Source organism: Mytilus edulis, chromosome 8 (assembly GCF_963676685.1).
Source record: "Mytilus edulis chromosome 8, xbMytEdul2.2, whole genome shotgun sequence".
NCBI classification, from domain to species: Eukaryota; Metazoa; Mollusca; class Bivalvia; order Mytilida; family Mytilidae; genus Mytilus; species Mytilus edulis.
In genome coordinates, this window is record NC_092351.1 from 51,044,198 (window position 1) to 51,166,649 (window position 122,452).

The 122,452-nt window shown below is 31.8% G+C and overlaps 4 protein-coding genes and 1 long non-coding RNA gene across 9 annotated transcripts; 3 read left to right on the plus strand and 2 right to left on the minus strand.

Moving 5' to 3' along the window:
- The first annotated feature begins 5,676 nt into the window (after positions 1 to 5,676).
- On the plus strand, positions 5,677 to 14,832 carry LOC139485819 (uncharacterized). The gene is made up of 5 exons (XM_071270463.1): positions 5,677 to 5,770; positions 8,653 to 8,714; positions 10,597 to 10,705; positions 11,429 to 11,550; positions 13,747 to 14,832. Exons 1-5 carry the CDS (start codon positions 5,682 to 5,684, stop codon positions 14,235 to 14,237), a joined length of 873 nt encoding a protein of 290 aa, XP_071126564.1. The 5' UTR covers positions 5,677 to 5,681; the 3' UTR covers positions 14,238 to 14,832.
- A 1,631-nt stretch (positions 14,833 to 16,463) lies between these two features.
- On the minus strand, positions 16,464 to 39,636 carry LOC139485820 (uncharacterized). 2 transcript variants are annotated; one of them, XM_071270464.1, is made up of 12 exons: positions 39,319 to 39,468; positions 33,071 to 33,214; positions 25,943 to 26,028; positions 25,038 to 25,149; positions 23,643 to 23,765; positions 22,563 to 23,012; positions 22,087 to 22,225; positions 20,926 to 21,062; positions 20,180 to 20,323; positions 19,350 to 19,367; positions 18,180 to 18,308; positions 16,464 to 17,231 (listed from the first exon to the last, which is right to left on the minus strand). In XM_071270464.1, exons 1-12 carry the CDS (start codon positions 39,332 to 39,334, stop codon positions 16,519 to 16,521), a joined length of 2,211 nt encoding a protein of 736 aa, XP_071126565.1. In that variant the 5' UTR covers positions 39,335 to 39,468; the 3' UTR covers positions 16,464 to 16,518. The 2 variants fall into 2 exon arrangements, with proteins under 2 accessions (XP_071126565.1, XP_071126566.1); XM_071270465.1 differs by lacking the exon at positions 19,350 to 19,367 and having other exon boundaries at positions 39,319 to 39,636.
- Positions 39,637 to 41,502: 1,866 nt separating this feature from the next.
- LOC139485821 (motile sperm domain-containing protein 2-like) lies at positions 41,503 to 70,166 on the plus strand. 2 transcript variants are annotated; one of them, XM_071270467.1, is made up of 17 exons: positions 41,503 to 41,556; positions 42,598 to 42,652; positions 46,801 to 46,965; positions 48,948 to 49,034; positions 49,732 to 49,886; positions 50,716 to 50,776; positions 53,699 to 53,737; positions 55,425 to 55,549; positions 55,984 to 56,055; positions 57,272 to 57,349; positions 58,011 to 58,028; positions 58,813 to 58,901; positions 59,716 to 59,815; positions 60,290 to 60,386; positions 61,681 to 61,801; positions 66,113 to 66,206; positions 68,240 to 69,598. In XM_071270467.1, the coding sequence occupies exons 1-17, from the start codon at positions 41,539 to 41,541 to the stop codon at positions 68,426 to 68,428; spliced, it is 1,563 nt and encodes a 520-aa protein (XP_071126568.1). In that variant the 5' UTR covers positions 41,503 to 41,538; the 3' UTR covers positions 68,429 to 69,598. The 2 variants fall into 2 exon arrangements, with proteins under 2 accessions (XP_071126568.1, XP_071126569.1); XM_071270468.1 differs by lacking the exon at positions 58,011 to 58,028 and having other exon boundaries at positions 68,240 to 70,166.
- Positions 70,167 to 75,624: 5,458 nt separating this feature from the next.
- Positions 75,625 to 113,245, plus strand: LOC139485822 (uncharacterized). 3 transcript variants are annotated; one of them, XM_071270470.1, is made up of 7 exons: positions 75,625 to 75,807; positions 97,152 to 97,248; positions 97,542 to 98,583; positions 99,773 to 99,911; positions 103,256 to 103,276; positions 103,753 to 109,802; positions 111,512 to 113,245. In XM_071270470.1, exons 3-6 carry the CDS (start codon positions 97,588 to 97,590, stop codon positions 109,770 to 109,772), a joined length of 7,176 nt encoding a protein of 2,391 aa, XP_071126571.1. In that variant the 5' UTR covers positions 75,625 to 75,807; positions 97,152 to 97,248; positions 97,542 to 97,587; the 3' UTR covers positions 109,773 to 109,802; positions 111,512 to 113,245. The 3 variants fall into 3 exon arrangements, with proteins under 3 accessions (XP_071126571.1, XP_071126570.1, XP_071126572.1); XM_071270469.1 differs by lacking the exon at positions 111,512 to 113,245 and having other exon boundaries at positions 103,753 to 111,363; XM_071270471.1 differs by lacking the exons at positions 97,152 to 97,248; positions 111,512 to 113,245 and having other exon boundaries at positions 103,753 to 111,363.
- On the minus strand, positions 83,029 to 87,227 carry LOC139485823 (uncharacterized). Its single transcript, XR_011655406.1, has 3 exons — positions 86,985 to 87,227; positions 84,818 to 84,948; positions 83,029 to 83,968 (listed from the first exon to the last, which is right to left on the minus strand). It is a non-coding gene; the product is annotated as an uncharacterized lncRNA (long non-coding RNA).
- Positions 113,246 to 122,452: the final 9,207 nt, after the last annotated feature.

Here is a 122,452-nt window from a genome sequence, read left to right on the forward strand (position 1 = left end):
GTATGTTCTTGATAACTAGTAATTGAAGTTTTATGAGAAATAAAGTATTCGTATTCCTTTAAACCATAAACTACAGTACACTTAGACAGCCTACGGGTAAAGTACAAGTGAATATATCACAAAGATTATATATAATCGGATCCTCATCCGTACGCGCCCTTGTAATTGCAAAACTCTGGATTTTCTTTGATAATTACCTGAGAGGTTATAAAAGACTTCCAAAGGTGTTTGCCAAAAATGAATTGAAATAAAAGATAATTTGTGTAGACGAGTTACAACATTGCATAAGCATGATTAGGAAATTTGAACAAACAATGTAAGTGCACATCTTTCTAGTGGCGAAAAACGCATATCGAGTTACGTAGACGAAAAAGAATAAGTACATTCATAATAATTATGATGTAAATTCACGAAATTATAAGGTTATAATTAGAAAACAATCTAAAACACGATTCGTCATTCCCCATGTATATAGATTAAAACAGAATTATAATTTTAATTCTTAAATTAAATTCTGAAATTCAAAAGACATGTTTCTGATACTTGACAGTTCAGCGAACAATATTACATGAAATGCACGATGATATTGACCGAAAACAAAGGTGAAAGATTCAAATTGCAAATTCAGCCGCTGATTCGTGTAGAATTTCTATCAATCATTCAACGATATAAAAAGACTTTTGAGTGTAAAAGTATGATAGAAATACTTTTAATGTATTGAAATGTCTGTTAACCTGTTCCAGTTATTGCTTACTAGTAATTGTCAGTCCATTTCGATATATCATAGCACTTTTACAAATTCTGAAAAAAAATAAAAGAAAAAACTAATATTCCCATGGGAAAAATATATCTTCCCATGAGAAGAAATTTGTCCCGCACAGTGTTCAACTCCCACAAAAAGGAGTCTAACCAACAAAGAAATGCTTACTCATCTGTAGATTGATCTTATATGAAACGATGTGTATTGATTTTACTTGGTTCAATGTTCAGTGGCAAGTATTTTATATATACGTAGGTTCTGAGACAGAAAATCAAATTATTCATTCACTTATGGTCTTCTAAATAACGATTGCGGGATGACGGACAGAAAGACTTCAAACGTAACAGTGTGAACTAGCTGTCAGAAACTTAAGTACTCTCAGATCCTTTCTTGCAAGTGTCGTTTTGTTAATTGTTCTGGTAAACAAGTGATTCTTTCATTGTTGAATACCCTCTAGCGACAATAAAGATGAACAGGAATAAAAACGCTGACCATTGATAATTTGTATTTTTGTTAAGCTCTGACTTTCATATCTTCTAAACTATATTTTTTCGCACAATGTCTGGATATTGGTGGACATGCATCATTGCGAAACCAGACATTTACAAATGAAAATTAATATAATTAACACTTAGACTATAGCCATTTAGTAGGAAAATAAATGAACAAAAGACAAGTAATTCAGAAACATGCATGGATCACGCAAAATTATGCAGGGGCGACACCGGAGTAATGGGAGTTTGCTTCTTGCAAGACATTCGCCGTGAAAACAATTTGATATTAAGACAAGCCTTTGTTTCAACTTTGTTTTAAAATTTCAAACCTGAGACTGTTACGGCCCTGGGGCCTGTTTATTGAAGCTCTCTTAGGATTAGGACATGTCCTAAGACCAACTTAGGATACATCTTAGTCCTAAGTGGGTTTATCAGACATGTCACAATTTAGGAAAATCCTAGAATTGTCCTTACTTTTGGATACCCAATTAGGTGTCTTAAGATGGTCCTAACTTTAGGATATTTTCGAATTTCGTATTTTATTCATTTTCACACTTTTTTAAGCAGTAGTAAAATAGTTGAAATCCTCCGTATTTATATGAAAAATAAACGAGATTTGCATTAGAATGAATCCGTGACACTTCGAATTCAACTCACTCAAAAACATGGAATGATTTTTACCGACTATATACATCTAGATTACAATTAGTTTGTTAAATTTGTATATAATGCGTAGTTATTATTTGAGTCTTATGTTTTGTTGTATACAGTTTAAATGTACAATTATTATTCAAAAAAATTAATATAAAACTAATAATAAGTTTCTAATTAACCATATTTAAACAAACAAAAAATATTGATTAAATATGATATGATGTCTTATTTTTTCATTTTTCATTTGTATTTTCTTTTCTGCCAATATTTAGGAAATCGGTTAGGACTTCCTAGCTAAGATATTCCTAAGATAGCTTTGATGTGCCTGCTGAGACGTGTCCTAAGTCGGTCCTAACTTTATTCTAAATCCTGTCTTAAGAAATTCTTAGGACGGAACAGGATATTTTCGATAAACAGGCCCCTGATCAATGTTCTTAAGCAACACATATTTTCCTTTCATTTTGTTGTTAGCTTTCTGAAATAAATTTTTACATATTATAGAGTATTATGATTCTTTTTTTTCAATATAGTTAAACACTATTTCTGATTTGATTTTTCATAAATTTTAACATGTTTACATGTCTTTTTCTTTTTCTTCATCTTTTTGAAACCCTGGTTTTGTATTACCACTGACCAGTTCAGTAAAGAGACAGCTGCTTCATGTTTGCATAAATGTGTTTGTAACCAATCTTACATACTATTATTTCCTTATTTTTTATTCCGTGTCTATAGATAGTCTTGATCGGGGACGCAAGATTTATTTTGTCTGTTGGTTGCTTGGCTATCGTAAGCTAATCGATTTACCTCACATTTTGAAGTTGGATATATATATATAGAGATTGTTTTTATATAAATGCCGTATCCTTGTACTTTGGTTTCCTGTCGGGTTTTCTCAATTTTAAATTTGGAACTTTTATCATTTGTTTTGCATAATTATTATTTTTGACTTGCAAATGACCGATTAATAAATCTAGTCCCATGTGTGCTAGCGAAATGTCTTTAGTGTAATCTCGGAGTGTTATTTTCATTTCAACTGTTACGTTTGCATCAGGAAGACCTAAACACGAAAACTTTCGTTTTTTTAAGAATGACATCCGTTACTTCAAACAACAATCGCTTTTATCGTTTTTTTTTTTTTTTTTGCAGTAAAAAATCGGTTTATTAAAAATAAACTTTCTTACAATCGACTGAACGAAGTATAAGCTTCGGGAAGGTCAAGGATTATAACATATTTTTCGTAATTCTGAAAAAAAATCGAAAATTTACGGTAGTTAATGGTCAAATTGAAGCTTAATACCAACAAATCTCAATGAGCGAAAAGACTTTCATTTTAGTAATCTCTAGTGTTTTTATGATGGCTTGGTTTAAAGCGAGAACAGACGAACTATGCTTACTAGTGCTGCATAAAAAAACTTGAGGATATGGTTTTTCCTTTTATGAATCTATATTACAAAGTTGACTCAAATAAGGATAATTTTTGTCTCATAGAAAAATCCGTAGTTTTAACCGATAATTTATTTTTCGATTGTTATCGGATATAATAGTTATTTTGAAAAATACAAACCGGATAATTATTTATTAGAGTTTCGTATGCATCATAAATCATATATAATAGTTAGTTTGAAAAATACAAACCGGATAATTATTTATTAGAGTTTCGTATGAATCATAAATCAAGCTCCGGCAACTTTTGACTTGTTCTAATATAAATAGTAATGATTTTCATCGAAGAAAAAGATAGACATTTTTGTCGTTAATGTGTTATTTTTCTAAAAGAATCTGTTTGTTTAATCGGACATCGTAGAGTCTTAATTTTATTTCTGTTAGCCCAACTGGACTTAATATTGTGTATTGAATCGAAACATGAACGCGGACCTCGATGAGAACACCTGGATTGAAAGTTTGCAAACGTTCAGACCAATGAAACTCATTTTAATATGTAACGAGAACTTCAACGAGAGCACCTAGATGAAATATATTATCTTTACTACATTCAGTTTTAACTTAGAAATTTCCGCTCAAATAGGAAATAAAATTATATTAAAGCAACAATGCAGAATGTTTCTTTTCCATTTTTTTAAACAATGTTTATGTTCATTTCGATTTGGTAAGTAGACTTATATGAAATGCCCAAAACGTAAATATATGTTTTCTTTTAAAACATTAAAAAACCTGAGAGTATGCCGACAAATAGCCAGTAAAGGTCGTTAAACTTTAATCAACTCACCCATCGTTATCGCAGACTAAAATTTATTTCATATATACAGAATACATGTTCATTTATTACAAGTCCGTCAGGGTGCATGACAGCACAATAATCTGTTTACAGAATCACAATGTTTGTTTGATATTTTCTTCTCTTCCACAATTAACGCTCGATTTGGCCAGTAACCGGTATTACAATTTAACACGGTTTTAAAAGTTCAGTGGGCTGCTACTTCATTTAGAATTTTGAGCATGACTTTCTGTTTATCATATTCAACATACGTCAACATTATCTTCGTCAATTTTATTATTCAACAAAACCTTGTTTTTCATTACAAGCTTTCCATATATCAATATACAGCAAGATAATGAATATTTGTTGCTTACCGGAAATATAAGATACATCGATTTAAATTATGTACACAATAAATAATTTCTGTGTAGTTTTCCGTGTCTACATTTGATTTACGAGTACAATATAGTAAAACAGAAAAAAAGAAAAACGGTAAATATACAGGAATACATAAAGTTTCGTAAATAGTTGCAAAGGACCACACGTTACTTATGTGCCATGAGGTTTCAAAGCATTCGGCAATTTTTGAAACGCACAATATATATATGTGTGTGCGATAAAGATCTAGTGCATTTGAGCAAATAAAGATTATGTTATCCATCTAACTATTTTATTTTCAAAAGATTCACTAGTTTGAGATTTTTGAACGTGCATATATATTTTAATGTTTTTATTTAAATGCCTTATATATGTACATGTCTCGTGTATTATACGTTCGTTTGTTTAAATTATGGAGCATATTACTTTACTAAGACTATACTCATTTAAAGTTTGAAACACAAAAATGATACATACATCGAGGTCGTTTTGCTTGGGTGATTTACCTGTAAAAAGCCGGGGTCCTATCCATGTTTAAAACGAATTAATGCATGTTTGAAATAGTTTAACGGGGGCGTGGCCTATTAGTTTAACGCAACTAACCAGCAACTTGATTTCAATTGATTCACCGCAGAGAAATCTATTTGACTGGCGTTAAAATGAATTGATATGAATTGATATGAATTAAATATAATTTTTAATTTTTGTCAATCTTTATCAAATAACGATCAATCTCATTTAAATAGCGTTAACACGTTTTTGTCCGATCAAGTTAAATTCGGGTTACTAGTGATTATATTATTAGAGTTCTTTTAAAATTTAAATCGAATGGTAGTATTCAAAGCATTATAAATCTGATGGTATCAACAAAAATCGGAAACCTATTGTTCACCAATATAAGAACCATCGCTTACGGATATTTGTGAAAGTAGGATTTTTCAAATCCATATTTCTCATAATCATACAATTTGCATGAATATTTCTACCGCAATGTTATTGATGTAAATTCCGCAAAAGCAATCAATTTCGTTAATTGTTCAAAAGGATGTCCGCATGAATAAAATTCTCAACAATTGTATTCAATAATGATTATTTCCTGTTAACAAATTGATGAAGCGTTGTTCATGAAAACAAAATAATTTCCTCATTAACAAGTGCGAGATTTTAAGCCCAAAATATGAAGTTTTCATTGCTGATATGCTTATTGTCTTTCTGGTGGTGTCAGGTAACTGCCACTCAAGATGGAAGATGCTATAAACATTTAAGGTAAAACTATTTGTTTGTTTTAATATTGAAAGGAACAATTTCTTATTTGTATTTAGTGGCCATATAAAGTAATGTAGATTTTAACGAACATTACCAACAATTATTGATCTATTATTTAAATAAAATCACTATGTCATCTTTTCCCATCAAATAAAATCAAAAGGACAACCGTGTTCAATAACCCGATATTTTATACAAGTTTTCAATCTTCTAATATTGTGTAAAACAATTACGTTTTCAATGTTTCAATTTTGATATTTTTGCATAATTTTCATATTGCGAATTTTAATGTATGAATTAATAATTTAATTAGTTTTGCTGTCGTAGACACATTCTATTGATAGGAATCACAACAATTCATGTTGAGTTTTATCCTACAATCAACCCTTCTACTGTATAAATACAAGTGTATATATAGAATGTAGGGATAAAAGGATACGTTGATAGTCTCCTGATGTCATGTCTCTTTTTTGAGTGAAGGTATTCGAATTACATTTTACCTCAGAGTTGATATGTAGACTTTCATCGTAATCCACTTATATGAAATGTTGATTAATTTCGAAGACAAATTCGAAAAAAGGGAAGTTGAAGCGTATAATTTAAATTGCAGGTTATAAACAGTACATTGCAGGAAAATATCTAATCAATATCGATTGTGCTTTTTACCAAACAGGAGAAACATATTGCGAGCTTACCTTAATTTTTCGTTTCTAAAATTAAAATTCGTTAGACAATATTATCTTTAGGAATAGCAAACGAATATTATGTTTTTCGGCGTAAACATGGCATGGGATATGTTGATTGTGATTGGTATCGTTGTTTATAGTTTGATAATCCAAATATCGCAGCTACCACTGAAACTTCTTTTGTGTGCTGTATTAGCAAGGAAATCCGCTAAATTTTATTTCTTAATTAAAATGTTTGGTTGTCAATTTCAAGATCGTCGCTGTACCTAACAATTTGAGAACTAACTTCAATGTTGCAAACACGATACTAAAACTATGAGTTATACATTTTTGTAAGTGGTTTTGTAATATGTTTTATGTCGAGGATCTAGTTTTTACTAGTAATAACAATTGGTCAGAACGGATGTAGACAATTATTTATATACAATTATATTTTTTTTTAACATTCGAAATTGAATGAACATAGTTTTAAAATGTAAAATTTTCAATCATCTAAGGCCGTGTTCACATTGACCTAAACTCGGTGTTGTGTTAGTGTAACTCACACATAAACTAAACATAATTACGATCCTATTGATAAAACACTATGTTTCCATGTAGTTTAAATCATGTTTTGTCTACATGCAGTCGATAGTCGATGTAGGCCTTGTGTATGTTAAGTGTACACAAAACTAGACATTCATAACTTTGATTTTCCCATGTATATTTAAAAACGAAACGATTTTTATATAAAATTTATACTTACAACACTAATTAATAAAGTTCTTTACAGATATATTTGTCTAAACTTGATATATTTATTTGTTATAAAAACACTTTACGTAGCCTTATTAACCCCTAATCAAGACTCATCCATCATCATTGCCGAACACATACTTCATTTGAAAATAAAGAAATATTTGCCACTGGTCTTTGTACTCAAACAACGATTCACTCATAAATGCATTACTGAAAAAGGGTGAGGTTAATTGTTTGTTTGCGTAGTATCTCAGATCCGTTAAAATACAATTAGAAAGAGAAAAAACATTACCCCTTCCCTTTGCCAAATACTCCTTGGAGAAAAAATGCCATTTGAAACAAACAGAAAAGATATAAATGTAGTGATCCTTAACATCACAATTATTTTTCTTCATCTGTAAGCACGCTGATGTCGAGCCTACGTTTTTAATGCGTAATCGAGACATCTTTAAACTACTGCAAATCATCCAAAATGACTTTTTTAAAGGAGTAACCACTTTACTTAAAAAAAAGGGGGGTTTTGAGTCGAATTTTTTTCTCGCGCGAAAGTTAATAATTAGTGTTTTTGTTCGATGGTACCAATTCAATAGTTAACAATATAATGTATGGGGAAACTTTGGATTCAGAATATTTGTTCATTCTAATCATCTGAATGACCCGATTTGTTTTTAAATCAAATTGGGGAAAAATCCATCCCCCTTTATTTAAAAGTCAAATGGTCGTTCTCCAACTTCTAAAAAAGTTGTCCGAACATTTGAATTCGGTTCTACGTAATGAACATTTAAATGAAATATAGTTTACGAGTGTGAACAAGTCTTATGTACAGGTAACTAAACAAGGTGTTTAGATGTGAATATATTTAATGTGAAACTAATGTACATTACACTAAACTAATTGTAAACATGTTTACTGTACACGGCGTTTGGTGTGAACATGGCCTAATATTTAGTTAATCAATTACGTTTTTAATTTTTTTTAATTTAAATGTTTTTGTGACTCTTTTTATATTGTATGATATGATAATCAGGGTTGAATGTATATATATCGTTACTTGTGTGGACTGATAATTTAATTAGTTGTGCTTTCGTACACTTATATTCTTTTGGTGGGAATCCCAACTGTACATGTTACGTTTTATTATAAGCGAATATTTTAAGTGTTAATTAGTCAATACAATTTCAGAAATGGTTATAGCAAAACATATTAAAAATATGATATTGAAAAAAGTGCTTAATAAAATTAGAATGAGAAAGGTTCTTGAAACTTAGACACTTACTACTTAGGTTTTGAAAAACAAATTGACATATATTTAGCCAATTTAAATATTAATTATACACATACATATTCATTCTATGGAACGTGTTATGAAGTTGTTTCATTTGATGTTGAGTTTCCCTCTGATTTAACAATTGTTAAAAGATATATATACATATCTACAAATTTTGATATTTAACTTAGAAATGGAACGACAAATTGGCATTGCTGTGATAATCGAGAAGAGAAAGATGGACAATGCACAGGTGATATTTATAAATCAAAAGATTGGTTGTTTGATATTATACAAAACGACTTATAGAAGTTTTATAATTTGGTCAGAAGTCTCTTTGGCAATCGGTTGTATGAATTTCACATATTCAGAGATTAACGAAAACATTGGCATGTTATTTGATATCAATTCCGTGTGGCACGTGTATTTTCATATTAATTTACCCAACCAGTTTCATCTTTTGAGCACTATATATGATATAACAATAAAAACGGTTGACATTTGATTTCTTGAAGTTTTGATCCATTTGAATTTGAATTTGGATTAATATTATATTTTGTTTGCCAAAGTGCTCTTTAAAGTTTGCAAACAAAAGTTTTCACGATTGTCTACGCTAACCTTTTCTCGTTTGAAGTAATTGAGACCGTTGGTTATTTGGAATATTTATGTAATTTGTAAAAGACATTTATATGGCCCCACAGAAGTGGTGGTGGAAATAAAGTATATCCGTGTCTGTCTCGTCCATCTCAAAAATTGTGTTACGTTCTCTTACTTAAGTTTTCCTCAACCAAATAATGTAAAACTTATACACAGTGGTCATTACAGCAACAAATGCACAACTCAAGTATCAAGTTCGAAATTTGGTGGCGTCACTTTTATCGTTCACGAGTTATGCCTCTTGAAAACATAAAAAAATAATGATATCTTTGTTTCTGGTTTTTTTACTATAGTTTACCGACACAAAATGTTGTAAAACTTGTACAAAATGCTTATGACCTTAACAAACAGATCAATTTCGAACTTTGGTAGTATCTCTTCCATCAATCATGAGTTTTGACTATTTTATAAATGTTAAACATTGCTGCATTTAACGTTTTCTCACTTGAGTTTGCCTTGAGGCAAACCAAACGTAATAAAACTTATACACAATGCTAAATGACAAAAAACAAAGATCAAGTACGAAATTGAATGGTTTTACGTATACTGTTCATGAGTTATGCTCCTTCATAAACCCACAAAAAAGTAAAATCACAAAAATACTGACCTGCGAGGAAAATTCAAAACGGAAAGTCCCTAATCAAATGGCAAAATCAAAGGATAAAACACATCAAACGAATGGACAACAACTGCCATATTCCTGAATTGGAACAGGCATTTTCAAAAGTAGAAAATGGTGGATTGAACCTGGTTTTAAAGCGCTAAACCTTTCAATTGTACGACAGTCGCATCAAATTTGATAATATTGATAATAATGCGTGAACAAACAAATAGACAAATTAGCAAAAATGTCACAAATAGGGATAAAAAGTCTAATTCGGTAGGTCACATTCTTGAAAAGGGAACGGGGCGCGGAATTGTAGTTACGACATAAGGAACATATCCGATATCATCTATATAACTGATATTCCATAACGGTCAAGCAACTCGTGATGATTTAAACTTCACCATTTGGAACTCTTGCTCTAAAATTGAAAAGGTCATATTTGGGAAGCAAAAGTAATCTCTTTTGTTTTCAACCGACCCTTATAACCAAGTGGCAAAATCAAGAGCTCAAACACATCAAACGAAGGGACCAAGTCGCATCAAATTCCGTTATTTTCACAACGATGCTTGAGCAAAACTGATATAATCAGTAAAATAGTCAAAATATGGTTACAGCAGTCATCGCGTATTGCTAAATTTTTCATTTCCATTCTGTAACGTCATTTTTGCCACATTAGAACGTGCATCAAGCGAAGAACACATATCGCGGCAAGGAATTAAAAAAAGTTAAAAATATACTCGTAAATTAATATAACTGACAACAGATGACAAATAGATATCATGGTAATTAATAAGTTATTTTTTTAATCCTTTTGTCTGTCCTTTTCCGTGTATACACATATTTGTTCATATGGTTATTTTGTAATCGCCAGAATGCTTGTCGGGATTTAAGTCAGATGAAGGTGAACCATGCCATCCATGTTTAGATGGTAACTATGGTCGCAAATGCGGAGGAGTTTGTAGGTGTACTGGGCACCAGATGTGAGTGTTATAAGTCATAACAGTATACATAGGTTTAGAAAGAGTTACTTTATTAATACATTTTTTATCAAATATGTTTCGCGATATTTGTTTTAAATGATTGATATTCATAGACGTATTTTCATCGAACTACCTTTATATTTATTTTAATTAATTTTGCATCGTAACTTATTATCTATTGTTTTGAAAAGGCATTTTTAAGCTGTTTTAATGTTATGGCTGTATTTAAGAGAGACTAAAGATACCAAAGGGACAGTCAAACTCATAAATCAAAATGGACTGATAACGCCAAGGCTACAAATGAAAAAGACAAACAGACAAACAATAGTACACATGACACAACATAGAAAACTAAAGAATAAACAACACGAGCCTCACCAAAAACTAGGGGTGATCTCAGGTGTTCCGGAAGGGTAAGCAGATTCTGCTCCACATGTGGCAACCGTCGTGTTGCTTGTGTGATAACAAACCGGGAAATAGTCTAATTCGGTAGGTCACATTCATGAAAGGGAAAGGTCTTGTAGTTTTGTAGGGTTGTATAACTATACGGCATACGTAAAAATAATATATATATTTAATATTTTCACGAGTTAGATGGGTGTCGAATTAACTTAACCAATTGAAATAAAGCTTGTCCTTTATAGGATTTTTCTAGAAAGCAAAATACAAAACCATATCTCCCAATCTTATTTCTGTTTTAATTTTGGAATTTCATTTTTTCAGTTGTAATCATATAAAAGGTTGTTTGAATTACTCTGAAATTGTGACAGTATTATCAAACAATTCAACATACACTGAAACAGGAACTGTGTCTAGAACTGAAAACGAGACTGAAAGTATGGAAAGTATGTATGAATTACACAAAGAAAAAGAATCTTCAAAATGATATTTTTCGGGTATTATCACATGGTTTATTTGCTGCATAAAGATATGTTTCATAGACCGGTATTTTAGTACCAAACTGACCACGTGTTCTTAATGATTGTTACCACAACTACAGAAATTCCGTTAGCCTTTTCTGAAATAAGGTGCTGATTTGGTACTTTCCTATTTAGCAGTTGTTAGGTAATACAGCAGTCCCACCAGGCCACGATTGCACTATGATCTGTGAAAAAATGAAAATTTTGACGATCGTAGTGTGATCGTGCAGATCGCGGTAAAGTCTTATCACGGTCGTGGTGAGGTCTTCAAGATCGTGATGAGCGTGGACAACTTTGAACATGTTCAAAACAAGCGTGGTGTGATCGTGGCGAAATCAGGTCGAAGTAGAAGCGTAGTAAGGTCGTGGTAAGATCGAAAAAGTCGCAATACCATCGTAGCGAGAGCGTAACAAAAGCGTAATTATATTTGGCGAGACTGCGCTACGATCTCACAGCGACGTTATTACGACTACTACGACCATCACGTTCTCACCGTCCTTTTCATGCTCTTCTTACAACCTGACTACGTTCATACTACGACCATCATGCTCATTGCCATTTTCACATGAAATATATAAAAGCTCTCAAGATTTAGTTTGTTTATTTGTAATTAGGACCTCTTGTCCTTTTCTCTAATGCCGCCACTACCATACTTGACACATTTGTGTCATCGCTGCTATAGTTCACTAAAACATCGTCATTTGAGCTTGATGGACCAAATATATGGTGTGATTCAGGTTTGATTAGTCGGTCATACATCTCTGCTGAATCAGGATTCGTTACTGTTAGAGTTCCCTAAGACTCAAAATCTACCCATACCACCACGCCCAAGTGTTCTGGTAGATTTTGGTGGCATAACTTTGTTGTTTCCAAGAAATCTACGTATTAATCAGAAATAGAAGGAATGAAACAGTATTGATACGAAACACGATGTTGACGTTATTGCTAAGAACGTAGTGAGATCGCAGTATGAACGTAGTATAATCGTGGTAAAAACGCGTCTTAATCGTAGTAGAAGCGTGTATAGATCTTGTTGCAATCGGATAACTCGTGGTATGGACGTAGTTCGAAGGTGATGAGCGAAGTAGGATCATGAGATTCATAAAAAGAGCATGGTGAGAACGGGGAAAATCGTAGCGGGATCGTTGTAGAAGCGTAATGAGGACGTAGTATCATCGTGAAAACAACAAAAATTAACATTTTCATGCCGCTCATACCGCTACTTCACCACGATCTGAATAAATTTAAGAACGGGGTGAGCGTGGTGCGATCGTGATCTAGTGGGACTGTTCCTTAAGGGATAACTGGGAAATGCAAAGACACACTACTGTCTCTAAATCAAAGACAGAGAGGAAATAACTGAAACAAAGTTCAATGGGAAAACTATAACACAACTAATTACATAATTGTATCTTATATCACACAACAACAAAAAAGAGTTAAACTGATTAGAGTTAAAAGACAATAATTCGATATGTCAGTCCTGCTTTCCTTCTTAATATTGGTATTTAACGTGGTTGCTCAGTTACATTAACTTTCTAAGGTAATCGTCAACACATCTTTAATTCTAATTAAAAACCATTTTTCAAATATGTCAATTTTCATTCTTATGATTTTGACAACAGTATCACTGAAGAAACTTTAATTGGCATCTGGTGTAAACACATATATTACCTTTGCTGGTGCACAATAGGTTTTACTTGTCATGTAGCAAGTTTAGCTGTATTGCCATCGTTGGAATACGTAATAAATTTCATTCAAAGTAGTAGGGGCTTTAATTTAACTAGAATTTACGAAATTATTTTTAAAATCACGGAATATATTAACCTCGTCCATCTTGCTGATTAACTGTCTGGATTTGTCTTTACTTTTAGTCTTTTCCGGTTCTATACGCTTACGTTTTTAGATTGTACTAGCTTTGACCACCACTGAAAAAAATTTAACTTATTGAATTGTGTAACAGATCTAGTAAAATGAATATGTCTATTTTTAATGTAATGTTGTTGTGTTAAAACAACGGCACACAATGATTAAGATCCCTATACTTATTGAATATGTAAGAAAACATGATGAGTTATGTGAAAATTCGTATTCTTTATATACAAATAATCTTTTTTGTAGGAATTTTCAATACAGAGATGATGATGGTAATAATAATTTGCACGGGCATTATTACGCTTGCTATTTTGATATGTATGATATGGTTCCGATATCACGTGAAGAAAACACGTGAATCAAATGCTTCTCATCTCGTTGTGAAAGAAAAAGAAGACGTTTTCATTTCCAATGGTATTTATGATTATATAGAGGAATCTGAAATTCGCCAAATGATGATCAAAACCACCACTCCAAATGCTGGAAACGAAAAACGAAAATCAACTGAATCATTTAACAGTACTGACACCAACGTGCTTCTAGAAGACGGATATTTGAATCCATATCAACCAATTCTGTCTGTTCACGATATTCACGGGTATTGTGGAAAGGAGATTGCACTGGGCATTGTATCTGACGGCAACCCTGATGATAATTTCAAGGTCAAAGAAACAGATTCAGCAGACAAATATCCTAGCCAAGACTACATACCAATGGACCAGAAACCCCGTGATTAAATTTCCAAACTGTTTTTGTATTATGAAAGTAGTCCATGCGAAATATAATCATAAATACTTACCCAAATACTATCGAAATTGTGCTTGGAAATGATATATCTAACACTTGAGAGAACATCGAATTGAAAAAGAATATCATACGAACATTATATGTTTTAGTTCCCAAATTGTTTTTTTAAAAATCATATTTTCAAATTTGGGAGAACATGGTTCATTTACATGTGATTGGTTTTGGACGATCTTTGAATTGCATTGCAAGTACTCTTAGATAGGTAATTTCTGTTTGTCTTTGTGTTAATTTAATTCATTTAATTTTATTATTACAGTGTGTTACTAGGTTGTGAAGCTATACTTGTGTCTTAGATTAGGGATATGAATGAGCGATTTCTATCTTAATGTTTAACAGCACATTGTGTTTGTTCCTGTCATAAGTTAGTTGCCTGTAATGAAGTTATTGCAGTATTTCACGTCGTTTAATACTATATATCAGACATTTTGCTTTATGTGTACTCGTTTCAACTTTTTTGTCATTTCGTGGCCTTCTATATCTGATTATACGGTATGATTGGTGTTCAATAGTAAAAGTCGTACTGTGTCACATGATTTCTTTAATGCATTCAACTCATTTGTACTCTGGTGGATATTTGTCGTATTGGTAATCATTTCATTTCATTTCTTTCACACACATGCTATAATGAACACTTTCATTCCGTCATACTTAAAATCAAGGTATAGACAGCTTCATACCTTGACATTCAATCAACAATTGACAACGAGGGTCAATGAAGATCAAAAGGTGATCATACTAAAACTGTAAAAAAAAAACAGAGGTATCAAGTCTCTCAGTCAAGTATACGTTGAATAACGGAGTAGGTCCGGTAAGGGCCGATTTTGGCCTCAAATTTCAGGTTCATCTAACGATAGATTTTGGAAACTTTTTAAACACTTGAGTGTCTATTTCAATTGATTCAATTCGTGTATGTGAAAGATTTTGACTAGTTTAGTCATTAAAAACGCTCTGATTCAAGCTTATATATGTTAAAATCTATCAAATATGCCAAAAAACGTCACTTTTCAGATTGTTTTTTTGTCAAAAATGAAAGTGGCCGCATCCGTGTTCATCCTCAACTTTTATATATGTTATGTATTATCATCAAATGCAACTTAGATTTCAATATTATGAATGAACACGAATGCGGCCACTTTCATTTAAGACGGAAACCGTCTAAAATTTAGTTAAAATGCTAAAATTGTGAAGATTTCTGTAATTTAGCATGACTTTATGATGCTAATACCCGATATTTGTGCATTGTATTGTCAAAAACAGCCCATCTTTATGAAGCAGAAGCATTCTTCTTTCCAGTAAATAGCTAAAAGATTTCATTTTCACAATTTTGTAAAACTGCTATATTTTTGGGCCAAAAAGGCGTCTTACTGAACCTACACCTTTTTCTAATATAAGGTGTTTTTCGTTCATATTGCTCTACAACTGTTTACGAGGTTATTATCGTTCTAATATTTGGCTTTTGCAAGTTCATGATGAAGTTTCATTCCGAAAAGCGATTCATACGCATGAAATTTATAATGTTCCGTTTTAATTTTTTACAGCTATCAGTCCCCGAGGGTATTATCAGCTCAGTAGTCAGTAATTCAATATTGACACGATTTATAGTTTTAAACAAGAAAACCAACGGTCTAATCTATATAAAAACGAGAAACGAGAAACATTTATGAACCACAACAACAAAGGACAACCACTAAACAACAGGCTCTTGACTAAGTATAGGTGGTAAAAAATGCAGTGGATTAAACGTTCGAACTGTCACCAACCTTTACCCTAACTTGAGACCAGTAGTGTAATTTTACAACATCAAGAGACCAAATTTAAATATAAATTAAAATTGCTTAAAACGACCAATAAAACATTTAATTCAAAACAAGTATAATATCCTGAACGAAAAAGTTTGATATATGACTCAATATAAATACAATATCAAAACGTAGTTGCATATATGACATAAGATGTTTTTAACTGGCTCGGTTGAGCGTTCCTAATGAAAGTAAAGCCAGAAAAACTATTGAAATGCATGAAAATTATAAAGTGTTATTTTCATTTATAATGTCAGCTCATGAGTTTTGTCAATGCTTTTTTTATTTTCACATCAATGTTTTGAATTTCTATGTTGTATCTTCAATGTTATATTTTGAAATAAGTCCAAGTCAACAAGCATTTGATACAATTTAATAGCACCAGTTATACAATGCAAAACAAGCTGCGTTATCATAAAGCCATGATGAGCGTTTTCATATAAGCTGCAGCGGCCATGGAACTATATGGTTGCCACTCTTTACGACTTCCATCTGCATAATCTGCAATACCACGTATGATTATGAAACTTTCATTTCTATTACCCTCAAGCGATTCTAATATTGCATCAGTGTCTAAATCATAGGCTTTGATGCCGTAAAGTCGTGCAAACGTTTTACGTAGTTTTCCATCTTTTGCTATATTCATTCCATTAGAAATAGCACCAAACCGGACATTCGTTCGCCCTTCAATATAGGTTTTATCACCAGATGGGTGCTGCACTTCTACCACTGTGCCATCTGGATTGGTGTAATATAATCGATCGGTGTTTATAAATGGTCTATGGAAACTTGATTCTTCAGCTTTAAGTCTTTCACTGGCCTCTTCTAAATATATATCCCACGGTCTTTCAGTGTCTGATGAAGAATCCGTTACCTTTCTGATTTTTTCTGCTATCTTTTGTAGTGTATCATCTGCACATGCCCAATGTTTCACGTTAAATTTATATTCGTCAGTTCGCAGTGTGTGTTCTACTTTTTGACAGTGTACATACAAGCAAGACCGTTCCTTTGGCGGCAATGAAACAACAATGTCTCCCAATCTAACATGTTTGCTGGCATCTTCATAATCTGGTACAGACCCACCTACACCGACGAGAAAAACGTGCTGCACTTTGCTAAATGTGCCTATAATGAAATAATAATGTGTAATTAAAAATGAACTTATCAAACATTTGGAATCGGTCTACTTACAAAGATTAAAAGAAAGAGAACAATTGTTTTACCTTGATTGTTTATGAAAATGTTCGTAGTCGTGGCATAACGCAATAATGTCATAGTATACTGATGGCCTTAAAATGAATCTATGTAGTCGACAGAAAGATGAACAATTTGTGTATTAATATTAACTTAGTAAAGCTGATGGTTTTTACATCAACGTTGGTGGGCCTTTCTTCTCACCAACCCAGTGATGAGCTTTTTGTGATGATTTATAATATCTCTAATACGTTTATTTTCTGTACATTTCCTGTTGTTCTGAAATGTTGAAATATTAATAAACCCTTCAAATATGTGTTTTATCTAATGGTAAAGACTGCCTTAGTTGTATTTACTTTTTTTGGAGTAGCTGCTCAAGTTGTAGTTCATGGTTTTGTCAAACGTTATGGTCAAATTAACATTTCATCTACATTTCAATACCCATAATAGGAAATATGGTGTACCAAACTTTACATCTGGTTCAACCCATAAACTATCGTGAGTAACTTACTTAAAATACTAGAACTGTATCACAAACTGATTACAAATATATTGTTAATTCTAAAATTATGCATATGTAAACTATATGTAAACTATGTAATTCAATGGTTGTCGTTTGTTTATGTGTTACATATTTGTTTTGCGTTCATTTTTTTTTTATATATATAAATAAGGCCGTTAGTTTTCTCGTCTAAATTGTTTAACATTGTCATTTCGGGGCTTTTTATAGTTGACTATGCGGTATGGGCTTCATCTGGCAATCATACCACATCTTCTTTCTTATATGTACTTATCACAAACATCCTAATACTTGGTATGAATTGTCACGTCCAATATCAACATTTCGACATTGACTTATGCAGTAATGTGTAACCATACCAAGAAGTCTTGTCACACTGTTTTCTGTGGATATTTTAGAGTTTTCTGGTGAAGATGCGTCCTTTGACAGCTTTGTAGATACAATTTTGTGTCTTCCTATTCTCCCAACTGAATATACTTGTGATTCACCTAAATACCAAAAGTAATCACAGATGATCATTTATATTACTTTAAGGATTCTCTGTTTCAGAAATTATATTTTTTCTTGTTAACCGATTAATATTTGACATGATTGAAAAAATGTTTGACACAAAATAATTGTAAAATGGGTAATTGATAATCGGAAATCGAACTTAAGGTCTGTAAAATCTGTGTAATGGCTGCAACCACGACAAGAATTCTATTATATCAAGTATTATAATGTAAGTCTTAGTTTACTTTTTAAAGGAGAATATCTCTAGTTATCGTTTTGTTAAAGACGAAATGTATTAAAAAAAAAATTCATTCATGTTCTTGTCATTTAAATAAAAAATGCCTAGTCAATTACAAAACATTCAAACACAAATAATGAAAAATACGTGCACAACATGTAAAAGTCAAATTACTGCCGGTTAAAAAATTAAAAACAAAATAAAACGAACTCCAAGGAAAATTCAAAACGGAAAATCAAAAGCTCAAACACACCAAACGAATGGAAAACAACTGTAATATTCCTGACTTGGTACGGGCATTTCCCTGTGTAGAAATGCTAGAATAAATTCTTGACTTGGTACGGGCATTTTCTTGTGTAGAAATATTAGATTAATAATAGTTTTATAGCTATTAAAAATTCTTACTTGTATGACTATTGCATACATCTCCATTGGATTGATAACAAAGTGTGAATAATACAAACAGCTTTTACACTGTAGGAAAAAATATAAATAGGGGTACAGCAGTCAACATTGTGTTATAATCTTACTCTTTATAAAAACAAACAAATATGAAAACAAAGAAACACAGAACCATACTAATTGAAATTACCAAAAAACTGCTAAGTACATGTATAAAGGTGTTGTCAACATTTTATGATTAAAACTTATTTGTTTTGGGTTAAAAAAAATAATAGAAGACGCTGAAAAAACTAAGGCTGTTTTTCTGGACTATCGAAGGCAATGAAATCACAGAGACATAGTGTTATTGAAATATCATAAGCATATATACTTAACAAACACAACATTGGTAACTTACTTCGAATATATCTCCTGGCTAGCATTTCGAAATCATGTAAAACTAATTGTTATTGAAGATATGATTTATGATAAATGAATCATTTATAAATCTTATTATAAATACTTGTATCAAAGTAAGTACGATTTATGAAATAATGAATTTTATTAACTGTTGGATAAATGTTGTATTTGATTTATTGATAGGTAAATTTTGTATATGGTATATGGTTAACAATTTAAAATTAAGATATTAACCCTTTACATCTAAAACAGATTAACATTTGCATTTTCAACAAAAATAAGTAGAATTAGTTACTAACAAATTGCATCAATAACTATGATATCAGACAAAAGTCCAGATTGATTTTATTTTAATCAAATTAGATCACAATCATTATATTAAATTACAAATAGTTACTTTGACTAATCAATTCCCTTAAATCTCTTCCTCCCAATCCTAGCAACTAGTGATGTTAGCATCATTCAAAGGGAATGTTTTGATTGTAAATTCCCCATTCCTACAATTCAATGTCTTTATTGTTATTGCCACTCTGGACGACAAAAAGAATAACTTTTTAAGTTTTCGTTTCTGATTAGACCCTTGTGATTAGACTTATGTTGTGAGGTTTTACCATGTTCATTTATTCTGATTCTTACATTTTAGTCGCGAGTGTACACGCCTAGTAAAGTGTAATAAGTTGATCGAGCCGTACGTAGTGAAACAGGTATCAATCACACGGTACAGAAAATTTAAATGTAAAGTAAATATTTTTGAATGAGTGTCGTTCCTCTCTTCTTTGGTTGAAACTAAGGCAAATCCAAATTTAAGGTGAACATTTTAGTAGTTACCTTCTGTTTTATATTTGACAAATGTAGTTTTGTTGTCAATTAAAGCATCCACTGCTAGCTTTTCGCAATAGAGTGATGTGATTACAGCTACAGTTGGCTGCTCTTGACTAGTCAGTCGAGGAATGTTTTTAACAATCTGTACTTCTGTAAAATTAATATGAGATGTTCATCAAACGATGAATTGTATACGTTCAAAAAAATTAGGATAAAATACGTTTTCAAAACTGCCACAATTGCTTGAAGTATTAATATTAATAAACGTTCAAAAAAATTAGGATAAAATAAGTTTTAAAATCTGCAACAATTACTTGAAGTATTAATATCAATAAACGTAAAGATATTTAAGAAGAGGATTATAACAAATCATCAAAGATATCAAGCTTATCATTTTGAACTTAATACAAACTTCGTCTACAATAAACGCATTAGTGGCACCCGAATTAAAAAAGTTTGGAGGCCTAATTTAATAAGAAATTGAAGAGCATTATAAACAACAAATTAAGAAAAAAAGTAGTGCCAAATACGGATAATGATTTTGCGCTTAGGGTGGAAATTGTTAACAGGCAACAAAAGTATCACCGGCGGTATGCCATTTCATTTTAACACAAACTATATATTAGTCTGGTGATCCTTTTGGGGAAAAACAGGTTATAGTTTCCATTAGACTTATGTAAAACCGACTTCAAAAACTCGCATACATTAAAATGAATTGTGTTAATCGGTTTAAAATAAAAGATATTACTCACCGTCTTTTGCATCCGCTCCCCCACTTTGTATCCTCATCCAAAACCCCCTTTCTACTTCTTTGATAAACCCTTTATTTTGAAGATCATTCAACATTACAGCTGCTGTTGTCGTGTCAGCCAGCTTAACTTTGCATAACCTACAAAATCGAAAAGATTCCGTTTTTTAAAAGGGATTTATATAACTCACTATTATGGTCACTTTTCAACAGTTTAAGATCGTTTATAGATTTTAAATATTGTATTGCTTGGTGGCGCCTCATTTTCATTCTAGACTGTTGGATATACTAAACTATTATACTGGGTAATAGATTGGGCTACATGCCTAGCAGTTCATGTTTGCTAAAGTGCTCTGGTGCCTGTAAAAATCATATCTATTACTTGATTTATTTTACTTGACGGGGCAGGGTTTAAGAAGTTTGCCTATTTTAGACCAGTCCATATATAGACAGGAGTTTTGGGATTAACTCATCAAAGAAGTGTCCAGTTATTCGTCCCATATCATACACTCTGTTGTTATTTATGTATTATTGTCATTTTGTTTATTTTCTGTGATAACATCTTCTGACATCAGACTCCGACTTCTCTTGAACTGAATTTTAATGTGCGTATTGTTATGCGTTTACTTTTCTACATTGGCTAGAGGTATAAGGAGAGAGTTGAGATCTCATAAACATGTTTAACCCCGCCGCATTGTTGCGCCTGTCGCAAGTCAGAAGCCGCTGGCCTTTGTTAGACTTATATTATTTTTAATTATAGTTTCTTGTGTACAATTTGGAGTTTAGTATGGCGTTCACTATCACTAGAACTAGTATGTATATTTGTTTAGGGGGCGGATGAAGGACGCCTCCGGGTGCGGGAATTTCTCGCTGCATTGAAGACCTGTTAAGGTGACCCTCTGCTGTTGTATGTTCTATGGTCGGGTTGTCTCTTTGACATATTCCCCATTTCCATTCTCAATTTTAGAAATTAGACAGTATGAAAAATCGAATTCTTAAATATAATGTGAGAACGTTATCTCGCAAAATCTTTATCTAAATAATATATTATTTTTTTTGTTCTATATGATTAAATCATTCGTAAAATGATAAAATATGGGCCAAAGTGATGCATGTTTAGGAAAAGACAATATTTTGATCACAACATTTACGAACAATAACCTACTTGAGTAAATTTGAAACAGGTATTGTATTAGGGTATGAATCTTCCAAACATTGTAATATTCGCTGTTTCTTTGCCAACCATATCAATGATTTCTTCAGTTTCTTTTTTCGCGCTTGTTTGCCAAATTCCTCCTCGGGATCTGTGAAAATAGAAAACAATCCAGTTAACATAGATACAAGTTACTATAATGCTACCACTTGCCTATCCTACCGAAAACATGATTAGATTCAGAAAATTTGACTAACATGCAAACAGACACAGAATAAAACCATAATTTCGCAGACCTTTATAATCATTGTTAAAACACATTTTTTATAATAAGTATTATAGTTCATATGAAAATATAATATAAAACAAATAACTTCTGTCAATTGTATTGACTTTTTTTATGTTTTTGAATGCAACATCCATAAAAAAAAACGATGTTGTATATATGTTAGATTGGCAAAATTATACTTATGACATATATAATGTACCTAATATTTCAGCGAATTCCCACTGTCCTCGTGATGCCTTGTCTGTAGAAACACCAAGACAGTTTACATTGAACTGTTTATTTGGCGGAACATACCAGTGTAAAAATCTACCATATCCATATTGCGCACCACGCCCAACTTCTATATGGTTTTCGGCCCAACTTATCCAGAAATATCGGAAATCATCATTTGTTAGAATGTTTAGAGTCAATGCTTCTATTTTCACTTGTCCCATAGCACCTTCTTTGATTGTTGATTTTGTATTGTTTTCAGCGCCAATAGTTATCTCCCATGTTTTACGCTCAAGTTCACTATAAACTGCTGACAATGCAATGTGCGCATCACCAGCGGCTTTTAACATGAAGGTTATAAATGTTTTATTTTGAATAGGTATTTCTGGGAGTAATTGATAGGTGTAAACTGCTGGGGTGAACACTGTGGTAAAACTTTCTAAAATGAAAAAAAGATATACAAATATAGATATAGATATACATGAACTGATCATTGATACCAAGTATAAATATTGTACGCCAGACGCGCGTTTCTTCCTTGTGTCTACAAAAAACTTATTAGTGATGCTCGAATAAAACATTACATTATATCTACACATAGCTAACACATCTGCTAATTTAAAGACATCAACCAGGGGGATCATTTACTGCTCTGACACATTTCTGTTCAGGGGTCACCTGCGACAGGCCTATTTTCTCGCTGTGTTAAAGACCACCGGTGGCATTCGGTTGTGTTTTACTCTTTGGTCGGGACGTTGTATCTTTCGCACATTTTCATTCTCTATTTTATAAATATGCCTCATATATTAATGTAAGTCAAAACTCAGTAACATCATCAGTAGTGAGTTGTACGTTGTTTTAATTCATATTTTAATGTGTTGTTCCTATCATGAAGCGAATTAGAACTTGGCATATGAACACTTTGTTTGTGATACATATATATTTTCTTAGGTAGCGGTTTTTCAGGGGGATGTTTAGTTGTTAAATTGGCTTCTAAATCTACTCGTTTTATTACTGGAAATGACCTTATATGGATGTTATGTTTTCTCGTTAAGACATTTCTACTTACTGATTGGAGGTAGAGATTCTTCAGGGGGAGGTTCTGTTGTTTGATTGACTTCTAAATCTACTCGTTTTATTACTGGATAAGACCTCAATACAACCAATGCTTTCTTGATAAAACCAATATAATCTGTAATTTTCATTAGACATAGCAACTGTTATTGTGCTAACTACTTTCAAAATTCAAAATCAGCTCCGATTATGTTATTTAGGTGATATGCATTAGTTTGAGATGCAATTGTCTTTTTTTTAAATCTTGCATGACCGTTTTCTGTGGCAATTATTAAATTGTTGTATGACGTCGTTGATTTGATTCTTTAGGAAACATTGTGCAAATTTCAAATAGAGTGCTAAATAGGAAACTCTCCTTCCAAATCACAATTTGTAAAAGTAAATCATTATAGGTCAAAATACGGTTTCCAACACGGAGCCTTGGCTCACACCGAACAGCAAGCTATAAGGGAACCCAAAGATGACAAATGTTAAACCATTTAAACAAAAAAACCAAAGGTCTAATCTATAGAAAATAAAACAAGAATCGAGAAACAATAATGAACCACATCGAAAACTACTTAACACCAGATTCCGGACTTAAAGACAGATGAAAATGAATGCAGCAAGTTTAAACGTTATAATAGGTACCAACCTTCACCCTTAGCTGAAACAATATTGGAACATCACAAAATAGAGAGACACAATATGAAATATCAATTGAAAAGGTTTAACTCAATCAAATAAATACAATTTTACACCATTGAACATACACTGAACGAATAAATATTATCTATAACATAATGTAAATACAAAATCAATAAAATAAAGGGTTAGATTTGAGTTAGTTTAAAAAAAAATAACATAACCCTGAAAGAAAAATAAATGTACATTGTTTTTACATTGCGCCAGTCGTCCTAAACATTATGAAATATTTCCCACTGGACAATAAGTAAACACTCATTAACTATATTGCATCAAAGTCTCTTGTCCCATTTCTGATAAAACGGGCATTATATGAAAAAACTCTATTTTCTTTTACTATTTTTTCTTTGGTTATGATTATTGCTGCCACATCACATGTCATATAAATTATGCTATGTTGCATTACAATAAATTGAAATGTATCTTATATGACAGTGTTAGTTAAAAATTTTCAAGCTTTTTTTGTTTTATTCTTTTGGTGTTATCATTTTTTTAGTTTTGTGCATTTTATTTTGGAGTTGTCATTTTTACACGACACAATAATGTATTGTCATATGTGTATACGTGTATGCAAAATAAAGACCTATGTGTTATGTAAACCAGCTTTTTTTCTTTTTTTTCTTCTTGAGGTTTTGTATATTTTTTCAGATCATCATGCCTTTTGTTTCAAATACTCAATTCATAACATATTTTCAACTTATTTTACTTTTTGGAAAATTTGTTGGATTCATGAGCTCCTGAAAATAGTCTGTAAAAGTCTTTTTCTTTGTCATTCCATCGGCATTTCCTTGAAACCAGAAACGTAGTGTCCAGTAATCCTGTAAAAGTAAAAAAAAACAAAAATCACAAAATAATTCAAACTACATACGTGTACTTTGCATTTATACTTTCTTTTTCTGAAACGGATATATGATGTAAATATTGTATAATATATTCAATAAGCTAAAGTTATACAGTTTCTTAAATAATGATGGCCGGAAATCATAGCTTGCCACTGTAAAACAGAATAGAGGCAAATGTTTTAACTTGCGACAATCAATCTTTAAATCCTAAAAAAAATTTAAATTGTGCGTGTCTCTTTTGGTGTTTTTAGTTATCATTAATATAAAACATTATTGCATCAACTAGAATAAAATAAAAGTATTATTTTACCAACATAGTACCTCATAGTTCATATAAGTCGGTTTATTTGATCGAGATTACATGTATATAATTGTGTAATGTGGTTTTCATTTAAGAATTGAATGCTCTTTTTTGTAAATTTATTGGGGTGTAAAAGCGTTGACCGAAGTACATTTTGTATATGAAGCGCGGAAGCGCTTCATACTAAAAATGTGCGCACGGTCAACGCTTTTACAACCCTATAAAGTTACAAAAAAAGCATTCAATACTTATAATTACATTTTTACCTATAGGATCATGAAAACCCGCCTTTTATCAAGTTTTTATTTCATTTACCTGTGCACTTTATTGTGGGACCTCGTGTCATCATGAATGAAAAGTTGCATTGTGTAATGCAATCGATTAAGGAATATCACGAGATTGCTAGTTAGCCAATCAGAATAACGTATTATAATGAAACATACATCTAATGTAATTATATTAAATTACCTGTATAGCTTCATTGTTGTGGTCTTCGTCTACCATGTAAGCTAAAAACTCTAATCTTCCTTCTGATGCCTCAACAGTATTCAGATCTGTAAACATCAAGAAACAAGAAATTCAAAATATGTCTATAGAAAATCATTCTAAATAACTCACATTCATTACATGTCAATACTGTGGATTCATTTATCTTCGTTGGTACCAATTTTCGTTGATTATGGAAAACGTACGTGTTCGTGGATATATAATTTCGTATGCATACAATTCTATAGCAAATTTAAAATTTGTTGAATATTAAATTTCGTTGTTCACCTGTACTCACGAAATCCACGAAAATTGGTATCCAACAGTATAGGGCACAATGTCCGGCTCGTACTATCATATTTCCATGTTCCTGACATCTGGGTACAAAATTTAATTTGTATGTTCTAAAATGTTCACATTATCATAAAAATATGTACCTAGCTAGAGCTGATGTTATCACAATTTTATGGTTATCTGCCCTAGCGCAAAATGTCAGCGTGATGGGTGGATGCATGAACGAACGAGACGATGCCCTATTGGAAAGCATACTACATTGCTACTGTCGTAAGCGAGTCATAAAAAAATCTATGAAAATTTGCGTGATTATGTACATGTATACTAGTACTATGCGAATCTTCTGAAATCAAGTTTTAACATAAACAAGTTGATAATGTTTCTACCATTTGTTACCTATGATGAATATTGTTATGAAATACTATGGATTTGGTTTTAATAATATTAAAAGGAAGAATTTGAGGCACATATCTTCAAAACTGGAAAACAAGAGTTCCCACTGTTAAAGCAGTTAGGCCACACTTACAAATATTTTGGCTTGACCAAACCCACCCGAAGATTGAGACAGTTAGTAGGTAGGTAAGCATTGTCTTTTTTAATTCGGAAAAAAAATGAAGTGTCAGATGTTGTTTTGTCTCCATCCCATTAAATTCCATTAAAAAATTACTTGTTCATATTAGAACACCTAAAGATCTTGAGAAGCCAGGTATTTTTTGGGTAGGTAGGGTTAGGACAATCAAACGTATTCTTTTTTATGACCTTATGTATACTATATGGCAAGTAAATGGGAGTAAAGCAAACTGTTTTTTCTATACAAAATTTCGAATCTTTTTCTGGACTGTTTTTCCTTAAACGCCCAAATATCCTGTTAAAATGCTACTTTTTTACTCTATCTTCTTACAGTTGCAGTCTTTAGAATCCCTGCCGTACCATGTGTTTTTAAACGTCCCGCACAGCCAAATTTAATAGATACTCTTCTTCGGATGAGTTTTACAGTGTCAGTGGGGGTTAAAACTTCAGGTAATAATATTTCTAAACATTAATTCACTATTCAGTTAAAAGGAAATACGAAAGTCAGCGATAAAAGACTTTTACGGAAACTGGTTGTAGAGCATAAATCAGTGAACGTATATTGTACAAAATGAACCAACAGTTAAATATTAATGAATTCCAGCTTAATTGTAAGATGCTGGAAAACCATTAGCGCTCTTGAATAATAAACGAAAACAAGGCTATTATTACGAGAGTAACAAATTAGACATTCATTCACTAAACAATATGTTACTGTCTAGATATATCGATCAGTAAAATACGATTATTATGGATAAGATGTTTGATTTTTGAAATAAGATCCCCAAAGGAAGGGGAATATGCATTAAACAAAATTATGACCCTTCCCATTTAGCAAATTTCGTGCAAATTTCTACTTGTTATTATTATTTTATTTTTGTCTGTGATTTATCTATTTGTATATTAACTTTTTTGTGTAAATTATTGGTTGCTTAGCTGCAACATGTACCAAGGGCAATGCTATAGGATTGTGGACTTAAAAGCTTTCGAAAATCTCCACGTAATTGATGCAAAAAAACAAATTACATAATATATAAAGCGTAATGCATTTCACTGCAAATAACGTGTTACTAGAATGTTGTATAGCACGAGGAAATAAAGTTTTAATCATTGTTGAAGATATATCGGTGACTCTAAATAATTCACCTTCATGTCGTTTGATATTTGTGTAGGAAGCTGTCTTATTGGCAATCATACAAAATCTTCTTAATATCAGTGTTATAAACTATCCATAATAAATCCAATTTTTCTTCTTCCAGTAGATTTGCATATTTCTCTAACATTCGAGTCTTAAAGACGATGACATGCAGAAGAAAACCGACCGCCGAAAATCTTAATAATGTTCAGTGGGAATGTTTGTTTGGATGACTTCTTGTATCCTGTTATATACATATGGATGTTAATTTTGTGTACAATTTAAGATTTAGATTTATTTCTCACCAGACGTTAAGATGTATCACTCAATCAAAATTGTTCACCAATGGTGTACTAAACCAAATATTTAAGTCTGATAATGTCAGATTGAATACTGTAAATTCAGAAATTATTGCGTGCATTTATTATTGCGATTTTGTCATTTTAGACCTAAATGCGATTTTTATTTTTACGATTTTGAGAAACATTCTGTTTAATTTATATCAAACATTTGAAAATGCGAGTTTAAATTATTGCGTTTACAACTCTGTCGCATTTTTCGCAATAATAAAAACCTCGCATTAATTTCTGAATTTACAGTAGTACTGTAATAAAAACGAACAAACCTAAGAATTTTGTAGATTTTACATCTTTCAGTCAAAAGAAAATATTTCCGAACCTATGTAAACTCATAAAAGACATAACTAATGACTAGTATGCTTGCTCGAGAGACCCCAACTGAAAACCCGTCTTATGGTAACGTAAATAAGTACATGCATAAGGGTCTAGGTGGGGTATACAGAAAGGAGAAGGAGCCAAAAGTACAGAATAAAGTATAGAATTTCAACATAGCGTGGTTCTAAAATATAAAGCATGAAGACTATTGGGCTAATATATATATATAATATAGAAGTGAGGCCCTTTATCCACTTTCACTATTTCCACTTCCTTGTGCGCGAGAAGGACAATAACAAATCTTTATTTTAATGCTTAACCCTCATTTGTTTTTATTAAATGCTATGATGTTAAAAATACAGTATACATATATTATACATTAATGGATTCAAACAAATGCGGTTAAATGGCGAAATTTTTTTTTTACGAAATCACTGATAAGTTTGACATGTTTGATAAATGTAGAGTTTTTAGATAAATATTAGATTGCAATAAATAACTTTATCTAAATTGCTTTTTAATTCTGATTTATTAAAATAACCTGGTCTCCAAAATAGTTAAAACTTGAGCAGCCTTTATTGATTTGTCATGCAAAATGAGAAAAGTTGATATTTTATAAATTCACGTACTAGACTAAGTGTATTTGACTTAAGTCTGTCTTTGGTGTAAGAAAAGAGTAACTCTTTTGTGCATCCACACTAAGTATTGTGTGTGAGGGAGCAGTTGTGCAGTAAATTGTTTGATTCTAAATTTTTGATAACAAAAATGTGCTATAGAAAACTGGTTTCTTATGTCTTTTCACTATAGTACAAAAGTTAAAAGATTCATTGAAAACACAACTGGATAGAACCTGTATGCATGTTATTTGAAAAAAATAGCATCATTGGATATAGGTTAAAAAAAATACATTTTTCTCCAAAAAAAAAAACTGCGTTTGTCGCCACAAAAGATGAATGGTCGGTACTTGAACATTATTTACATAAATGAGAACATCTCACTATGTACATATTTGCTATTTAATCTTTCGTGCAAAATGAAATAATATAAGCATGATAAATTATTTTATTTTATCAAAATACGCCTACAAGAATCAGATACATTTTTTGCAATGGAATGTGTAACCCATGATGTTATCAGAAGGGAACAAAATGTGTATTGTAAAATTTAATGTTCTATCTTTCTTTGTTGTGATGTTACACTATTTTTCAGGTTATGGTGAAGGTTGGCGCCTATTAAAACGTTTAAACCCGCTGCATTTGTTTGCACTGTCTTGTAGGTCCGGAACCTGATGTTCAAAGGTTGTCGCTTGTTGTTGTGGTTCATAGGTGTTTCTCGTTTCTTGTTGGGTTTTTTTTTTTAGATTAGATCATTTGTTAATTTTTTCTGTTTAAATGGTTTTACAATAGTCATTTTTGGGGCCCTTTATTGCTTGCTGTTCTGTGTGATCTAAGGCTTCGTACCGTACTTTAGCTTGTAATGGTTTACGTTTACGAAAAGTGATTTGGATGGATACGTGTCTCATTGGAACTCATAACGCATCTTCTAAGATCTCATACCACTGAGCAGATTAGACCAAGTTAAATGGTTTACGCACACCAAACTTATGTGTTATATATATATATATATAGCCATAGCATATATCGTATATTTGTAACAGGAGCATGTTAAGTGATAGTATATCGTATATTTTGTTAAGGGAGCATGTTATTTAAAAGATTGTTGACTCTCTAATTTTTTTAGGGAAAAAAAGGTGTTTCAGAAAGGAAGTGGGTATAATATAAGGGAGCTACCATTTGATTTTTATGGGGGGGGGGGGGGGGGGGGGGGGGGGGGGCTAGGATGAAAATTTTTGTCATGCATTTTTTTTAGCTGTAATCTCTGTCCTGCCTTTTTATTTTTCACTCTATTCGGTCCTGCCTTTTTTTGTTTTTTAGTTTATCCTGACTTTTTTTTACCTAAATTGTCGTCCTGACTTTTTTTTTTGCAAGTGTCACATCCTGCCTTTTTTTTACTCAAAACTCCTGTCCTGCCTTTTTTTTTCAAATTTCATCCTAGCAATTTAACTAAAAGATCTATCCTACTTTACTAAACTTCTTTCGGAGACATGTCTGACTGTCTGGGACTAGAGCAGTCAACAGAACAAGGTCTGACTGAATGTTTTTACGATAAAATTAAATGTGTACAAATAAAACATTGCATCATGCAGCCATACATAATCCTTGGATTGTAATTTAGAGTATGTTCGACCCACAGTAAGCATGCCATTCTTCCCACTCAAAAGATAAAGTTCTACTTCAAACCGGTCGATATATGCATTCTACAGGAGGGTCTGGATTGGGGAGGGGAGTACGTCTTCCTTTTTGTATTCTTCTTTTAATTGTTTTTCAAATGATGTTCTTCTCTTTGTATGTTTTTACATCTCTTTATTTGGTCCATGCATTTTTTCTTTATTCTTTTCATTCCGCTAATAAGTATTCTATAAATCCCTCGTCAAAAGACGTTTAAAAGTCCAATTTCATCCCGTACACGGCAACGAACATTTATAGTAAAAAGTATCATACTTGAAAAAACATAATATATTCGATGCATTTGATCGACTTACTATGTAAATACTATTTACTATAGTTTAAAGCTTGCAGTATTTAGGTGTCGAATACGTTGTGTGGGTGTTGTCTCAAATTTATCTTAATCTTTTAACATTTCGCTTAGTTTTTGACATTGATTTTGCATAAAATCTTTTAAATAACGTGAACCTTCGTGTACAAATATTTGTGCAATGTCACATAAAGATTTAATTGGTTTCTTTTTGGTAGTACTTCAAACGATTTTTTTTTTTTTTGCTAGCAGGAAGCAGGAAGTCTTAGAATGGTTTTTTGATATTCTTTCTATCTTCCTACGACTTTACTATAACTCAACCAGTCCAAGATGTAAAATTTATAAATATTGAGTATTTAAATAACTATCCAAATTATAGTGTTCCATCTATTTGTTTATTGGATCTTTATATAAAGGTCTGTTAAAGTCCGATATGATTGCTGTATCTATCTACATATTTTAACATGGTGCATACAACAAGAACTAGTCACTCTAGATCTGTCACACTTAATATACGTGTATTTTAAACTGTTTATTACAAAAATACATGCAGGTGTATAATATCCAGATTGATGTGACCACTGACCATAAACTACATGAAACCAACCCGTCTTACAGCCGATTGCATTGAGTGTGTAGGTAAAGGTAATATCTTTTGTTAGCGTGTTTGCTAGCTGAACTGTGACATCATTATTAGGTAAGGTATACTACGCTCCCTTCGAAGTATGCTAATCGCTAGGTTTCTTAGACTAGTATACTCTAGTAGGAGGGTTGTTTATCTAACATAATAATGACTTCACCGTTCAGCTAACAAGCAAGCTAACCACAGATATTACCTTTACATTCACACTCAATGCAATCGGGTGTAAACCAATACGTTAATCAAATGTTCTTGTTCAGTGAACTGTGATTCAGTTCATTGTATATTGCACACGGGAACAAAGTTTTCAAATCAATATGACCTCAAACAAAAACTCTTTGAGGGGTCCGTAGATCAGTGCCGTAGATGGAATAATGAAAAAAAGGTGTCGGTCCGTTCCAACATACCCTCAACTTCCAGTGGCAGCCCAAATTTCCTACTCTTCGAGCCTCCTCGTGGGGTAATTGGTTATCTGATTACTTGATCGTTTTTATAGCAATTATTTGAATACCAGACCAGCTATTTCATGATATTTGATTATTTGATTATCTTTTATTAAAAAGTAATCAATAATTATGTGATTAAATCCTATCATCACGTTATACAAAACAAGAATGTGTCTATAGTACACGGATTTCCAAACTCTAATTTGGCATTAAATTTGAAAGATCATATCATAGGGAACATGTGTACTAAGTTTTTAGTTAATTGGACTTCATCTTCATCAAAAACTACCTAAACAAAACACGTTTAACCTGAAGCGGGACAGACAGACGGACGAACGAACGAACGGACACACAGACCAGAAAACATAATGCCCCTACTTCTATCGTAGATGGGGCCTTACGACATAACGTTAAGATAACAGATACCCATTGACAAGGCTCGAAACAAGGTACAACCCAAACCACAAGTGACTTTACTGTTTAATACATGCACATGCCATCGTGATCTGAGGTCATGTGTTGTTGCTTTATACAAAAGTGATCATAAGTAGTATGTTAAGGCCAAACTAGTTCTTGTGTTTAACGGTTCATAACCAGAAAAAGTTCATAGCATGTGTCAGAGGTAGACATTCAAATTTAGAGTAGGTAGAGTAACAGAAAACACACTATCTGAAAAAAAATATCTAACTACCTACACACATATCCCTCTTTTGGGCAGGAAACAGGAAACAAATAAGTATACAATATAATATTTACCAGTGGCTGCCTTATTAATGAGAATTCCTTTATACGGGCCACCAGCAACGTGATGCACTTTCTTGAAATCAATTTCACTATGATTCACTCTCTCCAACCTCATGATTGCGCTACCATTCCTCTTGGCCGCAGTCATCACTATCTCTACAACAAACATTTGGGGTTTCAGTTTCAAAAGTTAAAGAGGCTTTGCCAACCAACCATCTCGAATCAAGTACATATAGCTGCTAGCCAAATTGGTATTTTGTCTTTATCGTACCCAGTTTTATAAGTCTTTTTGCAGACATGTCAACTGAACTACAGAGTGTTTCCAATCAATTTAAAGACAACAATGCATATAAGTTTACTGATTCGAACGACACTGCTGAGTATTATCCTGCAGTTATGAAATCGTTCAGTTCTACACTCCAATGCCGATTTTTCTTCCCTTCTGAATAGTTTCATTTGCAAGTTTATGAACAGTTCAAAAAGAGGCGATCTTGAACAATGCTAATAAACAAATAGTGGCGTATGATACCAAAAGGACATTAAAGCTGATTACTCATAAGTCGAAAATAAACTGACAACGCCATAGCAAAAAAGTTTAGAAATAAGGTTAAAGCCGGAAAAAAATGATTTCATGATCATCCCTAAAAATAGCAGACGCAATTGCAACCCTTTATCCTCATGTATATTCTGCTAAAAAAGGAACAGAAGTAAATCGCCACCCTTATGTTACAGAAAGGATAAATCTTATTAATTTCACACAGTTCTTAGCAATAATAATGATTGGCACACGTTTGCGTACTATTATTCGATAAAACAAAAACATATGGTTACATGGGTTGAGGCAATTCATAGCTAACGAAGATATTTCGAAACTTCATCTGACGCAAAAAAAAATCTTGACATTCCATGCGTTTTTAATAAATTTAAATCAAACTATATCTATATATAAATGGGATAAAATGCACTACATCTTAAGTTCGCATTTCTTGATATTATAGTATTTTATCATATGTTTAGTAGTAAATACGGTAGTTTTGCATATGTGATAAATAGCCTGCTGTTTAATCCATATCGCGCAACTTTGATGCGCACCCTTTATCGCATACCCTTTATCACACCCCTACCCTTTATCACACCCCTACCCTTTATCACACCCCTGTTTTTTTTTTTGTTTTTTGTTTTTTTTTACATAAAGTCAGTTTTGGTTTTTTTTTTTTTGCAACTACTAGTCCATAGATTTTTTTAAAACTTAGAAATCAATTAGATATTGAAAATATACATCAGAAAATGTAAAAAAAAAGTATATGTCACCGACTTCGTTTTCAAGAAAAATCCATTTTTAAAATGGTCCGAGAGGGTACTAAATTACATTAAGAAAAATCTATATTTTTCTTCTACAATTTTCGGTTTCTGGTATAAATCACGAGAACCGCTCCATAGAATTATTTTTTAAATTAATATTTTTTCCTCTTTGTCTTACGAATAAGATGATATTAAAAAAAAATATGGTCACCGACTTCGTTTTCCCTGTAGAAGCGACGCAAACCCAACATTTTGACAAAAAAAAACATCAAAATTCGTGACGTCGTAATTTTTATTATATAACGTCAAGTTATCATGCTAATAAATTCCAACGTTCTTCGTGTTGATTATGCACGATGATCATGTGTTTCGTATTGATAGATTCTTTTTATCATAAGAGTCTGGATAATTATCATAAATTTTTATTTAGTATTACCAATAGTCTTTATTCTTTATATAGCACCTCATTATACACTTTTTCTTTTTTTGCATTTTATTCTGCAATTTTTACCCATTATTCTGTATTCCGTAAACCCCAATCAGATCCTCTTTTATGGAATATTTTAAAAAGAAATTATATGTTGTAAAAAATGAGATACATGTATGTTCATTATCAATATACATATCTAAAATAATTACTAATTCAGACAAAAATGCGTTGTAAGTACATGAACGCAGAAATGGTAAAATCTTAAAAATAGAAATCATCAGGGTTACTGTCTACAAGTTGACGCAATAAAAGATGTAATTGAAGCTTTTATTTTTTTATGCCCCCTCAACTACCCCTGTACGTCTGCCCGTCCGTCATTCCGTCTGGCCGCCCGTCCTTCCGTCCGTCCGTCCCCCTTTATAGTTTATAGTTATTCCGCAAAACATCTACAGTTTGAATCCTAGAACGTACTTTGCTGTCTGTTTGCATGTGGTCAGGGTTTTGATCTTTATTAATATTTGCTCTAATGAGAGATAGTTGAACTTTGTCATTTTTGGGTAACCAATTCATAAATCTCTTAGACTATCTTGTAAGTCATCTGTTTACACTTTTTCTCCGTTCCGATATATGATTTGGCCACTTTTGAAAAAAAACGGTTTTTAAGCAGCGGAACATGTAAAAGCTTGTGTTATGGTACTATATCACGACAGAACGTGTTCTGTCCATATACTGCTGCTTAACATCGCATATATAAACAAACATTATATCAATGATTCTACAAATTCTTGAAAGAGTGCCGTGTGGTTATTTATACATCTTCAAGTTAACAAGTAAAACACGCAGACAAACTGACATCTTTGTTAATATCCTTTTTGTTCTGTATAAAATTTATTGTATACAAGTCTACAAAAACTTTTAAAAGTTTACTAAATGGTTATTGTTCCATAAGTGTACATATGTATGCTCGAAGTATATATAGAATCAGTACATGATACACAACATGCGACAAATAAAGGAGGGGTAGTAATGACAAGAAACTAAATTAAACTAAGGCTTTGATGAATGTAAACTTTAATAAAACTGGAAGTTACATTAAGGGGAACAGGAAAATAAGAATATATTGCATCACTTACAACAACCTTTAAATTGACCAGTGATTTTTTATTCATTACTGACCAGCAACACCGAGATAATCCAACGATTTATAAGGGTCCATATGAAGTGTGGACTTAAATGTTCTTTATCTTTAGATATAACGCTTATTCCGTAAAATCTTCAATTAACGATTTTGTAAAATTCTGTACATGGTCTACACTATTATATTGAATTTTTTTCCGTTGTTATTCTTTATAATTTTTCAAACTTTTTTGTTCAATTTTGACATTCGCCAGTATTCCTTATTCTGCAACTCCCTTTGAGATCTAATTATATGTGACAATAAATTATTGTGCTTCTCTCTCTGAATTTCGCTTTCTCTCAAGACATTTGTAGTCTTTGTAGTACAGTGTATTTTCCAGAAAATACATCGTGTAAAAACATTTCCGAGGAAACCAAATTAACGGAGGTTGAGACATATGACATAAAACCAGATGTACATATTTATGTTTGATATGTCTACAACCCCCCCCCCCCCCCCTTTTCCCCCCGAACCGAAAAAAAAACAAGAAAAAAACAATCGCACACAGGCTGAGACATGACAGGTACTATTGTGTTTTTTTATTTAGTCCATCTACACAAATGAGGAGAGACCTTAAACGGGACTCCGGGATCGGGTGTTTTTCAGCACGGGATTTCGGGATTGATCCTTTATGGATCCGGCTATTTTTTTCGAATTTCGGTATGGCGGGATTGAAATTTCTATAAATTCGGGACGTCGGGATTTCATGTTTTTAAGTCCGGGATTTCGGGATCAGGACCCCTGCACCCCCCCCCCCCCCCCCCCCCAAAAAAAAACCCGTCAAATGTATATCATAAGATGTATTTTCCTTTTTAATTTTCTTTTGGCCTTGTGTTGTTTTCTGGTTGCTGTCTTATTGAAGTACTGACTACTTACGGGATTTACATTTAACTTTAGGTACTAAAAGTCTGTGACACTGTGCATATTTTTCAGTCGGTATATAGTAGTATTATTATATAGAGGTGATCGATATAACCTCGTTCTCAACCTTCAAGTTTATGAGTGAAATAAACAAAAACAAAACAACAACGTTAGATTACTAAATGTAGCGATGGATTAATGATCGTGAAACATCATTTTTGCTTATTTTTAATTTGTTATAGTCTAAAAACTGTGTATGAATATTAAACTATTGTTCCAACCGTGAACAAGGTTAATTAATTTAAGTGTATTATAGTTTAGTGCCATCTATGACTGACTGGCAGCAGCGGTGAATTTATGACCAGTATTAGTTTATGTGGTTCATTTCCTTTTCTCTAATTTGAAAATATTTTTACTTGTTCCGACTGGTGTGATAATTTTCAAAATATTGGAGATATTATAGTCTTACCGTACAATACTAAGTTTTAACTTTAGTATTAATGTCCCAAACTTGCACCCCTTCTACTTATTTTCTGCTAGACGATGTCTTTTCTTAGGGTTTTTGAAAGGATAGTTTTGATATACTACATATAGAATACTTCCGAGACCACACTGTTTTTTTTTCTAATCACAATTATGTAGAAATAGTAGTGAGCAACAGTTTTCACACTTGTTTTAACTGGTCGGCAGATATACAAACTCTACCACCCTACATTGTACTTCCCGATTTTCATTTTGAAGATCGTCTTCAGGACTGTTTTCAAATTTATTTTCAATTTTTAATTTTAGAAAAACAAGTTCATTCTCCTAGAAGTAACATACTTTCCGTCAAATTTACCGTTGACGTTGTCCCATCGAAAAGTCGCCGGGTGCAATTTCAACATTACAAAATCTGGTCAAAGGGACGTAATTCGTACAAAACGTCGCAATATTTCGCGGAATCCGCTAGACGGCGTTCATTTACTGTTACTTGACCTTAAGAAAATTTTTCCTCAAAATAGGTAAATTTTTTGAATGACGTCATTGTTTGGTATGTGACGTCACGAACGTCGAGTTTTCATATTGTATGGGACGTCACGAACGTCAAGTTTTCATATTTTTTGGCACACTAAATGCAACTATAAAAAATACAAAAACACACAAATTAATACAATAATAAACAAAATATTTTTAAAACAACAGCACGCAAATTGTAAGGTAACACAGGTGCTTCGGATAAGTAATTGAGCAGTTCTTTTAAGGCCTTTGAAACAAGACAAAAGTAGAACTGAAGGTAACCCAGTGCTATGGATCAGAAAACAGTTCATATAATATAATACTCTTCTGTTGAAATATATGATAAAGTGTATAATACATGGCAAAATCCGTATCACACCCCGTATCACCCTCGACCAATATCATCCCTCGGGCCTAAAGGCCCTTGGGCTGATATTGATGTCTCGGGATGATACGACATATGATACGGATTTTGCCATGTATTATTCTCTATGTATCAACCACATGCTCGTGTTTTTAATTCTAATCATTGTTGACTTTTTAGTTTAAATTTTACGATTTATTTACAAATTTATAGAACATGAAGATGAACCTTCAATAAAACGTACTTGAGACCATAAAATTCAGATAAGTGTTTACATTGAAATGTACAACCTAGTTTAATCGTCTTAGTATAATAAAATTTAAAAAAAACCGGCACATACACTTATTTGTAAACATGAAGAGGACGAGACGTGGAGGGGAGACTTCCATTAAGTCTTTTGATAATTTAAATATGTTTTTATTTAAAAAGTATCAAAATAACAGTGGCTTGATATAGAAAATATGAAAATTTTCATTACAACTATTGTAACCGCTAAAATTAATATGAGTTTTTAAATCTTTTCCAACTTTAGTTCTTAAACACATGGCAACATATGCTTTTAAAAAAATGAAATGGGGATTCCCTTACATCGCCAGACACAGACTGAAATTCTTAAGATATCGATTTATCATAAGTCTCCAAAAAGAATAATACTTTGGAGAACAGAGTGCTGGCTTGTGCGACATTAAACTATAGAATTAAAAGAAAGAGTGCATTCTGATTTTGGTATAAAAGTATGCTAGCATGTTAAGTAATTTAATTCCACATATAGCCAAATTATTTACTATACGTATCTGTAAAATGTATTGGTTGTTGCGACAAATAATACCATACTGACGAGATTTGTGTTGATTTACTTGCATATTCAGGTTTTTTGCGCACATTTTTATTTCAAAGATCAACTAACGGAGTTTTAGTTCTTTGCAATACCTGCAATATTATCAAATATGATATAATTAATATTTCTATTATTAATGAAATCTAGATGCATTTTGACAATCGATTGTTATTGTACACAATTACATTAGCTAATTCAATTTCTGAAACTTCTAGATGCTGAAATCGATTTAGCAAATCTCAGACATAATATAGCATCAGAAAAATTATAACAACTTAAATCTTTCCCCTACCTTCTTCTGCTTCCATGGCTGCCACTCTCAAGCAGACGACAGTTTCTCTAGTGTCACGAGGAATGCCCTCCTACGTATCTTTTGCAATGTACATTTCCCGTATCACACCCTGTTTATTTAGTCCATATAGTAGATTTATAGTCCTACCAAAAATGGAATTGACATGTAGGTAGACGCTTTCAAATCTTTATTGATTATGTCTAGTCTAAATATAGAATGTCCACAATATATCTATTCTAACCTTTCCCGTCCGATTTGATGGATAACGCTGATGTATAAATGAATTCTAAAGCATACGAAGCATAGGAATTTGTGATTTTAAAGGTTAAAACATGCTGTGTCCAATTTGAATTTTGTATGCAACTATAATAGCATTTAAGTTTGTCCGCAGTGTGTAAAATATATTCAAATTGTTCATAATTTTTTCAAGTAGATTAAACCTGTATAATGTAACATTTGATCCCTTTGATCATTGATGTTAGTATGATAAATGTATCAATGTAAATGGTCATCCATTTTTGTTATACAAATTACAAGTATTGAATAATTTTTCCTCATCTCAACTATCTAGATACATGTACTCAGTTCACTCGTTGTAGATGTGTAGATCTTGAGTCTTTTTTTTTTTGGTCCATTGAAAGTGTAAATTAGGTTTATATACTCTTTGTCTGATTCAAATCCAGTTGGTTTGATAAAATTCATCAAAATAAAATGTTACCAAACTATGAGAATTCGATATAAACATCAAACCGCAAATAAGGCGCCGTATAACATTTTGGTTTTATGGACATCAAAATATATTATATATGGAACTTAAGCATTAGACTTGCAACATGATCAAGCTACGGACCCCTCAAATAGATTTTTCAATTGTTCTGAAAGGTGCTAGGAGGTATTCATCCCGATTTCCCGCAAAATTATGGCCGTATTCTGATTTTCGCGCATATATATAAATAGAGAACCTGAATTTCTGAAAATGAAATCATCAATTTCCGAGTCCCAAAAAAAGTGTAAATGAAGACGTTTAAAAAATGGTCCTTTTGTCGCTCAACTTAACATAACTTGTGAGTGAGATGGTGTTTGGTACTACCATTACACGAGGCATTGGTTTTAACATATCCGTTGTGACTGCATATGAAAGGACGAAGACCAAATTTTCTTCATTTACGGTACGAGCTTGTCTTTTTCGTAGGCACTCATTCAGTAACGGAACGACCATCAAGTTAATTTCAAAAAGGGGATATGTTTGTTTTCCCTGAAAATGTATTCTGATCCCCTAGTTTGATGAAAATATAGTGTGGTCAAGCAGATGACCAAAAAAAACATTCAGAATCGAGATTTTCACCATACCTTATAGAGTGGTGGGCGCATATTCGCCATGGACACAAATTCGCCGTTTTGCATTTTTTTCTGTAAAATGTGTGTGCCTTTATCCAGTACTTGCCTAAATAGATGATAAAGTTCTTTTGTAATGTTTGAACAGTTGCTAATCCTCTTTACCCCATTTTCAAGGTTTTTCGCACTTATAAAGAAATACGCAGGGGTTTTAAAACAATTTCTTGCTATTATGCAAGATTTATATGGTAATTATGCGCAGTCTTACAGTAAATTAGTGAGAAAAATCGTATAGGAATGATCTTTTAAGCTTATTTATGTAATTACAAACATTTGTTTTTATAATATACCAGGATAAAGAGGATGGTCATATCATACATTGCGGCGAAAATGTGTCCACCATGGTACACGAAAAACTTGATTTCCTCTTGAGGTTGTGTCCATTTTTAGAACAATTAACCAATGTTTGAAGATAATTCCTTTACCAACCATTTTTTTCATAAAGTAAAATTTCTGAAACCTACATAAAAATTCCAAATATTTGAATGCAGGTCGAATGGAAGTGGGAATGAACAAATTATGTGGCGAATATGGGTCACTCACTCTAGTCCTCTTAAATAATGTTAAATTTTGAAGAAAAACATATTTTGATTGAGAGAATGAGGGGGTCGAAAATAAAAAAAAAAGAAGATGAATCCATTAATGTTATCTGGGTTTGTATCATAAAAGGTTCGAGTTCACTCTAAGGACGTTCCCATTTGACTCATTCTCATTAGTTCAGTTTTGGTTGTCTGTTTTGCAAACGGTCCGAGTTATCTCTGGGCCGAGTTATCATCCGTGTAAACAAGAGTTATCGTCCCTGGAGGTCAGCAGACGACAACAACAATGGCGGATGGCGATAAGGTTTAAAAATATTTATTTTAAAATCCTCGCATTATGATAGTTTTATGTTTTTAAAAAACTATTTATGTAGGAAAATGAAAAGAACATTTGGAATTGTAGGGTTGTGAGAAAAAAAGCCGATCATGCTGTGATAATTCACCACGAAATGCATAATAAACAATGTTTCTTATCAACTGATCAGTCCACGGTCCATCAGTGTCATTTCATAACACAAATGACGCGAATCTCACAAAGTCAGATATAATTTAAGCTAAATAAAAACATATGAAACCTATAATATATAATGATCAAAAACCTAAAGCCTATTATTTCTGTGTCACATAAAAAACTGTTCAGTGTCAGTGTATTGACTAAAATTTGTCAAAATTTACAATAAAATTTACACCTTAGTGGTCTGGGGTTAGATTTACGCAATAAACGGTACCAATTATTGAACATAATTCTTAAAAGAGAATCCTCAATCTTAAGGCAGCAACCATTTGATTTTCTGGGGGGGGGCTATGGTTTTTTTTTCTGTACAAACTTTTTTTGCCTGCGGCGAAAAACAATCTGGTTTTTTTCGCGACAAGTCGAAAACAATTTTTTTCTTTCAATTTTAGCATTACATATAGTGGCAGCTGAGAGTGAAACAAACAAATTTTTTTTCTCAGAATCAAAAACAAATTATTTTTTTCTCCAAAAACTGGAAACAAACTTTTTTTTCCAAAAAAAACCATAGCCCCCCCCCCCAGAAAATCGAATGGTTGCTGCCTAAGGCCTGTTGGCACGTATTGTCCCAATGTGCAGTTTTCCTCTCTGCGCTTTAAGTTGGTATGCGCTGGTTAAGAATTGGGAATTCATTTTCATGTTCATTTATTTTGGGCCGCTGGCCGATTTAAGGTCCGCTATGCGGCCCTAAACTATATAGTGGAATCATCCCTGAGAGTTGTTACAGACCTATTACATTTGTATTAAGAAAGAGATGAGTTAAACCCTCCCCTTACCAGCATATATTGTTTATATATATTTCCATTCTAAATTTGATATTCAATTTATTTGTAGGCCATAGAGAATGAAGCTGACAAATTGAGAGTAGCTTTTCATGCCAAATACAGTGGTGAGTAAATTTACTAAGTTACATTGTCATGATTTTATTTCTTCAATTGTCAGCTGTTTCAAATAAAAAAAAAAAACAAAGGGAAGCAACTTATTAGTAAAAAAGTTCTATTTCCCAGTAAATTCAAAGCCAATCGGAGTTGAACCAGCTTTTTTATGCAGAATCTTACAACAAATTTGACTTTACAAGTGCTTTAATTTGAAGTTACCATGGTTACACACTTGATAAAAATTTGCCAAAAATAACCATATAACATGAAAAAGAAATGATATATACACAAAGAAAACCATAACAATTAACGAAATTCAAACATTTTCTTTCCATATAAGATACATTGTACAGATAAATTAAAGAGATTTGGTATGATGCCAATGGAACAACTATCCATAAGAAATTATTTGAAGTGGATGTAAGAAATTATACTATGGAAAGACCTTCAACAATGAGAAAAACTCTAACTTAATATACATGATAGTCATCTGTAAAAAAAAACCTAACATGAAAATTGTGAAACATTCAATTTCGAAGTGTTCAAAGAAGAAAGCTAATGACCTGATTTATAACAAAACAATATGGAAAAACAAATATGACAGACATGAATAAATGACAACCACTAAACTAAAGAGTCCTGCTTGATTTGGGAAAGGCAAATACAGTTGACTCTCATTATGTCGAAGTCAGCCGGACCAGAGAAATATTTCGAGATACACGTATTTCGACTCAAACGAACACCGGAAGTTCAACAATCTAAGGGACACAACTCTTGCTTAGCTTGGTAAAGCTAAAATAAATCCGGGGGAATATGGCAAGGGGATCGATATTCTAGTATCAGATCGATTTATTTGTATGTCACAGTCTTTTATTATTATAATGACATTATTTTTACTTATTCAATTGTTTCAATTTAAAAAAGTCCTATGGCTTTTCCAAGAGAGTAATTTCCAATCGATAGTTTCCTTATTCAGGTCGGTTATAGGTGACAAAATCAGGGATAGGGTAATTGAAAATGTAATGGTAATTAAGTGTAATGCATTACAATTTTCCATGTAATTGAATGTAATGTGTAATTGAGCATTTTTTTAATTACATGTAATGGTAATTTAATTAATTACATTGAAAAAAGCATGTAATGCTCAATTACTTTTGAATTACATTTCAATTACATGTACTTTTATTGTGTTAAAGATAAGGATTTGTGTTTAATAATATAAATTGTTAAATTATATTTATTTTTAAAATATTGATATCACATACTTCTTTAATATATGAAGTCTGTAATTTATTCTGAAGTTTTTATATTATTTATTTGACCAACAGAATTTTTTTTCTGAATAGTCTTATAATTAAAAAAAAAATGTGAGAATATTTATATATGTGTTGTTCAGTTTTTTAGAAAGATCTTTGTTAACTAAATAGATTGATAAGTTATTAATCACCTTGTTAAACAAAACCAAAAAAAATGTGTCACATTGAATTTTTTTTCTTATACAGGTAATTAGAATTTAAAATCACTGCACACAATCCTTTTGTCAAATTAGTATACACAAAAGGATTATAGAAATAAAAATTAATAGCTGTAAAAACAAACAGCAATTAATCAAATTAAAATGTCAAAGGACAATGCCACTTTTACATGTATTTTTATCTAATTAGTGAAATACATGTATTGCTAATATTTAGACATTATGTACACTGTTTGTACTAACAAATTTTGTGACAAGCACACTATTTAATATTTTTAAAGTAAAAAAAACAACTTTTAATTTATTTATAATTTCTTTATTTATATTATGTTTTATTTAAATGATTTCATTTCTGAGATGTCAAAATACCCCTTAATGTATTGACAAGTAATTATGAACAAATTCCCTCTCCTATCAACACATCTTATAAATCATGGATTTCCATGTTCTGATCAAGCAATATCTGCCACATAAGCTCCTGTCGAAAATTTTTAGAATTGCTGTCAAAGTGTTCAGACCAGAGATATGCAGACTAAATGACAAAACATTAAAATTACTAATGAATATCAAATGCAACGCTTAAACTATGCTTAGGCCGAGAAAAAAAAGATGGATGTTTCCGGTAACCCGACCGACCCTGTTTTTTAGCCCCGACCCTAACTTTTTTATTGGATCTTCAAAAAAAAAAAAAAAAATTGTATCAACCGACCCCGTTTTTGACACAGGCTTCTGATAGATGACATAATATTTTTTCTCTCTTGCTTCTACTTGCATAGAAAGCCAGTAAAACATTTTATTAATGTCAAAAGGTATTCCAAATAGGTTAAAATCCAAGAAATTTGCTCAGCAGGTGCTTCAAAAACATTGCAAATGACACACTTCCGGTTTTTGAAACTAATTAGGGATCCGGACTTGGAAAAACCATGATAAATTTCCGGATTTCATTTACGATGTCAAAAAAAAAAAAAAAAAAAAAAAGAATTCCGACCTACCGACCCTATTTTTCAAAATGATGTTACCGGAAACACATATCTTTTTTTTTTAGGCCTTATCTCTTAAACTATGCTTATCGGTACGTCATGCATTTTACACATGGATTTTATATACATGTATAATATTGTTAAAAAAATATTATGATAAAATGTAATGTGTAATTTAATTAATTACTTTAGTAAAGTAATTGTAATTTAATTAATTACATTTCAAAAACTGTGTAATGTGTAATTAGTGTAATTGATCATTTTTGCAATGTAATGTGTAATTTAATTAATTACATTCCAATGTAATTGACCCCAAGTCTGGACAAAATGGTTTATTCTTGGATACAAGAGATTTAAGAAAATTTTGATTTCTATTCATTTTGTTTTATCTCACTCTTTCTTTTCAAAAGAAAATATAACAAGATTAAAGACGCCGTTTGAGTAGTTTTTAGGTGATCATTAAGGATGTCTGCTGCTCTACTTTAAAATAACAAGGATTTCATGTGATTGCTTAAAATGAAAACAACTTTGATATTTAAACAAAATAAAGTAATAAAATCGATAATCTCGTGTGTAGTTTTCAAAATACGAGACATTTAGAAGATGGCGGGAAAAGGGTTTTCTTCAGACTTTACTATTTGTTAACATTGGAATTGTTTTTTACCCTTTAAACCAAGAAAAAATAACAAGGATTTCATGCCAAAAATTCAAATGGTCATAAATGATCTATTGAACAGATTTATGAAGACAAAAGTGGGGTCTCGTGTAAAATTTTTTTAATACATTTGTATGGATAAAACCTGAGAAAATCGAAAATATGACAAGAATTCAAAAACATGACCAGCAGACATCCTTAATGGAAGCCATAATCCTCACTTTATACACACCCATGCCCATTAGTGTAAATCATAAATTAATTGTTTTGTAAACATTTTAAATACTTTTTCTCGAACATTAACAATGTATCACTAATTATTTATATAAATGAAAATTCCATAAAAGACAATCTTAGGTAAACACTCATGGAAATAGCATGTCATAAATCAATACAGTGGTCAGTGACCGGAAATTTAATTATACGTGTATTGTCAGATTAACTCTTCAATCCATTTAAATCCCGGAGGTCATGTTTTGACATATGTGTATTAGTTCGAGATAAAAAAATGAATGCTTTTGTAAACCTTGGGACCGGAAATTTAGTTCGACTCAACCGAAATTTTGACTCATCCAATTTCGACTCATCAGGAGTCGAATTGCATACTTTTGTATGGAATAAGGTTCGGGACCACCTGAAAACTTCGACTCATCTAAATTTCGAGTCAATCGAGTTTGAGACAACGAGAGTTAACTGTACATTATTTGTACATGTAACAGAAAGGTGAAAGATACCAAGGGATATTCAAACTCATAAAAGTCAAAGATAAACTAACAATCCCTTGGCTTTAAAAGAAAAAGACAGAAAGATAAACAAACAAACAAACCAACAGTATTCCACACAAAACAATATAGAAAATGACTACCAAAAACTGGGGGTGATATCAGGTACTCCAGAAGCATGAGAAGGGTAAGCAGATACTGCTCCACATGTGGCACCCATTGTGTTGCTCATGAAACAGCTCACATAAAGAATGTGGCTCAACCCTCCCTCTAATCTGGGACAATGGTGTAACAGCATATTCAATTGGTCAGTCATTCTTTTTTGTAGTGTCAGATTTTGTGGAGAAAAAGTTGTATGACCAAAGAGATATTGACAATATAAAAAGTAATGATTTGTATGTGCAACAGTTCATTAGGAAAACAGAGCCTATATCTGAGGCTGCAGACAGATTACATGAAGCATTGAAATGGAGGAAAGAATGTGGGATCAGAGGTAATGAATATTGTTGATGATTACCAAATTATATCATCATATATCTGGCTTATCAACATAATAAATTTACTTACCTTATCTTACCAATATGATTTCACTGCTAAAATTGTTTAACCACACATTAACATAATTGAATCATTGTTGATAAAATGTGATAATTGACAGCTTTCTTACCCAAATTTCAAAACACTATAACCACAAAGTAAGAAAAATTATCCTTGCCCAAATCAGTGACAAAACAGTTCCAGAAATATTGATGTTAATTTTTTCCCCTTACTTTGGAATTTATATTTACCAAACTTTTTTGGTTCCACTGACTGATTTTAGAGTTGAATTATTCCTGTATAAGCTTGACATTAATACATGGATATACCATGTGAACTTATGGCCGACTGAACATTTGTCAGATAGTAAAGGATAGCAGACAGGGGTGTGGAAATATTTGTTGTGAGCACTTGTCCCTGGGCAAGTAAAACTAAAAATTTAACTTGTCCGGAAATTTTTTTACTTGCCCTGATGATCCCATTAAATATTGAAGTATTTCTTGTTAGCTAATATATGATTCTTACTTAGCACTATTGTGCATCACAAACAAATGAAATCCATTTGTTGATATGTGTCAAAAATTTAGAAAAGTAGGAAATGGGTTAACATCAATTGCACAGAAACCTAACAAACCAACCAATGAAATGACATGTAAAGGACAATTTTGCAGCAGTTTTGGAATAACAATTGTAGCCAGTAGGTACATAATAATTATAATTAATTTGAGGACAGTGATTGAAGGAATGTAAACTAAATAATAGATTAACTATTGATTTTGTGGTGTTTCTCTCAACTGACACACTTGTTTTTTCTTGATTATTCATGTATTGTCTTGATGTGCAATTAAAGCGTCCCTTCTATTTGTCAGTTTGACAACAAATAATGTTGACCTTTCATCTATAAATAAGACAAAAACTTAATTTATCAATCTGAATCTCGATACAAAATTTAAAGAAATGACACTTCCAGTAAATGATGGTTGAAACTTGATCGACGATCCCGGGTCAATGGACAAAGCCAATGCAATGTTACGCAACTCTGGTTCGCATACTTATTTTTATTTATTTTGGTAATTGATCTATTTCCAGTATCATGTAATATTTATCGTCATGAACATTGATGTTTTCACTTGCTGAACATTGGTTTATTTTACATGAATTAAACATTTTTATACATTTTGAAATTAATTTTATGTTTTTGTTGGATTTGAACTTTGTCTTGTATATTTTTTTACTTGTCCACGGGCAACCAAGACAAAAAATATTACTTGTCCGGTTGTTCAAATGTACGAGTCGGGCATAGCATTTCCACACCCCTGGCAGAAACTTGTCATATATATCATAATGGGAAAAAATGTTTAAATATGCTGATCTGAATTGAACTTATATATATTTCTGTAGATTCAGTAATTATTGCGTGCATTTATTATTGTGATTTTGTCATTTGGACTAAAATGTGATTTCAATTTTTGCCATATTGAGAAAATTCCTGTTTAATTCATATAACAAATTTCAAAATGCGAGTTTTGCAATTTTATAACTCTTGCATTTTTTCGCAATGATGAAAACATCCCAATAATTTCTGATAATACAGATTTGTATTTTTATTTGCGTAATATGTTGTTTGAATGCCTATTATTGGATCATTCCAATATTGATCATATTCTTTTTCTTTCAAATAACACAATGACATCCTCTTGTATTTACAAACCAATTTAAAAAATAAAAAATATTTGACATTTAAAGATGAATGCTTATTTTTACAGCTTACCTTAACTCCTACTGCATAATGTTTATTTTTCGTTAATTCTCCTTATTCACAACAATATAATATAAGTTTTACATGTATATTACATATAAACATTGTGCTGTGTATTTTTCAAAGTCATGATATAAGTTTCTTGCATCGTATTATTATATAAAATGTTTATTTTTTAGATGCCACAGAAGAATCATTTCCTCGATGGGCTTTAGAGAGAGGTGCAATATATTTTCATAATGTAGATAAAGATGGTAAAAAGTTGTGTAAGTGTAGCATGTCTTCAAAATCATGCTTTTATGCCTTTTATCATTAATTTTCATTTTATTCTGCATACACATCAATTCATTTATACTCTGACAGGAAAATCAACACTTCAAAAAATGTTTGAACGATTTTTTCTTTAATTTTTTATTGAAATTAGATTTTTATATGTGTTTGACATTTAATTCAAAATTATATAGGTGTTTAACATTAAATTTAAAATTAAATAGGTCCCTTTAAATGTACTAATGTTTGGAGAAAATTTTTAATTATCTTGTATATAAGGGAAATTATTTCTAAGGTAAAAAAAAATAGAGTTATGAATGAAAGAAAAGATAGAATATATTGATATGCTCTTGTTACCTTAAACTTAAAAAACAATGTAAAAACCATTTCATATGCAGTAATATGCAGTGATAGTGTTTTTTGCTAAAATGTTGAGTTGTTGTTTCTTTGACATATTCTCTTTTCCATTCTTAACTTCAATTATCTCCCCTTGAATTTTCATTCCAGATCAAATAACAAATTAAATGTGTAAGAAATTCTGAATTATATAGATGTGGATAAGACAAAATGTTTAAATAGGTAATTATAATATTAAAGTTAATGTTAGAATATCTAATGCCAAAATTGTTAATTTGGATTGGCAGTCTTTCAATGAAGGCAAAAGTCTTGTTTTACTGATTCTTGTATCTTTAGTATTTGTGAGAGTGAAAGAACATAAGAAAGATGCCAGCGTTTTACCAGAGGTAAAGAGGTTCTTTGCCTACCACTTAGAAACACAGTATAATGAAGATCCACATTCAGAGATCACACTTGTATTTGATATGGCTGATGCAGGCTTATCTAATTTAGTAAGTTTTATTTTTAAAGGATGAACATGAAATATGTAAATTATCCACTGAATTAATGTGATTCCATATTTTTCAATTTCAAGCTCTTAAACTTTCAGAAATAAATTATGATTGAGGACCTATCATCAATAATTATCAAATATATTTCAATTTATATTCTATTTTCAGAATTAAATAATGAATTTATGGACTTTGATATAAAACAATGCTGCTCTGGTTTAAAATATACCTTTTTCATGAGTTTTACATGCATGACATGACAGTAAAATAATGAAATAATGCAAGATATTGACTATTAGGCAATGTTTTATTACTTTGTGGACTTGCAGGGCCAAATAAAGCCAAAAAGTACCTTGTCCTTTAAAATCTAATTGTCGGGAAGACTAAAAAATGGAAAAATCTGTTATTGCCTGAGATCAAGTAATTGATTTTGGTAATGCTACCTACTTTTTGGATTAGCATGCCATGTATATAATATATAAACAAATGTTTTCCTTATATAGAGTTGAATTATCTTTTTAGAAATCCTCATCATTTTCTCAGAAATATTTCACTGATAATCATTATGACCATCATTTTACGCAGTAACTGCATACATGGCATAGGACCATATGTATTTCATTGTTTGACAGTCTGCGCCAAAAACTTTTTCATCTACTAGTCCAGAAACTAAATATCAAAACTTGTCCCAATATGACTATATAAAATTTTGAAAATTTTCACTAGTCCGAATCAATATTTACTACATGTAGTCTGGGGCATCGGACTAGTGGCTAACGATGAAGACTAGTTTGACAATGATATATTATACTAATTTGTTGTTTTTCAGGATATGGACCTGATTAAGTTTGTTATTACATGTTTCAAGGTGTATTATCCATCTCTTTTAAGTAAGTAAATAATTACTTCAAGTTTAGTTAGATATCACATGAGTTAATGAAAATGTCTTACATGATATACAGCAATACAACAACTAATGATATTAGTTAATTTTATTAATTCGTATGTTTTAACAAATTTGATTCGTTTAGAGATAGTCACATGTTGAACTATATTTTCGAAGGTAGAGAGAAAACGACGGATAGCAAAAAGCATATTGAGCGGCAAAAAGCATATTGCACGGTTATTTTTAGAAAATCTAAAAACCGATATACTTTGTGACGTCAGGTAATGAATTTCTGGATATTGTTTAGCGTTTTGAAACAAATGATATCTGTAATAGATTATTTGACGAAAAAAAATCTTCAAATACATAAGATGTCAAAAAAAAGTAAATGAATTAACAACTAATATGTTGTTATTGTCAAGGAGACAATGTAATATCTATAAAGTTCCAACAAACCTAAATGACGATTTTGATACAAACATGGTCGGAAATTAATAATATAACAAATATAGCCTTTGTATGAGGTCAATACAGGATATATCGACCCAAAGAAGTATATCGACCTCAGACTTCGTCCTCTGTCAATATACTTCTTTCAGGTCAATATATCCTTGTATCGACCTCATGCAAAGGCTATATTTGTATAGTATAATGTATTTTTTGTTGGTAAAAACTGTACTTAAAGTTACAAAAACTTATACTCCCTGATTCATTCAGACATTAGCAGTGACAGCTGTAGAAGGGCAATACAACTATTAACCTTCTACAGATGAGCATGCAGTCTTCAGCATCATATTTGGTCTGCAGTTTGACAGTGATGAGTTACTTTGGATTTCTGAAGAAAGGACACAAAAGGGACATTCAAACATAAGTCAAAAATAAACAACAATGCATGGCAACAAAAGAAAAAACGCAAACAAACAAACAACAGTACACAATACAACATAGAAAACCCAAGACTGAGCAACACCAACCCCATCAAACAAGAGGGTGACCTTATGTTCTTCGGAAGAGTAACCAGATGTTGAATGAAAACATATGTTTGCAACAACGTCCTTTTCATGAACTACTTAATAGAATTGCAATACATGAATTTGGTTCCACAACTTTTAAGACAGTCAAGAGATGTTTGTTGTTTGCCCTATTATGAATTTGCAGAAACCTTCAAAGTTGATCTGCTACTTTAATTTTTTGTCGAGCCTGCAACTTTTGTTGCAGAAAGCTGGACATAGAGATAGTGATCCGGCGGCGGCTACGGTGGCGGCGGCGGTGTTAGCTCACTTCTTAAAAGCTATATATTTTAGAAGGTGGAAGACCTGGATGATTCATATTTTGTATATAGATGCCTCATGTTACGAAGTTTCCGTCAGTCACATGTCCAATGTCCTTGACCTCATTTTCATGGTTCAGTGACCACTTGAAAAAAAAGTTCAGAATTTTTGTAACGTTGAATTCTCTCTTATTATAAGTAATAGGATAACTATATTTGGTATGTGCGTACCTTGCAAGGTCCTCATGCCCGTCAGACAGTTTTCACTTGACCTCAACCTCATTTCATGGATCAGTGAACAAGGTTAAGTTTTGGTGGTCAAGTCCATATCTCAGATACTATAAGCAATAGGGCTAGTATATTTGGTGTATGGAAGGACTGGAAGGTGTACATGTCCAACTGGCAGGTGTCATCTGACCTTGACCTCATTTTCATGGTTCAGTGGTTATAGTTAAGTTTTTGTGTTTTGGTCTATTTTCTCATACTTTATGCAATATGTCTACTATATTTGTTGTATGGAATGATTGTAAGGTGTACATGTCTAGCGGGCAGATGTCATCTGACCTTGACCTCATTTTCATGGTTCAGTGGTCAAAGTTAAGTTTTTAAGTTTTGATCTTTTTGTCTAATATTATATGCCAAAGGTCAACTATATTTGGTGTATGGAAATATATTATAATCTATATATGTCAGTCCCGCAGGTTTTATTTGACCATGACCTCAATTGCACGGTTCATTGGACAGTGTTAAGTTTTTGTGTTTTGGTCTTTTTTTCTTAAACTATAAGTAAAAGGTCAACTATATTTGTTGTATGGAAGCATTGTTAGCTGTACATGTCTGCCTGGCATGGTTCATCTGACCTTGACCTCATTTTCATGGTTCTTTGGTCTTTGTTTAACTATCTTGTTTAATGTAAAGTTTATGTGACAGTTGTAATAACGCTTTATACTTAGGACTATCAACATAATATCAATGATTAGTAAAGAAGGCGAGACATTTCAGTGTGTGCATTCTTGTTTAAATGTTGAATGGAAACAATTTTTGTCTCACTTCCTCTCTGGAACTGATTAACAGAATATTTGGTCAACAGCTTGAAAACATAAAAGCTTGAAAAACACTAATTTTCTGTTTTGAGATACATTGAATGATGAGCATAGTGACACCACATGCAACTTCTTGTTTTGTTTAGCATAATATTTACATACATTTGATCTGCGTCGGATAGAAATTGACCTAATGCAAGTGTACGTAAATATGTACATCTATAAGACTCTGATCGATTTTTTAACATTCGTACACGAAATACAAGAAATATAAGATGAAGTTTGGTCCCTTTTGTAGCATTCGATTTACAATTCTGATCAACTTGCAAACAGTTTCGGACCTTCCTTTGAATTTTTTTTCAAAACCGAAATAGGTTAACAGATGTATTGATGTTGCATTTGTTGATAACTTTTACATTTGACTTGCTTTAAATCGCTTAAGATACACTTGATCATGGAAATATTTTTATCTTAGTTACTAATGAAACTGAAAAAAAATACTCATATTGCTATGGAAACTCAATCCAAGCATTAAATTCATCTCTTTGGCCTACTACATGTACTACAAGAATTCTTAATATATATTTTAAAATGCTTTTGGTTTTATTTTCAGATGTAATGTTAATTTATGAAATGCCATGGTTGTTTAACGGTAAGTAGATTGAAAAATGAACGATGTTGTGTAAGATGATATATTAAAATGATCCACTTTAAGATTCAATTCATGGAGGAATAAAAGGTTATGCTTAGCAATAATCTAATATGGGTCAACAAAACATATATGTGGTTTTAGTAATATTTTGTCCTTTATTTTTTTTATACTGAAGTATCAGGGTTCTCGTTAAGAAGCGATACGCGTCCTGGACGCATGGAAATCAAGCTGGACGTGTCATTTTTTTAAACCCGTGAGTCCCTGGGACGCATCTTGATTGTATCCCCCGAGTCCCAGAAACATCGATTTGCCTAAAAGATTTATGATATGACATTGTTTTGAGCCGTTGTTTTGACAAGAAACTAAACCGGAAGTCGATGGGAAAACATCAATGTGATGCGTAGATCAATATTTTTGACAGCTGATAGATTTTAAAATTACATAATTTACATTGTCTGCATGGTTGAACAAGCCAATGAACGGCGATCATGAGACATTTGTCAAATTGAAAAGTAAAAATTGCTTGCAAACTATTTTTTAATTACAAATGCTTGACTGTACCTTAAATGGAATGAATATAAATCCAAACTAAATTATTAAAAGCAGAATAATCCAGAAATTAAATGAATTCCTCGACCAAATGTTTTCTTTTGTTGACAAACATGTCACATGATCATTTTAGGCGGGAAAAATACTTGGGGAAACACCTGAGTAACAGACAACTCTATCTGGATATTTATAGACATTTAAAATAAACAGCTGATATGGTAGTGCCGTGACAGTAGTTAAACTTGGTGTATATAATTCAATCTACACTAATTTAATTTGGAAAAGGGTGTAGAGGGGAAGGGGTTAATTTGTAAAGTTACTTTTTTTTTGTAATTTTAATAAATTTGGTAACTAAAAATGACCAGACAAATTCTTTAACTGAGATTATTATTAAATAGTCCATTCATATTATATAAAAAAAAACAACTAAAACCCTACCTATCGCCCTGATCTTTTTTATGGAACTCGGGCTTCCGCAAACCAACATTTTTTTCAATGTGTCCCCACATCAAGAATATGCATGATAGACCCAGAAAGAAGTCTGTTACATGTATATATTATAACAATAACTATGAAGAGGTCATAATTTTTATTGATTTAATAAAAACTACCAACCCAACACGCATCGTTTAAGTTGTATTTTGTCATATTTCATTATATAATGACACAAAAAAATACATGCAGCCTGGACTCATCAAAATCTTTTGGGACTCACCATTTCTAAAAGTGATGAGTCCCAGGACTCACCATTAAAAATTCCTAGTGAGAACCCTGCTAAAATATGATAAATGTGAATTGAATACTTTTGAAAATTGGGATGTAATAAACTGATATTTTGTTATACAAAAAGTCATCCAGTTTATTTGAACTAGATCAATCAAATCTTACACTAACAAGTTTCATATAAATGCAAAACATAACATGTAAAGTATTCAGTATAGGGGGAAATGTTGGTTTATCGTTTGCTAATTTGGGGATTAATATGATATACTGTAAAATGGGCTGTCATAAATGTCATAAACAGAAAAAACATGAAAATGAAATATTATGAACGTTTAGACCCTACAAATGATGCAATCAAACTCTGCCTAAAAAAAAATACAAAGCATTACTTTTTATTTTAGTTTTTCTTTTGTAGCTGCTTGGAAAATAATAAAGACATGGTTAAGTGCTGAGGCTGTGAAAAAGATTAAGTTTATAACCAGAAGTGATGCACAAGCATATATTAACAAAGATCAGCTTTTAGAACATATGGGTGGAACAGTTGAGTTTAAATTAACATATACATGATATAGATTTTAGCAAATTTATATTCTGTACAATGCATTAGTCATAAGTGCCTATTAATTTACCTTTTTGTGTCAGTATATAAGTCAAAGTTATATAAGCTTGAACTTTGCTTTCAAGTTGATCTTTCATAACATAAGAAAATGATCAATTATTTCTTATCAATGCATTCTTCTTTTGAAGGCAAACTGTGAGCTTAAATGAACGTTGACCCCATTTTTTTATTTTATTTTTCGATTAAGTATATATGATAAAGTTCAGTTATAGAAAAAATAGCTAAATGCTATATTTTAAAAAAAGAATGTATACCCTGTACATGCTGTAGTCCCCTTAAGTTAATTAATTCCTAGTGTTAGCCAGTACTGCATGGTTAATTCTTTTTGAATAAAACAATTAATTTACTCTTTTAGGATAAATTCCAATTCCGTTATTTAACTCCAGAGGAAAGATTAGAGGAAGAAAATAAAGCAAATAGAAAGAAGGTAATATTCACTGGACTTTGTTTAATGAATAAGACAGCACCTAAACAACACAAAAAAATCAAGGAATATAGAAGTCAACATGCTGTCACCAATAATAGATAGTGCTTATACATTATCAAGCTTTAAAGTAGAAATAATCTAAAATTGATGAAAAAATGGTACTCAAAAAAGAACCCAAAAAGTCATTCCGGATGAATGATCAAATTCCGTAAAAATATTATTGTGTAGATATTTGTTTATGAATATATCAAAAAATACTTTTTGTGAAGATGCAAAGACTATTTGTAACAACTATAAAAATAGTTTAATATGTGAATTAAACCAATGTAATGTATTAGTTAATTTTACTGAATAGTATCCCTGGGTATTCAGTGGTAATTTAACAGGGAAACTTGATGAAATGCTGTACACCAAGTTTAATTGTTAAACAGCAATATGTGCAATAAAGAATCAATTATAGTGTTAAAAAAAACAAAAAACAATTAATACTTAAAAAAAAAAAATGAAAAAATGGTACTGGTGAAAACAACACCAAATGACAAAATCATGATTTCTTTTTTTATAATATCTGACAATTTCATCCCTTGAGGTCATTACATTGACATGTGGCCTGGTTTTACCAAGGTTGTTTTTTAAGATCTAGTTTGCTTACTTATGAGCAATGAATTATCAATTTTATTTATGAAAAGATCAATTCAGAAAAAAATAGTGCAGGAAAAGTATTAAGGTCTGCAGTAACTATTACATACTGCAGATTGTTTATTTTTTAGTGGATACCAATTTTGCCAAAGTCTGCACACTTGACTTAAGAAAACTTGTCATTCTTTGAAAGTTTAATTTCGTTGTTCACCTGTACCCACAGTATCCGCGAAAATTGGTATCCAATGAATAATCAAGATCAAAGTTGTATCAAAAAAAGAAGTTCCAGTAATGCTTATTGTGTTTACATTTACTGAAGGCAAGCAGCACATAGTATTTTTGACCTGATAATATTAAATGATGCCATCCCTCACAGCAAAGTTACTTACTTTACTTTACAGTAGATTATATATACAGTAACATTATGAAGAGTATCTTGTACATTGCACAGATAAAAAAGAGCTGATACTTTTAGTTACCAGTACATACTTATCAGATGTCTTTGTTATAAGTGAATTCCTTATAGGAAGGATTCAACACTCTTATTAATTTTAAACATGGTTTTCTATTTTGTCAGGTTACGTTTGCTGATGTGGATAAATCACCAGTAGACTCTTCCCCAGATAATCTTAATAATTCTGCACCAACCAAGCAGGTTTGTTAATAATATAGAATTCAATGGTTTTAATTCGTTGAATAAAATGAGATAAATATTGAAAAAGAGATAATAAAGAGATTTTCTCGCTACATTGAAGACCCATTGGTGGCCTTCGGCTGTTGTCTGCTCTATGGTCGGGTTGTTGTCGCTTTGACACATTTCCCATTTCCATTCTCCAGTTTTTCAGTTTAAATATTGATACAGGGATATCAGTTTTAAAATTTTGTGGGTCAAATGCACTTTTCTGGATTAATCTTCCATCAGCATGAACCCTTGCACAAAAACCAGTGATACATACATAGCTGAATAGGTTAGAGGATATATGAACCAAAAGGTTGGAAATAAGAGAAAGGAACATAAATATTGACTAATTATTAAAGCGTACAATGCTATAATGGGTTTTACTCATTGTTGAAGGCTGTGCAGTGACCTATAGATGTTAGTTTCCACATCTTCATATTTTATATCTAGGTTTGTAAACTCTACAGCCCTCATAACAATATGACTTAAAAAAGTACAATATTTTGCAGGGTTCGAAATTAAAGAAAACAATCACAATTAGTTAATGCCTCCGATCACCCTACCAGATAGAATTTAGAAATAAGGAAAAACTCTTAAGAAATTAACGTTTTTTTTTATCACAAATTATTTGTTTCAGATAACTTTGAAGATAACGGTAATTGTTTGTGAAGCTAATCTGTTTTTTAGCATTGAAATATAAAAAAGATAGTATTCTTATATAATAAAAAGAACTATGAAAAAAAATAATCAACAAGGGTGATTATCTTGAGTTAGTTCTTAATGACTAGATATATGAGCTTTTGCAATTATGTTAAACAAAATGAAATTTGGAATTGGATCTTGTTCCTCCCCCAAAAATTTACCAGAATCTTCAATTAAAATTAAACACTTTCATACTTTTGTTAGAAATAATCTTATTACTTTTAACATTTTGACACAGCTGTTGCTTTTATAGAGGAAAACTTATCTGATTCTGAACTATTTAAAAATATCTACTTATCAGCAGCAAAATTTACAGATAAAAATGACTCGAGTTGTTTAAATTAAATCTCATTTTACCTTGCTTGTTTTGTTGGTTGTTATTTGTTCGCATTTAGTTCAACACATGTTGCACAAATTTTGAAATGCGTTAGTGTTCCTTTCATGTTGGTCAAGATTGTAAAAAAAAAAACAACTAACAATGTTTCATGTGATTAAGCTTAAATTTTATTATTTTATTGGTGTCATTGATTGAATACACAACTGAAACAATAAGCCAGGGTTGTTATTTATTTAAAAAAAATAATACTCCGGAAGCCATTATTTGGAAATAGAAATAGATAAAAAAAAAAAAAAAACAATTGTATCATTGAAATGATGTTGATCAGAAAAAATAATAATATCATTGTGCCATTTAACTTAAGAAATATCGTTTGTGATGTCTATAATATATTTTGCAGCAAACTAGTCCAAATAAATCCAGTTTTAAAAGTCCCCACCAAAGAAGAACAGAAGACAATAGTTTTATTGGTCGACTGTTAACTATAAGGTAAGTTGTATTTGGTTTGAGTAGAAATTTAAGTCAAGGAAGATGTAAGGGAATGAGACAACATAAAAAATATTGCTAGTGGTCAATAAACAGTCTTGAACAGTAGGCAGGTTATTTAAAACATTTTTCTAAGCTAAAATACCCCCAATTCAAGAGTTGATGTATATATTAAAGAAACATAAACTATTAAAATGTGCATTGATTCCAGATCTTTTATAAGTCAGCTGCAATAAGAAATACCATTCATTTCAAAATACTCTTTTGTGATATGATTGCCAATGAGACAGCTCTCCACAAGAGAGCAAATGACACAGAAATTATAATTAATAACTATAGGTCACTGTACAGCCTTCAACAATGAGCAAAGCCCATATCGCATAGTCAGCTATAAAAGGCCCCAAAATGACAAATGTAAAACAAGAAAAATGAGAAAGGGGCCTTATTTATATACAAAAATATAAACCCAATATAAACCAAATATACAAACTTTACCTGCATTGGGGAAAATGTGACAGTTTCAGATTTGCTATAATAAAAACTTGCATCTTAATTTCAGTTGTGCTTTTTCAAATTTTTGCAATCACCTTATATTGATCATGTATATAGATTTTACATTTTTGGAAGTGGTCAAGGTTTTCCCATTGATGATAAATGCATGCATCAATTTCTGAATTTACAGTAGTAGCCATCTGGAAATGTTGTGTACTCTATATATCCACCTTCATATAAATGGACAAACAAAATTTATGAAACAACTTCAACTGTAGTGGTGTAGTTTATGGAGTTGATAATTCTTTAATTATTTATTTTGTAGTCCTGGTGATGAACTATTATTCACAACAGATGAAACAGGAAAAGAAACATTTGATGTCATTTCACTGAAAAATACTCTTCCATATGCAATTGCATACAAGGTAATGTATAAAATATAAGGAGATGTGGTATCAATGCCAATGAAATGACTATCTGACAGAGACCAATTGTTGGATTTAAGCAACTACAGGCTACCATAGGGCCTTCACCAATAAGCAAAACCCATACCACATATCAAGCCAACAAGCAATGACCATTGAAATACATATGTGTGAATAGATTTCAGTTCAAGTATAATGACTGGTCAAAGTGAGAGCAGCTATAATAGAAATTTGTAAGTAAAAACAGACACACACACACACTATCTTGATTTTATTATCTGTATTCTATGATAATTGCTTTCCAGGTTAAATACTTTGAAGAAAAACCAAACCAAAAGTGTTGAGTTTGTCACATTTATATGGTAATCAAATTATTTGGTTGACTACAGGAAAATAAATTAGTTTGATAGTTTTTGATTTGTTTATGGTATTATGCATTTAGCCAACAAACCTGTTACATGCTAAATTTTGCAGGTAAAAACCACCTCTCCAGAGAAATACAGAGTTAGACCAAGTGCTGGAATTGTCAAGGCTGGTTCAACTGTTGATGTTCATGTGTATCTACAGCAAGGTAAATAACTGTTCATGTTTAATCAGAGTCAGTATAAACTGTTGATCTGCAACTCCAATGGTCCTAATTTTCTAATTTGTGCAGATCAAAGAGTGTCTGCAAATTGTAAACAATATCTTCAGGACCTAAGAGCTATTGTTCCACAGCTTTGGTCAGTATGTTTTGTTCATTTCTAGAAGGTGGCAATATAACATTTCCCTCATTGATTTATCAATATATTCAACTTGGATTAGTTGACATGTGACCTTAAAAATGGGGTTGCTACAACAGTTTAAACTTTCTTCAAAGGTTCCTTTGACCACAGAAAAAAATATCATACGGTGATACCATAAAATTCAATAGCATAAATTGAATAAGTACACTGTTTTGAATGTTAATTTTAAAGCCATTTCCATATTGGTTTGTAGTATGAGAAATCTGAAGGGATATTGACCCATATTGCTGCATCTGTTCAACAAATTCAATGAGTAGAATAAAAACTTGTATAAGAAGAGTATTTCATGGTTGTTTTACATCAGAATGTGAATTTTTATCTACAGAAAGCTAAATACAGTTAACTCTTGTTGTTTTGAACTTGGTTGACTAGAAATTTTGGATGAGTTTTCTGATAGTCCCACACTTTGTTCCATATGAATAAATGTATTTCCATTCCTGATGAGTATACCAAAATTGCTCTCTCGGCTAAAAACCACTGTAAGAAATTGTTACTGTACAAAGAATATTGATTTTTTTAGCCTTACCAAGCTTATCAAGAGTTGTGTCCCTTGGACTGTCAAACCTTAAGTTTTTGTTTGAGTCGAATTACAAGTATCTCAAAATATTTCCTTGTTCTGGCTGACTTCTATTTTATGAAAGTTGACTGTTTTTATGATTGTTCTGATGAGTATGCATAAAACATTTGTCAATAGACATCAAGCAAGCAATTTTCAAAGAATTGAACTGCTTTCCACCATCACTATTTTTCTAGGGAAGAACTCCTGTCCTAGCATAGCAGTTTACAAACATGTTGTATAAGTATGGCATATTTACTATTCAATACTCAGACATGAAATTTATTTAGTAGTAAGTACTGCTTTATACTAACAGGTATTAGACCCATAGAACCATAGACATTTTGAAAGCAATTCAGTATCAATTTATAACCAGTGAGATGGGGAAGAAAATCAAGGTCTATTTATAGTTGACTTCTATCCAGCAGAATGAAACATTATAAATAAGATTTTGAACATAATTGCAGACTTAATCAAAATTATATTATGTGTTTAAAAACTGCACTTTCTATTGTATTTATCAGGTTATAACACAGTATCAAAAGACAAGTTTCTGATCATGGCTATGGAGTTAACTAGTGATTCTGCTGACAATTTACAACAGCTTTGGAAAACAGTTCCTAGAGAAAATATCATGGAACATAGGTATGGTAACCTATAGAAATATATCTCACTTTATTTTGAATATAGCCATGTGGATTCATTAATTTTTAGTGGGTACCAAATTTTTTGGTTTGAGGAAAATGGAATATTCCTTGATATTTAATTTCGTTTTTTTTTTTAAGTCTTCATACATACATAAAGTATAATCTGCATAAAAGACCCCAACATGTGAGATAAGAAACAATTCAAACAAGAACTTAACAGCTTAAGTATAGCTAAACAATTTTAAAAAAAAAACTTTTTACGCACATTAACCATCTCCAACCACTAAACTTCAATTTCCTAACTTGGGACAGGCACATAAAGATTGTGGCAAGGTTTAAAGACCAAACAGCCTATTCATTTCTACCAGTGATTTTTCCTTAAAATTTTGTGTGAAGGTATTTCATGATTTGAGGAACAAAATATGATGAAAAAAATTGGGGGTCACCGACTTAGTTTTGTCGCTATAGCAACCTCAGTTTCGTGTTTTCCCGAATATTAACATAATATGAGCTTGTTATATAAACTCTCCAAAAAATACTTTATATCAAACCTACAAGCATAATTCTTGTTTCACGTTAAACAGTAGATTTGTATCTATCAAATACAGGTTCAAGAGTTTTAGACTCGTATTGTTTTGATCTTTCAAAATATGATTTATTTCATTCCCGCCAAAAATAAAACGTAAAAATGAAAAACGTTTCCAGTATTAAAAAATAACTACCAGTGATTTCTTCATAATAATTTCAAGAAGGAAAGTGCCATGTGTACTCTTCAAAATAAAGCAATAAAAAGCGTATGTCACCGACCTTTCATGTTTTTTTCTCGTTCATTTTGAAGAAAAGAGTTGTCTTTCTTCAGACCATTGCATCTGACGTCATAGTACAAACTTTCCTTGCTGGCGCACTATTTGAAAAAAAAATCGCAAATTGGATGTTTGAAACCCACATTTAAATTTCCAAGAATGATAACTATATTCACCTACTTTATTATCCGGTAATACAAGAGATTAAATGCATGTGTCAGTGTCAGATCTTACGATGTTGCCGCACAATATTAACCTTCAGAAACACCATCCGTCGGAATGGAAAATTGTTTAAAATAACCTTTCACGCCGCTTTTGTTAGGAAAGTCTGTCTTTGTCCTCTGTCCCACATAAGCAAAATGATTGAAAATAAAAAAGAAATGAAAGATGGCACTGGTTAACTTACAGAGTATTTGACTATACCAGACTAGATGTGCTTGTTTCTTTTTCGCGTCAATTTCAGAAGATTGCCGTAACGAACTCATTCGGTACTGTTGAAAGACGGACATACAAAAACATGGAGTTCTTTATACCATTATTTTTGCCGACCTAGGACGAACGTTTAGAAATTATTGCATTGAGTTTGTGAATTCATTATTTTAGGATATTTAAGATATAAGGAAATTAAAATTATAGGTATAATATATGAATGAAAGTTTTGATTCTAAAACGTTATACATCTATCTTAAAATACAATCCTTTTGTTACTACCTCATGTGTTTTCAATAAACGAGACAGTAAATATAAAATACAAAAAGTTTTTGATTCAAAAATTAATTTAGAAATAATTTTCCGTTGAAACTACAAAGTAAGATTTCTCCAACAGGATAAAATATAATAAATCTAAATGTTCATTTTGGAAATTAAAACAAAGAAAAGGTTGTTGCCGGCATTGAAAATCGAAACTTGTTTTCAATCTTTCCGGTCACAGTTGTAGCCAAATGAAAGGAAGCGATTTTATTTCAGATATTATTCTTGGAGCAATTGTTTTTGTCATAAGTTAAACTTACAACCATGTACAACAATTTAGTTTTAAACAACGAAAATTTTGATTTTAATTCATGTTCACATTCGCTGAGTATTAGTTTTATTAATACTTTTTGCCTTACAGCTAATTTTCCTAATGCATGTAGGGTGAAACTTTGGTTGGCTTCCTCAATCAATGTTTACTCAAGTTCTGTTATGTAAACCTGTATACATGCTATTTAATTGAAATGGACGTTATCAAAATATAATTATACAAAATATACAAACAAAGCAAGCAGGCAAACCAAAGTGCTGATCTACATACATTAGAAAATTAGCTGTAAGCTTCAGTGAGATTAGACAATATGTTTATCATTTCTCCTTAAGACAATTTGAAATGAAACAAATGACAAACAACAAGAGGCTGTCACAACGACAGCAAACCGGATTTATTAATATTTATTTGTGTCCTGGCAATATCACAAGAACCATTACTGATGAATGGTGAAAGTGAAAATCGTCAATATAAAATTTGACCTCCATTTTGTCATCAGTATCAACATCTTAAAATTTGAAAAGCTTAGATTGAATGGTTCATGAGTAAATGCAACAACGTGAATGGAAACGCCATTTCACAATCTTTCAAGAACCATAACTCCTGAACGGTAAAAGTCAAAATCGTCATTATTGAACTTGACCTCTAATTTGCCATCAGTAACAACATATAAAAATTTCAAAAGCTTTGGTTGAATGGTTCATGAGAAAATGCACGGACACGACTGGAAACACCATTTTTCAATCTTTCAAGAACCATAACTCCTGAACGGTAAAAGTCAAAATCGTCATTATTGAACTTGACCTCTATTTTGTCATCAGTAACAACATATTAAAATTTGGGAAGCTTTGGTAAAACAGTTCATGCGTAAATGCACGAACATGACTGGAAACACCATTTTTCAATCTTTCAAGAACCATAACTCCTGAACGGTAAAAGTCAAAATCGTCATTATTAAACTTGACCTCCATTTTGTCATCAGTAACAACATATTAAAATTTGGGAAGCTTAGGTAGAACAGTTCATGCCTAAATGCAGGGACACGACTGGAAACTCCATTTTTCAATCTTTCAAGAACCATAACTCCTGAACGGTAAAAGTCAAAATCGCCATTATTGAACTTGACCTTCATTTAGTTGTCAGTAACAACATATTAAAATTTTAAAAGCTTTGGTTGAACGGTTCATGAGTTAATGCACGGACAACATTTGATTCCCGCCCGACCGACCGACCGCCGTACATCCCCAAATCAATAACCGACATTTTTGTCACAAAAATCCGGTTAAAAATGACCCTTTGTTATCATTTAATTTTACTATAAGATTTTGTCAAATAAGCAGTATAAATAAATTTTAACTTCATTGCAAGATCGGACATTATTTTACGAGAATCATCCAGACATCAGTTACATGCACATGTTGCCAGTATGTCAAAACTTTTAGGAATATTTGATTATGGGCCTAACCTTGTGAATACTCATTTTTTTTAAATTTTTTTGAAAAATTGACATAAAAATTAGAAGGATCATTGCATAAGGAACATGTTTACTAAGTTATAAGTTGATAGGACTTCAACTTCGTCAAAAACTACCTTGACCAAAAACTTTAACCTGAAGTGGGACAGACGGACGGACGAACGAACGGACGCACAGACCAGAAAACATAATGCCCATAAATATAGTGTAGTATCTTATGTGTCTATTTGTGTTAAATCTCCACAGGATATTAAAGTAGCGCGACGCATAATAGTTCCTCTTTTCTTGGGAGACATAGCGTACCTACGTAGCGTACACCATGTTGGAATCCGTGGAAAACGCGAAATAGGACGTTATAATTTGACGTTTTTTCATTGCTAGAAACAACGTCATAGAGCTTTTATGTCACTACCAAGTTGCGTTAGCTGATGCGCATAAACAATAGGCTGTTTGGTCTTTAACATGTTTGTGACAGCACAAAAAACTATCAAAAACTAGCAAAGTATGTGGCAAAGTACTCATACCCAATCCTTAACAACAAGAGACACAAAGTACAGATCTGATGAGTTTATTTCCTGATTCTATATATAACAGCCAATACTAAATTAAACTTTTGCCTTTAAGAAAGAAAAAAAAAAGAATACTGTTGCAATGTAAATTGTAATTCTACTGACCTATTTAGAATTTTTATTTTTTTGGAAAAATAAAACAAAATTGAGTGCATTAATAGTCCTAACTAACATTGTCTTCTGTTTAGTAACTTGATTATTACTAAATTTAAGTTGTCTTTCTTGTATAACTACTTTACAATGTGATCAATGCATACAGCAAATTTGACATTGATCGATTAATATCTGACCTTTAACAACATTTTCAAGCTCATTTAGCTATTTCAATTTTAATTGGTAAAAGAAGCGGGAATATCCACAGAATACCCGAAGTCTTAACTAAGGTTGATTGGTCTCAAACCTATATGTATTGCCTTTACAATTATCATGTCTTTCCTTGCAGATTAAAGTGTAGTCAAGTACACAAGAATGGATCACAAGACAGTATAGCTTCAAGTGCTTCATCCCTAGACCAAATAGACAAACTTAATACTAAGGTAAGGTTTAAAAAAACAACTTAAATTGGTTTTAGGTCAGTGTATTTTGACCTGCCTTCAATTCGGATTGGAGCATTGATTTTCTTAAAGAATCAAATAGATTGAAAGAAAGTCTTTGACATTCAAATATATACCACTTTAAAAATAAGAACACTTGTTATGATTGTCAATGAGTCAACTCTCCTCTTAGAGACCAAATGATGTAGAAGTTACCAACTATATGTCACTTTACGACCTTCAATAATAAGCAAATGCCATACCCAATAGTCAGTCAGGGGCGTTACTTAAACAAGTTATTTTTTTTTAATTACTTATATAAGTAATTTTTTATTTTAAAAATAATAAAATTACTTAATAGAGTTATTTTAATTTTCAATAGAAACATAGACTAAATGTAGTTTTCATGATTTTAAACAACATTTTATATCATAAAATAAAGAATTTATCAGATTTGAAAGGAGTATAGAGATTAAGGGTTACTTTGAAAATAATGACAAAAATATTACTTGAATAAGTTATTTTAAACATTTTTGAAAAAAATAGCAATTACACTTATCTAAGGCACATATGTAATTGATTTAGGTTACAAATTATAAATAACTTCAGGTCTAAATTAATTCACAAGTATCTATCTATTTAAATCAGTCTACCTTCAAGATTTTAGAGGAAAATGATAATTTAATAGTCCCAAGAGACCAATCTTTGACCCAGAAGCGTCGGTATGAAAGATAAGTGCGTCGGAAAGTTAATCAGTATTTCTGAACAATTAGTTTTTATATATCAAAGGAAAAATAACCAGATAACTGTGAAAATTTTTTAAAGCTAGTAAAATCTGTATTCTTGGACACCTATAAAAATAATATTCAGAAAAATAACTTATATAAGTTATATTTAAATTAGCCTCGTTTTCAACATTACTTGTATAGGTAATTTTAATTGATACTTGTTTAAGTAATGCCCCTGACTGATAGTGAGAGCTATAAGACCACAAAACGAAAAAATGTAAAACTATTCAAACAAGAAAACTAGATGCCTAAGTTAGACATTGAAATAAAATATATCTTTTTCAAGAGTTAGTATAAATGATTATGAATGTGTTGATCAAGCTTTTATTTAGCAGTCATTGAGAATCAGTTGTAATTATTTGAACAGAATCATTTGAAGTAATTGCTTAATTTATTTCAATGCATTTTTGTAATTGTACGAAATTTCAGTAATACAGAGTGGATTGCATCTGCTATTTTTTTATGCCCCACCTACGATAGTAGAGGGGCATTATGTTTTCTGGTCTGTGCGTCCGTTCGTCCGTCCGTTTGTCCGTCCCTTCATCCGTCTGTTCGTCTGTTCGTCTGTCTGTCCCGCTTCAGGTTAAAGTTTTTGGTCAAGGTAGTTTTTGATGAAGTTGAAGTCCAATCAACTTCAAACTTAGTACACATGTTCCCTATGATATGATCTTTTTAATTTTAATGCCAAATTAGAGTTTTTATCCCAATGTCACGGTCCACTGAACATAGAAAATGAAAGTGCGAGTGGGGCATTCGTGTACTGAGGACACATTCTTGTTTAAAAGAAATTTCCTGAGTCCAAAATTATGCATAATTAGTTGACAGTTTTTAAATTGCTGTACACAGTTTGAAAAACTAGGCAGTTACATATCTGGTGATGATTTCAGACTATTTGAATCCAATCCTTTTTTGGTATTTAGCTCTTTACCTGTTTTGGTATGTAGCTCTTTACCTGTTTTGGTATTTAGCTCTTTACCTGTTTTGGTTCTTGACTTTCTAATGTTGGGTTTTGGGCTTTCTTGATAATGGTAAATTAAGAAAACCTATGAAATTCAAAAAGTTTGGGTTTTCATGATTTTTTTTGGTTAAAAAATAGTTATTTGAGAGTAAAAAGAGTTTGATATATGTTTGTTGTGTAGAAGTAATTTTGTTGATTACAAGATGTTTTGAATGATCATGTTTAGTGAATTGGTTCCAGTCTCAAAGATGGCTTTTTGTTCATATGCAATTTTTTTTTCATTATTTCAGATGGACCAGTTAATGGAAAGTAACAGAAAGTTGGAACAAACTGTTAAAATGATGTTTATAGTACAAATATTATTTCTTATACTCATTCTGATGTATTTTGTTATTTCATATTTCTTTCCATTATCTTTGCCCCCACCAAATCCAAAGGGCAATATTTCAGATTATTGTGCTGGAAGCAATTTATTTTAGTTTAAATGTTATTTTTTTATTATGAATATATTTGCTATAAAAAGAAACAAAAGACAAAATAACATTATGACAAATTGAATTATATATATTCAAAGTTTTATTTTTTTTTTTAATTAAAGAAGACATTTTATTTTAAATATTGATAGAAATGACTCGTTTTGTGCTTATGGCCATGTTGGATCGAATGCTTGCCAATTTACTCAAAGAACAGTGTTAGTTGCTGGAGTATTTCAAAAGATTCTACCTTCTCTCCTATATTGTTTTAAAGGACTAGCCCTTACAGACAATACACAATTCTAACCAGAGATCAAGATTGCATGCTTACTGGGTGTGTATTTCCAGATTTATCTCATTCTGTATTAGTAGAGGATTCTCTTGAATATACATTTCTGTTCTTATTTTGTAGTTATCAGAATAATTGTTATAAGGGTAAGTGCTTCTTTAATCAGAGATCCAGTAGCACAAATACAATGAAATGAAAAGTTATTTGAAAGATAATTTGCATTGCAAGGTTATTGTTTTGATAATATGTACTAAAATATCCCTTTATTTTTTTTTAAATTAAAGTGTGTTCTATATTTGGCTTCTGTTATAATGTATATAGAATTGATTAAAAAAAAAACTACATAGAAATGTTTCTGCAGCATATAAGATGTTTTTTTTTCTCTATTTTTTGGTCAGATATGTTGTTGTCTCTTTGACACATTCCCCATTTCTATTACTATTTTATTTTTAATTTTGTAATGTTCATTGACCTAATAAATGTATTATTTAACATGACTGTATTATTCAAAGTTTTTTACTTAATATCTAGATTTGTAAGCTCTTGTCTGTGATACATTTTTTTATGCATTAGATGATTGTACATGTATGTTTTATTGTGAATTTGTTGTTTTAACTTTATGTACTTCTATGTATTATATTTTAGAAATAAGTATGATGATTAATCTGTTGTAGGCTCAAATGAAATTTCCAGGTAATTTATAGAGAATTTTTAAGTTCAGGAGGAAATCAAATTACAAGTTATTATACGATTTGCATTAAAATTAGGATCTAAAATACAAAGAGTTCAAAGTCATAAATGGAAGAGGGAGTCAAAAGCTATAGTCGGGGAAAACATCAATGTTTAAAGCACTTTACAGAAGAAAGACTAGAGAAAAGACATCAAAAGTCAGTCAGAAACTGTTTCATTAAAAGAAAAAAAACAAGACCACAGAACAATTCTAAGAATAAGCAACACAAATTCAACCAAAACCTGGGTTTACTTGGGGGTGTTTAGGAAGGGTTAACACATCCTTCTCCACTAGTGGCATATGACATATCCGTCTCTCACAACATATATAGTTTAACAACTTAATAGACATCATTGAAGACCTGTTGGTGACCCTCTGCTGTTGTTTTTTATTTGGGCGGGTTGTCTCTTTGACACATTCCCCATTTCCATTCTCAATTTTATCACTTTACTTATTCACAATTATTAAATTAGTCAACTATTATTGGTCCAATAGCCTGTATGGCTGTCAGGTATGTCATTATAAATTTGTGCATATTTTTTTTTAGAACTTTACATCTAATTGATATGATTTAGCTAGTGTTTGATGATTTGTTTATGATTTATACATGCTTCACAGATTGAGCAGAAGTTGCAATATGTAAATGTGTTCATATATGTAATAGAGTTAGTTCCATGATACTAAAATTTTAAAATGCTGCTCTGAAATAAACTGTTTGCAAATTGTTTCAAACTTTTTGTTTATTTTAGCTAATTAAAGATGTGAAGATAAATATCTCATATTTTTCATTACATGCCACTCTAAAGCACTAGTTTTTATACGACCACAAACAATTTTGGGATTGATTTTGGGAGTTTTAAGTCCAACAGTTTAGGAATTAGGGGCCAAAAAAGAGCCCAAATAAGCATTTGCTTGGTTTTCGCACAATAACTTTAGTATAAGTGAATAAACACAAGGTTTATGTACACAAAAGGAAGGTTGGGATTGATTTTGGGAATTTTTGTCCCAACAGTTTAGGAATTAGGGGCCAAAAAGGGGCCCAAATAAGCATATTTCTTGGTTTTCGCACCATATCTGTAGTAGAAGTAAATAGAAATCTATGACATTTAAACACAAGGTTTATGACCATAAAAGGAAGGTTGGGATTGGTTTTGGGAGTTTTGGTCCTAACAGTTTAGGAATTGGGGGCCCAAATGGTTCAAAATTAATCTTTGTTTGATTTCATCAAACATTGAATAATTGGGGTTCTTTGATATGCCGAATCTAACTGTGTATGTAGATTCTTAATTTATGGTCCCGTTTAAAAATTGGTCTACATTAAGGTTCAAAGGGTCCTAAATTAAACTTTGTTTGATTTTAACAAAAATCTCCTTGAATTCTTGGAGTTCTTTGATATGCTGAATCTAAACATGGACTTAGATTTTTTATTATAGGCCCAGTTTTCAAGTTGTCCAAATTTGGGGTCCAAAATTAAATCGTGTTTGATTTCAACAAAAATTCAATCTTTGGGTTCTTTGATATATGCTGAATCAAACCATGTATTTAGATTTTTGATATTTGGGCCTGGTTATCAAATTGGTCCACATTGAGGTCTAAAGGGTCCAAAATTGAATCTTTTTTTATTTGATTTCATCAAAAATTGAATTCTTGGGGTTCTTTGATATGCTGAATTTAACCATGTATTTATATTTTGGATATTGGACCATAATAGGTAAATGTCCAATTTAACATTTTTAAGTTTTTAAGTTTTAAGTTCTTAGACCACATTCATTCTGTTTCAAAACCTATGTTGTGTCAACTATTTAATCACAATCCAAATTCAAAGCTGTATCAAGCTTGAAAGTTGTTTCCATACTTGCCCCAACTGTTCAGAGTTTTCAAACTCTGCGGTCATATAAATGCGCCCTGCTGAGCATCTGGTTTTAATATATTATGGGGTGTATTTACATACATGATAATACATTGTTGCTAAATATACATTTTTCAAATAATGGAATGGTATTTGTTTGGAATATTTTTTTTTTTGATTGGGCTACTTATATGTGTTACTGAAAGATAATTTAGATGTGGACATTGGATGTGAAATTTAAAATTGCCAAACAGGTACCATTATATTAATAATACATAGCTAAGAGGGTGATAGAACAGATTGGTACTCATAGAAAACATAATGAACCGTGGAGAAGCCAATTTTACTAGAAGCATTCAATTATTAAATAATTTTTGTTTTATTTTATGTCAATTTTTTTTTTTTATCTCTGGTAGGACATATTATTTCAGTGTCCCATACATTTTTGCTTGAAAAATATTCTTATTTGCCTAATGAAAACAGTTACCCAATGATTTCGAAAAATTTATTGTGACATTTTTTTTCATTTAGATTTCATTCAAATTTAAGTTTGATATTTAAATGAACAAAAGTCATATTTGATCCTTTGATTCCACAAATAAATTCTTAAGCCGAAAAAAATTGTAATAAATCTCTCAGTTTACAATGCTGTGAAACATTTGTATGATGAGTTGTGTCTCTTTAAGTGTAACTTTTCTGCACTGTTTTAAGTCTTCAAAAATAATTTGTGGATATGTCATGATGTGTTTGAATAAATACCTTGAAGGTTTTGCAGACTTAAAAAGTATAAGTTTGATATGATTATTTTGTATAAATTTAAGATCATAGTACAAGAACTTTTATGGAAGAAATGTATGACATTAAATGAACATAGCTTATCTGTATTTTTTGTAAGAAGTCAATATGCGAAATATGTATTTTTATGCCCTTGAGGGGGGAGGGGGGGGGGGGGGGGGGGGGGGGGGGGGGGGGGGGGGGGGGGGGGGGGGGGGGGGGGGCAAGCAATACTTTGTGTTGTTAACTGTTATCTGAGATCAATTTAAGCTGTTACCTGTTTTTAACCCACTTTGTTAACTGTTATCAGCATTTTTGCATTTTTTGTAAACTGTTTTTGCCAAAATCGAGGTGTTGTTAACATGTTAACCGACCCCCTTTTGCGCCCCCTCTTTCTTTAGTTTGCCTCAACCCAATGTTATGAAACTTTAAAACAATGCTTATTACCATATAATACAGATATGGGCTTGGGTGGCGTCACTTTAACCGTTCTTGAGTAATGCTCCTTTTTAAACATAATTGCTAAATTTTTCATTTCCAATTTCTTACTTAAGTTTGCCTCAACTAAGTTTACCTCAACTAAGTTTGCCTCAACCAACTGTTATGAAACTTATACACAATGCTTATTACCACATAATACAGATCAAGTACGAAATTGGGTGATGTCACTTTTTTTCCATTCTTGTGTTATGCCCCTTTATAATCATAAAAATTGCTGATTTATTGGTTTCTGATCTCTACTATAGTTTTCCTCAACCAAATGTTATCAGACTTTTACAGAAAGCTTATTAACTTGAAATGCAGATCAAATTTGAATTATAGTTTTACCGTTCTAGAGTTATGTTTGTTTACAAATGGAATAATTGCTGAATTTTTTGTTGCTGTTCTCTAACCTAAGTCAACCAAATGTCATGAGACTTTGTCACAATACTTATTGCAACAAAAATCAAGTAAACATTTGGGAAGCATCACTTTTACTATTTTTCAGTTATGTCTCTTGCCAACTTTATATGATATACAAGCAGGGGCATCATCTGTGTCCCATGGACACATTCCCTATTTATTACCCACAGTATTGGCCCATTATTATCTATTCTGTTAACCCCACCCCCTTTTTTACTCTAATGAGTTATATTATAAAAATAATTTGATATATGATGCCGTATCTTTTAGAAGTGATACTTGTTACTGATAGGCTAACCTATGTTATTTTTTCTTGCAAGGTGAGTGCTTCCATTTCTTCTCATCTTGAGATGTTTCCACTCAACAAAGTCTTCAACACTTTTAATAAAACCTAGCATCTCATATGAGTATTATTTCCTTAGAACGACCATGTAATGTAAGAATATCTATTAGCTGTTATTGTAACTCAAGGGGATATTAATATGAAAGTTTTTGAAATTGAAAACCTAGGAAAATATTCGTAATTGACAAAATCTTAATTCTTTGATATAAGCATTTATGACAGCATTATTAAGGTAATTGATTACTTTGTGAAACTTTCATTTAGTTGTTTGTGGATTCAGAAAACATCTCTATCTAATATCTTCCCCTTGAAGAAAAGCTGACTTAAAATACGTTGTTTTATCGATCCAAATTCATGCTAGCAGTAATCGAAAGGAATATTTTTGTCATTCCTTTTCCTACTGTTGGACTGTCTCTCTGCATGGTAAATTCTTCTTCAAAACCTCGCACAAAAAGTCTTGCTTTTGTTTGATTATCCTATCTTGTAGAAAGAGCGTTCTGACTTATGTCATCACATTCTTCATGAGTGTCAAAAATTATGGAGTTTTGAAAGTTCTGTTTGTTTAGCAATTTACTCATCATTGTCATATTTACACCAATTTCATTCTCATCACTGTCACCTGTGACCTTTTCCAACTTAACTTAATCTAAATCGACACTTTTTTTTATCTTCATCATCTTTCCATTATATACCAATTTTTGTTTTTCCCTGTTTTTTTCTGCTTTACTTAGTACAGTAGCTTTAGTCCATATTTTTGAACTAGGCAGTTTGTACTGAATTTTGTCATTTTCTTTTAGATTAGGAATTATTTTTGCCTGAATGTTCTCCATCTGAAAAAAGTAAAAACACAAAAATACTGAACTCCGAGGAAAATTCAAAAAGGAAAAGGCAAAATCAAAAGTCCAAACACATCTAACGAATGGATAACAACTGTCATATTCCTGACTTGGTACAGACATTCTCTAATGTAGAAAATGGTGGATTGCACCTGGTTTTATAGCTAGCTAAACCTCTCACTTGTATGACAGTCGTATCAAATTCCATTACATTGTCAACGATGCATGAACAAAACAAACATACTCAAAGGGTAAAAAATGTCAAAAATAGGGGTACAGCAGTCAACATTGTGTTATCATCTTAATATCACTATAAAAACAACAAATGTAACGAAGAAGCACAAAAAGGCATACATCATATTTAACATACTCATTTTGTTTTTCCGATACGACTTAATTTATCTATGTAAAGTCTACCCATAAAGGATAGAAGGTTTTCAGTACTGGTGTAAAATTGCGCGTTTGAAATTCGCACAGGTAGACATAAAAATAATTTTGTCGTTCAAAGTATGACGGCATACATAAACGTATATGTCTCTGGTAAAAGTAATAATAATTAATAAAATAATTGTGTGGTTCAAAGTATGACGGGATACATAAGTACAGTTTCACCATCTGCTCTGTTGCTCTTATTTTGCTACGTAGTGCTCGTCGAATGCGTTCATCTGTCTCTGATTGAGATAATCATGTAAATTATTCAAATGTTTTGCAATTTTCCACTAAATTCATAGGAAACAATGTTATTAATTTTCCTCCTGAAACATGAGAAAGAAATATGTTTTTAATTTTAAAATTCAGAATAAAGAAAATTGAAAAAAAACAATGCTACCTCAAAATATGTTGATCGTCACTTTGGAAAAGTACTTCCAAATTTGATATAATGTTTTCTATTCTTCCCTTTGTACGTTAGATTTGAGACTATTTTAACATGTGTTATAATAGTCTTAGATGATAAACAAATTTTTATATAGGACATGTTAATCATAGACGGATCCAGGGGGGGGGGGGGGGGGGGCTGGGGGGCCCGGGCCCAATTTGGTTGATTATATAGGGAATCATTGAAGCATGACTGGAGCTTGCCCCCCTTAGGTCAGTCAGCGGGCCCCCCCTTAGGAAAAGTTCTGGATCCGCCACTGTTAATTGATAGATCTATAACCATGAACTGTATAACAAAAATTTATTAAGTTTGAATGTTTTATTCAAGCTGAAACAGCGAGTGCTATTTAAAATTTGTAAGTTAATATTAACGTTATAAAAATGGATAACTAGGTATTACTAGACAAAAAGTTTACAGAGTAGGTATTTAAATTTCAAATGTATCTAAGTTAACCCATATAAAAACGAAAAGTAGAATTAAAATTAAAAGAATTTATGTATGAGTGTATTCTATTTATAAATTGACCTTCCTGTTAATAGGAGATTTTACGGAATTCCCCTTCTCGCGCTTGCGCAATGAACTGGCCGTCAAAATCCGCCATACTTGTTATTGTTGGTGTCATGGGCGGGAAAGCATAAACAATGCAGAAGAAAGAAAAGTTATCCCCGTATGCCTACGGGTTACCGGCCGAGGCAAGGACACGATACCAGGAGAAATTGGCATACAACAAAGGACAATACTAAAAAGATCAGTTAGTAATCACTTCTTCGAGAACATAGTCTAGGTAAGACCATTAACATTCTTTTTAATACAATTTTAGTGGAACATTTTCCTAAGGCAGCAACCATTTGATTTTCTGGGGGGGCTATGGGTTTTTTTTCTGTGCAAACTTTTTTTTTCGCCTTCGGCGAAGAACAATATATTTTTTTAGTGACAATCCGAAAACAATTTTTTTCTTTCAATTTTAGCATTACATATAGTGGGAGCTGAGGGTGAAACAAACAATTTTTTTTTCTCAGGGTCCAAAACAAATTATTTTTTTCACCAAAACCTGGAAACAAACTTTTTTTTCGAAAAAAAACCATAGCCCCCCCCAGAAAATCAAATGGTTGCTGCCTAAGCAAGCACCATTGAAATTTTGCTTTTTTGCATGTAAAAACGGACTATTTGTTTTTAAAGTTTTCTACAAAAGATCCGCCATTTTCTTTAGAAGATGACAAAACAAACATGGCTGATAAATTCAAATATTAAAGAGAAGGATAATTACCTTAAGATACAAAAGTGGCATATCCACTCTAACACTTGAAGGATCCACAGCAACTTATTAAACTTTAAAGCCACTGTACATAATGTATATATGTTATTGATAACGATTTTTCTTTGTCATATTATTTTTAAATTAAGTCCATATGTACATAGCACACAAGTTCCGGGAAGTTTTACACTCCTACCTAGGAGTCTACTCCCGTATTCGGAAGAAGAAGAAGAAGAAGATATTTCATAAAACCTGTTTTTATACCTGCACTGAACGAAGAGATGGAAGTGGGGAGCTTTCGATTTATCGGAAAAGAATTTTATGTATTGAATGCATGTTTGTCTCAGAAGAAATCATTCAGTAACCAGTACCTGGGAATTGACATTATCTATGTATGGAAGTTTCTTTCTTTTAATTAAGTGTCACAAACGTCACAAACAAAGTTTGGAGACTCATTGTTTTTACTCAGTTCTTATTAGGTCTTTCCACTTTTCTGTGGAAAGACCTATTGTTTTTCTTCTGATTTTTTTTTTCTTCTGCCTAATTTTGTTCTTGCGATAAATATTTGTTTCACAATATGTCGCTTAGATATTTGGTATATGATATCGAACAGTTTATGCGCTTTTGAAATTTACCCTGCGTAACCGAATACTTTTCTTTGTAGGAGTTATCTCCCTAAACACTGTTTTTTTTGTGTCCACGACTACTTCGCAACCGTAAAAGATTACGACAAATTTATTTTATAAAATTGCTTGTTATGTTCTTCGCATAATTTGTCCAATTTCGACCGACGCAATATGAAAGCTCCATATATGTATTTGAAATTTTGAAATGTATTTTAAACTGGAACCCAATAAGTGATAGAGACCTAGGATCTTTTGATTTGAGGTCCTTGGTAAAAATAAAAGGAAAAATAGGTCAAGGTCATATTCTAATTTTTGAATTTGTCTTATTTTCACTCATTTTCATTATCTTATAAGATATCGACAAATTATTTTGTATAAATTGTTAGTTGTGACATGTGGTAACTAAATAATTTTAGTTGAAAGGGTGCGTAAACAATGAATGGGAGTTTTCGCCCCTATCATACATGTATCTTAAATTATGTGTAAAGTGATATAACTTATTAACCATACATATTAGAGACCTAGGGTCTTTTGATTTGAGATCCTCAGTTTGTGACCTTGAAATTGAGGTCAAGGTCATAGGTTAATTTGACGTTCTAGATTTTGACCTTTGCTTTAAATTCATATCTTCACACCATAAAGCCATATGAACTGACATTTTAGACTGATTTTATATATTTTAATATCAAAATAGATATTAACTGGTGGAAAGACCAGAGAACAATTGGTTTTTTAATTATTTTTATTATTCTTCCGCTTCTTCTTCTTTTTCTTCTTCTTCTTCTTTTTCTTCCGCCACTTTAAAAAATGAACTTGTACGCAGCGTTTCTCCAAAACCGCTTGTCAGAATGACTTAGGATTTCATAAAATGGTAGACTTATACGTCTAGGTGAGCCATCAATCTTTCGTTTGTGCATTGGGGTTTCTTTTAAAAGGGGTATTTTGGGGGGTAGAAAGGAGCGAGGGGTTAACAATAGAACCCTATGGGATTTTATTTTCAAAAATTTTCAAATGAATATAACTTTAAAACTGTAAGTGATAGATACATGCAGTCTTAAGAAATGATTATAGGACAATAAAACAAATCACATGAAATATAGGGGGAGTCCCTGGGCGGTCATCCCCACCCCCTTCAATTTAAGAATATGCTTTTATCTTGTAAACGGTCCAGATCCCGACCCCTAAACCATATATATTCTTGAATGGGACCATAAAACAAATCAAATTACATTAAAAGGAGGCCCGGGGGGGTCATCCCCAGCTTGTTCAATTTGAAAATGTGCTATTATCTTGTAAACGGTCCAGATCCCCACCCCTAAACCTGTATATTCTTGTAGGGGACAATAAAACAAATGAAATAAAATAAAAGGGAAGTCCCTAGGGGGTCACCCCACCCCCTCTTGTTTGAAACTTTTTGTAAACAGCCCAGATCCCCACCCCTTAACCATATATATTCTTGAATGGGACCATAAAACAAATCAAATAAAATTAAAAGGAGGTCGCCGGGGGTCATCCCCACCACGTTCAATTTGAAAATGTGCTATTATCTAAAAAATTTATCTTGTAAACGGTCCAGATCCCCACCCCTAAACCTGTATATTCTTGTAGGGGACAATAAAACAAATGAAATAAAATAAAAGGGAAGTCCCTAGGGGGTCACCCCACCCCCTCTTGTTTGAAACTTTTTGTAAACAGCCCAGATCCCCACCCCTTAACCATATATATTCTTGAATGGGACCATAAAACAAATCAAATAAAATTAAAAGGAGGTCGCCGGGGGTCATCCCCACCACGTTCAATTTGAAAATGTGCTATTATCTAAAAAATTTATCTTGTAAACGGTCCAGATCCCCATCCCGAAACCATATATATTCTTGTAGGGGACAATAAAACAAATGAAATGAAATAAAAGAAAAGTCCCTAGGGGGTCACCCCACCCCCTCTTGTTTGAAACTTGTAAACGATAAACATCCCCACCCCTAAACCATACATATTCTTGTATGGGACCATAAAACAAAGCACATGAAATTAAATGGAAGTTCCTGGGGGTCACCCCCACCCTGTTCAATTCGAGAATGTACTATTATCTTGTAAACGGTCCAGATCCCCACCCCTAAACCATATATATTCTTGTAGGGGACAATAAAACAAATGAAATGAAATAAAAGGGAAGTTCAGAGGGGGTCACCCCACCCCCTCTTGTTTGAAAACTTGTAAACAGTCAACATCCCCACCCCTAAACCATATATATTCTTGTAGGGGACAATAAAACAAATGAAATGAAAGAAAAGGGAAGTCACTAGGGGTCACCTCCCCCCTCTTATTTTCAAAACTTATAAACGATCAACATTCCCACCCCTAAACCATATATATTCTTGTATGGGACAATAAAGCTAATCAAATGAAATTAAAGGGAAGTGCCTGGGGTCGTCCCCACCCCGTTCAATTTGAGAATGTGCTATAATCTTGTAAAGTCATATATATTCTTGTATGGGACAAAAAATCAAATCAAATGAACATGGGACCATATGAATGGGGAGTTATTGGAGCTTTGTTTGGGAGACTTCGTAACAGCATCCTGTTACAATTACTTCTTGTTATCTGTTGATTCTTTTAGATATGTTAGAACTCGTAACTATGAAGAAACCAAGGTTTTAATTTAGTTAGTCCACTTTGAACTTATATGACTTGTATACTTTTAAGGTCCAAGTCTTAATAATGTATCCTACTATCCAAAACAAATGTCACACAAGTTTTTTTATCATTGCTTGGCACAGTTGAACTTTATATGCAGTATGTTTTGAAAGGAGATCTGTTTCATACTGTTTCTATGGTCTACCACATTTTACCAGTTTCACCTTTCTACCCCTGCTGTGCTTGATGGAAATACAGCACAAAACAGCTGTGCTCAGTAAATTCACAGTTTTAGGATATAAAGCAACAGTGAAAAATAGTATCAAAAATAAAGAATACAGAAAAAGATGACCAAGGCACCCTACAAACACTGCTACTAAGACCCTCTTTAACTTTTCCCATAACTCAAAATAAATACCTAAACATATATATTCTTAAGCAAGAAGTATGGAGACACATTTTAGAATATGTAAATGGGTTACTCAATGCTAGGAAAAAAATCAGATTGAGTTATCTTTCTTTATTCGGGTGTGCTCCTTCTTTGGAGGATTATAAACAGTACGTAAATAGGATGTAAATATGATCACAATATGGCAGCCGATTTTGTTATTTTTGTATCAAAAATGAACGCAGTCAATGACAAATACGTCTAAATTTTCTGTTTATTTTACAGAAAACAAGTAAAACAATGTCTTCAACGAGTTTATAATGGTTTTCCAACTTTCTGTCATTACGTTTCTTCCATGAAACTACGGTAAACATCGCAAATTGTGCCCAACATGCCCAAGTTGTTGTATGCACATTTCTTCAAAGATAATTGCCGACTGACCGATTCTATTTGAACGAATTAATTTTGATGATCATTAATGACCCATCCGATAAACGGATTACCTATAACAACAGATTATGACACCAGTTGTAACCATTGATTAGCTTGGGGTGGTAAACAAAGTCATAATCTTTTCCCCAGGTAAAATTTAGTAATTAGCGTATCATATCAATACGCAAATTAATATGCAATCGATCTTCAAAAAAGGCAGGGCGCCCTGGAAACTGTAAAAAGGGCACAGGGCGCCACTCGGAAAAGGGCGGGCGCCGCGCCCTCTGAAAACGGCCTAGCTGGAACACTGGACAGTCAATGTTTGATAGAGAATGAAATCATTCAACATTTGGTTCTTACCACTGGTAATATGGTGGTCCCTTATCTAAAGAGGAATTCCAGTAACATTCACATCATTTAAACACAATAAACATGATCAATCGGGTCCAGGACAATTCCAGTGTATCTTTTTTAATATAATCCTATGTATTAAATTCTATTTCTATGAGTATGTATTTAGAGTTTCCTAGAATTCAGGTTTACTCAAAGTATGATTATTTTTTGTTATGAAATTCAACAAAGTTTTTCAGCATTTTTCGGGTTGTTTTTAAAGAAACTAACTTGTGCTTGTAGTAAATTTGTGTGTGTATTCCTCCTAGAAAAGAATTACAGAGGTGAGTATGTGTTCCTTATTGTATAAAATTTATACAATACGAAGCACAGACTCAGCCCTGTTTAAAAAGGTGTACCTGTTAATGTCGTATGAAATTAGGCTGATTCTCATCATGTATCCCTGACCATATGTTTCTTTTTTGTTATATGAAGAATTGTTTGATTTTGTTTTACACATATATATCGTGAAAATGTTTCCTGATTCCCCATATATAAATGTTAAATTCGAAGCATTCTCAATAATACAAAATGAAAAACATATGGCCATTATATCATATGATCATTATTGTCATATAAACATAACTAGCTTTTGTCAATAAAACAATAAAACAAGCATAAAACAGCAAAGAAATGCACACAAGGATAACAAATATATAGCTAAACATGAGTTTTTCTTGCTTTTATTGCTAGGTCTTCTAAACTTAAAATAAGGTTACAATTGCTCTTTATAAGAGTGATTATGAGTTTAAATATAATTCATTGTGTATCATATTACCATTGTAGGTAAGGAATGAAACTACACTTTTGGCACTATATGTTGCTTTAAAATCATGGTTTTTAGTTTTATTTATATTTATAGTAAGTTGCCAATTTTTATAGAAACTACTAAATTTAATTTTACTGTCATCTACAAAATATAGTGATCCGACGGTTGAGTCTTCTTCTTTTAGATAACACAAAATGACTATCATGACTATCTTAAATTGAGTAAACCAATTCTAGATAACTCTTAAATATATGTTGTCTGCTCTATGGTTGGGTTGTTGTCGCTTTGACATATTCCCCATTTCCTTTCTCAATTTTAGTTGATATATCAATATGTTTATAGAAAATGGAAGTGGACTTAATGTATTATAGCAAAGTGAAACACCATTTAACATGTTTAAACCTTTGTATCAGTCTTTTTTAAAATTACAAATCATCACACAAAAAAGTTGCGTGTATTGATGTCAAAGAAGGCCTACTAGTACTCTTTAAATATTATAATACACTGTTCCATAAAATAAGACACACAAATTACTCACAAAGAAGAATTTGATATCTATATAGTAGATAATGTGCTACCTTTAACTGAGAGCAGAATAAAAAAGGAAAAAACCAATTTTCCTCTTTTTTCACCCTTAATTCTGACAAGTGCAATTAGAGGCCAAATTCGGACCAGAACGTAATAAATGTATTCTATAACCCATGTATTTGAGAAAAAAATCATGAAAAACAAAGCCAATTCTGTTATATTAGTATTTATTTGTTACATTTCAAAATAAATTTATACTGAATTCTACACTTAGCTGTCCATTTTTAGTCAACTCTCTGTAAAGGACACAACATAGAATAAATTTATTCTAAATGCATGGTGCTTACTGTATATGATCATGTATAAAATAAATTTATTATATAGAGCCATAATATCTATTATTAGTTCGAGAAAATCATAGAATAAATTTATTCTTCATTCAATGTCATTTATGATTATGATAATATTTATCTGTATGGTGAGGCTGAGACACAGAATAAATTTATTCTACATTCAATGCGATTTCGGATTATAATAATATATAAAATAAATTTATTTTGAAGTAAAGTTATCTGTATGGTGAGGCTGTGACACAGAATAAATTTATTCTTGTTTCAATGGGATTTCGGATTATAAAATATAAAATAAATTTATTTTGAAGTAAAGTTATCTGTATGGTGAGGCTGAGACACAGAATAAATTTATTCTACATTCAATACGATTTCGGATTATAAGAATATATGAAATAAATTCATTTTGAAGTAAAGTTATCTGTATGGTGAAGCTGTGACACAGAATAAATTTATTCTAGTTTCAATGCGATTTCGGATTATGATAAAATATAAAATAAATTTATTTTGAAGTAAAGTAATCTGTATGGCTGAGACACAGAATTAATTTATTCTACATTCAATATGAATTTTGTTCTATATAAAAATAATCTTAAAAATATCTCATGATAAAAAATTAAAATAATTTAAAAGAAAATTCCATCGGTCTTATTTATTACAGACAAACTGATACAATAAATTGCTTCGCCAAGCGCAGCTGGATACGACCGCAGAGGTCAAATCCTAAACATTTGGGACAAAAATGGACACAATGTTCGTGCATGATACAGGTCTGAATTTGGATTGTAATTAAATACTTGATGCAATATAGGTTTCTGACACAGAATAACGGTAGCCAAAAAACTTAGAATTGGTTATATCATTTGAATTTATATTTAATTTTTTGCTTTTGTGCAATACACTATGCTGTTGCGAATTGCCCCCCCCCCCCCCAAAAAATAAAAATAAATAAATAAATTTACCTCTTTTTTATGCTTTTGTGCAATACACTATGCTGTTGCTATTTGAACCCTCACCTCCAAAAAATATACCCTTGCCCCTCTTTTTTTTTTGGCAACATGATATTTGAAATTTTCTTTTTCAATTTCTGAAATCTGTATAATGAGTGAAAATTGTCCCCCCCCCCCAATTTCTGTCCAGTTTATCTTATCACAAATATTCTAGCGGAACAGTTCAGAATGCATGTAAAACAATAGAATTGCTATATGGCCAAAAATCAATTTCCTTATCGTTTCGATTTGTCATGTGATGGCATACAAACAGTTCAAAAATACATCCAAGTCTTTTTTGTTTGCTTATATAATCCTGAAGATTTTGTTCAATGTTTTGTCACTGGTCATCTGTTAGAATAATTTTGGGGTTTTTTTTCACACAAGAGACAAGCTTCGTTATAATGCAACTGGTACTAATCGTTAAGTAATCTGATCTTTTATTGACACACAGATCTGTAGTTGGAATTATTCATCTTCAAACTCTTCTTAACTTTTCGAAGAATTATCTTTGTAAGTGTCAACATTTTATCTTCTAATATTCCCAAATACATGTTTCCATTATTCCGTTCAACCAAAGCTATCTGAAAGATCAAACAAAAAATACAGTGCATATAAAAAAAATTGGAAAATGTGTCTATGGGCTACAAATGCCCCCGCTCGCAAATATACACGTGTCAACTTCCACATTCAAATGCATGTACACGATTAAAGTAGTTAAGACTGATTTGTGATTTTAACATTCGGTTGAGGCAAACTAAAGTTAGTGAACGGAAACGAAAAATTCAGCATTTTTTATGTTTATAAATGGCCTTAACTCAAGAACGGTAGAATTGATGCCACTCAATTTAAACCTTGATCTGTGTTTTATGGTAATATGCATTGTGTATACGATTTATTACATTTGCTTGAGGCAAACTGAAGTTAGAGAACAGAAGCGAAAAATCCAGCAATTTTTGTGTTTATAAATGGGCATAACTTAAGATGGTAAAAGTTATGCCACCCATGCAACATCTTACACTAACCTTGTCAAAAACGAACTGTAACTTGTAAAGTAAGCAAATCACGGTTTCAGAGAGATGTACAAGGACTAAAGGAGCAGCCGGATCTGATCGCCGTATAAATAAGATATATGCAAATGATTGCACAACTGCACATCACATATCAGGCCCTCGCTCTAAAATTCATAATATATTCCTTTTCATAGAGTAACCGATACATTGCACGCATTCTTAAAATAATGACTTTTAATTCACTAATAACAATTCCGGCCGAACTACAATTGTCAAAATATGAATTATATTAGCACTTTCAAAACCTTTTGCGATGAGATAAGAAAGAACACTTTTTATAAAACAACAATTATGATTCTTAATTTCAGCATTCTAAGATATTTCTTGCAAGCCAGTTAAAAGTTTAATCTTTTAAATTACCTCTGTAGATTTTTCTCAAAATGTATCCTTCACTAATGTTCTCTGTGGTTGTAGTAACTTCTGTCATTTTGTCTGCCTTCTAAACTTTTGTGTTTCTTTATAAATTCCTTTTGATAGAAGTGTCTGGTGACCTATAAAGAACAGCGTATTATATTTTGACTGAAATGGTCATATTACATGTATCCATGAAGATGGAGACTTTTTGTCAATTGTTCTGTGTGCCAAACAGATTGCATGAGAGTGTGAGTACAGTTCTTTATGTACTTATGAAAATGTTCAAAACTAGTTTTTTTTACATAAAATAGTCTATTGGTCGTTTATTTGTTTATCGCAATGGTGTTTTATTGATTCATAGACTTATGAGTATACATATCCTTTGGATTCAGTGGTGGAGCCAGTTAGGATTCCGTGCTTTGAATGCCTCCTTTTTGACGATCAATGGTTTTAAATTGGAACAAATGTTTAGAACCCTCTTTTAAAAATGGCTGGTCCCGCCCCTGGGTATCTTTCACTTTTTGCTCAAATAATAGGTACATGTTCCATCTTTCTATGCAACAATTTCATAGCTATAGTGTGTCCTAACAGCTGTTCTAAGACTAAGCGTGAAGAAAGTGAACATTTAATTTTTTAAATGTTTAAAGATTACTTCAACTTTCACCCGTAGTAAATAATAATGAGATTACCAATTAGAAACATTATTACTATCATAATAATTAAAAGATAATAAATAATAATTTACGTTCAAACTTATGAATTAAAAAGAGAAAACATGTACCCAATCTTTTATATATATTCTTCACTTTAAGCATGGAATCATTTTATTTAAATATACATTTATTTATATAAGGCATAGTCTTCAGAGTCGGATCCAGGGATGTTCAAAAAGGGGGGGGGGGGGGTAATTAACAATAAAACTGAGTCTCATCTAGCCCCAAGCATCATGCCAGGCATTGTCATTACTAATGGCTTCTAATCTGAGTAAATTAATTACTAAAAACTATTAAATGTCTTCTTATCTGAGAAACAATTTCGACATTTAAACGAAATCTTTTACTTATGATAATGTTGATTCTCCACAAAGTAATATAAATAGAACCATACAAATAGTAAGCAAATACATGTTTTCAGATACCATCTTCAATATAAAAAAAAAATCACACCCTGAAAAAATTAACTTGTTATGTGTTCCTCTTCTACTAGCTTCAAAATATATCCAAAATCAAGAATGTGAAACATACTCTATCTGACATAATCATTTGGTAATTGATGCAATTAGTGTCTCTTGTATGCCTGTCTTGAACATAAAAAAACTAAACATAAAATAAACAACTCTCCCAATGCTCAGGTTGGTTGTCATATTATGCAACATAGTTAATAATATAGAAACCAATGGGAAAAACATAGAACTTCTTTTGTCATACAAAACACTGTCAAACATCCAAACATACTATCCACACTGATCTGTGTCCACACTTGTAGTATATTAATTTATCTTAGTGATATAACAAATTGTCAGAGTAGTATAGTCAAATTTAGTTAAAGAATGAACATTTAATTTAATTTGCTTCATGATATACCTCTTTCCTTAATGATATGATTATCGTTATCATAGGCAGTTGTGGCGTTCCATAAATGTTATATTCCAAATTGTTCTTGTTTATTATGGAATGATCGATATTCTGATGTATATTTACCAATTTTTTTTTCAACTGTTTAAATTCGCATAAGGACAGTCTATTTGAAGATGTGTGTGATAAGGATGATTGTCGTTATAATTATTATTGAATTCTAATCACTAATCAGTGTCACCAAACGCATATACAAAAGAACTGAGGAACTGAGTGTATGATATGAGACGAATAACTGGACACTTCATTGATGATCTTATCCCAAAACTCCTGTCTATAGATGGACTGGTCTTAAATAAGCGAACTTCTTAAACTCCGCCCAGTCAAGTGAAATAAATCTAGTAATAGTAATATCGTAGAAAAATATGCAAATTGATATTCGCAGATGCAGATCGATGGAGGATTTGAAAAGGGGCATACGCAGAGACTTGTAAAACGTCTAATATGCATTGAGTATATATGTCGGGGATCTATGAGGGGATCCCAGTATCCTTGACCCCACTCCTAATCCCACCTCTAGTATACTGAGCAAAACTAACCTCCAATTTCTTGAACTGTGATGAATGTTTCATAAACGAAACTGGAAAACTATCCCGTCTATGTTCAACTTGTCTTCCCTCCTTTTAATTTCCACTTGTCTGTCATCTTCATTGCACGTACATAGAGAGAAATACCAAGTGATCATATCATACAAAATTACTGATCAGTGTCCTACGTCTTGTCATTAATTATCTTGTGTTTCCATTTGAAGTCTTCTCGGCATGTGGTAACACCAGGGGCCTACAATCAACGTACGCGTGCATTACATAAAATGATAAGGCTGTTAAGCCGCGTTTGTTATAATTAGCAATAATTATTTTAACAACTTCCGATAGATATGCGGCACTTGTTTGCTAACATGAATTAAACAAATCGAAGATTGTAAATTATTTGAATCTGTGTCATTTCATAGAGGTTATTAATGTGTGGTCATTTTATATCATTCTAATAAAATAATATGTTAATAAAAAATGGACAACTACAAAAGTATAATGGTCTGGATGGATGGTCCATCGATTTTGTATTCTTTTAATTTTTAAAACATTATTTCTATTCTTTATAATTTTGCTCATTATTCTCTATTTGCTCATCCTTTTATTTTCCATTCTTTATATTTTTTTTGTATATGCTATATGTTTTGTCCTTTATTCTGCGTTTCCCAGTCCCGTGATTCGATATTCTATCAACTCCAACAAGACCCTCAAGTATTATTTCCGATAAATAGGCGTTTGAGAATGTGTACCATTTTGTCTTATCCTTTCTTTTATTTGTTTTTAAAGATTTATAAAAAGCTTACCGCACTTCATCCCGGTCTACCCTTATTACAGGTATTCCCCATGGTATGTATTGTTTTAAAATAGCTTCTCGTTCCGTGCATGCATGCATGAACTATTTGACACTGCACGTTAAGCAACCAACAATCTGTCAATCAATCGATTTTATAGAAAAGATGTATCATATCTTACATCAAAACAATGTATAAACACCACCCGTTCATCTTTTTCTACAAAATGATAAATGTGCAGATCACACTGCTGACATTACTAGACCACATATATGACACTTCGTCTATACCTGAGGCTGTAGATTGGGGTTTACAGAATAGAGAAAAATGAACAATAAAATAGAAAGAATACTAGAGAAAAATGGTTTAAATTTGACCCCATCCTGACCCTCGTACTTGTGAGAACGTATATATAGGTTGAGGCCTTGCCCTCCATGTATTCAAAGTAAAGCATTATTTTGATTATGAAACATTGTGATTAGAAACGGTTGCTGTTTCCAATCGATCTTCAAACCCTATGCCTTGAGTCTGGGTGCTAAAACCGAAATATCGATTTATTAGTGTTCAACGTAACTTTCAGCACAATATTGTTCATCTCGTGGTTATCAAACTGTAATGGTGGAGAAAGCTGGAATGCCAAGAGAGAATCTAAGATTTTTGTCGTGAAAACTGATAATTATATTCAATCAATATACTAAACCCCTAACGGGAAGAATTTCACGTGAGGCACCCGTCGTATTGGTCATGTTATTACAAACTCGGTAATAATTCGGCGGGTCACATTCCTGAAAAGGGAACGGAATTGTAGTTACGACATAAAGAATCATTGCTAAATAAATGATACTAAACCACTAACGGGAAGGATTGTGCCTGATATTCATATGATGTAGACATAATCTTTCAATCAGTTTAATTGAAGTCTGGAGCTTGCATGTCAGTTAACTGCTAGTAGTCTGTTGTTATTTGTATATTATTTTCATTTTGTTTATTTTCTTTGTTTACATCTTCTGACATCAGACTCGGACTTCTGTTGAACTGAATTTTAATGTGCCTGTTGTTATGCGTTTACTTTTCTACATTGGCTAGAGGTATAGGGGGAGGGTTGAGATCCCATAAACATGTTTAACCCCGCCGCATTTTTGCGCCTGTCCCAAGTCAGGAGCCTCTGGCCTTTGCTAGTCTTGTATTATTTTTAATTTTAGTTTCTTGTGTACAAATTGAAGTTTAGTATGGCGTTCATTATCACTGAACTAGTATATATATTTGTTTGGGGCCAGCTGAAGGACGACTCCGGGTGCGGGAATTTCTCGTTCTATTGAAGACCTGTTGGTGACCTTCTGCTGTTGTTTGTGCTATGGTCGGGTTGTTGTCTTTTTGACACATTCCCCATTTCCATTCTCAACTTTATTTTTTAAGATTGCATTTGAACGCAACTGCCATGTTTTGAACCATCACAACCTCAGGCCCCTAAAAACGAAAAGATCAAGAAACAAAAAATCGCGTGCATGTGTTTTTAAGGTAATATTATATATAATTAATTATATATTGTTTCAACTTATAATCAAAAGTGCATTAATTGTAATAGAAATTTCAACAATTTAAAAATATGTAAAAGAACTTTAAGGCTAAAAAATATATAGACGAAACAAAAATATGGATATATTGTTTGGTATCCCATTCTCTTCAAAGCTAATGATAAATCTGTACATTGTACATGCTTCATATCCAGTGGCGGTAACTTGACTAATATACCTCGATTTTTAGTGAGTCGAAGGAGGAAACGGCATCAGTGCGGACAAAGATACTACGGGGTGGGTGGGTGAGTGGGGGCTTGATTAATTATACAACGAAACCCTCTACTAAATGAGCTTTCATAGTTTTCAGATAAAAAAAAAATTAAGGAGACGATTTTTAAGTTTGCTGAACGTGATGTGGCTAAAATTACGTGCATATTCAGGACTTGAACAAAATAACAATAAATCCAGTAGATAGGTTCGTAATGAAATCTCTTCATTGACTTTGTCTTGTGTAAAAAGCTTTCTTGAAATCCCCGCGGGTTTAATCAACTTTGAAGTACATTTGTAAGTGCTTCGTTCTTTCATAGTTTATTTTTTTTTTTTAGTTAATTCGCCATTTATTATTTTAAAATTTACATATGAAACAATAACCCGGATAAATCATTCCAGAACCATGATAGTGCTTGTATTTTATAAGAGGATAACGAAATTAGAGAATTATATTTATTAAGATTGATAACCATGATGGAGCAAAGTTTTAACTACTTTTTAATGTCCCTTTTACCATAAGATTCTCCGGTCATGATTTATATAAAGAATGATGAGGATGACGATAATAACGATGTCTGATGTCCAGTGGTAGCTTTTACATAATACACCCAGAATGACAACATGTTTTATGTTATTTATACGTTTTGTACTAGACAAACTGCGTCAGATTTTTCGACGCGTTTTTTCAGAAGATACAAATAACTTTGTAAGAAGACATGCCACTCTACCAAGACACATTATTCTAACTTCAATCGTACCAGTCTTCAGATGCTTTCATTACATATAAACGAATGTTTTCTTAACCTTCATTATTTGTTTGGTAGGAGCAATGTAACATATAATATCATGGAAAAGCCATTCTTTTTTTACGGAAAGCAGGAACAATAAGCTAATATAAAAAAGAAGATGTGGTATGATTGCCAATGAGACAACTATCTACAAAAGACCAAAATGACACAGACATCAACAACTATAGGTCACCGTACGGCCTTCAACGATGAGCAAAGCCCACACCGCACAGTCAGCTATAATAGGCCCCGATAAGACAATGTAAAACAATTCCAACGAGAAAACTAACGGCCTTATTTATGTAAAAAAATGAACGAAAAATATGTACGACAACCACTGAATTACAGGCTCCTGACTTGGGACAGGCACATACATAAATAATGTGGCGGGGTTAAACATGTTTCTCTCACAAGCAAAAAACCCCTTACTGTAAGTCTACAGTGCAGTATTTCGGACGTCAACACAAAAAAAAAAAACAGCATGCAAATATATATATGGGGGATAAGTATACCATTATTTACACATCAGACTGTACTAATTATATTATAACTTTGGATACACCAAACTAGGTACTTCATATCTGAGTAACAGGCAATATACGCCCTCAATTTTATAAAAGTGGTTCATAACTATTTGTATCATTTATATTCATCTGTCAAATGTGTGTCTTCTACAAGGATCAGCAGTCCTTACCCTTTCATTTGGTATCTATATAACTTACAAAAAATTATTCTGCATATAATAAAGTTTGATTTAAATACGTAAGAACTACTTTGTTTTAAATACGTACTTCTTTCCTTTTTTTGCGTGCCTAAAATGGTGGTGTAACATCTTACGAAGTCTATTCAAATTGTTTTTGCAAACTATTTCGCTCTGGCTGTTGCTAGTGGTCGTCTTACATTTGCAGTGTGGTGAGATCCTTTTTGTTGCATGTTGAAGGTTTAATATGACTTTGAGCAATTAAAGCGCGTTCCTTTGCTTATTTTGTGTACGTGTTTTGTAATGTGCTTAATATATTCATTTTGTGTCACGGATCGATACCCAATATTCTTTTGTTTTTCTATGGAATAAATGTTCCTATACAAAAAAAAAATATTGGTATATTCAAAACTTCGATTTTTTTTAAAAACGTAAATGATTTTTAATTTTAAGAACTAAACGAAAAAGATAATTGTAATATAAAATCTTACGATTCTTTCTTCAAACACGATTTGTTATCATATGCTAATTACCCATATCATATTTTAATGACCACATACTGTAGCCATCGTGATCATATAAACCTAATAAATTATAAACATCCGAATGTAAAATTTCGCACGATAGATAATGACAATCAAACGACGGAAATTACATAATAAATTCACAGTGTGTGCATTTGACTCTATCTTAATATATTTGTCAGTACATAGATAACCCAATTAATCCAGTCTTTATATTACGACCACTTCGATCACTCCATGAACCATTTTCCTCGAGAAAAGTAGTGGATAGGGGGCGCTGAATTATTCGAGTTAGTACATGTAGGAAAGGTCTGTTTCGAATGTTATTCAAAGATTAGGAGCGACGATTCAATGTCCGTTTGAGTATTGTATTTGTCGTGGTTGAAACGGCACCAGGAACATATCAGGATAGACAACAGAAGTTTGTAAGTATTTATTTTATGTATTTATATATTAACATATATATTATCAGCCTTTCATGCCTTCTGTTGACAAATTTTCATAACTATGCACTGTTTTAGTAGACCATAGATGTCCTTTTCGAACTAAAAAAAACTCCCTGAAAAAAACACACCTCAGTCGAATCTTTCTTCTCAAATGAATGCCCGAATGGTCATCAAATTAATAGTGGGCAGGCATTTTCGAATAATTTTAAAAAAAATGTATTAATTCTGACTGCAAGGAATTTTAAATGGTAAATAATATGCATTGTATCTCGAGGGAAATGTACACACTTTAACAACAGTAAATTTTTCATAAATATTATATAAAATAGTAAAAGTGTAGCATATATATCATGTGTATTAACGATTAAACTCTGGAAGAAATATAGTCCAGCATGAATACAAATTAAAGGGTCCTTTCAGGAATTTTTTTTTCTCAGAAAGGTATCTCTTTCTTCAGAGGTTTATATGAAACGTTGATGTCTTTTGTGCAGTGATTTGGGTTTTTTTTTTCGCCTGTATGCGAGACATGGCATGGTAGGTATTGCAACCAAGCAACGGCGGCGACGATGGTGTACACTATTTGTTTGAAGCATTATATTTTATAAGTTAGACAATCTAAATGCTTCATACCTTATGTTACGAAATTTCCGTCTGTCATATGTCATTGTCCCGGCAACCTCATTTTCATGGTTCAGTAACTGCTTGATACATTTTGTTTTGTTAAATGAAAAACTCACTTATTATGAGTAATATGATAACTTTGTTTGGTATATGGGTTCCTAGCAACATTTACATGTTCGTCAGCTAGGTATATGTAGGGTTAACCTGACCTCGACCTTATTCCATGGATCAGTTATCAAAAATAAAGTAACTTGAGCAAGACCGTATCTAGATACTATAACTAGTAAGTCATCTATATTTGGTGTATGGATTATTGAAATGATTGTAAGGTGTACATATCCACCCGACAGGTTCCGTCTGACCTTGGCCTCAATTTCATGGTTCATTGGCTAATGTATAGTGTTTGTGGTTTGGTCTATTTCTCAGATACTTTAAGCAGTAGGACCACTATATAGGGTGTATCATGTATGGAATCATTGTCAGCTGGAAATGTCCGTCTGACAGGTCTCAATTGACTTCGACTTCATTTTTATGGTTCATTGGACAATTTTTAGTTGTGTCATACATTGTAGTTGTGCATTGATAAAGTTAAGTATACCTGATAATTGTACTAAAGACTTTCAATATGATTTCAATGATAAGTAAGACAAAGGCGAGACATTTGCACTCATATTTTGGTAATAAAATGTGTAAAGTGTTGACTAAAGTAAATGTACCTAAATTTCAATATATTTTTGTATCAGAGTGCTGAACGCGCATCTTTAACGTTTTGAGAGGAAAATGAATATTTTGTTGAAGGGAGAATGTGTTGGGTACATTACTCACATTTTTACCTGAGGAAGCTGCTGTTCCTTTTGGAACATGTCTTACTTGTTTTCTGGTATGTTAAATGGGATAGGTAAAAGTATTGTTAACACCAGTCCTGTGTTTTGTTTAAGACTTAATGAAACCTGATTTTAATTGTTATTTGTGTATTCAGTTCGCTGTCCCCTAGGCATGAACCACTCATCTGTTTTAAGACTATGATTGATCGATTGATTGATCATGACTGGCTGAATGTCCAATGGCAAATATTACATGCATATTCAGGAAGTTGGGAATGATACATGCCAATCCTGATAAAAAAAAGAAATATGCCTGAAGAAAAACAATAACAGAGTAAGTGTTCCTGCCTTTTAAACTTCAAATATTTCTTGTAGAGTGAGAAAACTGTTATGAAACACCAGCAAAAAAGACTAGATTGTTATTCAGTCCTGACTTATTCAGTGTCTCTGAAGATGAAGATTAGGTATGTAATAATGAGGTTTTAATTTGATAGATTGTTGACTTTTAAATTGTAAAAGTTTAATGAGTTACTGTAAGTTAATCCATTTATTGTATAAATTAAAATTCAATAATTACTGTTCAAGTGCATAGCATAGCCATCTTTATCTTGCTGTATCCAGAGGCAATAGATATAAGAAGATGTGGTATAGGTGCCAATGAGACAACTCTCCATCCAAGTCACAATTTATACATGTTATAAGAGTAAATCATTATAGGTCAAAGTACGGACTTCAACACAGAGGAAGACTATTATTAATTACAATAAAGAGAGTGAATAATATTATATAAGCAAAATGGACATCATAAGTAAGATTAAAAGATTTCTTTATCGAAGATTATAAATTTTGGTATGGTTACTAAAAATATTTGAAATTGTTTTGAATTTGTCGTTATTTCTTTCAGATCAGGCCTATCCAGAAGCAAGAAAAAAGACAATTTTTAGCACGTGCATCTACAGAGAGAGACATGTTTTAAAAAACAGATATATTTTCAATTTAAGAAAAACCTGTTGAACTTTTACTATTTCTTATCTGTTTATTTTACATTAATATATTGATATTTATTTTTTTTTTAAATTGCTGCACAGTATTTCTATTCAGTCCCACATAACAAAATCAGCTGAAGAAATTGATGTTTTCATATTTCAAGGGAGTGTCCTTTTGCATTGTTGATAGCAGATATATGCATTGTCTTAAGTTGGGTTTATAAACAGTCACATCGCAACTTCAAATAAAATACATTTTTATGAATCTTACATGTAAATAGACATGAAAGATAAAAAAATTATATAAGAACACATTTTTTTCTGATCTAAATGTATTTTCAAGGTAAAATTATGTGAACATATCAAATATTATCAAAAACACCGCTGGTTTAAAATAAAATTATTCTATGTAGCCTAAACAAATCATACAGATCAGTGTATTTTTTCCTAAACAAATTTTATATATTTTTATAACCAGAATAAATTTATTCTGTGTCTCAACCTTAACATAATTACTGTACTATCAAAATAAATTTATTTTATATATCATAATACTTTTAATCCACATTGAATGTAGTATAAGTTTATTCTGTGTCTCCACCTTAATATAATAACTGTACTTTCAGAATAAATTTATTTTATATATTATTATACAAGACAAAAATCACATTGAACATAGAATAATTTTATTCTGTGTTTCAACCTCACCATACAGATTACTTTACTTTCAAAATAAATTTATTTTATATATTATTATAATCATAAATCACATTAAATGTAGAATAAATGTATTCTATGATTTTCTAGAACTAATAATAGATATTAAGGCTCTATATAATAAATTTATTTTATAAATGATCATATACATAAAGCACCATGCATTTAGAATAAATTTATTCTATGTTGCATCCTTTACAGAGAGTTGACTAAAAATGGACAGCTAAGTGTAGAATTCAGTATAAATTTATTTTGAAATGTAACAAATAAAGTCTAATATAACAGAATTGTCTTTGTTTTTCATGATTTTTTCTCAAATACATGGGTTATAGAATAAATTTATTACGTTCTGGTCCAAATTTAGCCTCTAATTGCACTTGTCAGAAATTAGAGTGAAAAAAGAGGAAAATTGGTTTTTTCCTTTTTTATTCTGCTCTCAGTTCTTTGAATAGTTCTTTTTTTTTATGTCAAGATACTTTATGAGTGCAAGTTTATGCATTTAAAATTAAATTCCTCTGGAACTATGCCGTTAAAGTTAATGTAAATGTACTTCCTTTTTTTGATACCTTTAAGTGCTTGTAAAAAGACCTCCATAAACAAAATATTGTTTCAATAAATTATATTAAGCATAACTTTATAAACCGTTTAAAAAAAGATGAGGATAAATGTCATAAAGACAGCAACCCAAATAACACGAATTACCAAAAGCATGAATAGGTTATCCTTACGCCTGATTTGTTCTGATATCTGTTGGTTACTTGTCCTGGTCATAGAAAAAGGATGCTTGAACGCCGAAGGAAAATTGAAGACGTTTATCTCGTTTGAATGCCTTACCATGGCTTACTTCATTGTTTTTACTTTTGTTTTTTACTTTTGTTTTTAAATTAAATTTCTTTTGTTAATACCCGTTTACATTTTAACAGATTTGAGCCTTCAACATGTAGAATAAGAATTTAATACTGAAAATATGGACATGCGTCTCTCAATAAAGAACATCAAATTATAATTGTTTAAAAAAAGTTTCGAGTTTTTCACCATATTTTTCAGATAATCTTTAAAAAGAATTTATTGTCACTTCTCCCTTATGTATGTAAGCATGGTTAGGGAAATATTAATCTATGCTGTAACAAAAACTACACTTGTTATTCGTCTGTTTTTTAAATCAACATACACAATGCAATATGATACATCTCAATATCAAGTGTAGAAGGTATTTAAATCATTCACACGCAGCGAAAAAAAATCAACACTGATCCGAATAATAACTTAACAATGAGTGTCTGTTATTTATAAACTGGCCGTCATTGGATGTATATTACAAAGCATTTGTTTACAAGTCTATAGTTACAATCAATAGAACCTTTGAGTCACATGACGTAAGTTGTACATCAAGCGGAAAACCACGTAAAATTATAAAAATTTCCTTAATGATGGAATCGACATTTAGACTAAAATACAATTGGCTCGTTTAATTTTTATCAAAATGTTAGAAAATGTTTACCTCGACCTGTTCATCAAGACATTTAAACCACATAATTTACAGTAAATAATTCATGTAAATAATATAAGCCCCACCCTTCTGATCCTTTACTAAATATCTGGCTGATAACACAAATTCATAACATGAACAACGGATATACTTAAATTTGATATGCATCGTTATTCAATCAAATCAAAATGTTGCAAGTCATTGTAAATGGTAATATCAGGTTAGTGAAAGTGCACAATTAGGAGTTTCAATTTTATTTCAAATTTACTTAAACAATGGACTTGGGTGTTTATCTATCTTGAATAAATAAAGGCTACTGATAAGAGGAAAAACGGAACAGTAGAAATTCAAACAATTCAAACACTGAAGCGCAACAAAGATAAGGGCGACAGAGATTGAATTTAAACATAGACAAATGTTTTCCGATTGAGAATTATGGGTGTTTATATTTTGTAGACAGCAAATGGCTTTAATTACATTTTTTTCTGAATTTTTTTCAGATCTTTATTTTTTACAAGATGATAATAATTTCTATGTGCCTATTACATATTCCTGGAACGATTTTTGTCGAGTATGGTTATGAATAAATTGTCAATTGTAAGTATTAATATGAAAATGAAATAAGACTTAAAGAAAGCAGACCTCTCCCGAAAATTGTCTTTGTGAAATATACTGGTACATAAATATGTTTTATTTTAACACACGTTTGTACTCTTTTTCCTGATCATGAAATCAACGTGTGCGAGTTAAAACCATATTTCCCGATATTATTTCTGGTTTTCTTAAAATGTTGGATTATTAGCATCTTCTTCAACTAATATAATATACAATGCATATTTAAAAATTTAATCAGTATGCATATTTACTGTTGTGATTTTTCTTTTTTTTAGATTTAGGAAAGATTGAAATTTGTTTTTTAAATCTTCTTTCACCAGTATGTCTCTGTCAACGTTGAGAAAGAACTTTTATCGCATAGCCTCATTAATAATCGACCATGGGGCTGAGTCAATGCGATGTTTGTTAGATCAGTTTATTCGGACAAAATACGGAATGTCCTTTAGAGACTTTGTGTCAAATCATCAACACGAGATTTATCACCTCTTTAATAATGGAATATGTTGTTTGTGCTCAAAAAGTTATCGTCGGCCTTTCAAGACTATTATTAGCGCATGGCAAATGGATAAGCTTTTTGACATAAAAAATCCAAAACTTTCAGGTCATAAAGATAGCAGTAAATGTGAATACTGTTGCAGTATTGTTAAATCTACATTGCAAATACAAGACATAGACATAACATTGTTGAGATTCGTCCTGGTAACATACTTCGAAGAGGAATTTTGGCAAAGTTGTTTTACAAGTGGAATTGTATTTCATGATTTTCTGAACACGCATAAGCATGATATTTTTCATTTATTGCAACTAAATACTTCATGCTGCCTGTGTCAAGCTCATCCAGGATACATGGTTATGGTGGTAACAGAAAAGGATAGACTGAATAGAACTCAATGGGAAACAATGTTTCAAGTTCCTGAGCTACCTTGTATTCAACACAGAATTCCAAAAGGCAAACCATTAAATCCATGTTCCGTGTCTGCAACGATTGGAATTCGTCATTCAGATTTGGATGGCCGTGCGCGAATGACCATTCTGTCAAAATTCTGTGCCATGATGAGACATATTGAGGTACTGGTTAATGCTAGGAATACAGTGTTTGCTCATGCTATAAAAGGAGAACTGTCCGACGAGGAATTCAGACAATTATGGAATGAAATTGAAAATTCTATAATATATGTTTCTAACATCACCAGCACAGTCGATAGTCAAAAACTATGTATATCTAAGCTAAGAGAAAAATCACTAGAGGAATCACTGTGTTTGGAACTACAATGTTTAATACTAAAACAAATGCACGGAGACGAACTTGTCCTCGAGGTATTTTATATTATCAATATCTTCATGTAATAATGCATTTATCTTTAGTCCATCTGAAAAAGATTATGAAAGGGTTGTTTATGATAAATTATCTTATGAAATGATGAAAAGGTAAAAGGCAGATAACATATATATCGAAATTTGGCGTGCCATTTAAATACGGTATTTTCATTATTTTTGCATCTCCCTTTTCAGTCTATAAACAAGACTGTAAATAGAAAAGTATCTAAAGCCAAAAATGTCAAAACCTTAATTCATACAAATTTAATATATTCTAATGCTCTTAATTCGTATATTCCAACTAATTTGATTCGTTCAGGGATACTCAAGTGTTAAACTATATTTTCGAAGGTAGATAGAAAACGACAGATATCACAAGTGAAATTGCACGGTTAGTTTTAGAATATATAAAGACCGATAAACATTGTGACGTCATGTAATGAATTTCATGATATTGTTAAAAGTTTTTAAAAAGTTTATATAAAGATCGATTATTTGAGGAAAATTATCTTCAAATATATAATATGTACACAAAACACATAAAAAGTAATTGAAATAACAACTAATATGTTGTTATTGTCAAAGAGACAATATGATATCGAAAAAGAGAATATATTACACTGACGATTTTGATATAAATATGGTCGGAAATTAATTATATAACAATTATAGCCTGTGTATGAGGTCAATACAGCATATATCGACCCGAAGAAGTATATCGACCTTGGACTTCATCCTCAGTCAATATACTTCTTTCAAATCAATATATCATTGCATCGACCTCATACAGAGGCTATAATTGTATAATATAACATTCATTTCAATTGTTTATTTATACATTATAAAATTGAGAATGGAAATGGGGAATGTGTCAAAGAGACAACAACCCAACCAAATAAAAAACAACAGCAGAGGGTCACCAACAGGTCTTCAATGTAGCGAGAAATTCTCGCACCCGGAGGCGTCCTTCAGCTGGCCCCTAAACAAATATGTACTAGTCCAGTGATAATGAACGCCATACTAATTTCCAAATTGTACACAAGAAACTAAAATTAAAATAATACAAGACTAACAAAGGCCAGAGGCTCCTGACTTGGGACAGGCGCAAAAATGCGGCGGGGTTAAACATGTTTGTTGTATATCGTAAATTTCATTCTCAATTTTATTAAAATATTTTTTGTCTTTGTAGGCATGTCGCAAATTACAGGACACAGTTGAAATGGTAAAAGAAAGCATTGACCTAAAACTTCAACAAATTGAATCGCAAATAACAGCATTTACATCGAACATGTCAGACGTTGTGAGAAATGAGCTAAATGAATACTCAGGTTAGGAATAGTTGTTATTAATTTTTCGATTTGCAAAAAGCATACACGTGTATAACACCGGGATGGCGGTATCGAAATGGATTAGAGTGTCACAGAAATTTATTTCAAGTTTGACATTTAGATCAAAAAGCATTTCCAATCATAATCTTTTAGAAATGTCATTGTCAATATTTATCACACGTCACTGGTAACATCTTAGGTACAATAGTCAATCACGGGTATGGATTCTTTTGCTATTTAATTGATTTCGCGTTTGGTGAATGCAGTTTGGATCGTGGACAACGCTCCAGAGAAATATGGCGTTATTTAAAGGTGCAGTTGTCGATTTTGGTTGTTTCTCATTGGGTTTTCTTTGAATTATATTAACTACATGTTACATGGGATTTATTTCTAGACTTTGGGCAGGCCATGACATGACAGCAACAAAAACAAACGCCAACATACATAGAAACGGACTATTTAATAACAACTGCGATGTTCCTGACTCAGCACAGGATATTTTAAGAAAAAATTGTGGATTGAACCTGGTTTTATGGCTAGCAAAACCTCCCGCATTTATGACAATGTTAAAAAATACCGCTAAGATGACAACACTACATAACAGGAAAACAGTGCAAATTAACACAGGAACACTCAGGACAGAGAAATACATAAATAAATAATACAATAGTACTTTACAACATGTAAACCACAGAATAACAATGGACACCTCCCATGTACACCATAATAGAATTATGAACTGTGCGTCACACGAATGTATCAACGCAACCAAAAGTAACGTCACATGTACATTTCTAAAAATAGAATATAAAATTGAGATAAGGTTTGTAATGGTGTTTTTTTTATATATTTTCTAACCATTACAAGAATATTAATATAAAATTGTGTTAGTAATGCTGTCATTATTTGTGACCATGTCGGTTTTTATTCTAAATCAAACCTGTGTAAAAACAAATAAATCCTGTTCATATAATTGCTTTAAACTTAAAATCATATAAATGAACTAGCTGATTAATTATCTTAACTTTTACATACATATAGAAAATAAAAATATAATTAAAACCACAAACGACTAGACAAAACACAATATCCAAGCAGACTTAAAAACGAAACATCATTACTAAATACAATAATGTTGGATGTATACATATCGAGACACGTCTAATAGCAATGCGAATTCACACTCGGGAATATGTCACGTCCGGTACTTAGCAGACCAGACAACGTAGATGGTAAACCAGTACCAGTTTCAATACAGTTAATACTGGTTCCCAGTGTTTCAGATATCTTACAGAATTAACATACTACATACAAGATTTAACTGGATGTACCCCATAGTATCTATATTTATTCATTTTGCATTATGTATGCAAGTGACGTATGTATGTTTCATATGTATAAAAGAAGTTGCGAGATATACGTCAATGAGATAGTGCGAACGAGAATCTCTGTTTCGGCAAAGTGTATAGCTTTTAATCTTCATGAGTATATACAAGTTGTAATATATTCAACAGAACAAATACATAAAATCTTCAATAAATACAGTAACTATTATCCAAATTATAGTTGTTTAGCATCAGTCTTATTTTGTTTAGTTGCTCTCTGCTTTTGTTGATATATCATATAATGTACATAAACCTCGGAGAGAAGTCCTAAATTTGGTATAGACTTTCTAATAATAAGGGTTTGTTGTACTACGCAATTTGAAATGGTTTATGGTTCATAGGGAATGGGGTATTGTGAATGAAAAATTATGTATGTGTTTTTTTATTTTAGTTTTAGAAACAATTATATTGTTATTAGCAGTTTTCTAAAGCATGATACATTGTGTGTTATTTTGAAATATGCGCGTCATGAACGACTCAAATGGGAGAAAGGAAGGGAAAAACTTATGCTTCATGGTTTACGTGTAACGGTGTAATGTTGTTTGGTGTCGTGTAATGTTGCATAGTACATGATGTAATGGTATTTGGTGTAACTTGGAGGTTCTCACTATTCAAGGACTGTATAACCTTGAAATATATGTAGGACTCAAATCTATGGCGGGTTCTAATTCTATGGTAGACTCCTTATCTATGGCAAATATGACATTACAAACGCCAAACAAATGAAATCTATGGCAGTTTTATTGGTTTCTCCAAATCAGTTTTCGGGAAAATATAACGTCACAATTAAATAACGCCATAATTTCTCGCTGCATTGAAGACCTGTTGGTGACCTTCTGCTATTGTCTGCTCTATGGTCGGGTTGTTGTCTCTTTGACACATTCTCCATATCCATTCTCAATTTCATATTTAACATCGTCGCCGCCGTTAACGATGACAGAACCCATAGATTTGAACACCATTTCTAGATTATTTTTTTATTTGTAGAATGTAAATCAAAACTAATATTTAACACGGTGCTCACAGATCTTTACAAACAAATACACAGGGAAACACTTTCCGCTATCCCTCTAGAACAATTTGCCGATGGTTTAAGATGTGACATTTTGTCCAGAGGAGAGACAATATTTGAGGTACCGTCAAAATCCCGCCATAAATAAAGGCACCGCTGTTTTAGCAGTGGATATTTTTGGAAAGGAGTTATAGTAAATATTTAAGCGTCTACGGCTGGCAAAGTATACAAAGTTAGAGTTAAAACTAAGTACTGAATACCACTTTGACTTAAATCGGCATCGAAAAGTCAAACTGTTAAAATCTTTTTATGAAAAAAAAACCTGCTTTCTTGTTTGTTGAGGGACCTCTATTTTTACTGGTTGGTTTATTAAATGGATCAAACAGGTACCATGCACAGATAAGGAAATGCTTATTTTTCCGGGACACATCATTTTAAACTGAATCTGTATTATGGTATATCACTTCTACACTTATGGTTGCCATCAAGATTTGGTTGACCAATACCATTATGGAATGTTTATTTCACAAATGTTTATAGACATGCTCCCGTTGTCGTACATTTCCACTTGTTTAAGACAAGTCATTGATCGTATATGTACTGCCTTGTTCTCCATTTGCACAAAATCTGCCAGAGATAGGAAATTACAAAACTTGCCATAGATTAGGTCTTTAAAAAATCTGCCATAGATTTAGGATGGCATGACTTCATATTTACCATAGATTTTGAATCTGCCATAGATCTGGAACTCACCATAAATTTGAGTCCTACATATATACAATGCAATGCAATTGTACCTGTCAATCCCAGATTATTGTGTTTCAAATCTTGCCATTGTCCATTGCATTTACGTACATTGAATTTGATGAAAACTAAGGAAGCAAACACGCGAAATAATAATGAAATGAAATGAAATTTACTTTCAATTGTTTCTTTTTTTTCCCCAGATACAACAAGAAATATCATAGGTAAGTTAACAGTTAGGTTTTTTAGATAAGTAAACATTGCAGTAACAACTTCTCTATTCTTGGAAAGTTTAACTTATTTAGTTGAAATATTAGCTCAAAATTGATAGTTGAAAAGTACATGGTTACCAATGTTTTTTTCTCAGTAATGACCATCTGTGTTCACAATTGTTCCGCTTCCCTACGTTAACATTTCACCAAAAAATGTTTTTCGCTTAAAATGGATACTGTGAATCACAAAATCGCAGTTTTCTTGTTTTTCTGTAATACTTCATTCTAATTGTCTTGAAGAAAAATCGGTAGAATTTGTTTATTAATGTTCTTTGTTAGAAAATATCCATCGGCCATCCTATCATGACCGTCATTTTTTTTCTGAATTTGCTAAAATGAAAATGTTTGAAAGTATACGTTTTCGTGTCTTTATCACTTACAAAACATTATGTTATTTCAAATATAGGATCATTTCTTTAATCTTTTAGATAATACAAGAAGGGAAATCGAATTCCATGACGAAGATAACACCTATGTTGAAACATCTGCAGTAACTATTGCAACTAAACAACTACATAGTAACAATTTACTTATTATTTTCGGTAGAGCAGGGAGTGGAAAAACTTCCACGGCTTTACAGATAGCATCTTTGTTTCATGCAAAGGGTTATATCATTATGAAACTTGAACAAAACTTAGCAAAAGATTTTAAAACATATTTCAGAAGTAACAATAAGCAATTGATTATTTTTGAAGATTTGTTCGGGAAAGCTGACATCAGGTATAATGCCGATATACATTCAAATCTTTTAGAGGTTTTGAAACCTCATGTGTTCAATGGCGTTTCAAAATTCGTAATAACGGTAAGAAGTTACAAAAGTGAAATTGATGATGAAATAGCGACAAATCAGTTGCTGTCAGAAGCAGGGGTAGTAGATTTAAATGGTAGTTTATCTCATTCAGAAAAAAAAAGGATTTTGACTAGGCATGCTACACATAATGGATTGGAAATTTGTTCATCGTATATGCAAGATATAATTGATACAGATTCGTATCTAGGATTTCCGGAAGCTAGCCGTTTGTTTTGCTCTTTTGAAAAATTCTTTGCAATGGGACATGTATTCTTTACTTCTCCAACCGAAGTACTTCAAAATGAAATGAGCATTTTGAAAAGATCCGGTAATATTGTTGACTCAGAATTACAATACTGTGTTCTTATTTGTTTGATGATGGATTCCGCATGTAAAGATTCCTTTGGTAAAAACATACATCGAGTAGCCCATGAAAACAACGATTCTTCCAACAACTACAAAAACATTAACTGTTCTGTCATAGAATATTTATACAATTCAATATATCATAAAAAAAAAATGATATCAATCGACGATTTACATCAAATATGCAAAAAACTTACAAATACGTATATAAAAAAAGATCTAAACAGTAACACATATGTATTCCAGCACCAAACGGTTTTCGAAGTGGTATTGTCTTCTTACTGGCACCCAACAACAATGGCAGATGTCATAAAATTCTTTGATGTCGATATCCTTGTAGAATATGTTAGGGCGTTTGACTCTATTGTGAAAGGCTATAAAAAGTATTTGATTGTTCCAATGAACAAATGTACTGATCTTGCACATAAATTGTTTGAAACGTTTCTGGCAAATTGTAATGAATTTTTAAATTGCTATAGCCTTATCAAGCTTATTGAGCAATCAAAATTTATTTTAAATGCGTTTAACTTGAAATTAGATGAATGGTGTACAAAAGGAGAAAATATTCATAAATGTGAGTGGATGTTAATTAATAATTTTATAAGACCTTTTAATTACAAAAAGGAAAACAATAAAATTTGTGGAAATGTAGATGATAACTATTTGATAGAAAGACTAATGAAAGAACTAAAAAATGGAGCATGTAATGTTAAAAGGTATATTGAAATATATGGTTCTAACGACTTTCTAAAGAAGTTCAATGCAAAAGTTAAAGAATGGTTTCAATCAGAGGAAAATGTAAAGAATTGTAAGTGGGAGGTGATAGATTATTTTGTTCGTCCAACTTCTTTCGCGATTGAAAACTGTCAGATGCAAAATAGTAACGCCTGGTTAATACAGAGATTAATTCATATATTGATGAAACCAGAGTCATCTAAACATCCAGCTGATACTAGAGCATGGATGATAGAAAATTACATTAAGAGGTATGGATGTGAGGAGTTTGTCATCAGTTTTAATATCAAACTTGCAGAATGGTTTCAATCAGAGAAAAATGTAGCAAATTGTGAGTGGCCTGTGATAGATTATTTTATTCGTCCGACATCTTTCACAATTGAAAATGGTCAGATATGTACTGTCCCAAACGACGGCTGGTTAATACAGAGATTAATTCATATATTGATGAAACCAGAGTCATCTAAAGATTCAGTTGATACTAGAGTATGGAGCATAGAAAGATACCTTAAGAGGTATGGATGTGAAGAGTTTGTCAACAGTTTTAAGAAAAATCTTGCAGAATGGTTTCATTCAGAGGAAAATGTAGCAAATTGTGAGTGGCCTGTGATAGATTATTTTATTCGTCCGACATCTTTCACAATTGAAAATGGTCAGATATGTACTGTCACAAACGACAGTTGGTTAATACAGAGATTAATTCATATATTGATGAAACCAGAGTCATTTAAACATTCAGTTGATACTAGAGCATGGAGCATAGAAAGATACATTAAGAGGTATGGATGTGAGGAGTTTGTCATCAGTTTTAATATCAAACTTGCAGAATGGTTTCAATCAGAGGAAAATGTAGCAAATTGTGAGTGGCCTGTGATAGATTATTTTATTCGTCCGACATCTTTCAAAATTGAAAATGGTCATATATGTACTGTCACAAATGACGGCTGGTTAATACAGAGATTAATTCATATACTGATGAAACCAGAGTCATCTAAAGATCCAGTTGATGTAAGAGCACCGAACATAGAAAGTTACATTAAGAGGTATGGATGTCAAAAGTTTGTAAACAGTTTTAAGAAAAATCTTGCAGAATGGTTTCAATCAGAGGAAAATGTAGCAAATTGTGAGTGGGATGTGATAGATGATTTTATTCGTCCGACATCTTTCACAATTGAAAATGGTCAAATAGGTACTGTCACAAACGACGGCTGGTTAATACAGAGATTAATTCATATATTGATGAAACCAGAGTCATCTAAAGATCCAGTTGATGTAAGAGCACGGAACATAGAAAGTTACATTAAGAGGTATGGATGTCAAAAGTTTGTAAACAGTTTTAAGAAAAATCTTGCAGAATGGTTTCAATCAGAGGAAAATGTAGCAAATTGTGAGTGGGATGTGATAGATGATTTTATTCGTCCGACATCTTTCACAATTGAAAATGGTCAAATAGGTACTGTCACAAACGACGGCTGGTTAATACAGAGATTAATTCATATATTGATGAAACCAGAGTCATCTAAAGATCCAGTTGATGTAAGAGCACGGAACATAGAAAGTTACATTAAGAGGTATGGATGTCAAAAGTTTGTAAACAGTTTTAAGAAAAATCTTGCAGAATGGTTTCAATCAGAGGAAAATGTAGCAAATTGTGATTGGGATGTGATAGATGATTTTATTCGTCCGACATCTTTCACAATTGAAAATGATCAGATATGTACTACCACAACCGACTGTTGGTTAATACAGAGACTATTTACTATAATGATGAAATCAGATGATGTCAGATTACGGAGCATAGAAGAATACATTAAGGAGTACGGATGTGCAGAGTTTGTCAACAGTTTTAATGAAAAACTTGCCGAATGGTTTCAATCAGAGGATAATGTAGCAAATTGTGACTGGTATGTGTTAGATTATTTTATTCGTCCGACATCTTTCACAATTGAAAATGGTCAAATAGGTACTGTCACAAACGACGGCTGGTTAATACAGAGATTAATTCATATACTGATGAAACCAGAGTCATCTAAAGATCCAGTTGATGTAAGAGCACGGAACATAGAAAGTTACATTAAGAGGTATGGATGTCAAAAGTTTGTAAACAGTTTTAAGAAAAATCTTGCAGAATGGTTTCAATCAGAGGAAAATGTAGCAAATTGTGAGTGGGATGTGATAGATGATTTTATTCGTCCGACATCTTTCACAATTGAAAATGGTCAAATAGGTACTGTCACAAACGACGGCTGGTTAATACAGAGATTAATTCATATATTGATGAAACCAGAGTCATCTAAAGATCCAGTTGATGTAAGAGCACGGAACATAGAAAGTTACATTAAGAGGTATGGATGTCAAAAGTTTGTAAACAGTTTTAAGAAAAATCTTGCAGAATGGTTTCAATCAGAGGAAAATGTAGCAAATTGTGAGTGGGATGTGATAGATGATTTTATTCGTCCGACATCTTTCACAATTGAAAATGGTCAAATAGGTACTGTCACAAACGACGGCTGGTTAATACAGAGATTAATTCATATATTGATGAAACCAGAGTCATCTAAAGATCCAGTTGATGTAAGAGCACGGAACATAGAAAGTTACATTAAGAGGTATGGATGTCAAAAGTTTGTAAACAGTTTTAAGAAAAATCTTGCAGAATGGTTTCAATCAGAGGAAAATGTAGCAAATTGTGATTGGGATGTGATAGATGATTTTATTCGTCCGACATCTTTCACAATTGAACATGATCAGATATGTACTACCACAACCGACTGTTGGTTAATACAGAGACTATTTACTATAATGATGAAATCAGATGATGTCAGATTACGGAGCATAGAAGAATACATTAAGGAGTACGGATGTGCAGAGTTTGTCAACAGTTTTAATGAAAAACTTGCCGAATGGTTTCAATCAGAGGATAATGTAGCAAATTGTGACTGGTATGTGTTAGATTATTTTATTCGTCCGACATCTTTCACAATTGAAAATGGTCAAATAGGTACTGTAACAAACTACGGCTGGTTAATACAGAGATTAATTCATATATTGATGAAACCAGAGTCATCTAAACATTCAGTTGATACTAGAGCATGGAGCATAGAAAGATACATTAAGGAGTACGGATGTGAAGAGTTTGTCATCAGTTTTAATATCAAACTTGCAGAATGGTTTCAATCAGAGGAAAATGTAGCAAATTGTGAGTGGCCTGTGATAGATTATTTTATTCGTCCGACATCTTTCACAATTGAAAATGGTCAGATATGTACTGTCACAAACGACGGCTGGTTAATACAGAGATTAATTCATATATTGATGAAACCAGAGTCATCTAAACATTCAGCTGATACTAGAGCATGGATGATAGAAAATTACATTAAGAGGTATGGATGTGAAGAGTTTGTCATCAGTTTTAATATCAAACTTGCAGAATGGTTTCAATCAGAGAAAAATGTAGCAAATTGTGAGTGGAAAGTGATAGATTATTTTATTCGTCCGACATCTTTCACAATTGAAAATGGTCAGATATGTACTGTCACAAACGACGGCTGGTTAATACAGAGATTAATTCATATATTGATGAAACCAGAGTCATCTAAACATTCAGCTGATACTAGAGCATGGATGATAGAAAATTACATTAAGAGGTATGGATGTGAGGAGTTTGTCATCAGTTTTAATATCAAACTTGCAGAATGGTTTCAATCAGAGGAAAATGTAGCAAATTGTGAGTGGCCTGTGATAGATGATTTTATTCGTCCGACATCTTTCACAATTGAAAATGGTCAAATAGGTACTGTCACAAACGACGGCTGGTTAATACAGAGATTAATTCATATATTGATGAAACCAGAGTCATCTAAAGATCAAGTTGATGTGAGAGCACGGAGCATACACGTATACATTACGGAGTATGGATGTGAAGAGTTTGTCAACAGTTTTAAGAAAAAACTTGCAGAATGTATTCAAGCAGAAGAAAATGTAGTAAATTGTAATTTGCACGTATTTACTAGTTTTGTTCGACCTCAGTCATGGTTATGTTTTGAGAAAATTGGAATCTACATTCAGGATGAACGTGTTGTTATGTATTTGTTTTCAAAATTAGAACAACCGAAAAATATTAACGCAGTCAAATCGTATATCAGAAGTTATGGAACTAACGATTTCATAACAAATTTCAACGAACGCTTAAAAGAGAAAGTAGAAAGAAATCCTGCTTTTGATCAACAGTGTACATGGGAATGTTTGGAACGTTTCTTTGATAATGTCGCTGCCTCTGATCCCAATGATATAAATGACTTTTCTCAAGGTTTTGATATTGATATGGACGTTGTAACTGAAATAGATTCAAGTATTTCGATTGACACAAATAGTCTCTCTGCAGATTCTGAGACTGACTCGAATATTGATGTTGACTCAAGTAATTCTTCTGAAGATTCTGAGTCTGACTCGAATATTGATGTTGATTCAAGTAATCAACATAGTGATAATGAGACAAGCCATCAGCCAAGCTCGAAAAGTGGTTGCAAAAACGGAGTTTTAATTATGAAGGAGTAGCGGAATGATAAAGAGAGAAAACTTAACATGGTTATTATGTAAACAATATTCAAGCACCATTTAGGTTGCACTTTGTAATTACAGCTGTTTCTCAAATCACGCCTTTTTTGGGGAGATATATACTATTCATAGATAATTTGATTTGTTGACATACTGGTTCCCAGATATATTATTTATGTTTCGTCTCATAGAGACATAACTTGGGACTGTTACCAGTATAAAAACATACTATTGCGGTGACAAATGTATTCTGAAGTAGGCAAAAAGTAAAGGTAGGAGTAGTACCTAATTTTAGTATAAGTTTAAACTCTAACAAATTCAGGCCATATACATGTTGAAAGTATGCCGCACAGCCTAATGTTTTGACCTTTGAATGAAATAGAAGTGCATATTAACTTTCCATTCTAGGATATAATTTTTCACGAAACTCCATAGTAAAAGTGTCACAGTTTTAGCCGCAAAGGGAGTTCCTATGGGAAATTGCATTGTTTATTTTTACATAAATGCAACCTTTAATACAGCGTACGGGAATGATCAGAAGGTGTTATCTAAATGCATAATTTTTGTGATTATTTTCTTTGCAATATTCATCATGATTTATGATTAAGGTTTAAAAATTTGTAAAATTCCTGCTACTGAATTTTTCAACAATATGAACTCGAAGCAACGAAAGTCTATATCTCCATAAATCTTGTACCTGAAAGCTATGCATTTTTGCGATATACAGCAGCACTGACAAATAGTACTGTTTATGTCAAAACAAAATGATATATAATCCCAATAATATTCGTGTTTTAAATTAAGAGGGTGGAAATTCGCTTTCTTTTCTAAGTTCAAGGTTAGTGGAAGCATTTCTATATTTTGTAATTTTTTCTACTGATTTCAAAATTGTGTGGGTCAAATTGACGTGTTTGCATAAAGTACATAATAATTTAAAACTGTTTAAGTAAGGACATACTATTTATTATTATCACAATTGTTGAATGAAATAAATCTTCCAAATATTTATGTATGTGTTGAACAAATTTATGAAACATTCTTGTCTTTCGATACCTTTTGAGAGAAAAAAAAATCAATTAATGCATATTATACTCACCATTTATGCTAGATATAAAAAAAAAAAAGTTGTAGTATGATCGCAATGATTCAATTCTTCACAAGTGACCAGATGACACAGATATTAACAACTATAGGTCACCGTATGGCCTTTAACAATGTGCAAAGCCCATACCGCATAGTCTAGCTACTATAAAAAAAACGAAATGTGAAATTTAAAATAATTCAAACGAGGAAACTAACGTCCTAATTTATATACAAAATAATGAACGAAAAACAAATATTTAACATAGCAACATACGACAACCACTAAAGTTGGTATTGATTTTTGAGAATTTAAATAGAAATGAATTTAATTTAAAATGTAAAATGAAAAATATATAAAACATCAAAATTTATATATAGGCAAATAGTGAAATATTTCAATCATGAGAAACATAAACTAAGATGCTTCTAATAGCTAATGATACGAAACAGTCAACAGCGTTACACAATAAATTAAAATCATGACGAATGCATGATGACTCCTTTTTTTTTAAATAGACCTATGCTTATACGAAATGCTTGTCTTTATTACTTTAGCTTCTTGGTTCATTTAACACCAAACATGAAGCAAATCAAGTACTTATATTATTTACTCGTAGATTGTTTTTGTCACAAATGTCTCTTGTTTTGCCCTTTAGGATATTGTTAAAGTAATGAAGACGGTACTTTTTTAATAACGTCCTAGAAATAATGACCCTCGAAAGTAGTCTTTTCAAAATTTTCTCTTCAAGAAAAAATATTGTACGTATGTCGACGTGGTGTAGTTTTGGGAAACACTTGTTCACTGCGCATAGTGTTTATTAATTTGATCCCAAGAGGAATTTTGGAAAACATACTAATCATGCTTACAATCATTTGCATGAAGAAGAAAAAAACGACATCCCGTACCAGACAAAACCCGAAGGTATGGATTATTGTATTATTGCGATTAGTGTCGTTCATTTACATACAAATATATATAGTGGATCATGTACTCCTCAGTTCATATTTGCTGTCCCGAAATTACAAACGTTAGTTTCGGTTTTGAATAATGTTTTAATCACATATAATTTTTACACTTTTTTGTATTTAGATTGTATGAAATAGTCATTTCACTTTTATTTCAGAAACGGTTCTCTTGCACATTTGTACAATTATATTTCAGTGGTACTTGTAAACAATATGGAAAAGTATATTTATGGTATGTCTTTTATTAACACATGTACATATGTGGATTCACTATTTTTCGTTGGATACCAATTTTTGTGGATTTCGTGGGTACAGGTAAACCACGAAATTAAAAGTTCAATGAATAACACATTTTCTATAGGCTTGCATGTATACTTTGGCAAAACCACGAAATTGAGTATCCACAAACATGTAGATGTTCCTTAATCCACGAAAATTGGTACCCATGATAATAAATGAATCCACAGTATCAGATTCCACTAAGGCGTTATTATTGTACACATTTTACTTGCTATGTTATATTTCTATGTACTTATTATTTCATATATACATCTTTTATCACTGACATCTTACTTTTACTTTATTAATTCATATGCCTTAATTTTTAAATTTAGTTTTGGAATATTTTAATTCTAAGATATGTCATATATGTCATTGTACCACAAGTACATGTGTATTGATTTTTTAAGATTTATTGGCTACGTTTAAAATTGTAATACAAATAAACAATGATACAGCTACAGGACATTGAACTGTTTGATTGAAGAGGTATGGTACGGTACCAAAATAAAGATGGTCGTTTATTTTTTAATTTCAAATGTGTACAAATCTTAAACGCAGTGATGCAATATACTTGGATGTTGTATGCAATTGTTTCGATTGCGTTCATGCAGAGTGTATTTAGTCATTCAAATGTTAAAATCATTTAACATTCAAAAGGTGGTCATAGTCGTACTTGACACAACCATTTTAGATTTTTTGCAAATTCAACTTTATCTTTGAGTTTTACCTTCCAACTTTTTGCCTCGAGTGCCTCTGATCAATATAATAATGTCGAAACGTGTTTCTCGCATAACCATTATTAGCCTAGTATCGTTGGTGAAGTTTTTACCGCTATTTCTTAAGAATGCTAGGTTCTTTGCTTTCTATAATCTTCATTTCTGTTAATTACCTTTCAATGCGAACATTTTATTAGAAATGAGCAAATGAAATTGTTATCATTCATATTGATTTAAAATTGTGTTCTATCAGTTTGTTTTTTTGTGTAATTTTATGCTTTATTTGATGTTAATGTTATTTTTCTATCTTTTTAATACTTGTTTTCTTTTACCAAAATTTATAAGCGTATTCGCGTACATGAAGTATTTGTAATTAAGTGTTTTTGATATGAAATCGAGACCGGGAACGTTTTTCTAACTTGAAATTATTGTAAATACATTTATATGCATGATTCCATCTATGTAGTAATAGAATATAACAATAAAATATACCAAAGGAGTGAACTTGTCATAGCTTATTGGCACACTTTAAATAGTATATTATATGAGAAGATACAAATGATGTAATCAAAACACATAGGTCAAATAACAAAAGACTTAAACGATGTCAAAATGATAAAAAAAAAAACGAAACTAAACACAACAGGTAGCAAAACCCTCAACGGGAATGAAATAAGAGCAATACAACTGGCAGTAAATATAAATACATTAAAATGGTAAGCAATACATGAACCTCTCGTTGCAACCATAATGTTGCTCATTTAAGGGGGCTCGCGGGTCTCAATCATTTTTTTTTATTTAAGATATAAATGAACTTTATCTTATACTTAATAGAAAAATTAATTAAAGAAAGGGGTCACCGTTCATTTACGCTCACAATCTGCCTTCGAAAGAAACATACATTTTTGTTAATTTCCTTTTTTCTGTTGAACTAATAGGAGAAAAAGCGGTAATATCGAAATAAAAAAAGAACTAAATTACAGAAATCGCTGAAATTTTACAGTTATTTATTTTATGTACAGCTTATTCTAAAACAACAATAAAAAGAATAGGTCACAGATGAGTTAAAAAAGATATTTCAATTTTATTTCCAAAAAATGGCATTTTTGCACCAAATGGAGATAATTTGGAGCTTTTTCAATGACATCTCCATTTTAAAAATCACCTGAGGCCAACACGAATTGATTTTTTGGAATGATTTTTGTACCATATCATAAATAAATAACTACTAAAGGTAATAAATAAAAATTTGTAATGAAAAGTTAATGTTTATTTTTTATCTGAAAATCTTATACCCTCGAGCCTCCTTAAATGAAAAATCTTGCAAATAGATTATTTCGATTCCCGGCAATATCAAAATAAGAAGATGGGGTTTGATTGCAAATGAGAAAACATCTCCACAAGAGATCAATTGACACAGAAATTAACAATACAGGTCAGCGTTTGGACTTCAATTATGATCAAAACCCTTACCGCATAGTCCTGTAAAAGGCCCCGAAATGACAAATGTAAAAAAATTCAAACGAAAAAAACGAAAAGGTACCGACAGCTAGTCAGGACTATGAATATGCTCGAAATAGAAAAGGTTCGAACGTCAATGATAAGCCTTTTGTCGACGAATCGCGCGTCTGTAGTTAACAATTTAAATCCTGGGTCGATGTCACTGCTGGTGTAAGTTTTATCCCCGAGGGTATCAACAGCTGAGTTGTCAGCACATCTCTGATGACTGAATTATCATTGATATGATCATGATTACAAATTAAATGTTAAAATCTCTGAAAATTTCAAAATACTGAGGATTTTCTAACCGAGTATTAGATGACCTCAGCTGTACATGCATTTGGAAAACTATGTGGAATTTTGAGTCCTACGTGCTCTTCATCTTTATTTTATTACGCCTTTTTAACTTTTTCGACTCGAACATCACTGATGAGTCTTTTGTAGAAGAAACGGACGTTTGGCGTACACGACGTAGATATATGCATGCACATATGATAAGTTTATTTGCAACCAATGGGTCGATACCACTGCGGTTGAAGGTTATCTCCCCGAGGGTATCACCTGCCCAGTTTACAGCACTTCAATGTTAACACGACCTATAATTGTTATGGATGAAATTATGAATTATGAATTAACTGTTTATTTTTTGTTGTTTTTCCGAAATACTTAAGATGGTCTACATCAGGAAAAGGTTACCTTGGCGGAATTCTGATCCTCAGTGCTCTTAAATTTCCTAAGTCATTTAGTCTTTTAACTTTTTCTTATCGGGCGTCACGGATGAGGTTTTTGAAGACAAAACACGCGTCTGGTGAATACAATTTAAATCCTGGTATCTAAGATGAGGTCATTTACACATTACTTGGTATACGTTTTTTGTACAGAAACATATATTTCTAGAAAAATATTCTGAAACACTTAAACTGTATCTATCAGCACTATATATTTGTATAATGCATATCAACCTCTGTAAAAAAACAACCAAAGAGACAGATGATATCAATGAAAACAAAATTCATAATTTGAAAAGCAAGCTTTGCAAAACACTTCATAGAACCAACACTCTGAGCAACATGAACTCTAAAAAAATCCAAAATCGATCCCAGTTGACACGAAGGCTGATTCTGCTTCACATATTGTAAACATATGTTTATCATAATAAACACACCTTCGGGGTATTATTCGATGGTGATAGGGAACAGGACTTGATAGTGGCTTTGACATTTAGAACACTTCCGTTGTCATCTGTCACAGGAAGGGATAAATACTACTTTGTAAAGGATCCTCTTGCCGACTTGTTTCTTTATTATTATGAGGCTGACTTCATATAGGAACGTCTTAGGAAGAAAGATAAGAAGTTATCAATATCCTTTAACTTTACTTTCCGCTATATAGATGATGTTCTCTCACTAAATAATTCAAAATTTGGTGACTATGTTGAACGCATCTATCCCATCGAACTAGAGATAAAGGATACAACAGATACAGTTAAGTCGGCCTCATATCTTGACTTACATCTAGAAATTGACAATGAGGGTCGCTTGAAAACCAAAGTTTACGATAAAAGAGATGATTATAGCTTCCCACATGTCCCAATTGTGAACTTTCCATTTCTAAGTTGCAACATTGATATAGTGAAGCTATTAAGCCAAGAGTTCCCAATGGTGAAGTTGAAATCATCCCTTCGTAAATTCAACCCTTCATCAAGGATAGTATTATACAAAATGCAAGCTCTGGCATACAAAACATAGTCCAACTATAGGTGCTTCTGGAATATTCCTACGTAGGAATTTGAATTACTAGAAGTAAAAAAGCGATTCAATTTTCTCAGGAATTTCTGATATGCGTTTTATCTTTACATCCGCTCTTCTTCAAAAAGACCTGCTTATATTACAGGCAACGGTAGTTTACTGCTGTTCAAATATCATTAATCCACGACGAAAGTCCAAATGAATGTATATTATTCAGAACATCAAATTTTACATAACAGATCATATTTTCGTGGTTACAATATTACAGTTAATACTTAATATGTTTAATTATTTGAATTAAAATAATTCGTCAAAGATTAATTACGTCAAATATAGTTGAGCTCATTGTTTCGTATAGCAAGTCACAAAAATACAAGGGATTACATAGAATCTATAATTCAAGACTATCATGTATTATTTGTGTAGTTGATACGTAATATTTATCAACAAGGTCTTGGTATCTTTCGATGAACTTTTTTAGAAAATGGAAGACATGTTCTTAGACATAACTCGGGTTTATCAACTTTCAGCTCAGACACTGGTGACGTTTCATAAATTCTGGGTAGAAGCTGCAAGCTCTTGAATACCGAATAAGTTGGGAAATGTATATCCAATATGCAGCTGAAGTTTGAATATTGCTACTTAGGTGTAGGAAATTGATAATATCAAATTTAAAATCGTCTTGTGTGTCATATATTCTGGTACTGAGATAACCGCTTATATCAAATTCGAGATATAAGTTTAAAAATGTGGTAATGAAAGTCGTGTTTGTTGTCACATTGATATATAGTTGAAGAGGATAAATTGATGGAACCCAATCAGAAAAGTTTGGATTGTTAATTGAAAGAATTCAAACACGATTAATATATCAGAATGTGAAATTAAATGATTTGGCTTCTTTAATTTTCTGATTTTTGACAAGTGTCTGAAGGAACTCCAACTCTATTCATGACAGTAAGAAGAGTTCGATTAGGAGAAGGACATAGTTCGCTCCCATAGGAATGCTGAAAATTTGGTAAAAGATGTTTACTTCCAAATTCAACAAATATGTTGTCAATAGGAAACTCCAGCATACTAGTCACTTTTTCCTTTGTTTAGCATGTTTTACCTTTTTGTTCACTATTAACAAATATGCCGTATGTTATTCCACAGTAATACATTAAAAGCATATGCTACAATTTTTATATTGAAAACATTGTGGATTATTTTGTTTAGACGGTTTTTCAATATCACATGGAGAAATGTGGTACACAGGGTTAAAAAATCAAAAGTTTTTATAGAACTGTTTCAGAAAAGATCGAGATTTAAAATTATCCAGGTGTTATTTAGATTTTTATTAGTATCAACATATTGTTAATAGCACTACGCGAGTAAACAGTTTTATAGTATTTCAGAATACCCTCTTTCACTGCGGACATATTTTTTGTCAATCAAATACACAATTCCTTTATAGAACATGCAGATGCACTGGCAAAGTATCGTTGTTTGTATGTAATTATGTAAGACTTAGGTACATAATACAAACAAGGTAAGTCATCAGATTTTCTATTCAATGTTATGTTCATTGAAGCCATGAAAGACTTATGATTCGCCAAAATCCCATCCTTGTCAAATGATATGTTTGGTATGTGGAATTACTTGAGTGCTAATTCATTTTTAATTCTTTTACAAGACAATCGTAGTAGTACAATTAACATACAAAAACAATTTTATTTGAAGCTTTGACCGCAGGTACAACAGCATATTTATTGTGAAGAGATGATAGACATTTCATAGCTTCTTTGTCTATGAACCAAGACTTTGGTCAATCAATCGCACAGATTTTCAACTTTTTAATTCGACGTTTTATCAGAGACCTCATTGAGTTCGGTTCAACTTCTTCCCGTTTAGCTCATGCATTTGCGTAGTCCTTTATGGAATTAATAACTATTTTAAAGTTATGGTTCCAACTAACGTGTTGAGGTTCCTGAACTAAGGACCATGAGAATTACGTTTTGGAGATTTTTTATGGTGAATTATGTTAAAACCCCAGTAATAACACGGACAGAGGGGCTATGATCATGATGATTATAAGGTGAGAGGGAACAGTCACATGTCAGCTGTTTTTTAGGTATTCTTCTAAATCAAGGTTCTGAAATGCTTGCTTATAGTTAAATACTTTAGGTGCAATGATCTTGCTGTAACTGTTGGATACAACAGGAAAAATAAAGTGGAATTTTAGATGATATCTCCTTGTTAGGAAGAACGTTGCTGATGTTGATTGCATCAATTCCTTTAATTGAAGACTGAACTGAATTTTCTCTTCAAAATCTTTGCACTTTCTCACATTGCACTAATTTGCGATAAAGTACTTTAATAAACTAAAATTCTGACAATAAAACTTTTAATGGTTTGCTGACATCGAAAATCTTTAAAAAATATAATTACAAGTGATACGTATCTTATAAAAACATTTTGGAGAATGTGAAAATGTGAAAATTACAGTGCATTTTAAAGTATTTCCAACGTTATCTTTGTTATATCCTTTATCACTGTAACATTGCATTATCAAGTTCACCTTTTCATTTTATTTTTTCGAAATATATGTATTAGGCTTTATACTTGATGCGTTTTCGAGAAGTTAGATGAGCTTAGTCAAATATTAGAAAACAACAAGTATTGCTATTTACATTTGTTTCAATTCGGACGAATTTATATTGTACATAGTATCTAAGTGTAAAATAATAGTTACTATTGGTTTATATATACATATTTCACAAACAATTTGTTAATATTAAAGTGTCCATCTTCGCTAATGGATTCAATAAAATCAACAGCACTTGTGTATACCATGCGTTTTTATTATTTGTTTTGGGTAGAAGTGGTGTAAACGGTTTTAGTTTTCTTAATTTATGGACTATTGTTTGTCTTTTCATCGTTTGCATGGTTGGTTCTGGTGTTTTTCTATGACTTCATGTTACTTTCTATTGTCTGGAATACATTACTGTGGATTATTTTTTTTTCGTTGGGTACCAATTTTCGTTGATTTCGTGGGTACAGGTGAAAAACTTATTTCAAAATTCAACGAATTACGAATTTTCTGAAGTGTTGTATACAGATTTTGGCAAAACCACGAAATCAAATATTCACAAAAAAAACAGGTTTTATTTAGTCCACCAAAATTGGTACTAACGAAAATAAATGAATCAACGGTAAAATAGTCTTCATAACGTCATCTTCTCTTTCTTTAGATAACCTACTGAAATAAACAGCACAAGTAACAAGTTAAAGTTATCTTTTGGGGATTTTTTTTTTTTTTTAAGGGGATTGTCTATATCCAAGAGACTACGCTTGGTTCTACTCATTAGAATAATCAATGTCATGTAAGTTTTTGAACACCTGAGAATTAAAGATTTGTATGAAGGGTAATGTCTAGGGCAATGATAGTATTTCAAAACTATATTAATGTACAATATTCACAAATTAAGTAACAATATACATTAATCTTTATCTTAAATGCCAAGGTTTTCGACTGATGTGATGTCATGTTTAACGATCTTTTAGAGTTAATTTATACAATAACAAGCAATCTTTATGTCCTGACGTAATTAAACCCTCAGCTAGTAAATCGATATATTATTTTTCATATATTATTACTTTTTAGATGTGGTTTTATACTAACATAGAGATTTAAATTTTAATAAGATTTTATTGAATTAGTCGGTTGAATCATTTCTGACCCATTATACGGAAAAATAGTTTGATGTCGTCTAACCTATGCACATAACTGTTCTTTGAAATGTACTGTCTTTCTAACAAAACTATTCGTATGTTAAATATTATGAAAAAGGTATAGGAAATGAGGAAACAATTCATGTAATCTTGGCCATTAATTGTAAGAATATTACAATCTAACAAAACTAAAAGTTGGTAACGCTTTCTAAATACAACCGGTTCACCCACCACGCCACTTCAAATGATATATCGTATGTAAACGCCAGTTTTATGTTCATGTTTTTATAAAGACACACCTTCCAACTTTTCAAACCGTTAAATTATAGTCAAAATACTATCAGGAACACTCAAAGAAGACGAAGAGGTAAGGACATTAGATTATAAATTGTTAATTGAAGAATGATAGATATGAATTAGTACCAAATATCACGCAACGTAATATGTTGGTAAAGCAATTGTATGTATGTGAACGTTTCATTCTAGTCTGTTTGGTGAACTTTCATTACAAATTGTGATTTATTTTTTTGGTGAACATTCATAACAAAGTTAGTATTTTATTAGCTTTGTACTGGAACTTCCATGCTATTTTTTTAGCAAACATTTAATTTGTTATTTTGCATCTTCATTTTATTTTAGAAATTTATAAAACAGTAGAAATGTTCAATAGAGGTTTACCAATTTGCTACCGTACCAACCGTAATACGAACTGTGAGCCGTCATTAAACGTTTGAAATTAATATACATATGCCCTTGAAGTCAACGCATGTTTTAAGAATTATTACCAAAAGTATTTGGACGATTTTTAGCGACAACTAGGTTTAAATTACATGCGGATATGTTCCTTATTCGTAACAATGTGTGTACTCGATTAAGCTTTCAACCAACCGTTGCTAGTAACTGTTGCACGGTCAAGATTTATTTCCCCTGAAATTGCATAGGCAAAAGGCAAAAAGAAGCTAAACATAAAGGATATTTGTATTTTATCTAATGTTCGCCTGTTATTTTAATATAACAGTATCATGAGTATGGAATAAACCAGTTTGCCTTTTTTTTTAAGGGGATAGGCTGTTAGAAAACATGATAGAATATGAAAGAGGGACGAAAGATACCAGAGGGACAGTCAAACTCATAAATCGAAAATAAACTGACAACGCCATGGCTAAAAATGAAAAAAGACAAACAGACAAACCAAAGTACACATGACACAACATAGAAAACTTACGAATAAGGAACAGGAACCCCACCAAAAACTAGGGGTGATCCTGCTCCACATGTGGCACCCGTCGTATTGCTTATGTGATAACAAATCCGGTGCATAGTCTAACTCGGTAGGTCACATTCATGAAAGAGAAGGGGATTGTAGTTACGACGTAAGGAACATATCCGATATCATTTGTGAAAGTGTTATTCCATAACGGTCAACCAACTCGTAATGGCGTCCGTAAAATTTACGAAGGGATGATTTCAACTTCACTGTTTGGAACTCTTGGTTTAATAGTTTCCTTGTGAGCAACAACCCTCTATCAAGAAAATCATGATAGGAAATGCAAGCAAGGGAATATCATACCAATTGGGAGATATATACCCCGTATGAGCTATTTAAACATATAAATTTGAGCCTATTGAAAATGTATTAATGATGCAGATAAATATAAAACCTGTTCCGCAATGTGGGCTTTCTAATTCAAAGTAACAGCGTGTACAATTCAATGTAAAGTATACAATAAAAACACAAAAACACGACTGATCAAGTCTTTAAAGGGCACGTGCTGTCAAATTCGTTTTCACCGATTTGACTCAAATTCTCATATTTTATTTATTAAAATGCAAAACATCTATCAGTCAAAAACAACTTACAGGGTATGAAACTTCGTTTCGTGTGTAATTTAGTCTAGGCGCCATCTTATTAACTATCGAGTTGACCTCATTGGATTTTTATAGTTCTGTTTTATTTCATATTGTAGATTAAATGATTTATGACTTTCGAAAAGTTGTATACTACTGTTGCCTTTATTTTTACTGCTACTTCAATTTCCTTGTGTCGATAATCAATAATCAATAAAAACATATTTTATCCGGTGATTGTTGACCTGACACCTGACTGTAAATTAACTTTTATAATTAGTGCCGACATTTAGCGATTGTGACTTCGATTAACAATCAACACATTATCGTTCGGCACGTGTTGAAATAGTGAGATGAAAGAGCGAAATTTATCTGATTTTTTTTTCTATTTGTTCGCATTTGTAAGTTAAACTTCGTCATAACAGTTTTGTAATGCTTTTGTTGTATTAATATTATCATTTAGAATCGGTTGATACTTTTATCTTTTGCTTCCAACAAAGATTTGTCCTTCGCACTTGATCTCTGCAATTGCTCATTTTTAACGCGAGGTGTTATGGTTAAGATCACTGCATACGGTATTTATGTCGGTGAATTAAAATATGGGAAAATATCATTCATACCAATACATTTTTAAAGTTTAGAATGAAAGAAAGAATGTTTTATTGTAAAACTTAGTTGTTAAGGGTGGTTTTTCTTTCAAAAGACGGTCTATGTTCGCGTGTTTTATAGTAAAACGTCACCATTTTACAAGTATTTAAAACATAATCATCTCTTTGTTCAATTTGAAGGATCAAAGATCTTTACAACTGAAATGTTTACATTTCTT

Excerpts from the sequence above, each read along its gene's own strand:
- LOC139485819 (XM_071270463.1), top strand. The coding sequence starts at position 5,682 with ATGAAGTTTTCATTGCTGATATGCTTATTGTCTTTCTGGTGGTGTCAG. Across the intron at positions 10,706-11,428 it reads AGGTGTACTGGGCACCAGAT|TTGTAATCATATAAAAGGTT; the intron begins GTGAGTGTTATA and ends TCATTTTTTCAG. Across the intron at positions 11,551-13,746 it reads CGAGACTGAAAGTATGGAAA|GAATTTTCAATACAGAGATG; the intron begins GTATGTATGAAT and ends TCTTTTTTGTAG.
- LOC139485822 (XM_071270470.1), top strand. The coding sequence starts at position 97,588 with ATGTCTCTGTCAACGTTGAGAAAGAACTTTTATCGCATAGCCTCATTA. Across the intron at positions 98,584-99,772 it reads GAGACGAACTTGTCCTCGAG|GCATGTCGCAAATTACAGGA; the intron begins GTATTTTATATT and ends TTGTCTTTGTAG. Across the intron at positions 99,912-103,255 it reads TGAGCTAAATGAATACTCAG|ATACAACAAGAAATATCATA; the intron begins GTTAGGAATAGT and ends TTTTTTCCCCAG.
- LOC139485821 (XM_071270467.1), top strand. Across the intron at positions 46,966-48,947 it reads GAAAGAATGTGGGATCAGAG|ATGCCACAGAAGAATCATTT; the intron begins GTAATGAATATT and ends TTTATTTTTTAG. Across the intron at positions 60,387-61,680 it reads TCATGTGTATCTACAGCAAG|GTTATAACACAGTATCAAAA; the intron begins GTAAATAACTGT and ends TGTATTTATCAG.
- LOC139485820 (XM_071270464.1), bottom strand. Across the intron at positions 25,150-25,942 it reads ACAACAATGAAGCTATACAG|GATTACTGGACACTACGTTT; the intron begins GTAATTTAATAT and ends TTACTTTTACAG. Across the intron at positions 23,013-23,642 it reads AGAATCTCTACCTCCAATCA|AAAGTTTTACCACAGTGTTC; the intron begins GTAAGTAGAAAT and ends TTTTCATTTTAG.